Source organism: Sylvia atricapilla, chromosome 14 (assembly GCF_009819655.1).
Source record: "Sylvia atricapilla isolate bSylAtr1 chromosome 14, bSylAtr1.pri, whole genome shotgun sequence".
NCBI lineage: Eukaryota > Metazoa > Chordata > Aves > Passeriformes > Sylviidae > Sylvia > Sylvia atricapilla.
Window position 1 is genome coordinate 6,885,537 of NC_089153.1, and position 135,480 is coordinate 7,021,016.

Genomic DNA, 135,480 nt, shown 5'->3' on the forward strand with positions numbered 1-135,480 from the left:
ACACTTATTTTTTCCAATTTTCCAGTGAAAAGTTTGAAATATTCCCACTGTGTGAAGCGACTTTTGTCAGGCAGAGATAATACTATAGAGGCATCTTGTATCAGCAAAACACCAACTGTAGAATGAATCACGGAGAGTACATGGTTAAAACACTTTTAAATATCATTTTTGGCTTGAAAATGGAGAAGAGAGTAATAATCAATTCATATTCAATTGTATTTAATTTCATAACATGACACTGTTTGGAAGAGAGAAGACCAAACTGGCTATTCCCAGACCACCAGGTGTTTCATAAACACCTGAAAAGTCTCTGCAGTGGGAACAAGCCGTTTGCAGAGAGAGCCAGAATGCAGATTTTCCCAGGACAAACTTCCCCACTGATGAGTGTAATCCTTGAATAACCTTATGATCTTGGTGTAACTCAATGCTGCTGCTATCAAGCTATGAATTATGAATTCTCAGTAGATCCATGACTTGAACTTCTCCAGCCTAAATCAGGCCCTGATATTTCATTTTTTCCCAATTAATTAATAATCAGGAGGATCTAGGAGCATAATGGATTACAGAAAGCCCAAAAATGAGATCAGATGCTTTTCCTAAATTAATTCACGGATAAATTTGAGATAATTTTTTTCAAAAGAAAGAAAATGATGCCCTATTTTTCTCTCTTAAGGAAACTTAAAGAGAAAATAGAAAAAAAAAATCAACAGTTTTAAAATGGAATGTTGCCAAGTTTTCTTCAGAGGAAAATAGAAATGTACTTTTAGACTTCAGGGGTTTTGTTAGTATTGTAGAGCTTCAGAATAATCAGTGTTTAATAATCACACTTGCTGGAAGTCTAAAACTGGAGTTTTGTTTTAAAGTGAAGAACCAACCTGCAAGACCCACAGCTTGGGAACTGATCAATTAAATTCACTGTAGAAAACATTGGCTTGCAAAAGCTCACCTTTTATATTGTGTGGCCATGGCACACCAGTGCCAATGTTCTGCTGCATCTTCCAAGTTTCAAAGTGATTTTGAGAAGAAAACAGGTCGGGGGTTTGGCTGGTGTGCATGATCTAACCTGATCTGATTTCCACTGCTAGTGGGACCTTGTTCTGGCTCTGTTCTGACCTGGGGAAGCTGCAGGGCTGCTGCTCTGGCAGCAGGTTTGGTGCTGGTAAATGTAGGGAGCCTTGGGTGCCCATGGTGTGACAGAGCTCTGGTGGGGTCTAAGAGATGTGGAAATGCTCCCAGTTTGTGAGTGCAGCAGTTGGGGTGCATGGTTCTGTATCACATTGCCATTAAAATACTTCCTCTCCAGATTTGCACACTCAGATATCACAGTCCTAATGCACTCTTACCCACAATAAAACACCTCTTCTCCCCTCATGCAAAATTTGTTAGAGTTCTGCATGACTTTAAGTTCAAAAAATGAACTTGCTTTCTTGATATAATTGTGAATAACTTTAGAACTTGCACTCTGTCATTCTTCATTCTATGAGTGGTCCCAGGGAAAATTACATGGGGTTCAGAATTTGTTAAAAACATCTCATTTATTCCTGAGCATTTGCAGAAAATATTTACTGATCCACCGTGAGGGATAGTGATATTTTTCACATATTTTTAATTAAACTGAAAAATTCTATGTTTGCATAATAGGCTGCTTTTCTTGCTTGGTTGCATACTGGTTTTGCTCTTTTTAATTATTTCTTATGCAAGAATCCTTTTCACCTTCTCTTTGCTCTAAGCAGTTTGTTGTTGTTCACAGTTGCATTTTCACTGACAGCTTGCTTTGCTGTGTTTTCAGTGCATAAAGAGCAAAACATACATTTCAGTCTCAATGACTTTCATTTTAGATTAGGAAAACTGAAATACAAAGTGAGAACAAATATAAAATCTTCATGAGAGAGAAAGCAAAGAACCTCTAAGATCTGCAGTTTAAAAAACTCTGTAAACCTTTCATCTTTAATCCTCTTATAATGCTGTCACTGGCTGACAGGTAGGTGGGGAGACTTTCCATTTTATGGCATAGAAAGGACAGATTTGTGATTAAGGCATAGATTGGGTCTCAAAGAATTCTAGTTCAGTTTACATCTTTTGATATAAACTTTGTACGGATGTCAGTTTAGACTTCACATTGCCTATATCTTTTTTTTTTCCTTTTCTCTGTAAGGATAGCAGCCTCTGTCTGTTTAGATGTCATGGTATCAAAAATTATGTATTTTATAGTGGAACTCTAAATTTTTCTGTAATCTGAAATCCAGGCCTCCAGTTCAAGGATGCAGCTGTGCATGTGCCTAATCCCTGTGGGAAGTCAGACTAACAATGTATTCACTGTGTCTCCACACACCCTCCTGATGCTGACGAAGGATCACATATCAGAGAAATTCAAGGTACCAAACAATGCATCTATTAGCAAAATGAAATTTGCATAGTACAAACGTTCAGCAAATTTCCGTGTTGGAGGTATGTTTATATTTCAGTGTATTGCTAACTCTGCACTACAAGCAGAAATGCATATTCATCTTTTTGGTGCTGCACAGACAGCAATGGATATTTCAAGGGCAACTTCAGCAGAGTTTGAAATGCATATCAACCTTTAAAAACACTCTTATTAGAAGCTATTACTTTTCACTCATTATCTGACATAAAGACAATAAATTTTGATTTAGTTATTGTGGATTTATATCTCATCTTTTATGCTGTTCATCTCGTCATGAAATCAGGTTCCTTTTCACCTGAGAGTAACATACCTTGTTTTATTTAACCTAAATTTTGTGCACTTAGCAGCTGTGTGACCCCTTATATCCAGTCTTTTAGATTTACAGTATTAGTCAGGGAAAGATTTCTACACAAACAAATTAATTTGTGATATTTTGGCAAGCAAAACAATTTTTTTTCCAATTAGTGAAACTAAAAAGTTTTAATTGCACATTAAGAGACCTTAAATGGTTCCTAAGAGCCATCTGATGTCCTTTGCTTACAATTTTAATATTTACAAGAAAGAATTGTGTCTCTAGGTGTTTTCTTACTTTTTCCAGAGTTTGTAAAATAGGTCAAGGAGGTAAAGAATCACCTGAAAGAATGGGAAAAATGAGAATAGACTTGAACAAATGGCCCTTGCATTTACCACTTCTCCCAATAGCAGTATCATCAGAAAAGTTCTTGGTAGGAATAATTGCTTGGCAGGGTGAACCAATTTATCCTGGTTGTGCTTGCAGATCATGGAGATTACAGAGCATTATAGGTGGAAAGTCCTGTGTAAGTGACCAGGATTGCTGCAGTCTCTGTCTCCCTGGGACTTTTGTCATTTTGTCCTAGACAATACAGAAACCATCCAGTGGATTTACATCCATTTCCTCCTTTTATTCCTCTTCAAAGACAGCTTTCAAAAATACATTTTCTGTTCCTCATTGCCTCCAAATATGTATTTCAGGCTTAAATGGATTAAACTCAAGGGATGGATGTAGAGTCCACATCCTTGGTTTCTATGGTAGCAAATGGAATTTCTTCCAAGAGTGCCTGCCTGAGTTAATATGAGGTACAACTGTAAGGTGATCACCTAGAGGAGGATTCTGGTTTCTTGAAACTGGAAAATCTTAATTTTACGTGAACATTATTAGTCAATGATTAGGGAATCAGTATGGGGACAGAGAGACTAAATCCTGGGATTTTCACTGCCCATGAATGTCCTGTTCTGACATGTGAGATCAAATTTGCCTGCTGCTGGTATAGAACTAAGGTGATTCATTTCATAAGGTTAATAAATAAGATGAAAGAGCCTGAATGTTTGCTATAGGTTGCTATAGGATTTGTTAACTTGTGGTAAAGGGACATATTGAAAAAATAGAAAATAGAAGAAATAATGCAGTATACCTTTATATGTCATCCCCCAACCTGCAAAAACACCCAAATCAAAAATCCCTTGGGACAAATGGGTCCACTTCTGTCTAGAGGTGACATTTGTAGTGCTTCCCTCATTAATGGGGTTGGGCAGTTTGTTAGACAGCTTGAAAATGCAAAGCAACACTTCACCTACTCTGCAGGCAGAATGATGTTTCACAGAGAATATTTGGTTAATGTTTATGAATATCAAAAAATGTTCCACTTTCTTGTTTTCCTTATTTACTGTAAAATATGTAGTATGGTTAAACTGAAGATCACCGATGGTAAGAAGGTGGTTTCCCCAGCTTTAAACATTTAAACATTTAGAGGTACAGCAAACGTATTAAAGGTATGAGTGAGATATACAGTAATGAATGTTATTGGCTCTTGATGCACCTTAATATTGAACTGTATATAAAAAAGTGTCACAAAGAGATGTTGTATCATTGGAAGTGATAACTTTTTAAAATTCTGCATATACCTGTCCAACAATCTGAGGAGAAAAATGTTCATTAACTTGTGAAGAACATTGTACTTGTTTCCTACCTTGTACCTTTCTTCAGCTAATCTGTGGCTCTCTGTTGCCATCTGTACATCTCTGTGAACTTGGCAGGAGTCAGCAAAACCCCTGACAAAATGTGGCAAGCCACACCAAGAGATGGCTCTGCAGTTTTGGGGCGTCTCTGACACAGGTTAGAACATTGTTCTGCAGATGTGAGCTTGTGTGGGAGATCCCAGCAGGGATTTCATTGGTCCCTCTCTGGTTCCCCCACGTTACAAGGTGGCTGTGTGGGATTGAAGGCTCCCTATGAGCATGGCTGTGTCACAGGAAGCAGCTCTGTCCCCTGTCAGTTCAAAGGCCATTTCCCCTGAATTTTACAACATACACCAATGAAATATCAGCTTTTTCTCTGTATAAGACCCAGAGAAAAATGAAGGTATGAGTTCTGAACTTCCCACAGATGACTAAATGGAAACTTTCCATTTTCCTTGTTCTGGTGATCTAACTTCTCTCCTTAGGTTTTGATTGCCTCAATATACTAAGGACAGGTGATATGAGATTTATATTTTAAAAAACATTATGCAGAGAAGGCTTTTGAAAGAAAATTGGTATCTTGTGCTGAACAAGAGGAAAGGAAGTGAAAATGCAGATCTACAGAGCTAAATACAGATGGTAACTTTACTTTCAGGTGGGAATGTACTCATTGCTAGTTGTGACATAACTCTCCAATGGCTCTGATTTTTAAATAATAATGTATTCCAAATTAGTGGAAAAGGAAAGTGCAAACTTTAAGAATGTTAATTCTTAAAATGTATCTAATGAGTTTTTAATTTATGGTTTCCATTATTTTACCCTATTGTCAGGGATATAGTTCTTTTTACTGCTTTCTTTTTACTTTCATTTCCTATGTAATTATTTAATTTTTTCTTAATAAATAAAGTACTCTTTTTTATTTTAAGTCTTTGAAAAGCATGTTCCTCATAACTAGTAATAATTGCAGAACATCTTTAGAAACTGTTGTTTAGGATAAAATGCATTCTGTTCTTCTGAGGTATGAATGATTTGGATTAGCATTCTGATTAATATTTTGCCTGCTACCTATGAATTAAACAGGACTTTTCAAGTTAGTAAGATTTTTAATACTAAACCTGAGAAAGTGGTACTTTCCTTTTCTGTTTCAAAATGTTCATTGAATACACTCTCTAGGCAACACCAGAATGTCAATCCTTCTATTGGAACTGTGAGAAGTGATTCAGATAGGATAGAATTATTTAATTGTACTAGTAATCACAATGGTTTAGGGGTCTGGTAGTATTTCTTACAGGAATGGTCATGATGGTGTTAGTCTACCAACATTAATTTACTAAATTATTACCGTCTGAATTTTTTAAAAGGTTCAGAAAGGTAAAGAGAGAACAGAAAATAAGCTGCCAATACTTGTCTCTTTCATTACCTAGAAAAGTTTATTGCAAAATTTATTTGGAACTTTTTAAAAAAAAAATCCTCCAAAAATTTTTAGTTCTATTGGGGTTTTTTGGGTTTTTTTTTTTTGGATGATGGGATAAAATAAGGGCATCTTTGAAAAGGAGAATCTTCTCCCCTTATCATTTCCTTTCCACCATGTTCAAATTCAAGAGTACTGAGATCTCATTTCTCCTGTGCCTGGATGCCAGGGAGAGTGGGAGGGAAGGTAGAAGGAGCAATATCAGAGTACTTAGCATTTATTTGGCAAAATCCCCAGAAGAATTTTTACAATTATCTCAGATGTACATGGGATGTGAACTTCAGCCTGTTTACATAATCAAAACCCCTGTGTCTGCATTAACTCAGCATTATTGGCTTTTCCCCTTTGTAACAGGTAGGGAAAACATCCTCTGGAGACTAAAATGCATGTTCATGCAATGAGCTTGTATTCAGCTTATCCCCTAGGAAATATTACCATAGCAAATCTTATTTCAGGTTTGGGATGGATTTCATTCTTAAATTACCTGTTTTATCTTTTAATTCCCTGTAAAGGATAAAATCGCCAACAGAGGAAAAAAAAAAAAAAAGTGGATGAGATTATTTTCAAAATTCAGAGATTTTGAACAGAGCCAACCACTTCACTGCTTTACCAGAGAGACAGCTTGTAATTTTGTTCCCTTCTCAATTGCTCTAAGTTAAGCAATTACAGAAGAGATGTATCATTTACACTTGGGCAATATTTGGTCCCCAACTGCTGATATCAATGCTAAAAGAAGCAGCCAGAAGTGATGTAGAGAAAAGAATAAAAACTTATGGTTCTTAAAAATTATATGTAGAAATATCACTTTATGGTTAACTATTAGAAAATAATAACAGTAAATAGCTAATAAATGTTTTGTTTATCATTGATGCTGAACCTTGTAAATCATATTACCTTTTCCACATTGTGCTTTCTCATGCTGCTCAGGACCTGTGTTTGTGCACTGGTGTAGAGCACTGGCCAGAAGAGATGAGGGAGGAGGCACCAGCAGCACTCAAATAATAACCTTGCCAGCTTACACGGGCCCTAGCACACCAACTCCTTCATGGGCAGGTGAGAAGGGTCTTTAGAGGGTTTTGGAAGGAGGCCATGATTTTTGTTAAAAAAAAATCTCAAATTTTTTGAGTTCTTTTCAGACCTACTTTCAGATGTATTCAGGACTCAGATTTGTTCCTTTTGCACGCAAGTGCTGGGTATGAGGTCAACAACAGCTGGAAGGAGGAACTGCCCTACCTCATCTTGAAAGTGAGTGCTCCAAAGGACAGAAAAGGTTTCCAGTGCCTAAAAATGCTATTTTTTTTTTTATGGCACAGACAAATCTACTAGAATGTGATGGCGCTTCAAATACAGGAAGTTTCCATCAGTTAGGGCAGATCCTGCAGAGTAATTTGAAACAAATCCCTTCAAGTGTACTGAGAGTTTTCAAGGTGACTTTTATAGCATAATTTTACTTCCTGTTTTACAGATTTTGATAGATTTGTAGCTTGAGTTAATGTGTTTCTCATGTGACATTGTCTCCAGGTAACCACCCATGAGGTGTTTTGGACCTGTCTGTACAAATGCTCAGTAGGATCTGGAGGGGAGCAGAACAAATACAGTCACACTCTCTGGTGCTCGTTCCTTTTTGTAACAAAGCCTAATTTAGGATGTTTCTACAGTAAATTTGGAAGTTAAAAAGATATTATGAAGTGTACTTAAAATTATTTGTAGTTTGTTTTCATACATTTTGATTTTGCTTTTTTTTTTTTTTAATTTTCTTCTTGCTGTGGCATATCTGCAAAACAAGAAATAAAATGGGGGGAAAACCCCTTTTATAACTCCATGACCGTTTCTTAAGTGGGTTTTGCTGCAGTTTCATTTTGCGGAGTGTTTTCATTTTTTTAGACTTGTTTCTTCTATATGCCATATATTTGAGCTGAAGAACAAATGTTTTATCTTCATTCAAACATGACATACAGCAAACTACCTTCTGTCACACCTGCATTGTCTCTACCTGTGATTGTTTGAGGCTGAGAATCTCCCAAGGCCCACCCAGGGTAGATTGGCCAGTGTAAAATTCTCCAACAGAGCTGCTGAAGACTCCTAAGAAACTGACAAAGCCACTGGAACCAGCCAAAAATGTAAGGAAGTGTTACCTGAGGTTTGACAGAATTAATGACATCTGTTTTGGCATGACCATTGTCTTTGCTTTCCAGAAATACTCGAGGAGCTTCAGCAGCTGTGGGCAGAATCTTCAGGTTCTTGAGGCCAGCAGGGCAGCTCCTGTATGGGGAGGGGATGGTTTGGGTGAGATTTATGCCACACCTGGATGTTTTCAGGGTCTGCAGATTGTGCCAGTGTGGGCAATCTCTGAGCAGTTCAGCACAGAGGGATGGGCCTTCACAAGAGCTGGCATCAGCTCTTCTGAAAGCAAGTAAAATAAAGGTGAGCTTGGAGTTAGCAATTGCTCTGTCTTACCTCTTTTTAGTGTCCTGATATCGAGTCCATTAACTTTATGATTTCACTTATAGCTTCTTTAGAAGTAATACTTTTCAGATTGCAATCATTTTTCAGGGTTGAAATGGAATCACCAATTTAGATGAAACTGTGGGGTGGTGATTTTTGGGAGAGAAGCATTTGTGCAAGAAAGATCCAGAACTGCTAGATCAGCAGAAAACTGTCAGATCCAGGAGAATATAACTGAGGGCAAAGGAATTGGAAAGAGTACAAGGAAAGTGCTCTCTTCTATAAGAAATCTCACTGTGCCAACAGATTAAAGAGTTGTGATCTAAGTAGAACAAGAATGAGAAGCAGAAAAGCTTTTGAAATCAGAATAGGTTTGTGAGATTGTAGAAGTGCTAAAACTCTGTCCAGTCTTTCCCTTCTAGTCCTAAGGGAAGCACTGAAATGAATTCTGAGAGTTTATGGATATGCATTGTTTTGTCAGTGCAAACATGGAGAAGTTTTAATTTTCAATTTTTTATCTGAGTAAAAGCATGGTAAATTTACATGTGGGTTTTTGTTTCTTTGTTTGTTTGGGGTTTTTTTGGGGTTTTTTTTGGGGTTTCTGGGTTTTGAGATTTTTGTTTAGTTGGTTGGTTTGGGGGTGCTTTTGGTTTTGGCTTTTGGTTTTGTTGGTTTTTTGGTTTGTTTTTTTTTTTTTTGGTTTCGTTTGTTTTTTTGTTTTTGGTGGGTTTTTTATGTTCTTTAATAGAGCAAAGTATCCTTCTGTGCTAAATCCTCTCTTGCAGGTCTGTCTGACTTTGGAGCAGTTTATAGCCTGATTTGCTATTTTTATAGACATCTTGTAAATATATTAGCTGTGTAGATGTCTCTGTGCTTGTGTCTCATTTTAGCAATGAAATGAGAAGTCTTGATTTGGAGCCTTTTTGGGAAATGTTGGTGGTGTTTTTGTGGCATTTTGGGTTTTATTCTTTTTTTTTCCTATGGGTAAATTAAGGTTAGGCTTCTCACAACAAAATAACTGAATCTATAGTTAGGCTTATAGCATATCCTTGAAAATCCTAAAGAGTGATGGCAGATTAAATCTCATCAGATAAAGGTTTCAATATGCCATTATTAAAAAGCATTATTCTGATGGGAAGATCAATATTTCTAATGTTTTTCATACTGGCTGAATTAAAGCAACATTAATATTTTCTTATTTCTTGTTTTCCCTTTTCTCATTTTGATAATCAATATGAATTTTATGTGAATCCAAATGCGAATGTCTTACCCAGTCTAGCATATTGTGGTCTGGGTATTTTTCCCACAAGAAAGACAACCTTTTTTAATATATTTTTTGTGAAGTAATTTGACATTCTGGAATGAATTATTATTCAAATGCGTTTGCTGACTTGTAAGCAAGCTTTTAGTTCATGTCTGCTATTCAAGATCTTTTAAAGGTCATGAGCTTTCTTTTACATATTCAACAGGTATGTTTTCCATTGTAAATCTTGACTTTAAAAGCAAAAGCCCCACAGTAATGTGTAAGTAGGAAGTCTAAATCTTTTCATCTAGAGAATCCGTCTAAATAAGGATGGAAAAGTGCACTGGCTTTTAATTTTTATAAATGGAACAATAGATCTCGCCTGGGTGTAATAAACTGATTTATCTGTGAAGCTTTCAACAAGATTTAATTAAATTCTCAGAAAAGCAACTGAAATTTTGTTCAAAAGACAACACTTGCCTTTTAAAATGTTTTTTTTTTTTTTTGTCCACTCGGCTGTAATTAGGTTGCATTTAGATGGATACTTCGTATTTTACTTTTCTTCTTTTTTCACTCGTACTACTTGGTTCTGCCTTGGATGATCCCATAGTTTAAAATAACAGGCTTTAGTCCCTCAACTGCAGAAGCAGAACAGACTTTATTTTTCGTGAAGACCTCATCTCATAGCTATTAATTTCCAAATAACATTGACTTTCTACCATGGCATCACTAAATTCTGATCCTTCATGCATTTAGATGAAGCCTGAATCCCAAAGATACTCTATTAAAAGTTCAGAAAATGCAAACTTCATTATTTTAGCCTTGAACATTATTTTCTGTAGATGATTTTGCCTTTAATTTGCCTTCTGATCTGCCACTTTAGTCCATTAATGTACAAATTCTTTTGCTTGCTTGTCTCATTCAGTTCTCAGCTGCAGCCTGGATAGAACAGATCAGCTTAATATTGACTTCAGCCTCTCTGTCATATCAAGGCCCAGTTTCTCTCCTTAACTACCAAGTTCTCCCACAAATTCTTTTTTCACATTGTCCTGCCTTTTCTCTGAAGCATGAAAAACTCTTCAGCAAACCTGGAAAAGTCCTTGTTTATCATCTTCCAATCCTTTTTTTCGCTCATCTCTACCATCTCTATAAAATCCAGATTTAGTGATAAGGCAAATCATCCAAAATTGTATTTTCAAAATATTTTTTGTTTCATATAAAACACTGCTATCCACTCAAATTTCTGCAGGTAACAGAACTTTCTTGTTTCTTTTCTGACATTATTTATATTGCCTAATGTTTTTATCAGTATAGTTTTTTCTTTTTCTTCATGTTTTAATACTGAAGGGCTTTGGGGGCACAGGTGAAAGGAGGTCTAAATATTTGAACCTCCAAGAGTTGTTGCAATACCTGTGTCATTGCAACTGACACATTGTTATTGGGCCAGTCCAACCACATTCTAGATTTATCTAACTCTGGGAAAATGAGGTGAAAAATGAAGTAGGGTGGATTTAAAAAAATTGATTATAATTATTGTCCCTCTTTTTAATGTGTGTGTATCTTTAGCTTTTTTATTATTATTATTATTGTACAGAGGCTAAAATTATTCCACATTTGCTTGGCTAAATATATATTTTGGGGTCTGACTAACATAAAAAATATTAGAACTATTGTTGAGTCACATGATCTCCCTGAATACCAGCTCTTTATTTACAATGTGGGTTTGTAAATGTTAAAAATGTATAAAGCTTTATAAATGCTTTGAAGGTGTCCTCTTTTGGCATAATCCCTGGGACAACAGTCTTGTCTCAGTCAGGATATTACATACTCTCGGAATATAAATAGCAAGTAAATAATTGTGCCACTGGAGTATACTTGATATAACTTCCAGTGCCAATCTGAACACCCTCAGACACATCCCAGAGCAGAAATATTTATTTGCAGTGTGATGAGCTTGAAAACATCTCAGCAAGCCTGGTGCATCAGGAGTTTGTTTCTTCCCTGGAATATACAATTGGGAGGGTTAGTATGTATAATGAATCTATTAGCATAATGTTTTCTGTCATATGTATACATGAACGTGTCTATATAGATAGGTTTCTGGGCAGTTCTTCTCTGAATAATAACTCTTATCACACCCAAATGTTATTTTGCTTGCACTTATTTTTTTTTAGTGTGGTAGCAATCTGGCTTTGCAACACAAAGGTCTTTAGTATTCCTTTAGTATGGAATAGCTAAAATAATCCCTGTTAGAGGAACACTTAGTAAGCACTAGATTGCACTTTGGTATCAATTTCTTACTGGGAATTACGTGTTTCTCCAGGAACTATTCTTTTGAATTTCCTCCATTTTCCCCAGGAGGAAATGACAAATCCCCTCAGGACGTGTGACGTGTGGCAGCAGTGAAGTTTTGGGTAATGACTGATTGGGGTCTTATTTCCTTTACTCTGTATCATGATATATGGTGAGAAAAGTTCATTTACCTCCTTAAGGCAGAAGTGGCACACTTCTCCAGTTTGTGTGGTTTGCATTATTGAGGTGGGGATATATCAATTCTTAATTTCTCCCTTGCTGGAAGAAAGAGCCAGACTTGCATGAGTGGGGGATAGAATCATTTGTTACTCATTATTACATCTGATTCATCAGTACTGCAGGTTTTCTTTGGCACAGGTAACCTGAACTAGGGTAAAGTGCTCAGTGTCACATTAAGTCCACAGATCATGGCAAAAAATAATTCTATGTATGTTAACCAAAAGGCACTTGGGCTGAATTTCATAGTAATATGTATAGAACCTAGATGGGAGCAGGGAAAAATTGAAATTTTAAATGTATAACATTGGTCACTTTTATTAATTGCAAGAAAATTAAAGAAAGCTCCTAAATCACTGATGGCTGAGGGGGAAAAATAAATTAGAGATCAGTCTGGTACCAGCTGAAACAGCCTCCCCTGTGAAAGGTGATTGACACTCATTCAGATAGTGGAGACTCTAAGTAGATAAGGGAAGGTTATTTCTCTTTAGAGTACTTCCAATTCAGTGATCTTTTTTAACTTTCTTTTTTTTTAAGAATAAGATAACCTTCAAAAGAGTTAGTCTCCATTCTTGAAAGTTATATGTAAGTCGTTTGACTACAAAATGAGACAATGCAGAGAGTGTAAGGATTATAATAACTTATATTTAGGCAGCTGATGAATCCAACTGGTTAAGCAGGCTAGTTCTCAAAGCATGCTTTTAAAAAACTCATCACAGAAAAATTGGAGTTGAGTGCAGCAGTTTTATTGAAAAAGTACACAGGTGTGTGCAATTCCTTTATTAAAATGTTTTCCAATACATTGGACTAGGAGCAATTGATGATCAAGAGATATTCCTTTTTTATACATTTTTATTTCCAAAACTATACAAACATTGGAAAACTCTCCTTTCCTCCATTTCAATTAATAATAATTTTGTAGTGATAAGTTATAGGTCTCCCTTTTCAAGCTGCAAGCCCACTTTTCTGAAGGTGGCATTTTGCATCTTTGACAATTTAAAAAAAACCCAAAATACCATCAGTCATATTTACATGTGCTTGAGGTTGCATAATTGAGCATCATACAGTTTCTGAAAACCAGTGGTTTTCAAGATTCACCCAGGTGGGTTGAAGGTTTTAAATACATACATAACTGCATACATGTGATTTAGTAGCCAAGACATCCTCTGTTCCCTTTTAATTTCAAGGCTATCTATAAACTCTGTGCTAGCCATGGTGAAGGTTTGTTTCAGTAAAGGTACTCACTGAGTGAAAGCAGCACTGACAACAACTACTGCTGATCAAGGACATGAATGGGCAGAGAATTGTGTGTATATACAATAGAAGGACTAATGTTTCAAAATTAACTCGAAGCTCTTATGTAAAAATAATGTCTAGAATAAAAGCTATTTCCTGTACTGAGTTAAAGAATAAAAGACCCTCACAAACACTTGTGTAAGGAAAAAAGTGGGTCTCAACGTGGGAAAAGAACAATAGAAGCACACTGATTAAATTCGGAAGCTGATCTTGCAGTGTATAATTACTGGAGGTTCAGTTGAAATATAGCAACATTACCAATGGGAAATGAAGGCTACAACTGCAGAGGACACATACATTACACTTTATGAGCTATTATATTGGCCATACAGATTTGTCTATATGTTATTTAGTTGAATCCTTAAGGCTTCTCTAATATCTTGCATGACAGTGCTGTCTGCTTGGATCTTCCATGCATGAGGGAGAAGGGCAGTTTTTCAAGAAAAAAAGAAAATTAGGTTTGTCCACATTTCAATTACAATAGCACATCCAGAGACACAAAATAAAAGACAAAAACTTTATGGTACCTTTTTTCATTTATTTTGGCCCCCAAAAGATGCATGCACTAGACTTTATGTACTATAAGGTATTGAAATATATACAGCATTGTACATGTGCTCTTAAAGGGATGGCAAAGGGAAAGGTCTGTGTTCATCTTGGTGGGAGTAGAAGTTAATTTTCCTAGCTTAATAATACCTATTCAAAGTGAGAGATGACTCTTCCAAAAAGAAAAGCCCACAGAGAATAAAGCTATAGCATAATTATAGCCAATGTCTACAAACTGTACAGCACTTTACCTGGGAATTCTCTATCTCATTCCTGTTTGGAATCGCAGTATCAACTATTAAGTGATGTTGCTGTGCTCCCCTTGCCCTGTTTCTCTCTATTCCAGCAGGTATAGGCATATATTATCTATTGACATGATTTTATTTTTAAATTATTTTGGCATGTGGAACTGACATGTAATTCACAATAACCTGATGGCAATTTTCTGGACAAATGATACGACTGATATTTATGGGGTTATGGCACTAAAGACCACTATAAAGCGCATCATAAATACTTCAAGTGGATTTAGGAAACCATCTCTCTAAGAAATCCAGTGAGTAAGGCTGATATCACTGATTTCCTACTGCTTTTAAAGGTACAGGTATGATACCCAGTAGACCAGGTTGAAGAGGCAGAAGGCAGTGGGGAAGAAGATGCGGGCGTAGGAGTCCATTTTGGCGATGCGGATGTGTATCCTGCCGTGCCGCCACGCTCCCGTCCGGCAATCCTCAAAGCAGCAAAAGAAACTGGCACAGTCCTTGCCATCCAGACACTCATACCCATACTCCTCATCCCTTTCTTGGAGGTGTGTGGCATTGTTCATTTGAATTGTAGCTGATCGCGGGCGGATGTCAATAGTAGGCGCCTAAGGTGGAGTGGCGAAAAAAAAGAAAAAGATGGTAGAGGGAGAAACTTTGTTATTATCACCAGATCAGCTGTGGGGGGTGATGGTCAACATGTACAGAGTGGTTCTGCCTGGGCTACATGGGAAATTGCTGAGGTGTTCTAATGGCCATACCACCTTGAACTTATTAAAATCAGTTGCATCATACCCTTTAGAGGAAAGCAACACAAATCAATCTAAAGTCAACAGCTATGGGCAATTAGCATCAAAGCTAAACTGAGCAAACATGAGAGGTTAAATGAAACATCCAGGAATGTAATTGATGGTACTTTGAATTTTTGTTTTATAGTAGCTACTTGATATCTGAAGGCACTTTGCATATTGCATATGAAAGGAACTGAAACAATTGGAAATGCAGGATTTTAAAAGGGGTGCTTCATGTTAAGAAAAAAGCAAATGTGTATACACAGGAAAAAGGCAAAAACTAGGTCTTTTGAATAAGATTAGGAGAATCTCTCTAAGACTCTCCAATTATTTGAATATATGCAGCTCACCACCTACTAATGTTCACCAGCTAGAAGGTTCAACATGTTCCAAATTTTATATAGTAGCTGTACATGTATATATGCATACATATATTTAGAATGAATTGAGCAAGTTAAGCATTCAAAACATTTGAGCACTGGGTGAACGCTGGGATGATAGGCATTGAAATTTCATGCTGATAGTTATTAGGGAAAAATAACAGTACCATTCCATAAGTGTGTATACTCAATGTAATTTATTTTATGTGCTTTCTTCCCCCCTTACCCCTATGCCCCTCTCCCCCCCCCCCTTTTTTTTTTTTTTTTTCCTTTTTTAATAAAATCTCTGCATTTCTGAATGAAGATAGGGTTTAGATGTGGAACACAGCTAGATATGTTTTCTAATTTTCTAAGTGTGTTGATCCAGTGACAACATTAAAAATCTATATGTATCTTAAACCCTTTCAAAACTCTGACTTTTTTTTCATAACAAACAGCATTTGAGTAATTTACGATGACATTGAGTTTTTTCCAGGTCAACATCATGACAGATTTGGTGTTATAATAGGAGTGAAATCACAAAGGTGAAAAATCCAGGGTGAGATTTGAGTTCTAAAAGGGTTTATTGCAGGTTTTTAGGATAGCTGGTGCTATTGGATCCCATGGCAAATTGAGAGAGAGGAACAGAAATATTTTAACATTAAACTCTCTTAATTCATGCAATCCAATAATGTTGGTTACTCTTGAACTTAACTAAGTTCAGAACTGTAGTGCATTGGTATTTGGGCTGCTGAATCAACCTACAAATTGTTTCAAAATTTGTAACCATTCTACTTGAGTAGTTGTCTCTTTAATTAAAAGACCAAACAAAACACCACTATCATCTAACTCTAATAGTTAAATTCAGCAGTCGCATGCAGTGAATTTCCATTCCAAAAAACATTATACCTTGAAGGAAAACATCCGAAGAAGCTTTCATTTTGTAGACAGAAAAGAGAATCAGAGGGTTTTGTTTTAAATTAAAGAAAGGAAAGAAAGAGACAAAAATAATGAAAATTAAAAATATGTTTCTAAAACACTGTAAGTCAAAAAGAACTAAATTTATAGAAAGGTTTGGATTACAGCAATTGAAACAAGTATCTGTAACATAAAATCCCCCACATTTTCAACTTTTCACTGTCTTGTTTACATCTGGGCCAAAGAAATAAGGTATCAAACTCCTGATAGATTTTCATATCCTGAGGGGATTCTAGTCTTTTATGCTGAACTGTTTAGAAAGAGACCATTCACAGTTTACAGAAGCACTTTTTAGAAATAATACTTTTTACCTGCAGGCTGTGCCCTGAACACTCTACTTCTAAGGTTTTTAGACTCAGTGATTAGGATTCAGGCAAACATTTATAGTTCTGTTTCTTCTCAGATGCTGACAGATAAGCAATGTAATGAAAAATTCTTTGTCCTTACATAAACACCTTAACGTGAAACAATTAAATCTAAGATGCATTTAGTTTTGCTCCTTTACCTGACTGCATAAGACACACATACACACAGACACTTTTATTTCCATCTAGCACAGAACCCATCACTTTATCATTTTGCTTTGGTTTTTTACAGTCTACCTCAGCAGTTTTTAAACTTGAAATTATAGGAATACTAGGTAATGAAAAGTTCCTTAATTCCTATCTTTTCTATATCTATTTTTGTGATGTATTTCAAAACTAAAAGAGGATATCTTCAAAAGCCCTTGAATATTTTAGCAGAGCAAATTCAAATTACTTTATTCCTTGCTAGATGCCTGAAATGGAGATGAAAATACTCTTTATTAATCTAAAAACTTTTTCTTTCACATTATTTTGTTGTTGGTTGGTTGGTTTAAGGTTTTTTTGTCGATTGTTTTTTTGTTTGAGAGTCTTTGTTGTTGGTGGTTTTTTGTTTGGTTGGGGTTTTTTTGTTTGTTTCATGGGGGTGTTTTGGGTTTGGGGTTTTATTTTTGGTAGATGATTAGGCTAAATACTCTAGAGATTCTAGACAACATATTTGTCAGCTCAGTTGCCAAAGGCAAGGAGAAATCTGTCCTAGACAAAATAGACATAAAATTCTTTCCCTGTCTGGGCAAAAGCCCAAACCACTACTGAGGGTATTTCCAGGATTTTTTTTTTTATAGTTGCTATTATATACATTATTTGAACTATTGGGTAACATATATCCATAAGTATCATTATAAGCTACTGCAAAATCCCTTTCTAAGGCACAGAAGTAGGTAAATAAGGTAAGAAATATAAGAAAAAGAATTTAAGGAAACAATGGAAAGGAAACAGATGCTTAAGGGGAAGTTGGAAAAAGCACTAAAGTTTGAATATAAAAGTTTATCTGTAGTCCTGATAAGCAGAATAGTCATGTCAATAATGTGGACATAAGATAATGGCATAGAATTTTACTAATACTAAGAGAAATTAAGATCTTTTCTATAAAGAGATCTATATATAGCATAAATAATGGCTTTGGTAGTTGTGGTTTGCAGAACACTTCGGTTAAAAAGATCTTTATCCTACGAAATTAGTTACCTCCAGAAAACGGTAATATGTGAGCATTTGATTCTCAGAGTGACTGTTTGCATTCCTATTGTTACAAAGGATGGGTATATATGTAATAGAAAAGTATGAAAAAAGGTACAGTTATAAAGAGGGATTTAAATGCTCTCTCAGAAAAACTAATTACATTTTAAGCCTTGCTGGTAAAAAGATACATACTGGGTTTTTCTTCTTTTTGTCTTTATCCTTGCTTGGCTTTCTGTTGCTGACAAAGTAATGCAAAGTTCCATACTCCACCAGTGCAGAGAACACAAAAATAAAGCAGACTGACACAAAAAGATCCATTGCTGTCACATAGGAGACCTTGGGAAGAGATTTACGAGCAATTGTACTTAGGGTGGTCATTGTCAGGACAGTTGTAATTCCTAGTAGACAAATAGAAAACAACAGAAATAATATTACTTCAAGTAGCAAACTGATTTTTGCCAGTTATGTCTCTCTGATTGGTTTTGAAGTGTGCCTGGGGTTCAAACATACTGCAAAGATATTCAGTAGCACACTCTGGCAGTGAAATGCCAGTTCAATGGGAGCCCAGAGGATTAACAGGGGTAGGCAACATCTTTGCCCGGTCACTGCCAGGGCTCTCTGTAGAATACTTTGGTTAGATGAATTCTAAGAAATTTAATTTAAGGCTTTGGTTTCATAGTTTACTTCTGGGGAGTCTTTATTTTTATTGAAAAATTGAAGTTTAGGGTTTATGTGCTCAAATGTTTAAACAGAGCAAGAGAAAGATCTACACGAGAGAAGTACTGTGACATGCCTCACCTTTCTTTCCCTTTCAGGACATTATTGAATGTACTGTGATGTGAAAAACATTAAAAATGCATTAGAATAGTTAAAATCTACCACATTTTACATGGCAAATTTCCCACCTTTGGTTTTGCCTTATTAGTGGTGCAAATAGACTAATTCTCAACAGAGGGCCAAGTCTGTTTTGTGTATTCAGATAAAATTTAAAAAAAAAGTTGAATGCCTTTTTTAATTTTTTACTTCTCTAAAGCAGATTTTGTCACCTCTTTTCAAGGAGGATGTATAAAAAACCAATAAAATGCTAATGCTTTCTCTTATGGAAGCCACTGGTCCTCTGTTGTTCTCTTCTTTCTAGGGAGTCTGGAATGAAAATTGTGTCCCCTATTTTACACTCCAGTGCTCTGTGCTGTGGTTCTATGAAGAAATGAAAATGAAGAAGGAAAAACTGAAATAATTCTCACTTGTGTGGATTTAATGTAGAAGTAGAAAAAGTGTTAACGTTTCTCTAGCTGAATGTTTCTGCTTTGTTATTTCTTACTGTTACAGCTGCTTTGCACAAGCAAGATTAATTTGGTCTCTCTTAGTTTATTTGTGGAGCAGTTGCTAAATGTATAGAAATTTCCAGTTCTGGTTAATTGCATGTCACATTTTCATGTAAAAGGTTTTGGATACCACCAAATTCAGTTGCTTTTTTTTGCCTGAAGTCTGCATTTGATTATTGGTCTCTAAAGTGGTCATGGTGGTACATTCTCTCCTTGGACCAGTTGGACACACAGCCAGAAATGTGGGTTCCTTCTTGGTAATTATTTAATTTGTGTTACCAATCACTGTGATATGGAAATAGGACAAGTGAAACTAATGCATCCTGCCTCTAACCCAGCTGTGTATCCCCATCCTCTTGATGTTTCTAAAAAATACTGCTCTATTCAGAAAAAATCTTAAAGTTGTTTTTGTTGACAATCTACAATAGTCAGAATCAGACACTGTAAAAAGGAAGAGATGCAAATATAGCTTAGTCCTTGTTATTCCTCAGAAATTCTGCATTCCTCTAAATGAGGAGAGTTCATGTGAAGTTATCTCTTCTCAAATTTACAAACAGGTGATCTGCAGAGGTGTCAATTAAACATCATAATGCTTGAAGGTAACAGGCAAGAGAAACTCACCCAGTGATGTTCTGGCTGGAACTGCATCCTTATTAATCCAGAAAGAGACCCAGGACAAGACAACAATAAGTGTGCAGGGAATGTAGGTCTGAATAGTGAAATAACCCATTCTCCTGCTCAGGTTAAAGAAGACAGACATGACTACATAGTCTCCTGTAAATCAAAAGCAGAACAAGACAGAATTACATGTTAGAAAACCAATATAAAATCTATATAGAAGGAGTGTGTGTGCATAAATATTAAACTGATATTCTGATGACAAATACATGCATACATCTTCTTCAACACAGCTCTAGCTCAAGAACCAGCGGATTTTCCACACTAAGAAAATTACCAGTTGTGCAGATTCACTCAGGTAACTTTGCCATGTGATTTCAAGGGTAACCTGCCCTGCACAGCATGACTTCTACCCAAGTCATTCCTCATAACCAGACCTGCCTGGTATTTTTTATTTGCTTGCAGATCTTCTGTTGTATTTTCTCCTCTAAAGTGATTTGAACCCACATTTCCTTAGTGGCTAGAAGCTGGGCTAGAATTTACTCAGGTGTACATAACACATCATTCTTATTCAGTAGTTTGTGATTGTCTTTTCAGGCTCTTTTCCTCTCTCAAATTATTAAATAAATCCCATCTGGGTTCAGGGATGCAGGAAAGCTTCAGTTCTTGCCGTGGTTAATTTTTTGTTGTAATTTTTTGGGGGGTTGTTTTGTTTGTTTGTTGGTGGTGGTTTTTTGGGGGGTTGGTTGACAGAATTTGTGGGGATTTGTTATTGTTGTTGTTGTTTTGGTTGTGGGGTTTTTTCTAAACTAAAAAAAAAAACCCTAGTTCTTATCCTTACTTCAGATTACAGCACTCCTGGGAAAAATCTTGATTGCAAAGGAGCTACAGAACCCCAGGCTACAAAGACCTCATTGCAATTCAGTGAAATGCAGCCCAGAGAAGTCTCTAATGGAAACAGGATATGATTTGCAAATACAGAGTAAGGTAGTTCTCCAGCATTATCAAAGAGTCTCTGTGGCTAATGCAAATTCTGCTTAGATCAGTACCTTTGGTTAACATTGAGTTCCCTCTTTTCTGACATAATTAAAATTTAAATTTCCCCCAGAATAATCACTTTGAACCTGACCACAAAAGAAACTTCAGAGATATTTTTCAACTGGTGCTTCTTTGTTATTTTTTTTTAATTTGAATGTCCATATTCCTGGGATTAACTGGGTTTAATTTAATTATATTATGGTATAATTAAACGAAAAACATAAAGCCCCCAAATTTTTTATATGCAGTTCATAAGGTGGTGGCAGGACATGAGCAAATAATTGTAATAAGTACAGTCTGATTATTTCCTTAGTTCACAGATAACTTTGCATTATATATGCATGTCTTTCATATATCAAAAATGTCCAACAAACCTATCAAAAAACCACCACTCATCAGAAGCACTGCAAAGCTGAAGCCATAAAATTACAGTATGACTCATTCTTCATCTCTCTGGATCATATATTAACTTCCAAAAAAAGGGTTATTTTTTCAGTTTTTGGAATTATCTTTTTTATTCATTCACCTTCATATATGCTATTAATAGCATTGATATTTCAAAATTTTTTCTGCTATGATATGGCAGAGATCACTTTAAGCAGTAGCTGTATTACTTCCATGCAAGTATTTTTAAAGAGCAGGATTTTGTGCTCAATGTTATTATATAAATTTAATGGGACAAAGAATTTCCAGAAGTAAGAGATGAAATATTGTCATAGGGCAACTGTGATACTTTTATCCCCAGTTGTCTGTTCTGTGTGTGCTCTATGTTGTGTTCTGTACCTTTAAGACTGGTTCTGAGAGTGAAGCATAAGGAATGAATAATATGAAATAACAGAAATTGATACGTGCATAAAAAAAATCCAAACTACTCCAGAATTATATTTGTAGGAAACTCTTCTCAGTTTCTGGTATTTAGAAGTCCACAGCATTGTTCTGGCAGACCTTATTTCTCATGCATTGTAGAACTGGAAATGTTTTACTGAAAACTCAAGGAAATAAGAGCCATATATATTTTATAAGAGTTTTAAGGTTTCTGCTAATGGAGAAGTTAAATCAGGGGAAGTAAAAACTTCAGTGTCAACTATAAGTTGCCAGGTAGTGTGGAACTGACCATTATGAAGAGTCATTCAAGCATGCATAAACTGTACTGGGAATCACCTGCTTCTCTTGGGCACTGTCACTTTCTCCCCTAATTGTTACAGTTATAATTAGCATTATTTGCATATTTCTAATAATAGCAATTTTTTTTTTTAATTATTAAGTTGTTCCTATCTCAGCCAATGAGGTTTACCTTTTCTTTCTGATTCTCCTCTACGTGTACTGAATTGCCAGCCAGGGAAAATTGTGACAGCAATGAGATAAGGAAAACGGGACTAAGTGGTGGAATGCTTCAGACAAGTGTTTGCTGCGATTGCCAAGTTTACTTAATGTTGTCATGATACAGCAGCAGGTCTTTTAACAAAAGTGCTCTGAACATACGAAATAATGCAAGACCTGAGATGTGAAGTTTGAGACTCAGTCTCAGTTGTCACAACACATACATCCAAAATGTCAAGTGCATTAAGTCCCCTGTGGAACATGGACTTGACAATGCTTTGCTTTAATCACACCTTTCATGATGGAATCTTGCCCTGGCCCTGTTTTTATCCAGATTTGGTTTATTTTCTGACTCTATTCATGCACTTCTCAGCTCTTTAGCTGAGACCAGCTTAAATGCTCTGTTATTTTCAGATTATCTCTGTGCCTCAGGTGATTCTTCACTCCTGGTGTGATGCCTGCATGAAGCTGTCAAACTAAGACATTGGTTTAGTAAAAAATGGCCAGACTTGATCCTCAGCACAATGTCATTTATTAGTCCTCACTTGGAAAATTGATAATCTTTTCATTATTACTTCATCCTCTTTCCCTGAGCTCTGGCTCTTGTTTGTCCAATATTGTCTGCTGCAGCAAGAAAGCTTCTCAGCCTGCCAGATTGCTGCTTGGAGCACTAATACACTTTTGGAAATTTCTAGAAATGAATGATAGAGCAACCTAGCAGTATCTTTGTAAGACAACATACTTAAGTACTCAACATTTGGCGTGCTAATTAGATGATTTTGGATTACTTTACCTTTCACCAGAGACCTTACATTCCTATTGTCCATTCTGAGGTATATTTCTATTACACGTGTCTAGAAAATAACACCTCAATTATTTTCAATTTTTTAACAAATACAATATTTCCCTGGAAAAAATAATCTTATTACACTGAGGAGCATAATAACTGATCCTTCATGTATTTAGACCCTTCCAGTCTTTCTCTGAATATTTCTCTTATTCCTCTGTAGTCAGCTGTGTTTGTATCTGTATATAGAGACAGACATAGTCTTCTTCATCTGAAGATACAATAGCAAGTTAACCAGTTTCTTCAATGACATTTATTTAAACCACAATGCAATCCCTCAGGAAAATGGTATCCAGGTCATATTTATCCTCATGTATAAATGCGCATATCATATTTTCTACTAAGTTAATATTCCTCCTAATTATGTTTGGAATATCAAGAGAAAGATCAAGAGATTCAGAGCAGTATTCTGACTGGAGACACAACATCTTTGTGCTGCCACACTGGATGGGAAGTTGAATGTTTCTCTTGGGGCACACGGGAGAAGTGCATGGACCTTAAATCATTTCCAGAGTAGGAGGTCATTTGAAAATTAAGTTCGTGCATCAGTATTCAGTGCTTGTGACCTTAGTAAACCCTTGCAAAAGGTTTTATTTCCAACAGTTCTGTTCCATCCTAATTTACACAGGCTCAAAGCAGTCTGTAAGAACTTTGGAAATTGTGCTCTCCCTCCTACCCTACGCTTGTGTGACATGGTGGTTTGAACACCAGGATTCAGGCTCTGTCAGGCAGTAGGGGAAGGGAATTCCTGATTGGAAGAACCATCTGGGCACATGTGCTGGCCTAGGTCCCAAAGGTTCAATAGAAGGAATTAGTCGTGCCAGGAAGCACAGCCGGGGGGAATGTACACTGTACTTAAGTGATTTAATCAGCACAGTGGGTGTGATCCTTCATTGCTTCCTGGTTGAAGAGTCCTTTATACCTGTGCGCAGCCAACTGGGAATTATACCCATTAGTGCTCTCTTTATGCTTGTTTAAGTGACTGTGCAAAGTGTAAGGCACTGGGGGGAAAAGCCTCCAATTTGATCTCAGAAGTGATTTGGAAGCTAGTGCAAATGCAAGAGAAAAGAACAGCTTTGTAACACTACAAGAAATTGGTGGCTTAATTATAATTCAGGTAAGCAACACTTAGAGCTAAGGTTTTTTCACACTTAAAATTATGAGATTCTTTCTGTTGTTTAAAACACTGCTGGATTTAAATTATTGAAAGAACTCCAGAAGACCTTCAAAAATCATGTGTTTGCCACATGGTCAAGTTACTTGTATGTGTTATTTCAGTTCATTCTCAGATGGCTTTTGAGTAGGGAAAATTCAGTGTTTCATTTCTGTTAAGGATGTGAAGTTTTGAACAGGGAAATTCAATTAGGTGGAGGGCTGGCCTTGTTATGGGTTCACATTATTAAGTAATTCATGGCTAAATTAAAAGCTTTGGAAAACAGTGAATGTGTGCATAGACATGTCCATATGAATAAGGTTTCTTGGAGTTTTTAAGAAACTTTTATTTCTCTCTCTGTTTCTTACAAAGCCACACACCACTCTGAATGGCACCACAGAAACAGATGGCGGGTAGAAGTGGCTCTCTTCTTCTCAAACTGTGTTTGTTCCACATAGATTTTTATATTTGTAACCGCATATATTCCACTACCTAAAATCTCCAGAATTTCTCTTTGTTGCTGAGATTTTACAACACATGAGCTCATCACCTCATGCTGGCTCCATGGTGTCAGGAGTTTAATTTTGGAGCTCTTCTCCCTGAGTAATGACAAGTCTTTTACCCCAGGGTCTGAACAGGATTTTCTTTGAGTATATAGTTGCCTTAAATATTTTTGTCAATATTTAGTAGTATAAAAATCAATGTCTGTTTTAGTAATTCTGATAATGTCAATAATGTAGAGCCTTTTGTGCTTAAATTTTTAAAGTCTGTGGAGAAAATAAATTATGTAGGAGAACACTGGTAATGAATCAATAATTGCCAGCAAAAGCTACCAAGTATCTTTATTATATCTTTTTAAAATTGGGAGTTTTTCTCCACTACATGAATTTGTTAAACTGCCAGAAAAAAGTCAGATAGGAGAAGAGTAATGCATTATCCATACTCTCCCAGAATTTCTAGCCATCATTTGCTCCTTAAGGACAGATCAAATGACTAAACTAGGATTGATGTAGGTTACAGATTATATGGTGTGTAACAGGCACAGTTTTGTTTGTGCAGCAAATAACAACCACATGGTTCCTACAGGCACAGAGATGCACCAGCTGTCCAGATCCCCAGTGGGCTTATCTCCCTTAAATTTACACAGAAACCATCCAGAGAGGAGCAAGCACTTTTTAAAATATTTGTTTAAAGAGACATGTGAAAACATAGATAGAAATGAAACCTTTTCTCAAAATTACTTCATATAAGCAAGTATATAAATAAATTACATGCCTCTTCATGGGTGATCCTATCCAGTTCATCTTTCTGGATGGAGTATACATAGGGGAAAACGCAAATAAAAAACCTCGTGCCACAGGAGGGCACTGTCACCTCAGAATAGAAATGAGAAAGGCTTGCAAGTCTGCCAGTGGAAAACCGAATCTTAAAAATTTCTAATTATTCTTGCCATTGAGTGTTTATACAAACATTGAAATGGCACAACAGACTTGTGTGTCTCTGTTATTAGAGCAGCACTTTAGAGACTAAACCAACTCTTGTGTGATAGAAATATCCCCAAAGTAGCATCACCTTTGTGCTACAAGTAATGAATATAAACTACATCAATTGTTAATGAAGAACAACAGTAGCAGCAGAATTTATCTTCTTTTCCTCATAAATAGCTAATAGATACATCCTTGTTCTTTCTCCCTTTTACTGTTAGCATGGCCAGCAGTCTCCTTTTCTGCCAGGCAGAGAACACAGCCAGTACTCTTGGTTTATTTTAAAAGAAGAAATGGCTAAGTGGTAGTTTGATGGAATAGAGGTGTTTTCTTGAGTTTAGTCATGGTACATGGAAATACCATTAAAACAGTGGTGCATGATGTCTATGAACATCTCCTATAGGAGCTTCTAAATCTCTCTAGTTCTTAAAAAGTTGTGGCTATAAAAATAATAGTGAATGGGACCAAAAGGATTCAAAATTCATCCTTCTCCATGAAAGAGTCAGGCTTGGTGCCATTTTTAGGCAGATATTAGGCAATAATAGAAAATAATTGGTAACCTTGTGTGGCATTGCCTGTAAAGCAAATTTCCTTCCCACTATGTGCCCTCCTGGCACGCTGGAGGGCAGCAAGGTTACCCAAAAGCTGCTGCAAATAGAGAGAAAATTAAACTAAAAAGAAAAAAATGGACAAAGCCCTTTTTTTTCTTTTATGTCAGGTGTTAGTAACAGACCTCTGGTGTATGTTCTGCTCAGCAGTGGCTGGAGACAGATCCCTGGCCCCAGAAAGGCAGGAAAAAGGGAGGATGGGATTCAGGAATCAGACCTCTCTACAAAATCAAGCAATATCAGTCTGAGGATTATATTGTACAGTGCAGCTCTAACTAGGATGAAAAATCATGTAAATAGCTTAAGATTGGGGTATTTGTCCTGATGCATCTTCATTTGGCTTTTGTGCCCATCTCTCTTCTTGCCTTGACAGGGTCTATATTTGGAGTTTTGCTGGCATTTACTGTCTTGGTGAGGGTACTGAGTCAGCCTGCAGATACAGTTCAGTGAGATGTCTTACACTGTTACAGTGGCATAAAGAAAATATGATATCTGTTCTAAACAGAGTTTTCTATGACGATTCAGATTTAACCTATTCCAATAATTATCTTCTGTGAAACCTAAAATGATGTAATTTTTTTTTTTCATTTTCCAACAGATCAGTAAGTTCATAAGTCTGTCAAGTGCAGCACCAGTGCACTTCTAAAACTGGTCTTTTGTCGCATAGAAAAATGATATTCCCTCTTATGGTGCAATATTTTTTGATATTCTCTCTTATGGTGCAATATTTTTGTATATATGGCAGGAAAATAATTTTGGATGAAGTATTTGATCACTGGACATGTGACTAAATTCTTTTTCATAAAGACAGAAATTTGATCACAGTACTAATCATAAGCTGATATTTGTAAGATTTATTTGTTCCCATATTTATGAGATTTATTTGTTCCCACAGCCAGAAATGAAAAGTCTGGGGAAAGGTAAAACCAGAGGGAAAACCTTCTCCTTATCTCATTCTTTGCCAAATGCCTTTTTATTGGTTCTGTCCTTCACAGTTTTTTGTTCTTTTCATTGACAGATTTTTAGACTGCATAAGGGCCAGAGAGTTAAAAAAAAACTGAGTCCCTTTCCAAAAATGCTTAATAATCTCTTTCCCTCTGAGGTTTAGCTGCAAAATACCACTAATTGTGTCACAGAGAAGGCATGATGTGAAATAAAATGGTGTAAATATTCAGCCTTTAGGACAAAGAAAGAATATACACCATGGCATTGCAGGTATTTGCTTTTAACAGATTTGCACATAGAAGCAGTGCCATTCCCTACCTGACTGCTGGCATTACATAAAAAATGGGGTGAGCCATGGTCATTGATGGTACAGCACAGCAACTGTACTGAGTGATTTCCTCAAAAAATCTAATAATAGAAATTCTTAATATCTATTTCTAAGCTGTGATTATAGTTTGATTATGCAATGAGGTAAAACAATATTAAGATTTTGAAAAAGCTTGCACTATAGTCCATTTATATAAGATTATCTCTGGGATTCAGATAGCTGCGAGCCTGGTTTCCAATTTACATTCCAGGGGATGAATCCTAACTGCATTGCACAGCTGGATGGAGGGCAGGCAATGGGAGGAGATCTGTGCTTTTTTCTTGTTTTGAGTGCAGTTTTTAAAAAGTAAGGAAGTAAGGTGTATGTCTGTGTGTTAATATATCTGACATTAAACACCTTGATTTCCTGTGGGAGCAGGCAGAAGAGAGCTGCAATTAGTTTATGTTTGTGAAATGACAATCTCAGCTCATGAAACTTCTGCAAAATGAGATGAATCATTACACTCATCCAAGCAAAGGAAATTTCTTTATGTATGACATGACTTTCTGCCCAACAGTTCTGGATTTTGTTTGGTCCTTGGCCACTCATTCCACTTGAAGTGCTGTTTTCTCAGTTCATTTGACAGAATGTGTTCCATGTCTCATTAGTTTCTAATTATAGGAGGAAAGAATGTAATGACACTAGGCAGTAATTAAAATCTATCCGTTCTCTGCACCTTCTCTTTGAAATCACAGACACAAGATTTAGCCTGAGAAATTTTTTGTTGCTGAAAAATGTCAGCATGTGGAAATGTGCTGAAGGATTGAATGTAAACTTAGGTGTGTTTGATTCTAAGGTTTTATCTGTGAATGCCAAAAGTCTGAAAGGAAAATGAACATTATTGACCCTATATATTTGCCCATGACATGATATTTTTCCTAGTTTGTGACATAATTACAAACAAATTTTTTTTGCTTGTCTGTGGAGTTGAATAAGCTATTCCATTTGCATTAGCAAACAGAGGAGGGTTTTTACTGTGCAGGATCAGTATTCAGATGTGACAGCAGCAATAGGTTGCAACTTCTGTGAGTGAACCATTATGCTCCAGTGTGCAAATCATCTTCAAATTATAGTGCCTGCTGCTCTCTTTCCCGTTCTCCCCTTGCCTAGGGAGCATCAGCCAAGGATGAGAGCACAACGTCACATCTCTGAATGCTCAGGAGTCGTTCAGCTTTTAAAGAACCTGTTTGACTCACTGTGGCTAAAAGTCCATCCAGTTCAAAGATTAGAAAATGTGAGGGTGACAGGAAATTTCAAGTAAGGAGAGAAAGTAGGGAGCAGCACCAGCTGGGGTGCGGTTCTGTCAGGAATTTTGCTGTGACTGACACATCCTGTGTCCTTGGCTTTTTTGGATGTCTGGTTGTTATCTGCATACTTCAAGAAAAGCTGTCTGCTTCAAGAAAATTATACGCCTATAGCAGGACTCTCTTAATGCTTAAAATAATGACTTGCTGAATTTTGATTATTTAACCTATTGCCACAAGAATACAGGTTTTGATATAATGCAATCACCAGTATAAGCAACTAAGAACTGTGTTTTATTATATTTCATTCATTTCAAGGTATCCAGATGGTATAACCACTTTCCGACAGCATCCAAACCTGCCTGCTGCAGGGAGAACTGGAAATAACTTCTGTTTCTGTACTTCAAAGCATGAAGTACAACACATCCCTGGTACTTTAGATCAAACACACTATCAGAATTATGAAATGGCGCGGAATAAGGATTGTCAAAACTATGTAAATTTTATCATGTTGAAATTTTCAGCGGACTGTGTCTGAGAAGAAAGCACAAAATGGTGATTGTTTTTGTTTCATGGGGTGGCAAAGCACAAGATTGATACCATACCATGGGTCTACATATTTGGACTTTCTAGATGTCTCTGCAAAGGATTTATCTGAAAAGAGCGTCTGGGCAAGTCCAGGGCTAATAAGAGAAATGTAAGATGTAAAAATGGGAACTAAATAAATGAAACTTTGAGGTCTAGGTTAAAAGCTGCTAACAGAAATGAGATACAGGCCTATTTGGTAAATGCTAGGAGGAAAAAAATAAAGTATTTAATAGTTTTGGTCTAAATAACTACAGTCTCAAAGATGCATTGGAGAACTCCCTTGAAATTACTACTGTTTAATGAGTTTTGTGCAAGTCCTGGTTGATGAAATAACTGCACATGTAATGTAGTTCATAAACACCCCTTCTCAGATGTGCTTTTATATCTTTGTGAATTGTCTTGCACAGCAGAGGTCATTCTTGAATTCCTCTGAATGCCTTTCATTCGGAGAAAAGAGGAATTTGAGGATACAGTATGTATAATTTTGGGGTTTGATGTTTCCAGTTGTTTTCAGGGCCAGTAGGCAATAGTACATAACCTGAAGCTGCAATAAAATGAGATGTTTGCTTTTACTTCCTCTCTGGAGGAGAGAAGGCATGACTGTGTGGAGGCAATGTTCTGCAGGGGAGCTGCAGATTTCACAGATCCATTCTGTCTGAACGCCTCAGCAGAAGAAATATTTATACAAGGAAACACCACTCAAACACCAGCATCTCACTTCCAGTGGGTGCACAGGGACATGACTGGGAAGACAGTGCCATAAACAAAGAGCCCAAGGGGTGCTGAAGGGAGGGATACATTGAGCTTTATTGCTCAGCTTCTGGCTTTAGATAGACTTTTTTCTTCTATCCTTTTTTTTTTTTTTTTAATGTTTTAATTCCATTTATTTTTAGCTTCTCTTAAATATTTTAGGATATTTCACCAGTGGATATTTAAATTTAAACCCCCCAGAAACAAATTCAACTAACCAAGAAAAGACTAAATTTCACTTGAGTATGAGACCCTGGAAAGCAAAACTTCAGAGAGCCAAAGTTATACAGATCAAACGCAATGCAGTGTGGTCACCTACCAAATGTTGTGGGCTTCAGAGAGCTCAGAAAGAAATGAAAATATCTTTGAGCACGAGAACCCAACAAAGATAGATGATAAAATGTAAATTATCCTGTTGGAAAACAGTGTAGCCAAAACCATGTCAGAGAATCAGAGTGGATTATTGATCAGGAAGCTGAAGCAGCAGGCAAGAGATCTCAGGTCTAGTCCCACTTCTCTGATGGAGCAGCTGTAGGACAGCTGTTTCTCTTAGCCTGTGAAAGTCATTGGTAACACACAGACACTGTGTTCAACAACATCTGGATAGTCTGCTGAAAACTTATGTGGGGAAATTTAACACAAATAGTTAAAAAAGGGAAAACAAGAAAATTATGTAATTACGTAAAATTTATGACTTTTTATACTTACATAATATTTTTCCTTTGGCTTCTTACATGAAAGAAAACTCAGAAATGTTTGATTACTATACTTTTTCTTTGATACTAAAAGTAATGATGTAGGCACATTCATCCAAAGAAGCAAATTAAGATATACTCACAAATATTCCTATTTAAACCCAGAGCTTGTAATAAGTGCTATAAAGTTGGTCTGAAATTTTCCTCTGTTTTCTAAACACATCTTTCTTATAATAGCAAGGCAAAACCAAAATTCATTCAGTTATATGTTCATGCCTTGTCACGGTTCTGGGATGCCAGAAATAAGCCAGACTATGTTTTGAAGAAGTTTTTAAACAACATGGAAACAAGTTGATGCCTATAAATAATAAAAAACCTCAGGAAATGGAATGTTTTTAAGTAATAGAATTGACATACATTAGGCCTTGCAATAAAATAATAACAATAAAGGTGAAAAGCGCATGAGTGTTTTATTATATCATTTATGTGTAGGATTGGATCCCTGCACCTTTCACCAAAAAATGTTTCCATATTCAGAATATGATGAAATGCTCAGTGATATGGCTTCTCAAATGACTATGGTAATTCTGAACTTCCTGATACCCTTGATTCTTACAGGGTATTTATGTAGCTGAAGAGTAACCAAATGTTTCATTTACTAGTTAATTAAAATCTGAGTAAGTGCATAAACCAGGTAGTGATTATGCCATTGAGAGAGACAGTCCACAATTTTCTGTTCCTTCTATCAGTGACAGATACAGCTGGCAGCAAAACATAAATGCATTTTTAACTTCTTTTACTTGCCTCTGTTGAATCTTGACTAAAAATGAAATTACATAGCAAAGATAATTCTGTTGCTTAAAAATTCATGGGTTTATCAAAAAGGTTTTCAATGTTGAAAAGCCTGCAGAAATCTACAAGGAATTCTCCCACTTAACTTTCCATGGCTACTTGTTGGTGTATTATGTTATTCAGAAACCCATGGTTTACCCAGATACACAGGTGGGAGGGAGTATGTTCACACACCTTTCTGAGTTCTAATTCTAATCTCTTGCGTAGGAATTCCAGTGCCTACTTTAGCAGGTGGACAAAGAAATTGGGTGCACCAGGAGGAGCTGCTGTTTGAATGAGTCTCAAACATTTCTGTGTATATGCATTTCATGTAAGGGGAAAGAAGGGAGAAGGATGATACATTTATTGTGAGGTTTCAGTATTCATAGTTTTGTTGAGGTGGTGTTGTGTGGTTGTTTTGCTTGTTAGTTTGTAATTATTTAATTTTTTTTTATTATCATGGTAATCTCAGTACCTATGTGTAGCAATGTATGATCCCTTTGTATACCAGGAAAGAGGTTACCTGACACCTTTCTGACTGCACAGCCCAACAGAGCTGCTGTCAGTGTTCCCAGCATCACTACTGCTTATTTATAGGATGAGCTATCTCTCTTCTCACTACATCACTTAAATATATAAATATATATAGACTCCTAGAAACAGTTCCCTGACAAAAGTACTGATTTCTTGGATTATCAAGTACAAGGAAGCTTCCCCCCAATGCCTGCAGCCTACAGTGCTGCTCCAGTTTTGAGTTCCTCCCCAGACGCTTTATGGTGACAGTGGTGATAGGTCTGTGTGGATGATCTTGGAGTCTTTTAAAAGGTGGATGAAAGTGTACTTGTTTTTCTCTAATTATTAATATATGGCTGCCTAAAACTGATGCTGAAATAGCTGTGATAACTTTTATCTCTAACAGAGTTTTCCAGTGCTCAACAGAAGAAAACAATTTACTTCATCTTGCATGGTCTGTTCAAGGCATGTGAAGAACAACCTTCTGTCTCAGCGATCACATAGCTGTTGCCTACATCCTTTGTGAGCAGAACATGCTGTCTCACACAAGTGCATTCCCTCCCACGTGAGCTGTGCTTTTCTCCTGCTGGACATGTGAAAGACTATACAGGAGTAAGCTGCTCCCATCAATGTGCACGTTTCAAGAATTTAGGGCTGAAGTTACATTTTCCATGAGCTTGAGCTTAAAAAAACTGTATGAAATCATGTATATTACAGAAATAAGTGATGCGTTACATACATTACAGACAGCCATACACACGTGACTTCTGCTTTTAAAATACCACAAATCCTACATACAAAAGCTCAGAATTAAAGGAAAATGCTTTCAATAGAAGCATCTGGATCTGTGTTTAGGTTGACTAGTTTGAGAGTAACTCATTTATTGTCAGCATTTTGCAATCATCTAAAATCTGTTAAAACCATACTTTAAAACCATAACATACAGAGAGGTTACAAAATTGCCTGGAAGAGAGTGCTCCAGAGTTCACATATGTGACTATTAAAAATATGATGTCCTTACTGTTGATGTTTAGAACTACTTAGAACAGTTTTTAATAAAAATATGATAAATATATTTACTGTTCAATATGAGCCATTCTTGTAGAAGAGACTATTGCAGACTAGTATTTGAGAGGTAAACATGATTTTCATTCTCCTGCTATATCAGTTTGCCTGAGGACAAGGCTTGCTCTGTGTGCAGAGTCCAAACTGTTTCTGCTTTATTAAGTGTTTTGTCTTGCAGAAGCCAGGTGCAAACCTTCAGCAGTGTGGAAATTAATCTTGTTCACAATCACAGTTAACAGGTAGCAGCAGAAGCATCTGCTGGCAAAAGTAGGTGTTGCAAAATTGTCTAAGGTGTGATTGGTGAGGATATGAAATGGAAAGAAACCTAGCTCTAATAGAACAGTTATTTATATGCTAAAAAAGGAGATGGCAAAAGTGTTTGGGTGTGTTTTTAACCTCTTGAACTTTCTAGGAGGATATTATTGACATCACATAGAAAGTAAAAGTGTTGAAGGAAAGAAAAAAGCCTTTCACACCACGATTTGACTAGCTTTTAGTATTAAAAAGATTTTTAAAGTCAGAGAAGAAATAAAGGCACCAAGGTAGAAGGAACTAGGTTATTACTAAAATAGTAAATAACTGTAGAGTTTAAAAAACATAGAAGGTGCTCAAAAGTAAGGAAAACAAGAGTGAGAAACTATGAAAAATGGCAATGAGATGATGTTCTAAAATTGTACTTAATACCAAGGGTAAGGCCACAGGCCTGCATGCAACAGGCCTGGAGGGAGGAGCAGAGATAAAGAAGATGCTTGGTTTGAAGATCATGCCTCAAAAGAGACAGCTATGCATCATGAATAATTTATACCCAGTGCTGTCATTTGAAGTCAAATAGATCAAGCTTAGGACATGAAAAGAAACCTTTAAAGACTACAGATAAGGATCTTGAAGCTTCAGTTACCAGCCTCATAGGTAGAGGCAGAACTTCTAGGTGTATGTAATCACCCTAGTCCAAATCCTACAAGGTATTTAAATGGCTCCCTCTTTTCAAGAGGAGACCTTTGAAGAACTATTTATTTCTCAAACAGGCATATTCAGGATAAAAGTTCACAGCTACTACAAAACAGGTTCCCCTGGGAGTCCCCATTCCATGTCACAGTGTGTATTGCCATCACATTGTATGTTTTCAGGCCTGAAAGTGCAACCTTTTAATATCTTCTTAAAAGCGAGGTTACGACAATATGAATCCCATGGGGAATGTCTTTTTTAAGGTTTTTTCTTTTAACATTCGAAAATATTATGCCCTGGGAAGCTTTTAAAAATGAACTGGCAATTCTGGCTGTGAAGCACTGTGTGGCATACAGAGAAGGATGCCTTTGGAGTCCCAGAGGACTGTGGTGAGGGGGCTGTGGGTTGAGCTGTACCATGTAGGCTGGGGTGGACTCTACATATCACAATGTACTGTGATGTCACTAGAAGCCAGGCCTCTCTGGGGTCTCCTATAGTATTTTTTTAGAAATTTAGGTGCTGTGTTTGTAAAAGAGAGGTAAGGCTGCAACAAGTGACAGGGATCAGTAAAGGTTGATATGCTCAAAAGAATCTTTCAAAGTGTTTTGCATTTATCTCTCTACAGATGTAGCCAGACTTCAGGGTAGGGTGGCAGATTGGATCCAGAAATGATGCAGTGGTTAGTCCCTCTCTCTGGGACAGTCGTGATGTTGCCTCAGATGCCATAAACAGATAAGGATATCAAAGCTCAAGAGGCAAAGCAATAAAATTGCAAACATTAACTTCTTACACACAACAAAATATTTCCTTTGAAGGGGCTCATGAGTTTCCTGGAAGTGATGTAGGTATGGAAATGCCATCCAGTTTCCTTCAGGAAACCACGATTCCCACCAGGCAAATGCAGCACTGCTCCTCCATGGTGCCATGCCCAGCAGCAGGGTCTGCTCCTGGCTCAGCTCTGCTGGCCACATTCCCTAGGATGCACTTGGCTGTTCCTGTGCACATACTGCAGGTGGAAGAGGAAGAGTAGCCAAAAGAGGATTTAAAATACTGCTTTACTCTCTTTTACTCTACTGAACTCAGAGGCTTAATTTTTACACGTGACTTTCAGTTTCTAATGTGTCAATGATAGTGTTTTCAAATTGCATCCCAGCAGCTCCCAGCCAGATCAATTTTAAACATTTTATTATTTCTAGAAGTTCAAAAGAAGATGACTGATGGTAGTTTTTGAAAAACACATGCTTTACTGATGTAGTTTCCTCCTTGTTTCTTGATCCTAACATCTCTATGTGAACACATTGTTAAGCCAAATGAATGTTGGAAAACATGAATACAGGTGTAAACAAAGTTCTTCAAGCAGCTCTCAACATGAAGCAATTTATTTGTTGTTCATTTGTATTACCTTGAGCTAGCAACCTTGATTGTGGAATATAATTCCACTATCATGGGAATTTTATCTCAAAGTAAAATAGAGCTTTTATCTCCCAAGTTTACATTTCTAGAGTAAATTAATTAAATGTCACAAATTTAATACTCTTCATTGCATTCTGAAAAGCTACTTTTTCTTTTAAATTTATATTTCTATTGTATTGTAAGATGTTGGGTTTTTTTCCATGGTTAGTCTTTGCAGCACTGCATTCAGATAGGCATGCTAATGATTATCATACATATATTTTTGATTTTAGCTTTTTACTCTTTGAAATATTCTCTAATAATAATTTCTTTTGATGATTTTTTTTTTACTTTTCTTTTCACACGAGGTACAATTTTTCACTCAGAATGGAAGGATATCCAATCATTTTCCTATATCTCTACTTGAAAGAATGCTAGTTTTTTTCTAAATACTGTCATAGTGTTATCGACAATCCTTGTTTTTCAAAATATTAATGAGAAGAAAATTAATTAATTTTCTTCGTATTCGATAATATTTTCACTTTTTCCAGGATGAAATCTGGAAAAAGTGAAAATATTTTTCACTTTAAATAATAGAATTACTCAAGAACTCTTTTTCTTAGATAGAAACCTTAGCACTAGAGCAAACTGGAGTGACAGTGTGCTGTCATGACTGCTCTGGTTATTGCTTTGCATCTGTATAACCAAAGTCAACACATGTAGTTCCAAGATATTGCTGTTTCACCTTAGGATTTTTTAGCGAGGACAATCTGCTAGCTCTGTTTCAGACCAGACATTTGCTACCATAAGAAAAGAAAGGAAATTCTGATGAACTACAAGGATCATCAAAAGCATTCAAACTTGTTTTCTTTTGGTTTGGCATAAGTATTACTGGGTAACAGCTGAAGATAATCAAACCAAAGCTCGTTCTTTGTTGACTGTGTGTTATTGCATTTTGCATAAGTTGAGAAGGAGTGTTAAGCAAGGTCAAATAGTTATTGCTCTCTGTAATTTGAGTGGGCAGGGTGTGAACTCATTGTAGGACTTTTGGGGGGAGGCAGAGGAAGTGAGGTGCCAGGGGGTATTTTTAACCTGTGCACCAAGAATGGAAGAAACTTTGTATGATGGGTTGTTACCTACACAGTATGACTCTACTTCCTCAAAGTCATGTTCTCAGATTAAAATAGAAGAAATTGATCTGCAATCAACAAGAGCACATTATTTGCACAAGACAAAATTTTTCATAATTTTCTCAATTCTTGGAACGATAGACAAAAAATAAAAAATAGCAATTACTGACTAGTTTCATAAACATTTCTAGCCTCTAGCATTAAGACGCACAAAGGGTGACACTTTACGCATTAAATCTTGAAAAATATTTTCAAATTCTCCTATGTAGGGCATGATACAAGAAAGTATTATTACATAAATTTTATCCTGCAGCTCTTTAGCCTTAATTATATAATCTTCCTGCGTGTAGCAAAGAACTCACTTAATAGACTGTATCACTTTTTGAGATAAGTGGCATATTTTTAGCTTCTGTAATGTACATTGAAATGAGGGCAATTATGCCTTGTTTCAAAGGCAATGTTAAAACACACACTATTTACAAATCAGAATTTGTTTAAACAATACAAAATGAGGAGTTAATGTCTGAGAAATCTACAATGATGAGGACAGCCATTTGAACATTATGACCATGCTTAGTGTTAGGCTACTATATTCTTCTGTGAGAATGTGTTGTCAGCACTGTAGGATGGAATTTGGAATAGTAGGTAACTAAATTTATCTAAAAATTTAAGTAGAATATTTTGTAGTCACAAGGTTCAGCAGAGAGTCTCAGTAGTTTGTACATCATGTACACATTTTCATTAAACACCCTAGTGTATCTTCTTTTTGCTTCTCCCATTTTATCTGATAAAAATAATTAAAAATTAAAGCTCACTGTGAAGGTCTTTTCAAAGGTAGTGATGTTATTTTAGTTTTATTTTCTTTTTACATGTCTTTTTAACACATGGCTGGATTTGAGTATCATTAGCTCCCATGGATGCTGCCTGGATCTTGTTACATTTGACACAGACTTGTATGTCTTCTTTCCAACCAGCCTTTCAATTATTTCTATTCCAATACAGTGACAACAACAAAACAGCATCTTAGATAAGTACGTTACTGAAAATGCAGTGTAATGACAGGGGTTTGAGAAACTAGAAATTGCACTTGCAAAGAGAAGGGATTTAACTGTGTAAGAACAGCCTTAGAGGGATATGTTTATTATTTAGGACATATATGTGCCCCAGGCAAAACTAAACCTATTTCAAATGAACTATCCCTACTCTATACACATTATGAGCAGTAAGCTGTCCTCATCTTCAAACCTCCTAATGAATTAATTTTTCTCCACTGAGAAAGGAGGAAGATGATGAATAATAAAATAAGGCCAAGGGAAAAAAATGTCCAAGACTTTATTTTACAATCATTGTACTACAAACATCTTTTTTTGACATAAAAAGGATCTGGAAGTGAAGCATCAATGTAGAAATTGACTGTCAGTCCTGCACTGATCAGTTTACAGGCTACAGAGATTATCTAGTACTCTGCAGATGAAAGGATGTAGTGCTCAGGAGCCTTCCAATTTATCACAGAATTGTTTGAATTTTAGTTATTTGAACAGCACACTAAAAATATTTATTTCTATCAGTGACCTAAACATGGTTATTGTCTGTTTTAAAAATTCTTAATATTCAGACTTATTTTAATTCTAAGGTAATTGTGACTACACATTATTCTTTCACTACTACGTTGCCTGGTCTGATGCTTTTGAACCAAAGATTTCTCCCTGCAATTCATTATAATTAGATCTAACTGCAACTGGCAAGAGTGACATTGCAATGACTTTCTCTTGTGATGCTTTTGAAGGTCACTCAGTGGTTAGAGTAGAATGATTTCACTGCCAAACAGGAATTATAGAAGGGAGTTGGGATAATATGCTTTGTCTCAAGGAGTCACCAGTACTTAGGAAAATATATTCATAGAGGTATAAGAAGCATCACAAGAATTTTTTGGCTTAGTTATGTCCAGGAAGTGTTTTAAAATATAGACTCACCCTCTTAACTTGCTGATTTTATCATAAAAATTAGAAACATTCAAAATTCTGTTTTTCTTTCTTTTTAATAATTAAATATCCTAAAAGATCTAATTATTTTCTTGCTATTAAATGAACAAATATTATTTAAAGACAGTGTTCTATCATATCTACAGAAGTATATTTAGTGCAAAACCAATCTTGCTTGTAACATCTGTGTTTTTGTAATTACTCAGCAATAAGTTCAGTGAAAATGCTTGTAAGATCCCACATTATCCCTCATTCTCTGGTTACTTGTATATTAATTCTTTTTATCCTTATCTGACCTTTCTGAAGCTCCGTTTAAGCTCTAGCAAGAATGCTTTTAGATATGGAAAACCCTATGAAAGACAGAAAAAAACCTTGACCTCAAGAATCTTTGTTCACTTGGGGAGTCATTACGAGGAGGATTTCAGGCCCCAACAACCATTTTCCCCAGGGCAGCCTTGATTTTGTTTTGCTGAGGTGAGTCAGTTGACATTGAGTCTAGGAAAAACTGAGTGAACAAAAAGGCTGAATTAATGTCACTGGAATTTGAAGAAAGTCCTTAACCTCTCTCAAAAGATGAAAAGTAATCATCAAAGAGCCTTTCAACTCTTTATATGATTAGTTAGAAGAGGGTGGATTTGAATGCCTAAACCTGAATCTCTATAGATACAAACCTGAACAGAAAAGTCAGATTCTCTCAGTCTGTGAGGATTTTAAACACATTGATTCCCTAGGAATAGTGTAAGCATTTTTTTCCTGCCTATTAAACCAAAAAATATCTAACCCATCACTGTGAAAGAGATTGCAGAGTGCAGTGTGCTCCAAGTGCTCTTTGCAGTGGCTCCAAAGGGTGATGATGTCCCTGCAGTGCCAGTCCTGGCTGGGTGGCTCTCCCTGCTCCCATCCAGGAGTTTCCCAGGACTCCCACATCAGCCAGCAGGGTAATGGGAGTGTACAACTACCCCTGCCAAAGGAACAGGCAAGGTGGTTTTTACTGTGGTGATAACACAGAGCTGACCCCAGGCAAACCCTGGCTATTAATTATCTCTATTGCTTGCACCCACATGCTTTTTTGTTGGATATGGCATTTGTGTTCAATTCCATGGCCTCAGCCTAATGCTGTTTAGATTGCCTTGGTCTTCCTATTGCTGTGCTGTCACAGGATGGGTGATTTGAAAAGAAACTACAGAGCAGAGGATAAACATAGTGGTATGTGAACAACCAAAGAAGTGGGAAGGCAACTGTGTACATCTTTAGCCATAACAGAAGAGACTCAAACTGCCCTGAGTCCTTCTCAGCCCTTCCAGGTCAGGCCTCTGTCCTTCTTGTCTCCTCTTCACTGTCTAGTGTCCTGGGAATCCTTTGGTTTGTCCCTGTAGTCTTGTCTGTCTCTGCAGGAATTATGTAAGGATAAAGGGTACTAAGGAGTTCTGATTTTGCAGTTCTAAAAAAGTGAACATACATAGATTTTGGAAGTCTGCGTGACAGGGAGGATTCAAGATGCCTGTTTACTGAATTATTTTGTTTCTTCAATCATGTAGATTTTTATGTAAATTCTTATTTGCCACACAACTAACCAACTGAAAATCATGTAGAATATACAAAAGATAGGGAATGAAGGGAATTGTATTTCAGTTTCACTCTTTGAAGACATGATCCTGAAATGTAGATTATTTTCAGTGAACCAGTTTTTCAACAGCTAAACTTTAGTAAATATTCATCAATTAATATGGTTTGATGCATGACTGACCAGCAGGAGTATGTAGATTATTTTAAGAAAAATTTGTTGTTCACATTTTAGAAATATCTCATCCATTATTCTCCAAAAGAATATGCAAATGTAGTTACCTTAGACTGGTTTTTATCCCCTAAGAGCAATATCAAGATGTTGTAAGCTGCCACCATAGATGAATTCCTGCTCACTGAACTGTCTATAACCCTTTTTAATGGCATTATATGAAAGTCAAATAATTCAACTTCTCCTGTGTTCTCGTTCAAATTATGATATTTGGATGCAGTAATGTGGTTGTTCCTGCAAGTTTAAATAAGAGAGAGTTTGAATAAAAAATAATAATTTATAAGCAAAATGTTCCCTGTTGACTCCCTTATTCAGATAGGTGGCAATTCATAATGGGAGTAAAATCTTAAGGTGCAGCAATTAAAGTGTTTTAGGGTTAAGGATATTGGCTTAGAATTGAGGATTTCTATTGAGGCAGCAAACTTAAAAATAGGGCTTTCAGTCCATTGTGTCTGCCTTCTACTTTAAATGTTTCACTGTCCTACAGGGACACTACTCTTTTAGCAAGCATGTTTAAGGTAATAATTTAATATAGCTTTTTCAAAAATAACGATATTGAGATAAATACTTTCCCATACTGTAGAGAGAACAATAACAACACACAAAACACTTTAAAAGTCGTCTGGGTTTTCTGACTTACAGCTTACATCATTATTTGCTTCTCTGTAAAGTGGACACAAATGTGTTTAAACACTGCCAAAAGCAAGATGCGGGTAGTAATACCTTGTACCCATTCACTAGATCAAAATCTTCAGACAGGAAATGTTTTGAGTTCTCAGAGGGATCTCTCTGGCAATGCCATATGCTACAGTCAACCCATCCTAGAACCTGAGGGTGTGGGTGGGGCTGGCAGGGAGTTCTTGGTGCAGTGGGAATCCACTGATGCTCATTTCTAATGTCAAGACTCTTTCCCTATGCAGATCTACAAATCTAATTTGCAGCTGTCATATTTTGCCTAATAAAGAAGCAGAAGAAGACTCTTGGGGTTTTTTGAGCATTATGAAACCTCTGGGGACTGCATATCTGCCAACAGTTCATTTCATTAGGATACAACATTGAAATAAAATATAAAAGCCTGAAAATACATCCTCTTCCACAAAATAATAGCCCTGACCATATTTTCCTGATAAAACAGAAACCAGACCAAGATTAACTTATGTGGTTTAATAGATGCTTTGCAAGATGAATATTTAATTCCTGATTTGTTGATCAGTTATGAGCAATGCACTGTCTCTGTTGCATAGTTCTCTAAAACATAGAAAAGGAAGGAGATAAAATGTATTTACAAACATTGCCTGACCAGTCTTGTGGCTCCTGTGAAGCTTGTTGAATTGCTATTTATTAGTCTTATAAGGCCTTTGTATCTAATTAAAAATTCAGGGCAGGCTCTGTAAATAAGCAGTAGACAATGTCTGGTCTAAAAAAGGATCTACCCAGTCACAGAAATGAACTGGGAATACAAGAAACTCCATCTGTCCTAAATAATTACACATTTACAAACTGTTTTGCATAGTACAATACTTGGTATGGTTGAAATAAGTGGAATAGTAGTAGAAGTGCAATCTATCTAGGAGTTGTATGAAATTCATGGAAACCTATTGATAGAAAGAATTTAAAGATTTAAGCTACTCTTTTTCTCTTGATCTGTGGTATGATTTTATAAACTCTCTGATTTTAGGGTTTTCACTATTTTCCTAAATACTCTCTGCCAGTGTTAATCATTGTTATGGTTTAAAAACAGTATGGTTGTTTTACTCCTTTGATCATCAATAATATTTCTTCCAGACCTGTTCCATATTTCCAAATATTTCCATAAGTCATGTTTTCTAAACTCTTTACTTGCTATATTCTCCTCCGCTACCCTGTCTTTCTCAAAATATTGGACTTAAAAGTGATTTTCTTTTTATTAATCAAGCAGAATGCAACAACCATTTGATATACATTTTTCACAGAGCAGCACAGTCTACACACAATGCTGAGTAATACATCCCAGAGGCGAGTTTTTGCAATAATATCACATTCTCTCTCCTTTGTGGACTACTACAGCCCTCCAATATTTTTTTTTGCAAAGCTACTGATGTTTTTATATATGTGCAGTTGATTATTTCCTTCCTATAATCTTTCCCTCTTTAAATAAAGCAACTAATTAAAAATTTTGAAATGTCCTATTTTCCTGTTCCCAAAGTGCAACATGTCCTTCTCAATAGGATCCATATGTGCATTTTATTTTCCAAATCTTTTACTTCTGTATCACTTGTTGCTTTCTTTGTAAGAACTACTCATAACAGTGTGCAATCAAATTTTGCAAGTTGGTGAATTTTTGTTCTCAAGACTTTTCCATCAGTTCATCCTTTTTTTGTTGGAGAATCTCATTGCCATTCGGTGGATGGGGCCTTACACTACAAGCAAAAAGGTCACCCACAAGAAATGATAGTTTCTTAATAAGATATGCACTCTTTGAGCAGTGATTATTGACATACAACAGTAATACAAAATATCTTAAACCCATCTCAGTTTCTAAGTGTGTGAAGTCAACTGTAATAGTTTACATAACTCAGATGACATTAAGTTTCAACATGTTTAGATTATTGGCAATAATCTAAACTAAACCAATGCTGTTTAGACAAAGTAGATTTTAGTGAAAAAGCAAAAAAGTTTGTGCAGGTAATGTATATGGACTATTTAGTTATTTTAATGAAATGTCTATAAGGCAGAAGGTTTACAGTTAACTTTTTCTAAGAGTCCCCACTATTACTGAACAGTGGATTCCATTTGCTAAGTTATTTCTTACAGATTGGTCAGTGACTTTGGAAGAAAATTAAAGTTGCATGTTAGTGTTCAGTTTGGAGCGAAACAAGCTGGTAACTCAGGGTGACTTACTCCGGATAAGAGAAGGAGAGGGATGGTCTGTAATATTCCAGTTGGCTTTTTTCAGCTCTTGCTGGGATTTGCTAACTAAGGGACAGAATTCTGACATCTGGCCCTTTGAGTTAATCTTGTGCAGTGCGTGCAAAGGAAGAGCAGCAGATAAATGTGTTAATTTCAGCAAGACCATCAGGTCTTAGGAAGCTTACATCAAACAAGCCTTGTCCTTCTCTGCCCATTACCCAGCCCACAGCTCAAATGTTCAGCTTTGACACGACAGAAAGGGAGTGCTGGAGTTTGTAATGTACAAATCTCAACTATCCTGATTCTCTCTCCAGACACAAAGCAAGAATAGCCCCCAAGGATCAGAAGGTATTGGTTGCTGCAAGGTATAAAGCTGGAGACAAGAATTTGTTTTGAAACTGAGTAAATCGAGACACTGAAAGTTTGCTCCAGTTTCAAATGCCTTAGTACTAGCCCCAAGATCCTTTTGTTCTCTAACTGTTCAATTTTGTATTCTCTAACACCGCTTCTTGTGTTCTGGTTTCCCTGGGGGTTTTTTTCACCTAAATTTAATTTTGAGGAAGAGTTTGTGGGAGTATAGTATAGCCTTCTTTCCAACATCTCATTAATTTTTCCATTGCCTCCTCCACTTCACCTCAGATTATATCTCCACCAAAGCATTGGCATTAGTTTGTCCTGAAATTCTGCACTGAAAGTAACTGCATAAAGTGTCAAGATTATTTTAGCTGTATGGGTACACAAACACTCAGCTGGGGTACTCAGGCTGCACCTTGATTGCTAATAAACTTGGAATCCTTTTTTGTCCTTACTGTTCATGAAACTATTGAAAATATGTGCATGGTAAAAGTGTAAATATAGGTAGGGTCTGACTGAGGAATACTGGACTTGATATAGTTGCCAGCATGCTAATAAGTTACTTAAAGACCATTAGGACCCCTTAGGCTCTGCTGGCTTTAAAAAATATTTGTAGGAAATAGACCAGACTCATGTAAACCGTTATGTTCTTGAGTTTTTTCCACACCTTCTAATTATTTAGATGCTACACCTAGATCAAAATAAAATCTAGTTTTGCATATCTGTGGTTATAAAAACAAGAGGAACAATGAAAATCAAACACGGGATAACTGCAGCAGAAGTAATACATACATTGGACATTTTTTCCAAATTTTTATACACAGCAGGCCTGTGAAAGCAGCAGCAGCAAGCTGAGTAACTTTCATGTGCTTTTTGACTTAGGAATTGAGTGACGACTTTTCGCTGCTTTAAAGTCCATGCTAGCTGCTAATTACATTATTTTAATGCACATAAAATGGACTGCTGTGTTTCTCATATTAAAAACTACAGATGTTACATTATGGGAGCATTCCAGGTGAGTACTAAAAGCTTGAATGACTATACACTGAAAAAAGAAAGGTTTTCTTTGCACAAGAAAGGGATTTTTTTCTCTGTTCTGTTTTACTGTTTATTTCCCAGTATGCACCTTTTTCACATTAACAGAACATTAGAAAATACTTTTGAGTCACCAGTGCACTCAGTCAGGGTGTAGGAAGATTGTAGCATGTTAAGATTTTATTATTTTCTATCTCTGGCCAAAAAAAAAAAAAAAAAAAAAAAAAAAAAAAAAAAAAAAAAAAAGAGTTGATTAGAGAATGGCTCAAGCAGAAAATTAAAGCAAATAGAAAATAGAAGAAACTCAAATTAAGGCTGAAATATTTTAGTTTTCAACGTAGGCAGGATGAGGCTGGAAGCACACTTGGGTGCAATGCTGCCATTTGTGCTGTCTGAGGGGAGATGTATTTATTACTGCTTATATTTTTGCTTTGAGAGCTCTGTGTAATGGTGGTTATTAGCAGCTATGGCTCACAAATATGCTGCTCTCCTGTCCTCTCTTGCACCTTTATGTTTGTTTTCCTGAGAAAATGAGAAAAGTTAAAAGCTTTCTTGAATACTTGACTAAATACCTTCCTTGGCTAAAATAGCAGAAGGCTCCATGAGGCATACATTGCTGCATTCTGGTTTTGCCCTGCTCATGAGACTGAACATATCATTGGTTCTTAATGCCCAGAGATTCAAGAGTAGGAACTTGAGTTAATTCTCCATCTCTTTGTTTGCTCTCCTCAGTAATGTACAACAGGCTCCTCTCAACTCTGGAGTATCTCACTTTCCTCTTTGAATATAACAGCAATGCTTGCTTTTTAGAAATAAAATGGGTGGGAGTATTTATAAAGTCAGAATAAACAGAGACGTCTGAATTTAAATTCAGACACTTGCCAGAACTATAAAGTAAGGTAAAAAATGGAGGCATCCTGAAAAAACCCTAACCTGCTCACATTTCATTTAGAAAGTAAGAAATAAAAGACAAGAGATATCATGATCATACAAGAATATTAATATGTGGTTCCTCTTTACATCCCTCCTTATTGTCACTGGTTTTCTTTCCACTGAGAAATAAAACAATATATATATCTAGAAAAACATACTTTTCTCTTTAGTTAGTAGGGTTAAAATTTTATTTTTATTAAACACTGAGTACTTCCTCATTTATCATTCTAAATTCCACTGCTTGTTTCCAAGGAGATAGAAATATGGAGGAAAGCCATCTGAGACTCTGATTTGTAAGGCTGTTCTCTTTAATGAGTTGAATGTGCCTTATTTTTAGGAACAAAATAAACTTGTAGCCTCTGTAGTAAAGAGGTTGGGGCTTTGAGTTTCATTTCTGTGCAGACTTATTTTCTGTGTCTGGCAGGGGGAAAGGGATTGTCAAATGTTCAGTGCAGTGTCAGATCATCCTTCAGTGGCTCAGTTCTGCTGTTTTCTGCACAGAAGCAGTGCAAGTTCCCTCACCCATCCACCCTTTGCAGTAGTGGCTTTCTCCTGAGACAGTTATTTTTTGGAGGACAAGAATGGACAACAGACAACAACTAGTTTTCCTTCCTGTGAGGGGTTCAGAAATGCCAAAGCCTGGATGGTTCCACAGACATTGAAAAGCCTGTAATGGCTCAGTGCAAAAGCTAAGTTCTAACCAGAGATTTCTTTCTTGGTTTAATTTTGTTAACAAAACCCTAACTGAACATGGAGGCCAACCCTTCAGTGTCTTACCTGAAGTAGTCTTCACCACCTCAGTCGTGTTTCTGAGTCCTGTAAAGGCGAACTGGTACAGCCTCCAGGAGCGGGTGTCCCCCACCTCCACCGAGCTGCGCTTCCACTGGTAAATGATCTCCTCTCGGGGGTACCCATCTTATGGCAATGGAAAATACAGAATGCTTGGTTTCATAGTCACTGAGAGGGTTTAGGGTTCTTTGGGGAGTAAAAATACTGCTATCTATTTCTGGGAAAAAACTGGAGAAGCATATTGCAAGTAAATTATAGATATGTTTTTCTCAACTTTCTAACTAGTGCCTTTTATTTAATGTCACATTTTATTAATTATAAATTATAATAGCATTTGAGATAATTTTTTCAAAAATAGGTTTTCCATTTTTGTGGACCTAATAGGATGCTATTTTGCCCATCCTCCTGATCCATCTGCAGCTGGACCAGGAATTCTCATCTTGATCTAACCATAAAATGTCAAACTCTTGACTCCAACTACTGCAATAGTAAAACACCCGTGCCCAGAGAGAAAGTAGAAGGCCAGGATACCTTGATGCTGAAAGTAAAAATTTCTTGTTTTATGCTCAGATAAAAGCATAATATTTGTGAACATATATGATACATGTACTGACAAAATTATCAAAATAAAACTAAAAACCAGTGGGGTATGACCTTCACTGACTCTAAGTACATAAAGATAAATTTATAATAAGAAGTTCAGTGTGGGTCAGAAAAAAGAATATTTTTAAGCATGTTACTTACAGCTTGAAAACTCCAGTGGGCAGGAGTGAACATCCATTGGGAAGTTGTGTAACTGTAGCTGACACTCAGCATCAATTGTCAGCCTGAGAAGAAAGAGATTAGGATGGAGGGAGTACACTTCAGAAGTTTGTCCTGAAAGCTACATCATGGCAAGCAAAGCAAGATTCCTACTACTACGGACACTGGCTATAAAATATACAAACACTATATATAAAGAGAGTAAACTATTGCTATCTATGTAATTATTGGAATATTCCAAGCATAGGAAGACATTGTGGTTACTGCTAAGCAATTTTTCTTTTTTGGTTCCAGAGACCCTGATCATCTACTTTCTGGACTGTGTAATGGAAGAAGATATTACAGTTCTGTTCCTGTGCATCTGAAATGGCAGCATTATTCATGACTGACAAATCCATAAGTAGATATACAGGTCATCTCATGAGCAGTGACAAATCTTTGTGTCACAACATGCCATAATGCACTAGGAAAATGTATCTTACATGACAAAAATTCTATTTCAAAAATGATGGATAGGAGTCCAAATTTAGACATCTGCATCCAAGACAGCCATCTAGACTCCCTTCACAGCTAGTGTAGAGGTGCTCTGAGGATACACTTCCACTCACTCCAAAATAAGACATTTAAATTTAACCAGAAAATAAATGTACCAAAGGTGTTTTTCTCCACTGAATATGAAGAGAGTCTCGATGATAACTCAGGTAATGTAGGCGCTAAGCTCAGGTAATGGCAACTACTTTTAGAAATCACAGGTAAGATAAAATGTACCCTCTGGTGTTCCCACTAAAAACTTTCCCATTTTTCATTCACTCCCAGCCCTGCCATGAGCTGCAAAATACTTGGACTTTGGAAGAGAAGGAACAGGTGAGATGAGAGATGGAAAAAGGAAAAGGGTGGGGTAAAATGTTTATTCCACGAGGTGTCTCTAGGAAAGCTGTAGGTTTCTGGTCTTTGCTGATTCTGGGGTGTTTAAATGATGAGCCCTGGTTTGTCTCCATGTTCCTGGATGAAGGTGTTATGGGCAAATGACCCTGAGTCTCATCCTGTGGGATGCAGAGGAATGGTGGGACCACCACATTAATGAAGTCCAAAGACAACCTTTCTGCATTAGGGATTTAGGAAAAAATCTAATTTCCCTGTTTCCCTTCCTCTTCTCATTTTCATCATCTTCAGTACCATAGATACTTGATTTCCTACTGGGCTGGGTGGTTCTTAAACCTGGTGGAGTTAACTGAGAAAAATCAACGAGCCCTTCAGGATCGCTGTTCAGGACAGAATCCTGGCTGTGTGACACAATCACATTTCATTTCTGGGTTAATCGAGGTCGAATCCTTGGTGCTTGCTGTGAGTCACCAGCACAACTAAATATACATTCATAGCAGATACCCCTTTCCAAGTTCCACCAGATAAATTTCTTTCTAGTGAGAGAAACCGAGGAATTTGAAGAGGAAGGTAATAAAATCCAAACAGACTAGTAGTGTAGCCAAGTCCAAATTTAACATTTAAAAAGTGGATCTAGGCTCATCTTTATCAGACTAACTTTGATTTGCATTGGATTTCAATTCTGATTATTCTATTATCTCTTCTGGAAATGCAATATGCAATAAATGTAAAATCACTATGAAGTAAGATCCTTTCTGTAATTCAGAGAGTTGCAACATTAAAAGGTTTTCTTAACCAAAGCCTCACATCTATTCATTAAAATTATGAGTGTAATTTTCTCCAAAACTTTTTTTTTGACACCCAATGAAGTAAAAACAAAAAACACTTTGACAAAATGCAATCTAAAACTCAGATAATCTTATGTCTATCATCTTTGGTTCTATACTCTCGTTTTAAATTATAAATTCTCTTGAAAAATGCTGTGTTTATCTCTATTTTACATAAACTTGAATATTATATCACTTGCAAGAAAAAGTATAAAAAAAACCCACAGTATTTTCAGTGTAGGAAGTACTTTATGATCATTTGGAGTATGATATTTGAGTTGTTACATATGCATAACCTAATTATTGAAAAGGTAATTAATCTTAAAAAAAACCCTATACATGTGACTGAAGAACCTGGACAGGTTGAGCATATCAAGGTCACATCCATGAAAATTTTGGTGGAATGGGGCATATCCATAGCTTTGAGCTAAATATTCAGTTATGGGATGGAAAAATCTTATTTGCCTAAGATATTTGAGGAACAAATTGCTTTTGCAGGGTGGAGTTTCATCTGGTTAAATTGTAATAAATTCAGAATAAGAGGCCTTTGATATATGTAACAGCTCATTTTGTACCATCTTCTCTATTCAAGAGGATTTTACATTTATCAGTTTAATACAATAAAAAAGTAAAAGGGATGATACCGAAGGCAAACAATAAAACATACCTGAAAATGAAGACTAATAACTATAAAAACACCTATATTAATGTTAATATAGGAAGGTGAGTATTGTGGAGCAAGAAAGTACAATCTCTAAGAAGAAATAGAACTTCTTATTGGGCCAATAAAAAGTAAGCATCATACAATTGATAGCTTCTAAATTCTTTTTTTTTTGGGGGAGTGTTGTTTGCATAAATATATAGGAAAACCCAATTTTTTTTTTTCCTTCAAGATAATGTCAAATGGCCTGAATTCACAGGATTTTTCTCTTTGGCTTTCCTTAGGAAAAATGAAAGTTAGGTATAAATACCTCAATGTGTACAAGACTCTGCCATCATTCCAGATCCTGAGCATCCTGTTAGGAGTTGTTATCCAATGAGCATCAGCCTTCTTGGAATTTCGGAAAAATGTGTCTGGTATCCAGATCTTCCCAACCATGTTGCTGTTTAATCTGAGCACTTTTATAGTGCTGTTGAACTTCAGACGTCTGTCATACCACGTTTGGGCGAAAAATATATCAATTGTATATTCCTGTTGTGTTAATCAGAAATACTGATGAAAACATAGCCCTCAGCATTCCACACAACTCCTGATATGCTTTCCTTAATTTCATATGAAAAAAACTGTGAGCTACAGAAGGTGATACTAGAAACAACAAAACCAATCTCTTCTCATGAAGTTTTGAGGCATGTTTTTACAAACATTATAAAAATAATTTATTATTTTAACATTGAGGGTAAAACTAAGGCGCAAGTGAGTGTTGTATGCACCTTTCTAATTCTGTGTCCCCACTTCTTAGCCTGCACCTGCTCAGGCCAGAGAAAAATTACTTATTTCCTGTATCCAGGATGAGAAAAGCTTGAGCTGACTTAATTGTCCATGCGCCTGGTTAATCTCAGAAATGGTGAAATCTCCGGAGAAAATCAAGGCCTTTTACTTATTATTTCTTGGTGGCAAGAGTGGTAATATAACTCATGAATGGTTTTCCCAATTTTGTAGCAATCTGAAAGCTTGGTTTTACCAGAGTTAAGCTGTTGCAAAGCATTTGAAAGCAAAGCATGTATAAATGTGAGGATATGTTAAAACTACTATTTATTGCATTTTTTCAGTATATAGCTCAGTATTCTGACTTGTACAGATTTATAGCTCATGGAGTCCTCCCATCCATAATTAAAATGAGATTTTAAAAATAATATAGGTATGCCACACCATTAAGAACTAATGGACGCTTTGTAATGTCAAAATGATGGAGACTTTGTAACAAAGAAAATGAGCAATCCTTTACCTACCATATTGATAGCATTCACAGGGCCAATGCTATTTACGTACATGTCAGTGTGAATTATTGTTGGTTTAACTGCAAGAGAAACAACAAGAATCAGTAACCAATGAAGGTCAAAATCAACTACATGAAAGTCAAGCACGAGCATGTTGCTATGGCATCTCTCCTCTGTGGTTGCCTCACATTCAAATGCACATATAAAACAAATACAAATTTACAGCAATGTCTTGAAATTAGTTGGAGACGCTTTGAGACAAATTCTTACACCATTTACTCTATCTAAATACATTCCCTTATGCTCTGAGAACAAACACTGAAACCAGCGTTGATAGCTTAGAAAGGCTCATCTGACTGGGAGGATTTACATTTTGTGTCAGGTCACAGCAACGCATCAAAACAAAACACAATCAACAAAAGGAAACTTATTTCTCTTATGATGCCTTGCATCACTTGTTTTACATTATAATGCCAAATATAACTTGACTGCTGTTGCCTGCATAGGTGGCTGTAGATAAGTAACAATTTTATGAGCCCAAAGCCAAAATATTTAAGGCTCTAAGGCAGAAATTAAGAATAGTTGTTAAATTAATTTATTTTGAAATTGATCCATTTCAGCTTTATTCTTCTTGCATAATTTGTCTACAGCATGATTGGTTTTTTCCCCCAGATGATTTTAGAAATGCTTTATTTCCTTTCTGTTTCTAAAGTCTTGGTTTAAGTGAAGACAAATTACTCTGCTACTTTACACTGTATACCTATACTGAAGGCTAAACATCCATGTTGTCCTTCACTGTGAAAAATTCCTTAGTTTATAAGCCTCTGTAAACTTCCTTCATTAACCCTCCTGCTCTCTGCTTTCCTCTGTTTGCCTCATCCATGAAACCTGTGCCTTTCTGTGCAATCTTATTACTGCTGTATCCTCTTCTGCAGAGGTATTTTCTGCCTGCTCTGTGCACTCATGGGGCTTCTCAAACTGACTTGCAGCAATTCAGGGAGATTTTTTTCCTTCGAGTTACCTCAGTAATCAGTGGAGAGGAAGATTCCTCCAAAAGGTAATTCAGTCAAATAGGACTTCCATTCTGAGTTCAGATTTGGCTCTGTATGCTTACACTGGCTGTGGGAATCATCTGGGCAGATTGGCTTTTCTTGACTGCAGTTATCTTTACGTAACCTCTTCTTCTGTGCCCTATTCTGTCACCTCCTGCCCTGCTGTGCAAGTGAGGGCACAGGCTGCATCAGTCTGCTGCTTCTTGAGTTTCTGTATCCACCACATCACACAAGGATTAGGCTCTATCAGCCTCTTTTTGGCCTTCCTTTCCAATGTATTATATGGGATTGTCTAACAGCATCTCTTAGGTACATAAAAAAAGAGAAACCCTTGCTTTTTCATTCCCCAGAAGTTAAATTCTGAATGTCTTACGCAGGTAAATCATCAAGCTGTCTGATTCAGCAAATTATAGCACTCTTATTAGATGTCTTAGGATAGATTCAGCAATCTTAATTTAAGTCAATTTCCAAAATCATGACAACTTTACATACCTCTGATGTTTTTCTGCATTGCATTTCATTCTCATAACTACTTTGAATGGATTCTGCTTCCCAAGTAGCATAATATGAAATGAAATTTTTTTCTCTTCACTACTTAATCAAAAGTGGTCAAAAACCAAAACCAACATACCTCCTATGTCAGGTCTCAATTTGTTGTCATATCCTTCCAGCAAGCCATTTAAAATAAGAGTGACATCACTCTCATGGACTTTGGGAGTCAAAACCCAAGTCTTATTTGAAGTGTAATCTTCATAATCATCATCTCCCTTTTGGGTGGAGCTATTAAAGAAACAAAAATGAATATAAAAAAAGCCCTGAGAAATACAAATTTGGAGGTAATTTCCTTGGAAGACAACACACACGCATTTTAGATTTTAATAATACTGTAAAAACATTTTAAAAATTTTCCCATTTTCAAAATTAGATTCCCAGTATAGATGCCAAATATCAGTCGAGGTTACAGTTCACTTAATCAGCATTTCCCTTTAGTACAGTTGAGATCACATTCTGTCTGTTCAGAGGAACATCAGCGCTTATCACCTTTGCCATGTTTTTTTTTTTCTCTCATTGGTTCAGGTGGGACCTGTTATGAAACAAATCTGTCACTTAGCTTATGCAATTCTCCACCAAAATATCACTTATTATGTACACATTGTTGTTGCTTTACTCCTATTGGAGAGAAGAGAATGATTTGATGAAGCACATTGCTGACAAGACCAATAATTAGATTCATTCAGACAAACTTCTCATGCAGCTTTTCTCCACTCTGATGAACTTGAGTTTATTGTGCATTTGGAAAGTTGAGCACAGATTTTTGCCAAGGGTTTTCCTTTTTGCTAACCAGAACCCACAGAGGATAAAATGTCTGCTGGAGTTTTTCTGCTACTCAGAAGTATGACAGCAGATCTAATTCAACCTGCTTAGCACAGTAAAAAAAGCAAGTTCAGAGTCAGAAATGTGTAGACTGGTCTTAAAGGATGTTTTGTTTTCTCAAAATCAGTGCCTCCGGTTTTGGAGGAGAACATTGAAACTGCTTCAGAATATGACATAATCAGATATTTTCATTTCAGAATGTTAGTGGTAATCAGCTGAACAGTGCTAGGCAACTGTGTGGTTTTTGCATAATATGCCAGTGGCCTTCTTTCCTGCCCTGCTTCTGTGACAAAGTCTGAACGCCACTGGCTAGATATGGAAAATCTTAATGATACTACAAATGTCTTAAGCCAGTGGATAGAGCTTGGATACAAATGGGTGAAAAGCGGGAAAATTAATTATTTTCCAGTTTCAGCCAGAATCTGAAAGGAATTGGGAAAGAGCACAGAGAAGCAGATTCTCATGGGGGCTGAACCTTCTGCATGAAACACAAGACTGGAAGAGGCACAGCTGGTCATGGTCATGGGTGCAGTAGTGAAGGGATTTGTCCCAGAGCCCAAGAGCATCATGTTGTTAGCAGCCACCTTCACTCAGCTGAGGTCGTGCCCACTCATCCCTACAGTGCTCTCCTGCTGCATCCAGCTTGTACCCACTCAGACAGCATAGCCCAAAGGCTTTTCTGTGTTGGGTTTTTAGGAGCTGTAAGCCAACTGCACAAATACAAGCTCACTAGGAAAGAGGCTTTGAGTTCTTTCCTCCCCTGAGCCTAAGAGGAAAGAATTGTAGCTGGTTTTGCCTCTCAGTGTGCCTCACACGCTGCTTCCCAGGAGGTGCTGAAGGCACAGGGATATTTGAAGCATCCTGTATCTGAATAAGGCTGTAGCAACCAGGACTGTGTAGCATGGAGAGAGAGCTAGAACTTGCTCTGGGCTGAGCTTGGAAGCTCCTAATGAATATGATCTACACCTTTCTTACATGTGCTGGGTACCAGCCCCTGACTGCAGCCTCGAGGCACCAGCTCACCCACCTTGCACCGGCCTGGGAGCTTTAGCTTCCCAGGTCAAGAATTGGTAACCCAACTTCTTTTCATTCTGGCTGCACAAGCCTGGACCTGTAGTGTTTTATCAGGAATCAAAAGCAAAGTTTTAATTGGCAATATGGTCCATAGTATTCTGCTGGTACTGAAAAACAGGCCAATTTAATTAAATTGGGAGAATTTTTTTTTTATTTTTTTTATTTAGTTGTCTGGAGTTCAAAGATCTAATTGTAATTCAAAGAAACATAATTGAAGCCAAATTCTCTCTCCTGCAGGAAAGGAAATACTTCTAAATAAAGTCTTTGCAAACAGAAGGCACTAGATTATATGTTTTCAAACTATGCAAAGTGAATGAAGAAAAATAACTTTATTTATAAAAAAGCTTATTCCTGTTTTATAACCACTCAAACAACCATTCTCTGAAAAGAATATCTTTTTCTGAACGAAAAAGAAAAATAAATAAAATGCATTTATTCACAAAGGCAATATGTTACTGAATATCAGTGCAATGAGAAAGCTTCAAAACTCAAACGAGCTAATTAGTAGAGTCTGGTTTACCAGACAGTGAAAGATTTAAAAGTATGTTAGTCTAGAAGTTTTCTTAGCTCTAAAACAGCCGTATTGAACAGCAGCTCATAGTAACTGAAGCTTCCATACCTCCTTGGAAATTATTTGTATGACAGAAATAACTGTTTGTTTGCTCATCTCTCATCTCAAGCCATTTTGGCACTCCACATTTCCAAAACCAGCAAATGCTTTATGAAATTAGTAGGAGACAGAGGAGGGAAAACACAGCCAATGGAACTGGAGAAAAATGCTACTGAATTCCAGCTTTCATAAGAATTCCACAAGGACGGTGAGTTAGCATGGGTATGAAGCTGTTTGTGTAAGCCCGCATTCCAGCCAGAAAAATCAGAGATGCTTCTCTATCCAAATGAGCAGAGCTTTAGCCATGCCATGCCATTAATACAATGAAAATTCTGACAAAGCTCTTTTCATTTCCTTAAGATTTTCAAATCCTTCTGATTATACGGGGGAAATTTCAAAAGTGCTTTTAATGCCCAACCCAAATTTTTAAAGCCTAGATTATACCCAAATGCATATTGAAATCTATTTTTATTTTTCTGATGGCTAGAAATTTTCAAATCTAGTAATATAGATATGAAAAAAATATGGAAAAGAGATTATTTAAGAGGGTCAGAACCCAAGTTTGAAACTTTAAGCCACAGAGTAATTAAAGTTAGAAGGCACTTTTGGAGGTCATCTGGTCCAATCCCTTCTCAGTTTGCCAGCTGAGTCTGCATTTGGTGGCTCTGATGGTAATCATTCATAAATACAGATATGTGTAATATCACACACACACACATATATATATATATATATATATATATATATTACATATGTGTAACAACAAATGTTTGACATTCAGGGGGATCTTTGTATGATGTCTCAAATTACCTGAAATACATCTTCAAAAAGCTGGAAGAGGGCAGAAATTACAGGTGCTAATAAGCATTTATTAATTTAGATCAGATTTTCTTAACAAGATATGCAAAGATCTATAAAATCGTATTTCACTCTACAATCAGATAAAAACCTCATTCTGCAAATGAGATTTTTACCATGTCAGGGGCTAAACAGGGTTGAAAGAATGTTTTTTATCTTCTTTCCTAAAACAAACACATACTAATCTTAATCCTGCATTGAAGTTGTTGCTCAATTCATAACTCTTATCTATCTCTTTCGAGTGCTCATTGGTGATGAGTAACTTTAGCACAAGTTGAGGTTGATGCAAAATAAATATTCAGGAACTTTTTCTTTGCATCTTTGCCAGTGCATTTGATCCATACATTTCTTTGCAATACTCTCTGGGCAATATTCAATCATTCTTGGTGCAAGTGTAATCCCTGTGGGCAGAGGTACTCACTGCAGGTGGACCTGGGGTCATCAGCCAAGGGAAAAAGGATTAATGAAATGATGCTCACTGCCATTGTTATAGCCTCCTTTATGGCCCCTTAGCACTAAAGGCATTATTTCTATACTGGAAATACATTAAAACTGTGGAAAAGGATACCTCTTCTGGGAAATTACTGATGCACTAGGAAAACAATTTTTTTTTCCCATCTCCTTTATTGATCCTTCTTCAGAAGACATAGTGAAACCCATTACTTAAATGTTTCATCAATGTGCAGATACACCATTCTTTTAGCAGCCCAAAGCCACAGAAGTCCACATTATGATTTGGGAATCTACTTTTTTTTTTTTTTTTTTAATGGATTCAGCATGATTTCTTTTCTTTTGTGCTTCCATTTCCCTGGAAATAAGTTTGATGACTATGTAAAGTTTATCTGCACTTTAGTAAAACTTAACAAATAATTATATTAATGATATATAGCTCTCTTACATTACTATGCTTTAAAGCCTTTTGGCTTAAATTCTTTAGTTCAAAAATTAATATAAAGCACAGGTTACCCATTTCAAAACTATTGTGTTTTAGTTAATTGCTAATGTAAAGTCAACACTACAACTTTGTATGTTCTCTGCTGTCATCTCTACATCAGAGACATTCTAATGTGATTTCCAGGAGAATCACATGTAATGCTTCTTAGAAAGACACATCCATGTGTTGGTAGAGATCGGCCATGCATTATTTAATATCAGAGACAGGAGCAATAATTTTACAGTCTAAATTGGGGGACAGATTTGGCACATCTTATTTAAGTAGTGAAAAATAACTCAAAAAGGATATCCCTTGGAAATAAGATATTATTTCCTAATCCACAAGAACATGATTTTTACAACTTGTTACAAGGAGGAGAAGGGCAAAACTCTGGCAAAAAACCTCTTCTCTGGCAAAACGCTTTCCATGGCTGGTCAGTCTTTCAGTCTTTAGATATGAGATCATATATTAACTTGTCAAAATCTCTGTAGTTCCAGTAACTTTAAATTAGTTATGCCGGTTTGCACCTGCTGTGGGTCTGTCCTCTAATTTTTCTAAATATACAAAATTAATTTTAACTATTACCAAGAATTTTATTGAGAAACTTAAGCTAAGACTTAATTGCTAATATTGTATTGTTGTTTACAAGCAGAATCAGAGTACCCACAAAGTGCCTCTAGGGAAAGGCCTGTAGCAGTACTGAATATCTAATGACTAAATAATTTAAATCTAATTAAAAACTTAAGATTATTTATAAAAAAAATCTAGGCTATTTAATTTATACAAAGTAAGCTATAGAGCTTTCCGCAAAGATTTAATAAACTACTTGAACATAAACTGAGTTTTCCATTGAAAGCACCAATGTTTTCTACCTCTCAGGGAAGACCTGAAGCAAAGCTTGCCAGTTCACCTAACTGTTTAGCTAGCACTTTGATTTAATGAAGAGTCAAGTTCCATTCATTCTCTGATGTGCATGAAAAATGACACTAATCTATAGGTCATACATTATTCATGGTGATAATAGGGTCAGCGGGAAGGAAAGATATATTCCTGGTTGCCACTGTGGGTACAGAGATGCTGTATGCAGATGTGATGTGTGAGGATGTGGAGATAGCAGATGTGAGAATGAAGAGAATGCAGAGTCTCTGGAAATCTAACAGTGTCTAAATTCTCCCTTGTTAACTCATATTTCAAGTAACAGTATCTTGATTGAAGCAGAAAATGTTTTCACAAAGCTGTGCCACAGATTCTCTTGTCCTGTTTGTCTTTGTGTTTCTGTTCTATCCATTTGTGTGGTTTAAATCCCAGGGCTATGGGCAGGACAAAGTTTCTGCTCTTGCCATAAAAATGGCACTTATTTTCTCTTTTACAACTAAATGTTCATCACAAATACCCAACCTTTGATTTTATTAGGACTGCAAATCATGTAATGCAAAGTTTAATCTCTTCCCAGATCATTTCCCACATCAAAGATGGAAACTCAGATGCTTTTCTTAGAGAGGAGAAGATCCAGTCAGTTGTCAGAAGTTCCATAATGGAAAATGAAATTGAAAAATTTGGACTAAGAAATCACAGAGAAACTGTCTTGTAGTCCTCCTCCCTTCAACTAGAATTGTGGTGCTGCTGCAATTACAATTCTAGATGAAAGTATAGTATTCCAGAAGAGCCTGAAATCCTGTTTTCAGTTTTCAGCACAGCTTTTTTCACATGGCCACAAGGGTGGATAAGCTGCGTTTTGGCCATTTGTTGTAGTCATGTAGTAAGGAAGGTTGAGGAAGTTCACAGTAGGGAAAAAACCAGTTTTGACCTCTATTCAGTGCTTTGGGTGGGTGGATTTTAGGTAGGTCATGTGTAGAAGATAGTTTATTTCCCAGGCACTGTTTCTGCTGCAGCTATCATTCTATGTACTACTCAAATTATGTAATGTGGTTAAAATCTTGGCATGAAATAATTATTTAAAACAAAGCAAAGCTAAATTTTTCTGTCATTTCTTAGTCACAGAGGGACTGAAGTGCATATGTAAATAATTATTGAAAGAATATTACAGTTCTCATAAAGAAATAGGCACAGGTGCAACACTTAGATCATAGGACTGAGGACACAAGTCTCAAAATATTTTTAACAGCTAGAAATTATTAGAGGGGCACAAACGAATGCTCCCAGCAAAGACTTCTCCGTCATCTTTACTGAACATGAAGGCCCCAAACTGCCAGCAATCAGTCATTTCTGAAAACTGTGCCTGCCCTGAGATTTAAAGGCTGTCTGGATTCTTGTGAACATTTACACTCTGTTCCCCTGAAGAGATGATACCTGGCAACACAGCACCTATGGATCATGCTGTGGATTTCAGAAGCTTTCCTGTAGTCATTCAGCAATCCCAGCAACATCACTGGTGCTTGTCAGCCATTTTGAGTAAAGCACTCCAGTTCTTAGACCTCTTCACAGACTTCTAAAATATTATATAGCAGTGGTGGTTTTGTTTCAGTGTCTATAAAACTGTCAGTCATAGCAGAGTGGTTTATCTTCTACATCTTGCCCAAGACATGCACTCACATTCATTACTGCACTTAAGATGTAATAAGTTTTAGCTCTTTGTAACTACTGTTAAAGCATCTATTTTCCATATTTTCAGATTCAGCTGAATTTGGCTACAGCAATTGTTTATAAAGAAAGGTTTAGAATGAAAAATTTAACTTGGTTTATGTTTTGTTTCATTCCTGTCAGTTCATGAAAACACTTTTTTAAAAAGCCCTGTGGAGTGCATTTACAGAGAGTGCTAACAATAAAAATTCTGGTTTGCAGTATTTACAGTGTTTTCTAGTTCACTGTGCTGAAAAATTGTAGTGCAATTTTTGCATTGAACAACTGATTGGATTCAAGTCATGACTGACCATGAGGGTTATTGTACTTTTTAAAATGTTTCAGGTTGCAACAACATGGGTTCACAGCCAGTTGTCACAAAAATTGCCAGAAACAAAGACCAGTGTTAGCAGCCCTGGCAAAGAACCAGAAGATGAAATGTAGCACCCAGTCTAGAATCTGTTTATTCAGCAGAACATTGAGGTGTATTGTTAGATAAGTTGATAAGGGATATCCATCTCCAGGTCTATCAGAACAGATTGGTGTTATTAACCACAGCTGAATTACACCACAATATAAAACTTGTGGGTATGAAGAGGAATTGTATGTTACCCTGAGGGAGGATAACAAAGTGTAAAGAGATGAAGGAAACTTTAGGCCAGTAAGGAATAGAAAGATAATTATAGAAACAAGCATACATCATTCATTTTGAACAGCCTGAGCTTGAAGTGTAGCATTTATAGTTACTAGAGCTCTGGAGGAGTCTAAGATGTGATCAGATGATTCAGAAAAGCCTGCATAACTTAAGATGAAAATTTCTTCTTCTTTTTTTTTTTTTTTTTTTTTAAGCTGGATTTTTTATGACTATGTTTCTTTATATTTTATTTACTGGAGGTTATATAATCTATTTCTGTATCTGTTTTCACAGTGGTTATGGATACTCGTGTTAGCAGTGAGCAAAAACATTAGAAACAAACAGAAAAGGAAGAAGTAGCTATAGCTGTTCTGCATCAATCGTAGGGTTAACTTGAGTTAATCTGATTTATTTGAAAGTATCTAGCTATACCTAAGTGTAAATGGTTTAATCTTGGAATTATGTGAACCTCAGAAGCTTTCTTTTTTGTTTCACATTCTTCGGTTTGCCACACCTCTCCCCCCTCCTATCCCCTTCTCTCCTATTTTCCTTTTTTTTAACCATTCTATGCACCTCTGAATGTGAAATCTAAGGCACTTGGAGCATGATTTTAGCCTGTTGCTATTACTCAGCTCCTGTAGATTTCCACAACAGTCGCAATTCTCAAGAGAAGGGGTAAACGACCATTACTGAAATGTGATCTGACTACGTCTGTTTTAGCTTGAGTTCACTTCATTTTTTCTGGCTGTGTTTTATTGCATATAATTTTCATCTGTTAGTATTCCATAGGATATCTCTTCCCCAGTGATCTACATTATGAAGGATTGTTCTAAAATCTCACTGTAAATTAAAAAGCTCAATTCTCTTCTCAGTGAGTAAGATTAGGAAAACATGGATGTCCTCCAGCCATCTATTTAAACAACATTAACTAAAAACTCCCAATCCTATTGCTCAATTAGACTTAAATGAAAAAATAGGTTCTTCTTCTGTACTACTCTATGAGGCACTTATATTTGTGGTTTTCCAAAATTCTTGCACAATCTTTTTCTATATTTTGTCTGCATGGTAATTTCACCCAGAAGGAAGTCACTTCTGGAATCAATCACTCATGATGTAGTCATCTTCTCATCACTATCTCTCAATGTTTAAAAACAAACATGTGAGGTGCTAGAAATGTCAGCAGTTTTGCTTATGGAGTAACACTCCTGAGCATTTTTTTTTTTAAAGTATTTTTTTAAATTAGTCTACTAGTGTGAGCTATAAATTCAAGTTAGACTGAACATAAATTCAAGTCAAGCTGAATATAAATCCTTATTAGAATTAAATCTATCAGGGAATGTTTTCATTCTCATCTTCTGCATCTCAGTACACAGAAAAGCACTATAATGAAGTGTTCCTGGTGTTGGGCCAGGAGCCAGGAACATGGAATGCTTACCCCAGCAAAAGGACTAGTGAGTGTCCTACTTGCTGTGCTAAGCCAAGTGATATCTTCTCTGCATGTAAGTGTAAACCATTTTTACAAATTAATAAGCACATAAACGTACCTTATTATTTGTGTTTGATGAAGACTGGGTATGATGCTACACCATCTCATGATGGAGGAGGAAACAATCCCTAACCATTCTTTAGGAAATGACTTTGCATTGTGCTTGCCAGCAACATTAAAGCCCATATTGTTGGTAAAGCAAGTGGGTCAGATGAGTCCTCAATGTTTAGGGAGCCAAAAATAAATGTGAATCTAGTATAGGTTTATTCTGAGTGTATTAATAATCCTTTTTCTTTCAGATCATGGAAGTATCATTACTGGAATGTTTTTAGATAGAAATGCATCTGAAGAAAGAGCTGAATGAACAGAAAATAGCTGCTCAAGCACGTCTTTAATTACATCACAATGTAGCTAACTCATTCACAAAATAAGAGTAAGCAAATGGTGAAAATTAAACTCTTTTTTGTTGTTTCTTTTTTAAACAATGCTTCTGATTTAACTTCATTTTTAATGCATGGTAACCAATAGTAACCCATGTGTTCCCACATAAACCAACTTATATCATGCAAGACGCTGTTTGCACTCATGCTCGTAAAACAGACTGTGCAGGGGTGGATGTGGAATTTAGTTCTGATAACAGGCTAGATGTGTGATACATTAAGGATGTAAGTGGCAAACATGTCAGCTGAGTAGGAAAATCGTCAACAAGTGTTCTGCAATTCCCCTATGGAATTTATTTGTTTTGATGGACTTTCCTTGGTGGTTGGTACTATCAGGATGGCTTCATGTCAGGGTCTCCTCTGTTCCATGGGACATATAAGGATGCCAGCTTCTGGGTAAGTACTGTCATCATCTCTGCTCTAAAGTCTCTTCTCAAGTCACTCCATGCCAGTTTAACCTGGAGAAAAGGAGGCTTAGGGGGAACCTTACCACTCCCTACCTGTCCCTGATAGGAGACTGTGGCCAGGTGGGGGTTAGTCTCTTCTGCCAGGTAACAAGGGACAGCACAAGAGGAAACAGCTTCAGGTTGCACCAGGGGAGGTTTAGCTTGGATGTTAGAAACAATTTCTTCACTGGAAAGGTTGTCAGGTGTTGGAACAGACTGTCCAGGACAGTGCTGGAGTCACTAGCCCTGAAGTGGATGTGATACTTGTGGACATAGTTTAGTAGTGAACATGGAAGTATGGGGTTAATGACAGTACTCAATGATTTTAGAAGCTTTTTCCAGCCTTAATGATTCCATGATTCTGTGCCTTTACTCTGCTATGCTCTATTCCAGGTCCACTTCTCAATGCCTCTGCTGTTGTAGCAGCCTTGTTTTTCTCTGCACGGTGATGTCAGTAACATATTCTCCATGGAGTCACAGCTTGTAACTATTTGTCTAAATAAAACTCTGGTTGTACCTTACAAAAAGTCAAATAAATTAGCCATAGATGCCTGGTCAATTAGATAAATGTCTGTGGCAGCTAAACCAAGTAAAATGAAGCTGTGGGCAGGTCAAGAGGAGTTCAGACCCTGGCAAGCCTCTGTCCTGAGGCCGTGCAGGCTCAGCACAAAGCAGTGCCTGTGGTGTGCTGCTGGACTGCAGCTGCAGTTCACACATGATGCTTACAAACATCATCACATAAATTGTCATGCAAAGCTGCTGCATCTTACTTGAGTATTTATGCCTCACTTTTCCAGAGACTATTTCAAAAAGAAATGCTGGGCTCCTGAAAATTTTCTAAAAAGCTTACTTTGGAAACATAGTCCATAGAAAGAAAATATCACTATTCAGCTATGTTCAGCTATGTCACCATATTCAACTTTACATGCAAGAATTTCAAACCTATTTTCTGAAAAAATGATCAATTGTTTTAAAGATCCTAACTAATAAATACTATGGCGATTCTGTAACTTTATTTTAGTGAGAAGAAATCGTGTATGGGCTCACTCAGTCTCTTATCTATTTTGTTTTTCTATCAATCTCCAATAAGTAAAATATGAAGCACATAGCATGCAAATTCTACCTAGCTCTGAAGTTTTTGACATTTGAGTGGGTTAGGCATAATGATCACTGCAAAGCCTATCTTCCCATCCCTTGCATTTGAATGTGGCTCGTCAAAACACCAGGAAAGTAGGAGCAATTTCTATTCCATACACATACAAATATATATCTCCCAGAATTCTCTTTTTCCTCCACAAATATTTTGGCATAGCTTTTTTTTACTCCTGTCAGCATTATAGAATTTTGCTTTATAAATTGTCATTGCTCTGATTATGGTCAGAGAAGTTCTTCCTTATAAAAGGAATGAAAATTTTACAGAGAAAGATACTAGAAATTTCCTTTATATGTAGATGTTGTTAAGGGCTAGAGAAAGCTGTATGCCTGATAACTGGAAAAAAGAGTAAGAATAAGGAAAATAACCAAGTGCAAGCAGGAGCTGTGAGTGGGTTTGATTAATGTGTACAACTGGCTGCAAGGGTCAGAAGTAGCATGGATGTAATCATGGACATATTCCAAAAGCATCATTTTGAAACACTGCTTTGGGAGCCAAGTTTATCCAGCACTGTTACCAACTTATTTCTGAAATTTCTGAAGAGAAGAAACCAAATTAAGGTCCAAGAGATGCAACTACAGTTTCAAAATATGTTTAGCAATAGAAAAATACAGGGTGCTGAAAACGCTACAAAGTCCAGAAAGACTTACAGTAGTGAAAATATTTCCTTCAGTACCAGAGATTATGTAACAGTATTTTCTTTTCTCCTTGTCTCCTCATCTCCTGCAGATTTGTACTGTGGCTAAGTCAAAACATCCACTAAATGTGCTGCAGAGACTGTTTCAGTTGAAAACCTCAGTGTCCATATATTCAGGCCAAAATGTCCAGTTTCTCATAAGGTTTCTTTGGCTCCATCAGAGCTCTGTAGAGCCATGGCACGACAGCAAGAAGATTTAAAGATGAATCAATACAAGACCAAGCAGGGATAGGCAGATGTTTCCATCTGGCATTACTGGGTCATCCTGGATTAGTCCATGGCCAGCTGTGGGATGTCCTCAGAAGAGATGTAAGCACCAGCTACTGTAATTTCTAGGGATTGTGCTTGTTGTGAACACTGAAGCAAGGTCCACAAAGGAATTTAGGGCAGCTGCACAAAACATCATGGCAACATGCTCATTGGCAAAATGCAGAGGGTTTCAGACCCCATTTTCTATGATACAGGGGAGGCACCATGAGGCTTCAGAGATTTTGTCTTTTATGGATCTTACCCAAACTGCATAATCAAGAACTATTTCAAAACAAGAGTCTTTCCATTACTTGAACAGATGGTGATGGGACCTTCAGGTGAAGATGGACACCTGCAAACCCCTAAAATTAATGGGAGATGAGCAGAAGCTAAGGATGAAGATGTTTTACTAATCGTAGCATATCTCCCATCTTCAGTTTTTCCCTCGTGACAGATCCAGAAGCTTTTTATGAGCTACAGACTTATGCAGAATAACTGACAGTATTGAGAAGAAGAAATTCCACTGGAAGCCACTGAAGTAAAATTGTGCATTCAATTTATCCTCCTGAGATCCTGGGGAATTTGGCAAACACACCTCAGGATAATTTGTTCAATAAAAAGCAGGTGCTATTCTAAGCTCTACAGTTTTCCAGGACAGATTACCAAAGAAATAATTTAGAAGAGAGGACATAAATGGAATACATTTGCTGGCAAATGTTGCATTTTTAGCTTATATCTGTCAGATTTTCCAGGATTATGCTCTCCATACTGCCAGCTGCTCAGTATTCCAATTCTTGTGCAGAAAACCATGTTGGTAAACATTTAAACACAAATGAAAGTGTTTTCCTGGATAAAGGCTTGAATGCTTAAAACCTTGCAAAACTGAAGCCCAGCTTAGCTGCTTCAGCCTGTTTTCCAAGGTGTCATTGCAGACATGACATCTTTGTTAAAGAAATACATTGTTTACATACCATTTGGAATTGTTGCTCATTAACTAAAATGAGAGGTCCTATTTAAAATATGCACTTTTTATGATTGGAGGTAATTTGACTATTAAACTTCTGGGCTTTTCATTAAATCCTTTCATTACTATTTTATTGAGGAGCTCAGAACATTGTATATGCAGGTAATGATTGCAGATAACAAATGTTTCTCATTTTTTAGTCTGAATATATGTTGCATTGAATTTAATCACATCTGTGCTTATCTGCTATAGAGAGATGAAGCGAGATAGAGCCGTGGGGATGGTAACAGAAGAATTTATTTCACAGATATAGTACCTTTCCTCTTTTTTTCCCTTCTTTAACAAATTGTATAATTAAAGCTGCTAACAATTTTCCCTTCTAGTGTTCTCCATAAGCTTTCACATACTCAGAAGTTTTTCAAAGTTACCATAAGAGCTGAATTTCTTGGTTTCTGGCCAAAGATTAATTTTATTTCAAAGGCTAAAATAAAATCCACTTTTTGAAATCAGTAAGACTAAAATTATTGCTATTCCTTTTTAATACCAAATGTATATATGAAATGTTTTCACACATATAATCCTTAGATGACAGAATAGTAAATTTTAGAACTCATTATAGAAATAATACTTATTAAGAGGTATACCAGAGTAAAAGTGGTTTGCTATTAAGTGGTTAAAATGCATTAAGTGGGTAAAACAGTGGTTGAAGTCAGCTATCAATAGCAGCTCATTTGGAATTGCTAAATTTAATTTCAGAGCAATGAACCGGCCCTGGACGTTCATGCTGGTGGTGTGTGGTGAGAGGAAAGATAGGCTGTCCTCACCTGGACAAAACAGCAGAACCTCAGATTTACAACCTTTTGACATCAAGGAGGTGGAGCTCTGCATCTGGATCACAATAACCAGTGCAGAGAAGGATATTTTCATGTTGTTCACCATCAATTCTTAAATATGCATTTCAGAGCCTTGTTAGTTGTGCTGGACATAGAATTAAGAAATTTAGCCCAAAAGATTTAACATTACTTTAATCTCATGTGCTACATTAGAGCCTTATTAAGGTTTTAAGTAATTTTAAATGCATGCTATAAGTCTTTAAAGCAGCTTAGTGGGGTTTTTAGCATTTCCTTTGGAAACCAGGAAATAAAATGAGAAAAGTAATTTTTTATTGTATTGTTGGTTGTTCTTGCCTCAAAAAACTTACATGCAATGTGTTTATTCAATACAATGTGATCTGTGATACTGTGTAATCATTTGGCTTCAGTAAAAGAGTAGCAATATTTGTAATTTTATTCTAAGGACCTCCAAGTATTTTACTGCTGATAACCTTCCCTTATTCCAAATCTTCCCCATTCCAGAAAATATTGACTTCTTTACTCCAGTACAAAACAAAATTTTAATACTTAAACACATTAGAGGTTTCACAGGCTAGAGGAGCAGAATGCATCCTTTAAGTTACATACAGAGAAGCCAAAAAGTGTCTTTTCAAGTTCAGATACTAAGACAGTTCTTGGCATTGTAAATGTTATTGCATGGGTCACAAGCTCCATCTTCTTTCTTAAGCCACCATCAACTTTCTCACTTGTTTTCCCTTCAAGTGTGGAATGTCTCTGGTCTCTGACTCCCAAAACATATACCCAGGGTGTTTTTACCTCATACAAAGGGTTGTTCTGCATTTCTCATCTTTGTTAATCTGAACGTAATAACTCATCTTCCCAATCCCTGCACTTGTTTTCTATTTGAAGCATAGCAGACTTCTTGTCACTATGTTAAATATGTTGTACAATTCTGGTCTTCATAATTCACTTCCAGACCACGTTCAGTTTTGCCTCTTATTCATAACAAGTGTACAACCTTCCTGGACTCATAGCTGAAGTCTTTGCTCAATGAATTAAGTAACTCTAAGGGCTATCAGTAATTAATCTAAGAAGGTCAAGTTGAATTTAATTTTAATTATACATAAATTCTTTGGTGACATTCTCCATTCACTGACATTTGTGTGCCTGTTTGCCTTTCCTGTTTGATCTGTTTGGGCCATGGTATCACAGTTGTCTTGGAAATATTGTCCATTCCCAAAAATAAGAATGAGCTATTTATTTACAAATAGAATTATGTTATTGATGGGGGGGGGGGGGGGGGGGGAGGGGAGTCGGGTGATTGTTTTTCTGCACAGAGAGTCAGTTCAAAAGCTTAAACTTTGGAATAATGGCTCTTAGGGCTATAAAAGTAGGAACCAGAGGCACTGATCAAGATAACAGAGAGGAAAAGTCATTGTAGACTCCTTAATAAACTGTTTTCCTTTGCCTGCTTCAGTATCTGCTGTCCACCCCATTGAAGCCCTTTTAGTGTTTATTTGTTTGTTAATTGTTAATTTGAAGTCTTCTGTGTCTTCACTAGTCTTTGGAGAGGAAAAGAGAGTACAAACTCTACCACCCTACAATGGGATGTACACAAAATGTCCAAGAGATCACTGATCATTGTGTCTGATTATCATGGACAGGTCTCATTCTGCTTTGGTGACACTTCTCTACCTTTAGCACACATAGTGTGGGTTAAGCAGGTCCCAGAAGTGCTTTACTTAATAATATATTGACTAATACATTGATTAGTTTAGTAAGGTTTTCTAGAATTAGCTGATTAATTGCTCTTAATGTTATCTTTCTCATTCTTTCTCCTCCTATCACTTTTTCTCTCTCTTGAAAAATAATCTTAGGGAATTAAATGAAAGTGGAATTAGTGGATAATCCTCAATCTGTTGCAGAGTTCTGTTTGGATCTGAAGATATCTTGCTATGGATTAACAAAAGCTTCATATGACCAGAACATGCTATTTCTGTTACACAATATACGTTGAGCCACTAGTGTATGAAAACACTCATTTTTCTCATATCATCCCCTTTTTGGAGGGAAGGAATTCTGACAGAAGATTAGTATGGGTATGTATGAGATCCCCTTTAACGTGCATTTCTCACCAATGTACCAAACCCGACATATTTTTCAGTAGAAACATGGAGCATTCAAAAAGTTTGAAGAAGATAAATAGCTCAGAAAGAAAGGTAGCCTTTCATCTCAAGGGTTCATGTCAAAGTCCAAGATGATATTCAGTAAAACATACAATTTCATACATGACTACCTGCATCATTTGCAGGCTTAAATGCAGGCTAATGCAAGCTTAAAAAGTAAATAACTTCCTTATTCAATTCCTTCTAGAGATCCTTATTATCCTTCATGTATCTTAATAGCTTCTTTACATATATTGATCTTTTATTTCTGGTAATGATATGTGTATATTGGTTTAGGTATGGTAAAAATTATATTTCTTATGTTTTGCTGGCTGTCTGCAAACAGAGAAAAGTTCTATCTTGTAAGACTAATACTTAGTTTCATACACTATGGCCAGATTCACAGCTAAGCCTACACATTGTGTTGTTCTTTACTGAATTATGTGTGAAAATGTCCTTCCACTAGATCTGAAAAAAATAGAGCTGATCCTCAAGACACAAAATCTGTTTTAAACAATAGTGATTTTCTTTTTTAGTGGTGATCAACTGTTTCACTAAGATTCTTGTATGATTTACTGAATTTCTAATGCCTGCTGTCACTTTGAAGTAACCATAATGTAGTAATTACTCTGGGTCAAATCAGTGGTATTTTGAGCCATGTCATTTTTCATTGGCAGCTGCCAATAGCAGAGGATAAGAGCAAAAGATAAGGGCAGAAATATCCCTGGTAAAATCTCTCCCCTTCCAGAAACATGCAGCTAGGACAGTCCCTGTAATGAAATGTTATCACTGAGTTTAATGTTGATTTAAAATATTTTTCTTCTCTCTTTGAATCTATATGAATATTGGGCTCTGCGTAGCGTCACTTATTAAAAACAAAAGCATTTTTGTAAGTTTTCAGTCAGGGATAATATCACTGCATGCTCTATGTCCTTTATGTAAGAGAGAACAAGTAAAGCTGCTGTACTCAACTTTTTCCATGTTGCTTAGGACATCACATGGAAAAACATTATGCAGCTGAGGTAGTAATTTACATGGGAAAGTATTGTTACATTTCTCTTCTGCTTATGCAGTCCTGGTGGTTTCATCAGCATTAAAGCCTCCTTTTTGACAGCAGTTGTGTTAAAATATGACTGTTATATAAATAAGAGGATATCACCGTGTGTCAGACTGAATATCCAATATTCAGTCTGACAAGACTCGCATATTAATTTTCTATCACAGCTATACAAAAACCCCAGAATCACACTAGATATAATCCTCATTATTCGCTCAATAGTTTTCTTGAACCTACCACCATCACCCCTCTTTTACCTCAGTTTGTCTGAGCTAGTTGGCAGGTGTTGGAACTTGTGAAAATATGTATCTCCCTCTACCCACTCTTTTTTCATATGGATGAAAAAAAATTAGTCGTTTTGGGAATTTCTCACATTGAAGGAGATGGTTGCACATTCTGATATTAACTAAGTTCTAAGCATTTCATATGAAAAAATTTAAATCAAGTAATATTATTTTCTGTTTTGCTGTTTTCATCAATTTTGGCTTAATGCAAAGCTTAATTTCTTCTAAATTAGAAGAATCAAGTAAGCAGATTACTTCTGAATATTAAAATAGGAAACCAGACCAAATTCAAACAGCAAAGCTCCCACTTACTGCACCAGAGCTCTTCTGAGACAGGTGCTCACATAAACAAATGCCTGTAAGACATTACACCTCCACAAGGATACACTCTAGGTGAATTCAAACTCTCACCACTCTGCTTTTTACAGCATCATGACAATTTAAGTCATAGTCCATTATCACAAGGAAGTATGCAGTGAATGCAATAGTTTAAAGTCATCAAAGTCACTCACTAAATTGAGTCCAAAACGATCAGTACATCTAGAATGGACACTTCAGACTGTTCCGTTCCTCATCTCTCCATCACCTAAAATATCTCTTCACCCTGGTCTTTTGTGTTGATATTTTTCCTAGGGGCAGTTGTAGTGCCTAATTTCACTGGTGCTCAATGGAGCTTTAGTCTCGTTCTTTGAGAAAGGATCTTCCTTACCTAATAAGAATTATAGTTACCTGACTGTAGTGATGGGCTCTTCTGTAATTTATGGTTCTTTTGTGGTACTTTCTGCAGTCTTTTTATTCATGAATAAGAAAGTATCTTGTTCTAGGTAACAGCTTCCTGCTTTGAACCCAATAAGTTTACATCTATTTCCAGTGAAGTTATCTGGATGTCCATTCTATCATCAGCTGTCATATCTTTTAAAAAAGAACATGACTACATCTCTTTCTCCTATGTTGTCAAAAAGCCTCCTGGTGCTTGTTCAGAACTTCCATTCACAGAAAACAGCTCATTTTCCAGAATGGAGAAAATTCCTTTTTGTCCAGAGGGCCAGAAAAAGACTTATGTGCCACTTAAGATCAATTTACATTACAGTCTGTCAGCTGAAGTGGAGTGTAAAGTTTAGTTGATCATCTGTACAGAATAAAAAAGAAGGTATGAAGGAAAAAATATTTAGAGGTATTTTAAATCAGTTAGCTGGAATGTCGGTTGAGAGCTTTCTGCAATAGCATTATGCAGAATAAGAAACACTTTTTGAAGATCCTTACTGAGTTATAATTTAATTTTGGGTGATTTCTCAGCTCTTAGATGAGCACAAAACTACCTGCAAGAATCTGTACTGGATATGGCCTGGATTTTCCATCAGAAACAGACTGACTTCAGTGGAACAGGGATTACTAGAGGATGAGGCCTGCCATGTGAGAAGATTCCCAGAACTGCTGAGATTTTCAGCATTAGGTGTTGGATAGGATCTTGGTTTCTTGGTAGGCAAACTGGGAAAATGGACAATTATATCTTATCATTCATGTTAAAAGAAATCTCTGTTGCAATAAAAATCTGTTTAAAAAAGTACAACACTGTACAGGATATGGAGCATGATGATGAAAAAAACCCTCTTCAGCTCTGACATCCTGTATCAGATTGTGTTGTTGGTTTTGTTGTTGTTGTTGTTGTTTTGTTTGGTTGGTTTTTTGTTTGTTTTTATCTCTGTATTTATATGTATGTGTCCAGACTCTTTTCAGTGGTGCCCAGCAATAGGATGAGGAGTTATGGCCAGAAACCCAAGAAGTTCTACCTCAACATGAGGAAGAACTTCTTTATGTTAAGGGTGGCAGAGCCCTAGAACAGCTGCCCAGGGAGGTTCCTGGAGTGTCCCTCTCCGGAGACATCCCAAACCCATGTTCCTGTGTCACCTGCTCCAGGTGACCCTGCCTTACAGGGGGATTGGACTGGATGATCTCCAGAGGTCCTTTCCAACCCTAATGATTCAGTGGGTCTGTGGTTTTCTGAGCTTGAATTCACATTAACCAAGCTCCCAGCTTCCACTCTGTTCTTCGCTTGCAGTCTTACACAAGTCATTGCCAGTCTCACACAAGCCACCTCTTTTTCTGCATTAAAGTTTTCTGTGAGTGGAGCTGCAGGTGCAATAGTTTGCAAAGCTGCAGTTGAGACTGCACCAACAGAGAACCCCAGTACACTCCAGTTATCCTGATGAATGCTAAAAAATAAGGTATCAGATGATCACCCTGACAGAAGGTAGGAATATATATGTAGGAATATATATAACTTTTCCAGCTGGAGTGGCTGACACTAGCTGTAACAAGGGAAGGCTGCAGGGTACTGAGCCAGCTTCAAAAGAGCCAGTGCATCTCTCTCTGCAGGACAGGTCGAGGCCATAGCTACTGGCCTCGAAACTGCCTCTGCTTTGGAGCTTACTTGAATGTATTCTACAAGGTACCACAAAAAATCAGCCATCCTATAAGGATCTGTTACTGGTCACTTGTGTCTAGTGCTTTATCTAATAATTTAATAATTCATTATTCAATTCACAATTCAATTCTCTATTGGTGAAAGAGGTAGTAATTACTTAAGCATACAGGAGTTTAATTTACTAGGACTGAGACTTGGAAAGGGTCAAAGACCTTGACAAGACATCTGCTTGTTTTCCTTTCATCCATTCATTCCTGTTCTTCCCTTTTAAATTTTTGTGCAACTGTTAGAGAATTTAGTGACATGTGTCAATAGAGTGAATGCAGCATAAGTGAAAACAATGCAAACACAGTCCAAATCAACAATATACTTTTTCCAGATTACCATTAATCATGAACATTTTAAACCCTAAAGACCCTAAAGAATTATTTGGATGGCCATGAAGAAGACATATAATATGACTAATAAGGGAAATATACTAAAAGAGCAGATTGATTTAATCAGATAGTTTTACTGTATTTAGTTTCTATAGTTTTTTATTACAGCTTTCACTTTTTAGATTTTCAAAGATTTAAACTTTCTGAAGGACATCTAACATCACTTTCCATACTCACTGGAATATTTTGGAACACGTGAGTTTTGGCATGCAGGTTATGTTTAGGTGGTTTAGTCACTACAGCAGAAGTTAGTTAAAGAGTTTCATCCTATTTCTAAATCATATATTTTCAAGTAGGGAAACAGTGACTGCAGTTTTTTGGGGTTTTTGCCCCATCAAGATATTAATGATAGAATTTAACTAAATTTTGAAATCTACTTTAGGTCAGTAGTTTTGGTACTCTTTTATAACAATAACAGTTTGTGTCCCAGCAGTACAGCTCACATGGCTATGGAAAACTCACAGGCAGCCCTCGTTCCCCTGACATGCTCAAGCAGTGCTAGTCCTGTGTCCACACAGCTTTAGCTCTGCTGATACAAACACTGGAGTACATAAAATATTCAGTTTCATGGTATCGTAGACAAGCATAAAGTAATATTTTAATAGCACCTAGATCCACATCTTCTATCACAACACTTCTTTAAAGGGGACCAACCCTGGTGAGGTAAGGTGACAAATTGTCTCTTGCTAAGCAACTCCTTATTCCAGTAATGGGACCTTTGGCTTACTGTTCTACACTGTGTGAAAGTACTGGAAGTGTATGAGTAACTATAGCTGCAGGATTGACACCAAACTGATATTAGCAAGTTTTACAGTAGTTCTAAGTGACTGTCCATCTGAAGGATATTATTTTAGTCCTTCTTATTATATTGCATCACTTTACAAGAGCAAAAGAATTTTATTTACAGACATGTTTATTAATTTACTAATAAAAATGCATGTACTGTCTTAGGCACCAGACCATTTTGATGCTAAAATGATTGCTTATTTATAGGGTTTTTTTGATTAGTCCTGACAGTCTGCAATTTTAGGCATGTAGCTGCAGCATAAAAACATTGCCATTAAGCTACTTGGGCACAAACAAGTGAAAAAAAAGTCTCACATTTCTGATCTGAACATTAATTTCCACTGTATTATGTAGCTTTTGCTGGCAATTTGTTAAAGCTCTGTAAAAATAACTGATAAACCACATATATCAATAGTGTGCAGAGTTCAGCTTTAATAATTTGAAACTTTGCTGGTGAGTTCTATTACATGTAATGTTTTAAATATATGTTGTATGTTCAGTAAGGTCAATCAAATAATAGTTCCAATAAAACCATGTCAGGTGTACAAATATATTTTTCCGAATAATTTTGAATTGTCTCTTGATCCAAAGATATTTTTATGTACAATTTTTCAGAAACTGGGAGCTTGATCTGACTAGTTTTCACCGGACACAGGTCCAAGTCCATGTGATGCACTGCACGCTGCTGTTACACTAATCTGAGGGGTAAGAGGAGGAGGAAACTTTACGCAAGAAGTTTGCAGTCCAGTTATGAATGTTGAGAAACCAACTGGAAGAAAGCACTTCCTAAAACTTTAGTGTGCCCAGCTCTAGGGATGTACTTTGTGCATTTAATAAAACTGATAAAAAAATCTGTAAAGGTAAAATACCACAGTGTTGTAAAATGACATTTTTGCTGATCTCATTTGTGATTTACTGAAGTAAATGCTAGAATTTTAGCTACTTCCATTAATGCCTGAGTGATGTCTTAACTTTCCTCTTTTTTCTCCACTCTTCTAAATATTAATGATTTTGCAGAAATAAATTTCTCTATATAGTAAATTTTTGTATTTATAGGGTTCAAACTTCTGCACAGTAATGGTAATCAAATGTTTTCAATTACTTTGATCACATTCTGCAAATATTTAAACTTGCATGTGTATTCTGATTGATGTCAACACATCTATTCAGATGTTTAACATGGAGCACTTTTGCTAGTGTTCAGTTGGCCCTTCAGAATTTCAGTGCCCAAGAAAAGTGATACACAATACAATGATATTCCCCTCCTTCTGAAGTGTTTGATGAATTTTTAACAAAAAAAGAAAAAAAATTCATCTTGACTATAAATAAATGGTATCTAAGTTCAACTTTTATACCTCTGTCTTGGTCCTTGAGTTTCCAAAACTAATAAAAAGACTTCTTCCACAATGGGAAGAGTAAAATGTCCTGATTGCTAGAATTCAAATCATGTATGCATATTGACTCCTTTAAAATGGTTCTGCAAAGCACTAAGAATAATTTTCCCTTTACTTGTAGCTATTATTTCTCAGTCTATGATTTATTCTTTAAAATTATGAGGGCAGGAGGCTGTCAGAGAAAACCATCTTGGCTATTAGATAGCTGTAAACAGAATACAGAACTTTTTGCTGAGATAAAATTTTAAGTTGAATTATGAAGAGTTTCTTCTAAAGCTTATGAAATAATTTTGGCAAACTTCCTCTCTGGTGATGATTTTCTGAAAGATGAGTGAAAAGAGGAAAGTCTGCTAAAATAAGTATCTGAGATTATTTTAGTGGAAGTTTTTTGTCAAAATAATATGAAAGCCTGTGTCATAAAATCCTGCAAAAATTGAATTTTCCATTTCTGTATTCAGGTAGTAGACATAACTGGTTCTACAAGGGTCAAAACCACCTCACACCTTACTTACAAATCTTACTCCCAACACCAAACTACCCTCATAGTAGACTCATCAAGTTTTATCTCATTTTCTACTGAATTTTCAACCATTTTTAGTTTCTTACAGGATTTTTTTTTTACTAAGTTCTTTTTGTGTGGAAAAAAAAGTTACTTGAAAGCCTAGCAACTTTTCATTTCCCCAGACAATAATTTTGGCCTTCTATCTGGCTTAGAACTAAGATCCTACCATTGCAGGTATGAAGTCTGATTTTTCTTAAATTAAAACAAACAAACAAACAAAAAAAGAAAACAATTTAAAAACCCAAACAAACAGAAGGAACCCACTCTTTGGTATGGTATTATCCAGGTAAAAGGAAGGAAGGAGAAAGAAGATAAATATGAGGAGCCTGTGTGAGTCCAGCATTAGCAGCAGCAAGGAGAGTGGGCACTAACTTCTCCAGGGTATTAGTGAGAACACGGCTTATGCAGCTGTGGGGAGCGGTCTATCGCCGCTTGGAAGGCCACACACACTTTGCCGTGCAGGTATTTCCCCAGCTAACCTGTTCAATGCACATTTCGCAGGAATGTCTGCTCCAGCGCAAACCTTGGCACTGCAGCAATTCTCCCGCCCTCCACGTATGAACTCCGGCTCCCCGTGCTGCCGAGATTTTTACCCCTTTCCATTTCGGTGCATGAGGCACATATGCGGCACACACGGGGTGTCTGCCAGAGGAACGTGCGGGGAGATGCTGCTGGGGAGATTCAGCTCATGCGAACCCCAGAACTATCGCATCCCCTGGGGAACCGCGGCCGCCAGCACGGCCGGGATGTGCGGGGGCCGGGGCTGGGAGGGACCCAGCAGGATTATGAGGGACCCAGCAGGGCTGGGAGAGGCCTGGCGGGCTGTGAGGGACCGGGCATGGCTGTGAGGGACCCGGGGCTGTGAGGGACCGGGCGTAGCTGTGAGGGACCCAGCAGGATTATGAGGGACCCGGGGCTGTGAGGGACCCGGGGGACTGTGAGGGACACGGCAGGGCTGTGAGGGATCCGGCAGGGCTCTGAGGGACCCGGCAGGGCTGTGAGGGACCCAGCAGGGCTGTGAGAGGCCCGGCATGGCTGTGAGGGACCGGGCATGGCTGTGAGGGGCCCGGCCGAGCTGTGCGGAGCCGGGCGGAGCGGCTCGGGACCCGCATCGCTGTCCTTGGTGCTCAGCCCTGCCCGCGCTCGCCGCCGCGCAGCCCGGCACAGCCATGATGGGGCTGCCCGCTCCCGGAAAACAAGCCGGGATGCACGGACATTCCTGTCCGCAAAACACAGCTGCCCTACGACTCCATGCACCGGAGCAAGCAATTAATTACGAGATAAAAGGCTTCGTTAATATGGCACCAAATTCTATGGACACCCCGGCATGTACCACCATCACACACACCCGCCGCTCACCCTCCCTGCCCGTGTCAGAGCGACAACAATTGTAAGAGAAATAAAACATTCTAAGCTGCTAGAGATAGATGAATGCAATGCCACTATCCAAACCTCTGGCATTCTCACGACAGCTCAGCAAATTCGCAGATTCTTCACCCCCCCCGCCCCCAGCCCTCCCTCTCCCCCCACCCTCCCCAAACAGAACCAGAAAGCACATCTTACCGCTGGATGAGAGAGAGGAACAGAAGTGCCCGCACCATCATTTTGAGAGAAAATGCAGGATTCAAGGATGCAGTGCTCCCCAGGCTGTTGGATTTGGAGGAATCATCTCTATTCCAGACCCCCCACCCCCCACCCCCCCCAGCTTTTTTCCCCTTTCCTCTTGGTTGCAGATGGATCCGTCCCCTTCTTTAATTATTTTTTTTTTTTCGGTAGTAGTTCTCCCTCCTCCCTACCAGGTCCCGTCAGTGGGATGAGACATTGCGCCCAGCTGCGGGAATTAATATGCAGGGGAGAGAAATTAGATCTACACAAGCCCTTGCAGATATAATCAGAAAACGTCAGCTCAGGCAGCAAGCAGCAGCTTCCAAATCTAGGCAAATAATATAATTGGGAGAAAAGGAAAAAAAAATTGAAACCCAAACAAAAAGCGAAAATCACAGACACTCACAGAATAAAAATAGTCAAGGAAAGGAGCGCATACACATTTACGGAACCACTGACACACATGCAGCAAAATCCAATAAAGCAACAAAGAGTAAACGAGAGGGGGAAAAAAATAAAGAAAAAAAAAAAGAATAAAGCAATGGAGCTTCTGCCTGAATGCAGATAACTCTGAGGTCAAAGTGGAAATGATTGCACTCTGCTGCAGCACAGATTAACACATGCGTGGTGTCAGCCAGGGTGCTTTTTAACCTTTGATTACACATATGCAGGCAGTCTGGATTTTCATTTTGGAGCTGGGAAGGATTTGGCAGGCATAAAAAAGAAGGTTGGAAGGAAAAGCTTGCCCTATGCTGCTGAGCATCCTCATTTTTCTAAACAGCGTGGAAATCGTGATTGCAAAGGGGGAAAAAAATGAAAGGTTGGATGGGGGAGTGGAAAAGGGAGGGATGGTTGTTGCTAAGTAACCCAGGAAATGGGGAAAGCAGCATTGGTGGAGTCAGTATGAATGAGGTGATTTAGTGTGTGATAGGATTAGGGGGAATATGCAAGGGTTTTTTCTCCCCTCCCCCTAATAAAATGAGGCTATACAGACACAGGAAACACTTCCTGGCCAGAGGGGAAACACTAGAGGACTATGGAAGATGAACACTGCCAGATTTTGGAAGAAGAATCTCAAGATCTATTGCCCAAAAATGCAATTTAGCAACTACTAGTGGAGTAAAAAAAATCAGGGAATCTCATGCTTTCCTAAAGTAAGAACACTTCAGTCTAAAATAGGTACTTGGACTACAACCTACAATAATATTTTTTTACCTCCCCTATTTTTTCTGTCTAGATCAAAGTAAATATAGACAATAACAAGTCTACCCCATGACATTTATGAACTGGGAGATTGGGCAAACTTAACCATCATGAACTTTTGTTTTCAGTCCAAAGCCCAGTTTTCTAAAACTTAATGGAGAAATAAATAATTGTCCTTAGACTTAGTCTAGTCTGAACCAAATTTAACACTTGGATTCTGCTCAAATCTTCTAATACCCTGGACAATCTGTTAGCTCCCAATGTCCAAATGCAGAATGAAATTTATCCATCAGAATTAAGCTACAGTAGTTGCTTTCTCAGAGTCTCTAAAAACAGAGATCCAGCCTTCAGTCATCAAGTTAATTTTTTTCTATTTCCAAACACAATGCATTTAACTTTAACAATAATCAATAGATCACTATTATTAGTTGCATTAAATACATCTTGGTCCCTGGATAGTTAGATGATTATCGAAGCCAATATCTAACACAGTCACTGCATTTTTATTAGTGTTTACAAACAAAGTAACAAGTTGCAAACCCATTACTTAATATTTCCAGTCAATGATCTTATTGTTAATTGAGTTATTCCACCAACTTGTGAAAAACAGCCTCTTCAGTGATAGAAAGCTATAAAACATTTTAATACTTTCCCATCTCTCTCTTCCTCTCAGTGTCTATATATATATATAAATATATATATAAAATATAAGATATAACATATATACATATATATGTATAGGTATATATATGTATGCATGTTCAAATATCCACATTTGCTCAGGGGTCAATTCATTACCTGCAAACATGACACTTCTGTGATTTTATTGCTGTAATCCCTCTCATCAGTTGTCACAACATGCCTTTGGAAGATGAAAATGCTTCTGTATTTTGGTGAAGGATTCAAAATCCTTGATAGGTGAGAGTTTGAACTGTGCAAACATTATTGTCTTGGCTACAGCGGCTGTGTCTGCACAAACACAGCAGCTTTACTCTCCACCTTTTTTACTGAAAATTTGTTCCATTAGCAAAATCTTCTTGTCTGATAAGAGCTCCTGGACTTCCTGCAAAATTCTTATACACTTTCATTCCAGAGGGTCAGCTCACTATCCTTGCTGAAAGAGGCAAAGGGTCTGCATTAGGAGAAAAACCTGTGGGTGTCAAAGCTTGTAAATTTTCCCAAGCTTCCCATCACATGGATGGGATGTCAAAAAAAATTGGATATTATAATGTTATTGCTTGATTGCATAGAGGTTATTAAGGTGTAGAGAACATTGAAAATATTATTGCTGTAAGGTACCTTACTAGCTGTACCTTCTATTCTCATTGTTAATTGGAGACCAGTGGGTTTGGATAGACAAGCATGCTCTGAAGATTCTGTACATTTTTCTGCAAGTCAAAACTTGCATCACCATATTATGATCAATTTTTCATCCCAGACGTGTCGGCTTTAATTTTTGTCTCAGCTGCTTGCAATTGACATTTAGGCATTGACTTAGGTGGTGAGAATTAGGATCTTTGGCCTCTGATACAGATCACACAATGGCCAAGTCAGGTTTTTGAGTGCTCCTTAGATAAGGTCATTTCAATGTTAAAATACTGACCCCAATACATAAAACTTATCCACCAATAATCAAGAAATACCAGTTTTTGCTCCAAGTAATTTTAAATGCAAATTTGTCCTTGCAGTTCTTTGCAGCCTCGGTCTGAAGGAAGGGAGAGTAAACCCACATTTTATGCATAAAGAATTTAAATATTATTATATCATGCTGATAACCTCTGCTAGAAAAAACTTTGTTTATCTGTAGCAGAAAGAACTGCCGTAGAAACAAAATGTACCAGGCTGTTTTCTCTCTGAGCACACGTCTTTGAAGCACAGTGTTCTTCTTTCTGTGCCCACAAGCTCTATCAGACACTGATGTTTAGGTTTCCCTCATAATAAATTATCACAAAGGATCAAATTTACATGAGGACACTGCTAGTGTGAAATGTTTTCCCAACACCTTTTGTGTGACAAACCAATCCCACATAGTAACTTGTCCCTGGGCACAAATGTGGTATCTTCACAACAAATATTTTCAAGTCTTTGAGAAAAGTCTTACGAAGAACAATTAAACACAGAGGTCGTTGTTCCAAAAAGATGCATTCTGTATCAGACTAGAATACTTTAAGGGTATTTTAGTCAATTTGGCAGACACTTTGTTCATTTGCAAGTACATTCTCAGCTCCTATGATTTCCCTATGTGTCTGTATCCTTAAGCCCAAGGAAAACATGGCTTTTCCTACCCTAATATTATTTATTTTCTGTGTATCAAATATTAGATCACACATCACAAAGGAAGAAGAAAAAGATAGATGTAAAAAAGCAATGCAAAAGTAGTGTGTTACAAAAGATTCATAAAGTGAAAAAAAGAACTCTCAATGTCAATATCTTGCCAGATTGTCTTTTATCACATGTTCCTATCTGGAAGTTCTTTCTGTTTCAGCTTGTTGTTCCTTGTGTTGCTTTAGACAAAAACAAACAAGCAAATCACCAAAAATAAGATGCTAATTTCACTCTCATATGGCACATGATTTGGGTAGAGGTGACTGGTTTATATGGGTCATGTTGAGAATGCTTTCTTAAAGGCATAACAAAGAAACATCTGGGTAGTTAAATTTTCTATACTTGTGCTTTATGAGGCTATTTATTACATATCAAATAATGTTTTGATGCTTAGAAAAATACATCATCTACTGTTTCAAATTTTTCCTATTCTGAAATAAAATAGTCTAGTTATAAATAAAAAGATTTTTAAACTGCATGAATTCACATATTTTTAAAAATAGCTTGTATAAAGCTATATACAAATATATATTTTATAATAGTAATTATAATATTGATAACATTTTGCTTTCTTCCAAGATTATCCTAGCATTTTAGCCCTTGGTGAATATCTTAATACTGAATTCTTGAAGAAAATAGCATCCAATAAAAAGCATTTCTTTGATGGAATTCCAGGATCTGATATAATTTCTCTTTTTTTTTCCCCATGGTCTATATTCTAACACATTTTCCGGTCATCAATAAGTGTACATATGTATATTAAAACATGGAAAACCTAAAAATTAATCTTGGAACACTTCTAGGAGAAAGGTAGGTCATGGTTTTATACATTTATTACTGTTGTGCATGGGAGGATTTCATTTAGAATACCCAGACACCTAGTTCTCTTTTAATCAATGTGCTCAAAATACACTGAGTCTGTGAAGGAGTGGTATGGAGGTGGCCTGAACACAAACTACACTAGATAAGTGCTAGACTAAAATGATAGCTTAGAGATGATTATTGACTGAATCAACATGAAATCTGGACCTTTCCAAAGAGCTTTGTCAACCAAGTCCACCACCATTATTGCATCTGCACAAATACATACACTCATGTCAGTACCAAGTAGATTAACTCAAAAGTACAGTGCACAGCATATATAGTTCTATTTTCCCAACTGTAACCTAAATATAACTATTTGTTATAGTATTAAAAAATAGTCTCATCTTCATATTGAATCTCACTGCTACTTTTCCCCGGTAAATATTGGATGAAGTCAGAAATACTGCCTATGATTTTGTAGAGTATGGGTGTCAAAGAATTTTGAAGTAGGGTTCTAAGGTACATTTAATTATTTAACTGGAAAAGTATTGTTTTAGAATTGTTTCAGTCCTGTTTATTTGGAAGATTATTCACCTAAACTGTCAGAATAAAAGAAAAAAAAATTAAATAGGATGAAAATAGTAATTCTTTCAAGAAACCCTTCAAGCTGAAGCCACCTTCTTAGAGTATTCAACCTACTGCATTTATTGAAAAAGCCAAAATCTTGTGCTGCTTGGGAAATTATTTTTAAAGAATTATTTTAAAGCTTAGTGATTAAAAATGAGGAGTATTTCCCACGACAGGCGTACAGTGGTATTTCAGGATTTAACACAAAGTGAACATTTTTACAGATATGATTCAATCTGTATCACCAGGTTTCTATTCAAAGCAATCACTTTCCAAGTATTTGACTTAAAAAATTCTGGTAGCCTAAATACAACTGAAACACAACCCCAAAATACTCTGTTTGCTTATGTGCTTTGATCTTGTGCTAAAACAGTAAAGAAAACAAGTTGTTGGCTAAGAGCTCTCTCACTGTGCTTAGATTTACAAGCTCCTGCCAGGAACAGACTTACCAAATGCTATTTTGTGCTGTAAACATCTAAGATTGCGTTATCATAGCACTCTTGGAGCAAACTGCATTCCCATCTCCCTGCTCCTGACCTGATTAAGCTCCCTCACCCTGTAACATTACCTAGAGGGCCCAGTTCTTTCACACTAAATTCTTAAGTGAAGAAATCACCAGGCTAAGGCACTTTCTAAGCAATATATTAATGAGATTTTTTTTTTTCTGAACAGTTTTATTAGTGCCTAGGAAAAGTTTCTGCTCCACAGGAGTTTCAAAGGAAAATTTTGAGGAGTCATTGATTAATATGTGTTTAACGTTTATCAGCCTTGTGTGCAGTATTTCACATGGTTTACACTAAGAGTTCAAATCTAAACCCTGTGTTCAAACTACAACTTCCTCCCCATACTTGTCTTGTGCTGAACCTCTAAGTTTAAGAGCACTTTGAAACCATTCCAGGGAGCCAGACTCTGCTTCCAGCAGAGCACCAACCAAAGGTGAAAGGAGAATGCTGGAGTTGTCCCCCTCTCACTCCTGGGGTGGAGAGAGGGTGGGCAATGCTGGGCTCCTCTCTGGGGTGATGACAGAATCTCTACATGAAGGAACAAGGGTACCCTTTTTGCACAATTCGCACTTTCAGTGGAATAAGTTGAATTCTATTCTTCATAAATACAATTATTACCCATGACCATTCAACCTACTTGCATCTTGTTTTGGATATTTACCTGCATGTAACTTGTAATTGTGTAGATTGTTTGTTTAGAAGTGAGAAAGGAAGAATTACCACGTGCACAGTCAGCACTAAATACCAAAGGGAAAGGCATATTAGAAATTTTGAAAGGGTACTTTAGTACTTGAATATATGTGTATTGAAATGAAATTAACAGGTCTTCTTCAAATCAGCTGTGAAACAGCACATTTCATGGACCAATATGCTTGCAAATATAATTTCATCGGTGTTTGGCAGGATTCATGTGTTCTGTAAATGATATGTTTTTGTTCTAAGTCATTGTATATATAATTTTTTAAAATTTACTACTACAAATAGTGCTCTTGAGGCTGCTGAATCTGTTTATTTAAACTGTGCACATCTACAGTATTGTTTTTATTCCCAGATGAAGAATGAAAATTCTCATAGACCAGGAAAACAGGTTCATTCATTCATTAGTTTTTCCCAATCTATAATGCAGCAGGAACATCAAAATCAGATGCTTGGTTTCTGCCCGAGAAAAATAGCTTGACTAACTTAAGAGAATGATTGCTTCTTTCAAAAAGAAGTGTTTTGTCTGCTTTTCCATGAATAGATACATATTTTTCAGAAGAACAGTTTAGAAATCCTGACAAGAGGCCAAAGGAAGCAGTTTGAAATGCACTTAGGAAGTCTCAACAAACCTTGATGCAAATTAAGAGCATATTTAACTGCTGTCTGAGACCAGGGCTTTGCATGAGGAGATGCAACCTTCTTTTTCATTATTGCAGGAAAAGGCCACTACTTGACAGAAAGCTTAAGCCTTAGAATGTCACTTTTCACAATTGTAATCTCTACATTTTCAGTAAAGATATTTTTACTGTTTCTGGTTTTCTCTCTTACCAAGAAAGTGAGATCTAAAAGTAAAAAAGGTGAGATTTGGCAATATAAATTCTGAATTTGCTCAGCAGTGAATAATTTAAGACACCAGTCTCCAAAGCCTGTGTGATAGCAGACACTCAGGGATGCCACTCCTTCTACCAGACACAGCATCCCTGACTTTCCTTAGTTGTTCATCCCTTTCGTATAGAAAATCTGATTTGACATATGTTAGAGGTCTGGAATTTTGCTTAGTATTCACTAACTCTGATCCAAAAGCTCTGTATTTCCAGGCCAGATTTGATATTTCCTTTAGACAGTTTACATAATCTTAAGATCTATTTTGATGTGTCATTATTTCCTAAGATTGCAATATTCAAAGTCTATTTCCAGCAGCAAAGTAATATCTCCTCCCAAAGGAAATCTTTCCTCTGTGAGGAGATCTTCCTGCCATTTGTTTAGGACGACATTGGGACACAAATATGGTTTCATACAGGCTGAGTGGAGCAGCATCAGGAATGGATCCAGGGTTCTGAGGTCTGGGAAAGCCTTACAGCTGCCCCTGCCAAGGGAATGTTGTGTCCATTCTGCATAATCATTGCAAATGGGTTTAGATTCTTCCTCCAAAAAAAGACGATGTAATGGAAGGAAAAGGCCATAAAGAATGTTTTCTTCATGCAGAAGGAGGCAGCTCATTCTCTTTGTTTGAGAAAGAAGGAAAAACAGAAAAAAGATCTGTGCTAACTCATTTTGTAATTTTATTAAATAATTTTGTAATGTAATGATGCACAAGAGCATAATTTTCAATACAATACTCAACATCTGTTTTTCGTGTGTGCATTTGAGCTATAAGTTTGGATTATTTTGGGTTAATCTTTTTAACTTTACATAAAGATTAAGAAGAAATCTCAACGATTGGCCATGTTTCTGTTCAGAGTAAACTCTTTTGGTCTTTCAGCGCTGGGAAGGATCTGCACTTTCTGTGCAGTGGATGCAAATGCACTTTGGGAGTGATATCTGATACCAGTTCATGTGTTCTAGCAGGAGTACATTGACATCTAGACTTATGATGTCATGCTGTGACATTCTTCTGGGCAGATAAAGAAAATTGATCTTATTCTAGAAATTTCTCCTCGATAATTTTCAGTTGTTTGTTTTTCAGTGCAATTGGGTACTAAATAGGACTATTATTTTTAGTACTAAATATATTAAATAATTATCTGGATAGTAGTATGAATAGTATCCTTACTATATTCAGTAAAGATGCCAAGCCACAGGCAGGAGGGTGGTGGGAATAGGATTAGACCTGAAAAGTAAAAGTAGATCTGCAAAAAATTCAGAACATTCAGAAAGAATGGCCAGAAGTCTTGAAAACTTTAGTCAAAGGAAACATGAGAAAAGAGGGTAAACGAAGTTTAGTCTGAGAGGAATTATGTCAAGTTCTCAAATATATGCAGGTGTAATGAGGCATGAATAGCTGGTGCCTCTGCTTTGGAGGATGATAGAGATTTATCACAGCTTCTTAGATCAATTATCTTTGGACAAGTCAAAGAAAAAGGCCTTATGGTAAGAATCCCAGTGCACTGAAACAGTTTTCTGAGGTCAAATATGAGGTGCCCTCAGTGTGGCTTTCTATGACTGGCAGATAAGTGCTTGTATAAGCTAAATAATGGGCAGAAATTAAACAGAGAATTGTTCAGTTAAGCTTTTAAACAAAAAAGGAAAAAGGCAGTTTCATACATATATTTATATCTGAAAGAACCAATGAAAATTAATTTACTTAATAGGCTAAGGGGAAATGAATGCTTTTGTTGCCACAAAAATAAAGGTATGCAATTTTTATGATTTAGGTGAAGGAAAAAAGGTGTTTTGCTTGCAAGATCAAAGAAAGTGGAAGAAAAATAGTGATTTCCAAGGATGCTATATTGAATTCATAGCCTCTCTCCATCTCTGTCTCTTAAGTTCAGTTTTGTGATATGGAAGTTCACCACTAAGCAATGACTTTCAGGAAAATATTCCTAAGAAGAACTTGAACTCTGCTATTTTCATGCTATTTGATCTTCTATAACGTACAACATACTCAGAACTGTAACTGCATTGAAAATCTCTTCAAACTGCTTGGAGTACAAGAGACATGTCTTTTATTCTTCTTTTCTGTTTGCATATATAGTGGATTTTTTTGCATCTCTAAGTGACATGGCCCATATACTGGTGACAAAAAAAAAATGAATCTGAATCATCCCTTCTCCTCTGAAATGTAGATTGTGTGATGATCTCAGTTGCAGACCAGATCCTAGCTTTTACCTATGTTAAAAGAATTCTCTTTCAATATTTCCCTATGGTTTTAAGCTTTCAAGAGTCCTATTGCCCCAAAATACGAATTTCCTAATATAAGCAGTGACGCATCAAGGCAAAAGTCCTGAAATGATGTAGTTCCATATATTCCGCTTATAAGTCAAGTTCATTTTTAAAGAAACTGTGAAGGCTCGTACTCACTGCTTTGCCCTTAACTGGCCACCACAGTTTATTTTTTCAGACAAAATAAAGCTTCAGAAGCTGTTTTGAGACCAGGCAGTGACAGGAAGTATAGAAATTGTAGGAATTCAGTATTTTACTCTTTTCAGCTCTATAAAGCTCTCAGAACTGGGACAGAGGACACAAAGTCTCTCTAAAAACCTGTCATAGAAAAATGTAACATCACCGGGGTGAAGCCTGAGGCCTGGTTCACAGGGAATCAGACAGGCGGGAAAGGACAGCATGATATCCTTCATCCAGCTCCCACTCATGGGAGGTGTCAGTGCTGATTGAATTTAAACCAGACCTTGCTGTTCAGGTCTAGAAAAGCTTCAAGGTTAGAGATTTCACAGCCTCTCTGTGCAATCCATTCTAATCTTTAATTGTGCTGGGAGTGGATCATTTGTTCTCCCCCTTTGATTAATGACCCTTATCTCTCTGGTCCTGCCTTCTGAGACCCCTCCTGACCCCAGGGAGCTGCTCCATGTGCAGTTGGGGGCTCCTCTGGCGGCTCACTCATGTTTATCAGCTGAATAACTCTGCAATTTCTTGTCTTGAAGCCCTGAAAATGGACACAGTGGTCCAGATGTGCTCTGATGAAGGCCAGGCAAAGGTGAGTGATGACATCTTCAGGTTTACCTGGATCCCTGCCATGGCTCCTGTTTCTCTAGCTCTGTTTGGGGAGAGATTAGTCCATCTCATAAGCAGGACTTTATAGCCATTCTTACTGAATTTCATGTAATCCTTTCAGCCCAAGGAAGCCTCTCTAAATGGCAGCCCTACTCACAAGCACTTTGACACCATGTCCTGGCTGCTGTCATCCACACACTTGATGGGGCTGCATCCATTTTCCTTTAGTGCACAATTTTATAAATAACAAAATGCAAAATCTAAAGGCTCTAGCTAAACTAGATGGATAAGAACTATGTTAATTTTCCTTTTACACTAAAAAAATTAAAATTGAAGAAATTACTGTAAAGTACCATCACTGGGAGATTCCCAGGAGTATCTTTTAGCTTATTTATTTGTGCCTGCTTTGTACAAATGCTACCTCTTTGTACATCTTCTCAGGGAAAAAATGTTTAAAGTAATTTATCTTAAATGCCTTTATTTTCAAAGGATTTTCATTTAGCTTCTTCATTCTTTTACACTTAAGGCTTTATTATCAGAGGTGCTGTTACAGCTAATGAGACCATACAATGCTATGCTCATGTTTCAACACAATCCCATTAGCAATTCAGTAAATTAAACTGCATTTTGAAGCAAAAATATCTGAAAAAAAAAGTTCAAAGTTTAAACATATAAAACAGTTGACATATAATCAGGTAAAGTTACATATCATTATTGCAATGGTAATTATTACACAATTGTGCTATCACTAAAGTTCATCATATGATAATCATGATGAGGCAGCACTGTCTAGTTTGAAATGATGTGTGTGCTATCATTCCAGGGGCTTGGAATAAACGAAACATCAATGTATATATCAATAACAAAGCAAATTAGAAAAAATTTAATTAAACTAAACACTATGAGAAAACTTCATTTTGAATATTCCTCTATCTGTTGTCACTGTCAAATACATAAACCAGGTAGAAATTAAATTAGGAGAATCTAAAATTTTTCCATTTGAAAATGAAGTGTCCTCTCCTCTGACAAAGCAGTGAATCCACCAGTGAATTGATGCAGCAAGAGACCATTCAAACGAGGCCTTGAAGTGCTTTTTAATATGGTTAGATGTTACACATTCCTCTTTATTTAGAATAGTGTCTCAGGAGCTGTAAACCAAGATTTATTTTACTGAAACTTTTGATCTTTTTCCATTCAGCAAATATTGATTTAATCTTTCATACTTCTCCCAAAGAACAAGCCAAGAAACTAATGGACTGCACACTTTGATCTTTGTCAGATGATATCAACAGCAGTGAATATCAGGGTGAATCCAGAAACAGAGGTTAACCTGCTGCTTTTCTGCCTGGAAGTTTAGCAGTGGGCACCTGCACCATCATTTAAGCTAGAAGTCAAATGTAGATTAAATTGGTTGGGTTTTTAAGAGATACTACTTAACTTAGTTTTATATTGTTTCATAGGAATCCTGAGGAAATATTGGAATCAGTTTTTTATGCCTCTGAGTAAACGTTTGCATAATCACGAGCAAAGCATTTCTTTATTTATGTGTTATTCATGAGAGTCTATGTTACAGGTTATAGGAATACAGAGAGGTGTGGTGAATATTACACACTTAGAATCACAACTGAAATTCCACAGCCCTCAGAAAGAGATACGGGAAATCAAAAATTCAGAAACTTTAGCTTCTTTTAAAGCTGATTATCCTACTGGCCATCTTGAAATAGACGAGCTCACTCCAGTGCTCAGAGTTTGGCTTTGAAATACCCAGGCAGGGGAAGATGCACCTACCCCAGCACTTGTGCATCGTTGGGCTGTGAAAGGGCTGCAGGCACAGGGTGCAGTCACTCTTTGGGTTTATGAGGATCATGTTCTATAATGTCAGACCACTCTTACCTTCCGCTAAACAAACATTCTCTGAACCTACTCCATTCAGTTGCACTTCCTAGGTGTTCATTCCAGGCTGCTGCTGCTGAACAGCAGGAATGGGATATGTGGACAGCTTTTGTCCAGGGAGGCAAAATACTACTTAACAGCATTTAAAAGAGACAACAGATGGGGAGACTGTTTCTCAAAATAATCCTCCCTAATGGACATTGCAGTCACAATCCTGCAGAAGGAAGGAGGAGAAAAAGTCTCTGCAGCATCTGTGAAAAGAAATTCTGGGAAAACAAATAAATTAGGCTCTTTTAAACAGGCAAATGACTACCCAATGTTATTTATGCACAATAACATTTGCTTAGTTACTTCCTTCCATTTTGTTTATGGATGATTGAAGTGAATTTTCAGATGGATTCTGTCAGGTCATGTTCCCAACCCTGGTTCTTTTGCACTGCTTCAAAGTATGGGCAGAAATTTGCTTAAGCAGCTGGAGAATTCTTGGTGTCAGGATCCCAAGGTATTGCCAGCCAAGGTGATGGCATGTTTTTTGTCAATTTTCCTTGTCCTTCTCAACAACTTGGAAAGCAAAATTTTGGGAGAATTCTCCCTTTTCTTCCTTTCAGTGCCATCCTTATATGCAAATATATCTCGTCACTTCTGTTCTCCTTTTGGCAGTGAATAAACTATTAATATGTAAAACTTCAAAGAGCTCTAGTGCTTTTCTCGAAGTTTTTTTTAGTGTAATTAAATCATATTTTCTTTATTCTATTTGTTGATCTGGACAGTGACTCTTATAATTCTTCGTAAGGTCTAGAGCCTAATTATACTCCTTGTTCTATGTTGTAACATCCATTGCAACTGCTCTCTAACGTTTTAGTTCTGGTTTTATAAATAGATAGTTTTCTCTTTTTTTTACAGCTATTTTTCAAAAATCTTGCTATTTTTGGAATTTGCATATTCATTGTTTGATTTGGTCGATGAAATTGTATGGAAATAAACATGGATTTTCCCTGTAGCAAAATGTCACAGAATGAGCTATAATCAGTTTAACTAGGGGAATGAAACAGGAAAAAAAAAAAAAAAAAAGGAGTGGGCTGGAAATAGGAATAAGAACAGATGGCCCCAGTTAGCATTTTTAGATATTATATTACATAAAGTGGTAGGAGGGAAACTAAAAAGATAAATACCAACCTTTTTAATAGTAGAAGTGTTCTGTTGATACTCTCTCTGTATTGTATGGATATGAAAACAGAAAACTACACTGCTAAATAATACCAATTTCAATATTAAACTGGTAAATTGGTTAAATTGGAATTGTAAGGATACCTACAACAATTAGAGTACCTCTGTGGTTTTTTAAGACTTGCATTTCTTTGAAAGGAAACATTTATTATTTTATATGATCAGATCTGCACAGCAGATTTGCAAATTAAATGCACAATAATATTCTTCAGAGACACTGCCACAACGTGTCTTCAAAGGAGTGTCTGCAGTTTCTGGCTTGAAGCTGTCTGCCACATGTCATGTGAGACTTCTCCAATGCTTGACTCTTTATTTAGGAGCTCAGTTACTACCCAAACTTTTGTAACATTGCCAAGAAACTTCCAGGTGAATTCTGGGAGCACTTCTTATTTTATTTCATGAAAAGAAAAACAGAGCAGATTCACTTGCCTTTTTTTTTTTTTTTTTTTTTTTTTTTTTTTTTTTAACAACAAATTCATTTCAACAAATGTTGTTCAAAATACTGGCTGGGACAAGACAAAAGGTTTTTTTGTATGTGTGTGAGTATTTGGAACCCGGAGACATCCTCAGGGGACTGTTAAATTGTCATTGGCATCATATTAGAACCCAAACATATATATAAGGTTAAAGAATGTAAGTCATGTCTATAAGTGTAAAGGAGAGTCTCAGAGATGCAACGTTTCTGAAAATGATCTGGGAGAATGATTAATAAGCCCATCATTGCTGATACTGAGAAAGTGGCAATCCAAAACCCTGGGGTATTTATACTCAGCATTTAGACAACAGGTTAGGATATGATCTTTGGAAGTATGCAATGTAGATTTCAATTTATTTAGGTGTAAGAGGGCTTGAACCTGTCACAGAAATGAACGGTTAAAGATGGAGTATTTCAATGTTAGAGAAGAAATCAGCCATATCTGAGCTTTGTCAAAACATCCTTCCCCACTCGTGCCCCAAACTCACCAGTGTGATTACCCAGGATGAGCCTGGGAGCAGGACAGAAAGTGCTGCTTCTGCAGGTCCAGCCTGGCCAGTCTGGTCCAAACAGGCACTGGGAGCAGAACCAGAAACATCAGAAATCTCCTGCTGACAGCACCTGGGCCCCATCCCAGTCACACAGGAGCAGAATGACTGCTGTCAAGGGTCAAACATAGCAGCCTCCACCTAAAATCAAAACTCCTTCAAGGTCCTTTATCCTTTTATGAGTCTGCCAAAATACACAGAAAGATATGATAAGGAACAGAAGACAAAGAAGAGGTAAAATTAAAGAAATAGTTCTGTGATAAGCACAAACCTACCAATGGCTGAGCATTTTAGTGAATCCATTAAGGCCCAAAACAGAGTAAATGTTACATCTTTAGATGGTAAACTTAGTATTGAAGTCAGATGTTCTTCACTAATTTATTAGCTAAGAAAATTATATATTTTCATGTCTGGTCTGATTTATTAGCTGTGTGCCATATTTATTTTATATTATTGTTGATACCATTTTATAGCACTAAGAGGAGAAATATAATTAAAACAAATATATATATCTTGAACTATTCTTTTATCTCCATGTGCTTCCCTCCTAGGAGGCCATAATAATGGTAATACTTATTTCCAGGGAGGCCAATTTTATTTTGTTGCAAAATAATTCCTCTTTAGGCTTGTGGTAGAGAAGAAAAGCTGAAGTCAAGAGACAATCAATATTTTTCCCATAGCAATTGAACAAAATAACACTATCTGTTAAATATAACTAGTTTTGATTTAAATGTTCCCATAAACTTTTTTCAGGCTCTGCTGAGCCTGCAATATATGTTAATCCTATCAGAGGGAGACAAACACATGTGAAAATACAATAAACAAGCCCTAAGGCAAGGTGAAGAATCTACCATAATATTATTGATCCAGCAGTGGGTCTGAGAAGAAAAAGAGCTTTAACTGGTCGGTTATCATCCACAGAGTCACCATGTGAATTGTGTTAGCTACTGTAGGTGCATTTTTCTTTTTGAGAAGAGTGCCTCACTGCCATTCATATAATGTCATTAAAACAATATTCAAAGTTCTTTTATAAACTCTGTTATAGTTTAGGAACCATACACTTTATTCTTTAATTTTAATTAAGCCTATTGCCTTTGATGGGATAGGCATTTCAAGAAAATTGGAGAAATAAAACTGGGCAAAAAGCATGCCATGAAGATTTTCAGTACTGAGTGTATTTGGTTTCTGTGGTTCTGGAAACCTTTAAAACTTTTTACTGTGTGCAAATCCATCAAACAGCTGCTGGAGTCAGGAATCTCTCTTGTGCCAAATCAACTCCTTTCTTCTTTTCAGTCATGGGTTCAAGGTTTGTAAACACAGTGACAACAAATATGCATAGCTCTATATCTGTTATTTGATGATCAGGCCACATCAGCAAGAAAAGTGGGACTGATGTAATAAGTCTTTGCATATTTTTGGACATCAATAGGAAAACACTGGTTACATTTTGATTACATTTTCTTCTCTAGTTGCTTTTGATTTCCTACATGCATTTTACTTTTATTTTCACTCTTGTATTTTTTATTTTCCTTGGTAATAATTCAGGTTTGTTAGAAAGCTTATTTTCCACTATTTTAAATAGTTATTTTCAATAATGAGAACAAGGGAGACATGAATTAACTACAAAGATTTTTCATTTTGGACAACTATAATGGAACTTAGCAATAACACAATTTTTTCTCGTGATTACTTACCATTCACAAATGAACTCCATTAGAAATTAAAATGCCAGTGACTGATTCTGTGCAGGAGGGTGTGAATGGAAAGTTTCTAAACATTTCAAAGTGCACTAATCACAGTTTTAAAAAATTAATAATGTGAATAAACTTGTAATGTGAATAAACTTGTAATAAATAAACTTTTTTGTGATTGGGAAGAGAGATTTGCTACAGAAATTTTCATGACAAGTCATATGCTTCAAGAAAAAATATTTCTACCTCTTGCTGAGATTTCAGGCAGCAGAATACTTTATGAGCCAAATCTAAATCAATATTAACATGAAATATTCACAACGAATACAAGGGAACATGTGAGTTGATATAAAACATTCATCTGTTAAATAATTTACAGTACTTTTTTTCCATGTTCATCCATCCTTCTTTCATATTATGCATATGGCTTTTTTAAACGTAATGTTTTTTCAGCAATGAATTGAGAGCTCCTTTGTATACAGGCTTTTTATTAAAACTGCATTAAAAATGATGGTTTCAGTTCAGCTATCTAGCAGAAAAGGAAATGCGAATTAGTGCAAACTTTCATTTAACCCAAATGTTTCATGTCAGAGATCAGAATTGTTGAATTAAGTGATATTAGGTTTACCCTATGTAAATTTGAAGTTCTGCCAAGTTAAGATTCTGTCAAGGTTAAGTACTGTTAAGTTAATTTCTGATAAGATTAATTTCTGAAATATTAGTAAGATTAAGCAAAGTTAAATGTGTTATTCATTTTAAGTTCTGTCATTTTAAGTTCTGCTAAGTGCTGTTAAGGTCAATTCAGTAATATTAACTGTAAGTTCTCTTAGGTGCCCTTTCTTTTATATCTAAGTAACATTAAGTTTCAGTGAAATTAGTTTTAAGTTTTTTAAAAATATACTTGTTAAAATTATAAGATACAATTATTTTATTATAAGAAATTAATAATGTGAAGTTTCCAATGTGGCTAAAGGTAAACCAGTAAGACAAGTAGAAAATGGATTTTCAAGAGAGGCTATATCCAAGCATAAAGTATCTTATCATGTTAAATTGGCTAAAGTTATCCATACATTTGTTTTTGGCTGATTAACAGGACAAGTAAAAGTAACAGGAGGAAGCACTAATACTGAAGAATCTTTTGCTAGTATAAGCTGAATATTACTTTGAGGCAATAGCCAGCCACTGCTTGCTTGATAATTCTTGATGTTTGGGCAAACCATATCGATGCCTACACACCAGCTGCTTAATTTGTGCACTATTCTGACTGCTACTTGAAGGATCACAATGCCAGCAGTCAGCTCTTCTTTTATGAAATTCACAATACTAAAAGTGCCCACAATTTTCACACTCACGCAGAGTTCACACTTGGTGACCCCCTGTGTGATGGGCCAAGCAGAGAAAAGAAGACTGGACGTATGACTGAGTGGTGCTCTGAGGACAAAAGATTTATATTTTGGTCCTTTTCAGCTGAGTGACAAGATGGGCCTGCAGTTTTTCTGCTTTCTGGATCTTTTGTAGTGACAGGGAAATAATTTGGGTTGCTTCTTCTGCCACCAGCTTTGTATGTCTCATTTCTCTCCTGTAAAGACAGTTAATAATCACATGTTTCTCTGTTTTTGCAAAGTTAATTTTAAAATCCCAGAAGAAGTATTCAGTTCAGGATGTGCACGTGAACTACATGTGCCAATTCTGTTCTTAGTCGTGAGTCCTACTGTAATAGAGAAAAATTAAATAGCAGGAATTTAAATCAAATTAGGCTTATAAACACCACAGAAATCTTTGTTAACTATTTGAGTTTTTCTCCTGTGCATAGGATTACACTGGCTCTCCCTTAAGCTCAAAATCAAGCTGGATCCTATTAATAACACTATGACATCATGACAGGAGTTACTGTATGCAGATTTGCCACTTATAATCAAATCACCATTTCCTCTATCAGTTTGGTTGTGTTATTAATTGACACTTAAAAGTAATTTTGATGATTAAATGAGCTGTTCTTCACAACGAGCATGTAATTTTCTTTTTTCAAATCAAGACATAATATTCTGTACTTGGCACATCTATACCAGATGTAAGAAAATTGGTCTGGAGTTTTACTTCCTTCTTTACCTGCTAAGAAGATGTTTCCATCACACAGTGTAGCATGTATTTCTCTGTGGTTTTATTTCACAGTGAGGAATTCTTTTGCTCCCAGAGGCAGTTCTGACAATAACTGTGAATAATTATTTTTGCAAGTCAGACCAGAAGAAAATTAAGATGAATATGCTGAGAAAGTTGGTGGTATTGGTTCCTTTTGGAGTTATCAGGCATCATTGTGATATCAGGCGGTGTCTAAATTTTTAAAAATTTATTCTAAAAGCCTCCTGTGAGGAAACAGTAGCATTATTCTTTTCACTCAGGTCTCAGACTCAGATGTTTCTCACACTAAATTAAATGCTATTCAGTGTAAGAAGTCTATCTTGTTACCCCTCTTGTTCAATCTGATTGAAGATCTTAAGAAAACGTAAGAGGCAATTGATATTATGAAACCTCTAATAAATCACTATATTACTAATTTTAATTAAACACAAAATATATGATCTCTTAAACCTCTTAGTAACAGGCACATGTGAGAAATAGCAGCAACTCAGACTATGAAGGACATTTCAAGTGCAAATTTGTTTTCCTCTGATGCGAGTTGAATTTTACTTTCTGCAAATAAACAGCTGTAGCTGCTACAATGATAAATTCTCTTTATTAATTTGACAGGTAAGATTTAATCAAAGAGGGAAGAAAGCCAGACATCTATTTTATTAGCAGAGAGCAGAGAACAGAGAACAGCTTCATCTGTGTCTATTTTATGTTATTTGGCCACTACGTTCTATATTTTGTATGGATTTGTTCTTTGCTGGAAAGGCTGGAATTTCTGGTTTTGTAAAAAGAGGTTGTTTCAAATTCTCAATTCAAATTCCTACTAAGAAACCTCACACTGGAACACATGGAGTAAAAATCTGGCCCTGTTTGCACTAGCAGGAGTTTGAATTTAATGACATTTGTTGCCCCTTTTCTAGATGTCTGGCACACCAGTCCCATCTTACAAGAACATTTACAAAGGCAGTTGTGATTATGACAACAGAACTGACTCCCAGTACCTGCAGAGGGTGGGCAGAAAGTTTCCAACACATCAGCTCCTGTATCCTTCAGGGAGGATGGGTGAGATGCTGCCCTGTCAGCCTGTGATCCTACTGGAGGTGGGTGAGCAGAGGGACCAGCAGTCTGTGAGTGGAGCAGTCCCAGCCCAGAGTTACAGGCAGGAGGAATTCCTGCTGTATCAAGTCAAAGGCTTACACACAACTCAGCAGGGCAGCCAGCCTGAGTAAGAAGTGAAAGAAATGTATATCATGCTGTAAATACATAAAATTTGATGAATTTAAGAAAACAAGTGATGTATTCAACTTATCACTGAGATTTTGCTTTTACATCACATAATCCTGAATTATGCATTAGTCTGAATGTTTTTACTAGTGTTTATACATTTCAATTACAATATGTTTGTATTTCTGTTGCTTACTCAGCCTTTGTTGCTTTTTGCCTTAAAGTCTATTTAATTTTATTTTTAGTAATGCAATTCAACACAAGCTTTTGGAAAACTCCAAAAATTATGGAAGGAATTTCTAAAATGACAAGTGCTGTCACACTCATCAAAGAAAATTTCTGTGAATTCTAAGAGCTTTATTATGTCTATGTCTTCAGAGCTGACTAGTCAATATCTAAATTCATCAGTTCTTTTAAAAATTAGAGAAACATATACATATTAAAAGTTCTGTTCTGTTGGCTGAAAACAGTATTATTGTTCAAATGTCTGCAGCAGTCTGTTACTTGATTGTTCTTTTTGTAGCTCAATTTCAATTTTAGATTATGTTTAAAATTATCTGCTGTATTCTTGGTATCAACTGCCAAGCACATGATATTCTGGAAAGCTGAAACTGCTAAACCTCTCATGCATTTTTTTTTTCTAAATGTTATACCTAATTTTAGCACTGTTAACATTGTCATCTTGCAATTATATAGGGCCATATACAACATGACCTGCAACTTATGTATCAGCAAAGGGTTTTCCCTCCTACAGACTTCTATTTCAAATGCTTCATAAAATCAGAAGGTATGTAAAAGTTATTCTGAGCCACTAGCCCACCTACAGCATGTCACTGTGGATTGCTGAAAAGTACTATTAAAAAAAATGAATTTAAGATGGTGAAGAAGATAGGAGCTGTTACATTTGTTGTGACGGAATTCATAAGATGTTCGGTTTTATGTGTCAGTTAAAAGCAAAAGAAATCAAGAATGTCATTTTTCAATCCACAGCTTCCCCAAAGTACTTTCATGAGTTACTACGTTGTCAGCTGCCAGATGGTCAGTGACTTATCTGAGAGCTCAGATAATTTATCGACAATGACATTCATTCATTTCTATCAAATTTTTATTTAGGAACAACTTGTGATGTTTCTGTCTTACTATTTTTATTCCTACAGAGTGAGCGAGGAAATAAAGAAATTTGAGATATTCTTTCTTTGCCCTGTGCTCAGGAAGGAATTCGTGGGGGTAGTTTGAGCTTCTCCTGGATGGAAGTGCAGCATTCCTTAATTGCACAGTGGCTTTCCAGTTTTGAGTCATTAGGAGAGGTCTAGCTGAGAGTATGGCAAAGACTTGAGCTGGGCCAGCTGATACAAAATTCAACAGCATATCATTCACCATGTATTGGCAAGATCCCACATCTGCAGTTCAATAAGGAAAACATCGTTATTTGCAAGGACAGTTCCAGTGTCCAGGTGACCATGTGAAGGATGGAGGAGACAAAGAGGCTCTACCTGACAATTTACCTTATTTTTGCCTTCTGCCAGCTTCCCGTTTTTTTCCCCCCTAATTTCACAGCTCTTTGTTGAAAGTGTTTGTTTTAATTCCTATGTATGAGATCAGCACTATTCTACAGATGCCAGAGATCTGACACAATGGTGTAGTAAATGGTGGCAGATTGGAAATTTTACATAGCTGAGAATCCTGGACTATGGATAAGCTTTGAAGATTTGTGTACAGCTGTGAAAGAGTTGTCAAAACGCCTTCATTTTAATTGCTTCAGAGTTTTCTCATAAGATCTTTCTTAAAAATTCCACTCTACAGTAATACACAGGAGTGAAGTATTTATTTTATTATACCTGAATACCCCAAGGTATTGCATTCCTTTAGCTGGAGGGTTTGTAACAGAAATAGAAATTATTTTCACAACACTCTGAGGCAAGTCCAGCCTGCAGAAAGTGTAATTCCATCATATCCTACATAGTTTCTCTCTGTAATGTCCTTGTTGCCTGAATAACTTGCCCAGCTATACTGCACTTACTTGATCTTCTTGCTGGAACTTGGGAGGTGATGTACAAGGAAGGCAAATCTAGCCTTTGGTAATGGTCTTTAAATTGCAGACAGTTTCTATTAACTGCCTGTTTTATGATAGCATTGGGTAAATAATTCTTTTTTCTCATTAAGAAGAGGAAGAGGAAAAAAAGGAAAATACTAAAATGCTATTATCAGGATTAAAAAAAAAAAAAGCTGCTAACAGAATAAAAAGGAAGGCTGAATAGTCAAGGGATAAGAGATAAGCCACAATAATGAGGAAGGTGAACTTGATTGATTTAGAATCATTATTTAGAACTGGGGAGGAAGGGAAATTAGAAATAGACCCTATTTTTATATCATTGCATAATAACCTCAATAAACAAAGTGATGCACTGGAATTTACTTAGGAAATCTAAGAATTTGAGGCACTTAAAGCTCTAAAATCCTAATAAAAGCATTTCAGAGCATGATATCTTCCTGATAAAGCAGAACCTGTCTTTTGTTATGCACTACTTTGGATTTGAGATTAAGATTTGACTCTAGGTCTCAAGTACTAATGTAACATGGACAAAAATAAAGAACTGAGAAAGTAACCACCTGCAACATTCACTAGAATTCTAATGAATTGTGTGTCTGGATGAGATGTACTGTCTGTCACAGGAAAAACAGGATATTTTTAAGTGTAAATCCATATTAATGGAGATACCACCATCTGGTAGTCTATTAATCTGTTGAAATCAATAGGAGCTAGAAAACAGACTGGGTTTTGGTGCCTATGTGTTGCCTTCAGTCACCAGCAAGACAACAGCAGAGGATGTAGTTGAGATCAGGCTCCTCAAGGATTAAATTGATATCCTGACTGCCAGCCCCTTCCTCTGAATTCTAAGCAGCAACACTGGAGGGAAGCAGCATGAAAGAAAGATGCTACACAGTGTTAGTGAGAACAGACACAACCTCTAAATATTCAAGTGTGGTGGTTTATTTATTTTAGAGCCTGTTACTTGCCTCAGTGGGGTTGTCATTCTCTGGGACTCTTGTTTGGCTTGCACACATGGCAACAAGGGTAAGAAACCTGCTTAAGCTCTAGAAAATTAAATCCTTAGCACGATCGAGAACTGAATGAAAAGTGGAATGATTTCATTTTATGAGCTCAATAGAATGTTTCACATTGGTAGAAAAATACAAGTAACCAGAAGAAGAATCCTGCAACCTCGACTTTAATAGAAAAATATAAGAGAGAAAAATGCACTGGCTCTAAAATTTTTTTTCTAAGGGCAGGGAGCATAAATGGAAATTGTGGAGTGTTCCATAGCAATCTCACATCTCGTGTGACAGTATTGTGCCCAAGGTTAACAGGGACATACCATTCTTTAGATATGTGATTCATGGGAAACATTGATAATGCTGATCAGTCTATCATATAACAGGGGAAAATATTAAAATAAAGTTAATCAAATTAATAAATAAAGAAAAATAAGTTTAAAAAAATTCAGCTCAGAATGATATATTAATGTACCATTCTGTTTAATTTGTATTCTGATAATGGTCTTAGAAAAGCACTCTGCCAGTTTGGGGTATTTAGTGTAATATTTAATTTAGAGCTGTGATTGAATTCTGGAAAATCTAACAAGCATTTAGCTTCATTTATTAATATATAAAGATGCAGTATTCATCATCAGTGATTTTGATTAATGTTCCCCTTCAGCAACGATATACAACAGTAAGGTGACCTTGATGAGAGAACATTCTACGCTATTAAATAATAGACATCCAAAAGATTATTTTGATTTCTGTGTCTGCCTGATTCATTCATTCCTTTGGCAAAAGTTGTTCTTGGTAGAATAAAGCCATGCATGCAATGAGGCAATTCTTGAAATTTTAATTAATTTTTCTTTAACTTTTAAATGGAAGTTTACCTTCCTTTGGGGGCCATCATCAATCAACATTAAAGGTCACTTGCTGATGAATTGTTCCTTTTCCCAGTGACTGGCTTATGCTTTGGATTTTTTCTTGTATTTTTCAAATAATTCTCATAATAAACAAACATAAAGCTAAAATTATTAATAAATATTGCATATTTATAAGGCATGTTGCATAAGTCCTCCTTTAGGATACTTTGGATGTAATTATTCACTGAACTTAATGAAAAGACTTGGGGGGAAAATATTTTTACCTGCCACTTCACATGGAAATGATCCAAAGGTAGGGAAAAGTTCAGCAAGACTGGGAAAAAAGAAATATATTTTTATGGACAAAGGATTTATTTAATAAATAATGTTTGATAATACAGACCTTTAAGGAGGGTTAAATGATCAAGTATTATAAGAAGAAAATAATTTGTCCTGAAAATTTCATCTTCAGTGTTCTACAGTTTCAATGCAGGATCAGTTCCAGTCATGAATAGTATGGGACAAGTTAGTTGTTTAGTTATGATTGCTGTGACAGTCACATGGAAGAGAGAAATCTAATTCTGGACACAAATAGATTGGGCATAACTTTCTTCTTTGAGTGGACTTTAGGTGTTGTAGCAATGGGGAACAAAGAGATACAGACCCTCTTATGCATCCAAAGGAGATCACTGCTGTAGAAATCACTCCCCTTTTATACTTTTAATCTCAACCAGAAAAAAACAGAACTTAACAGAAGAAAGGCACCATTGGCTACTCAGCTGCAGCTTCTGTCCATAACTGTGTCTCACCCCCCAAACTGACCTCCAACCATCCAGAGCCTGCAGCTGAGCCTTCCCACTGGACCTTCTGGTGAACATAAGCCTTAAAAAATTTAACATATGTAACCCCATATCCCACAAGGTGTCGGCTGGAAAAACCTCATGCAGGTGGTGGAAACCAATCATTTCTATGTTTTGTGAGAGGTTTGACTGTAGCCCTTAAAAATAAGTCTTATAATTGCTTTTTCTCTATTTTTTTTGCTTTTTTTTTTTTTTTTTTTTTTAAAGTATCAATAGTTTGCAGAAAGTAGAAATACCTGCCATTTAAAAAGGAAAACTCTATGACCCATGTGAAATTACAGCAAAATTATTTCCTTTAAGCTACTATTATAGGTAAAGAAACCCACTGACTAAACTAATGGAAGTCATGAGTGTGTTCTCACATTTTAAAGATTAAATAACTTCATTACTGGTTTTTAGAGGCAATTCTGTCCTTACTGTCTTGGTTTATATATTATGGGGGCTTTTTTATACTTAAACCTGATCTGATCTGAAAGCTAAAGCAGCTTTGTTTCATCTGCTAAAGATATGTGAAAAAAATTTAAAAATACTCTTTCAAATATCTCTTCTTTCTATTATGGTCTCTCTAATGTTTCTCTTTTCTCTATGTTTGTAATCTACTGTTATTCCTCTTGCTCCTCCAGCTACATATGGAGGCACTCAGAGTATATCCAAATGCCTAGTGGCCCTCACTCTTGGGAGAGTTGGAGCCTGTTCAGGTCAGGATGCTCATTTATAGCAAGTCTTTGCTCAGGAATCAATGTCCAGTTGGGTAATAATGGATAGCAACTTCCTCTGAAATTATTTAAAATTCTTTTCTCTTGTGATTAAAAAGCTTAAGAGCAAAAATAGCTTTAGCATCAAGATAGTAAATCAAAGAATGCTTAGAAAGGAAAATCATGTTGGACAATTCTTTAGCTCGTGGTTGAAAACAGAGTAGACAAATATTTTTTGCTAAAGAGAAGGGAAATAGAAAAATGTCATAAAAACCAATGCAAATTAGACTTATGATATTACTTCAGGGATTTAGCAGCACAAATTAACACAAAGTAAGCAAAATTTTTCTTCTGAGTTTTACAGGCGACTGGTTTTCCATGGTTGGTTTGAAATATCTTTTGTTCTGACTATAAGAATAGTGATTTCTAGTTTTATCAACCTTTGCAGATTCTGTGAAATGCATTATATTGTAAATCCTTTTTCTTCTACTTAAAAAAATTACAAGAAAAAAAAAAAGGGTCTTCTGTAGATTTAGGAATCCTTTGAACTCTAATGTCTGTAAACAGTCTAGCACTGGGGCTGTGTCTGTTATGCTGACTACCCTGAAGCCACCCAAATTTATGAATGTTGAAGTCACTCTGTAATTTCGCTGTCACTCTTAATGTAAACATCATGGGCGAGATTTCCTTTTAAACCAACACCCTTCCTGCTCCTGTTCCTATAATTTCCCTGACTTTCAAGTATATCTTATTTGAGTGTAGGTATCTCACCAAGAGTGATTAGAGTCCAGCCTTTTCACTGCAACAAGCTCTGAAGTTAGATGTTTAAAGAACATATATGAGATTTTTCTCTATCATAACTTTAATACTTTGAAAAATAAGATAATTTTCTGTACAGCACAAACATCCTTTTAAAGAAAATCTGATAAAAAAGCAAACTTAGAAAATTTATCTTCTTGTGAGTAGGTAATTTTTTAATTTTGTAAATTATGTAGATTTAGAAACTATAGTTATTGAAAACTTGCTTCTCATATAATGATTCTCATGGCTGTCTTCAAAATCTGTAGAACTGCACCTGTTTTCCTTTTTGACTGCTTTCTGCCCATGGTTTTGCTATAACTCTTAATTTCTTTCTCTGGATCCGTATGGTCCTTTCTGGACTAGGCAGTAAGATTTGTGTCTCCAAGCTGCACAATGTCATGGAATTACATTTTCTGAAGCTTTGTGTTGCTACCAGAGTCAAATTTAGGATGAGGGAGATTCAAAATAATACAGGCAGGGTCAGCCAATTCCTACTGATCCATCACTGGTGTCTAAGGACAGCAGTGGCCATTGTGGATGTTACTAAGAGGCATGTGATCTGACCCCATTCATCTCTTTTAGGTTTATAAAGGATTATGTTTTGCCACTACACTCCTTTTGCAAAACTATCTCAGTCTCTGAAGAAGTCTATGTTCGTGTTCAAGAGTGAGATCAGCATTTTGCAACCTAATTCAATTTGACTTGCCTCAAGATTGTAACAAATGGGATTGTTGTGAGATTTCGAGCTTTTGTAAGGTTTTAATCACTTTTTCTTTATTTGTCTTTTCATATTTTTATAATAAGATTCAATTCTTCATAAGGATTTCTTGAAGTATTATTGGTTTCTCTTTTATTTCAGCTTAACTTGGTAACTGAATTTACCAACATTCTTTCTAAAGGAAAGAAAGAGCTCTTAGGGTGTCAAAATATTTTTCAACGGATTAAGTGTTCTAACTGACTTTCATGAAAACCAGTTCTTCAGTTCTCATCTAATTTGCCTAATGAAACCTTTTTACCAAATGCTGAGGTTGTCATATGGGATGGGGTTTTTTTAACGAATGTGAAATCACTAAATATATGTTAATACCCTTTGGGAATATCCCTTTGGGTGAACAGATTTGGAGTTTTTTTCTTGAGAGCCTGGCCTGCCACTGCCATTCCCATTTCATTTGCAATGTATGTCCCTTGGGCAATGTCCCTTCACTTCCACTTGAAGACAAACAATTAATAGTATAAACAGTTATTTCTTGTAAGTTTTTAGGATTAGTGAAATGTTTCAAAATAATTGGGTTTCTCTGTATTTCTCATGTACATTTCTGCTTATCTTATATAGGTGTTAAGTAGCTTGTACACACATCTACAAGAATAAATGTTGATACTGTGAAAGTTCACACAGGAATTGATGATGCATTTTACATCACTGTTGACTGTAAAAGAACAGCATAAAATGCTTAATGTCACAAAATAAGGTCAAGTAAAAGCCTTTAATTTGATTTTTGCAGAAATTGGATGATTTGGCTTGGAATTAATGTCATTCAGTAATAAAGAGTGCAGAAAAATTAAGTCACTTGGTAAGAAGCAACTTGTCTTATAGTCAGCATAAGTAAGTAGTTTAGTAAACTTCCTGTAGTTTAGTAAAAGAATGTTAGAGAAAAATTTCTGTTTCTGATTTTCTATGTATTAAAAATGTATTATGCTATTTGCCATTGTCTTTTTCTGTTGACTTTTGTTCTTCTGCCACTTATTTCCTCAAAATCTTTTTCACATTTCCCAGAACTTTTGCTATTTTATTTTCTAACTTCATGCCATATTTATGGAGGTTCTTATTTACAAGCACAGATGTTTCAAGCCACCTCTAGAATGACAGTGCGACATGATTCCACCTGCTCGATGGAAAATCATGACATGTTTTTCTGACTTGTCCTCACACGCAACTCTATCTCCTCTTTAGACAAAAACATACGTGTTTTCCTTTCACTGTCTCCTTTCTCAAAGACAGCAGCTCTTTGATTTTTCTCCTGTACATCACTGTTTTCCTCAGGCTTTTATCAAGGCATTTGCATCTAGGTTGTTATGATTATCATGAACCAAGATCTGTAAGATAGGCTTTCTTATCTATGCAATCAGTAAGACTTTTCTCCACTCTTATTCTGGCCTCTAGTTGCTGTAATTTACATTACTGTTCCCCTAAAACTCTTAATGGAGTTATTCAGAATACCACTGTGAAAAGTAATTTGCCTCGCAAATGTTTTTCCTTACCCTGTAACTTTAGTGATGTGCCTTTCCTTTCCTCTTTCATCAAACACAAGCTACTTTTCTCTATGTTCACTTTACAGTCAACTTTTCCATCAGCAGTCAGTCAGAACCAAGAGGTCAGTCATCACATCCTGCACTTGTGACGTCAGCCTTAATCTACATGCTCAAGCCAAGAAATGCTCTATTGACTGTTGGTGTGATCATATTTGCACAAGTATTTCAGGCAGATCTTTCTGGGGATCTCATGCCTCTGTCTAAGTTCAGATTTTTCATAGAAATTCTTTCATAGAATGGTGGTGACAGTCATGGCTGTCATGACTAAATATTCTGAATTTAGTTCAGAAAATGGTTAACAGGAATACATTTTCCTGTGTTTTCTAAAACACTGTGATTACTGATGAACTTGCAGGGCAATACTATCTCACTGTTAGTTTGTCTTCCAGCATTTCACATACAGAACCCCTGAAATATGATGCATAGTTATGTTAATTTTTTTTAATTAAGTTTCAGAAAATTGTCTCTAACCATCTCCACCTTTGCTCTTTGAGACAAGAATTGTCCTAATATTTTCAGTTAGTTACTAAATTGTTTTACACTAAGCCTCTGTGGAGGCTCTCAGGATACCATATTTTATCATTCTCTTTCAAAAGCTCTTATTTGTTGAGAGGCAGCAGTGGATCACTGTCCTCCTCATTCTGGAGGGTCTTTGGTAAATCAAAGCACTGCTATGCAAATGCCCCTATGACTGGAGCTGTTATTCCATCGTATTTGGATAATGGCACTACATAAGCAATTTGCCAACAGAGTCACAGCCCTGATGGCAGAAATGACTGGGCTGTTCTTAAACTCACAGGATACAATCCCTCATTGTATTTCCCTTTGCAAAGTGTTTATTTAATTAATAAAACCAGTATCTCTGAGAAATAGCAACCATAAAATTACTCTGGGTTTTCAGAAGAACAGTGTTGAGTCAAGGAGAAAAATAGCACCTAGGTAATTCCTTTCCTTTATAACTTGTCATATATGAAATTATGTTTAAATTATTGAATTATATTAATATATATGCCTAGCCAATATATTTGATGTTTTTTAAAATGAATAGGACATTGGAAAGTTAAAATTAACATTGTTGTTATTTACTTAGATTAGGTAAAAAACCTTATGGCACATCATTAAAAATTTGCTCTGAACCAACAGGAATAAATTAATTCACTAGGAGAGCTAGAGTTTAAATCATTCTTTGCTCTTCTTAGCCTAAGAGCTGTTGCCCTTTGGAAAGGATTTAGTTTTATTGTTTTTCAAATTTTGGTATGTATTTTGCAGAGCTGTTTATAGTTATTTGAGATAAACTATGAAAACTCTTGCCTTTGAAATAAGACCTTCAGTATTGCAGACTTTGGTTTTACAAATTCTTTGAGTGAAATGTCATTTTCTCTTTAGTCTTTAGATGAAGAAAAGTGTTTAAAATGTCTTTTAAAATGGTGCAAACGTAGTAAAAAATATCCCACAATTTACTTACGATATACCCATATGTCTTTCAGAGAAAAGAACAATATAGTCAGAGACTGGGAGAAGCTGTTGACAAAAATTTTGCCCTCCCTCACATTCCTGTTTGAATTAAAGCACTGAAATTTGTGAGATCTGTGGAGGTTTTGTATAATACAGCAGATGGCAGGAGCTGAAGAGGGTGAAAACTGCTGAGAGACACTTGATCTAATTTTTCCTTCCCTAGCTTAGCCTGTAGATCTTTCCCAGTAACTGTGTAAGACATCATTTTGAGCTGGTGTGGAAGGGCTGCTGGCAAGAATAAAGGACAATAGACCTTTCTGCATTGCACAGAGAGAAGGATTCTCTGTATCCCAAGGTGATATGGTACAAAGTCTAAGCCAATAACTTTTGAGAACAAAATGTCTGCAGTATGTAGCTTTAGGTATTTGTCCATTCATAAGCTGGCAGTTCTTTCTTTATTAGATAATACTTTTGCAATTAGGGAGAAGTAAGAATAATACTAGAAATATTTTCTGTAGAATTATAACAAAAAAAAGGTTGTGGAAATGAGTAATATTACCAGTGGGAACCCCTCATATTAAAGCTACTGAACTGCTAAATCAAATTTAACTCTCAGTTTTCCCCATTTCTGCAGTATTCTGCTAATCTAGCTGAGGTCCATGTTTCAGTACTTATGATGTGGAAAGAAAATCCTTATCTTGAGACTGAAATTAAACTGTCTATTCCCTTGAAAATTTTATATGGACTTGGATACAGTGTCAGGGTTGAACAAAATAATTAAAAAAAAAGGAATAGAAAAAGAAAGAACTTGAATAGTTAGACTTATATAATGCTTTCCAGTACTGACAAATGTTTATTTCACACTATTCTTCCCTACTATTGATCGTTATTTTGGCAGACTTAAAAAAGTAGTCCGTAGGCTTCTTCATATGAGATACTTTGAAAAAAACAAGCACAGACTGAAACATCCCCATATTAAATATTTTCATCAGACTGACAAGTTTATGACACGCTGTATCCTACCTTTCTCCAAAAGTACAATAAATGTTATTTTACTGAAAAAGCTAATGGTTCATTTCTGTCAAGTGGAGTTACATAAAAAGAACCATCATGTCATTGAATGCAAGCATAACCAAAACTGACATTTTTATGAAATTTGCTGTTAAAATATTAAATCAAATTTAAGTTTCCTTGCATCTAGAGATTTTCTAGACTGGACTCAGGAAGAGGTTTACACTTCTCTGATAATGTATTTATTAGCATCTAAGCATTCCGTTTGACATTTACATATTCCTTATCCCCCATCCTTTCTCCTTTGTTTTACACACAGCTCTGCAACATCTGAAGCATCTGAAGCAACTTGCAGTAGGTCCTCAGCAACTTGTTATGAATAAGGTGATTGGCTCCTGCAAACAAGGAGAAGTATGATGGGGAGAAATTCTGTTAAGGTTTACAGTTCTTTTCAGGTGTACATTTGTTTTTCCATTGTGATTTTTAACCCTGTTCTGTGCTCCCTTCAATCCTCACCTGCTCTTTCATGGTTACTGCCTGGCAGCTCTGGCTGACAGGGCTGTAAAACGTGTATATTTGGAGTTTATTTGTCCCTTGTGAGAGGCAGCAGGGACTGGGGGAGATTTGTTGCTGCCTGGCCTAGCAGGGTAACATGGATACAAGGAGGGCTCCACCAATGAAAGGCACAGAAGAACTGATTGACAGGCTGTGGGAGGAGCCAAAGGTACATAACAGGATGAGGCCACAGACTGTGGGAGGGGCCAAGTATCCATATATGGGCAAAGCATAGACTTGGGAGGGGCCAAGTATCCATATATGGGCAAAGCCACAGACTGTGGGAGGGGCCAAGTATCCATAAATGGGCAAAGCCACAGACTGTGGGAGGGGCCAAGTATCCATATATGGGCAAAGCTATAGGCTGTGGGCGGGGCCAATTATCCATATATGGGCAAAGCTACAGGCTGTGGAAGGTGCTGGAAGGACATATAAGGGCTTCTCATGAATATTTATAAGGCTGATGCACTCTCAATGTATAAAAGGTAGAGGCACCATTTTGTGAGCCAAGCTTCTGGTGAGCAGAAAGAGTCTCAGTACACTACCAGCGCTGACACACCTCCCCCCTTTGCTTTGTAATTTTAACAGGTTTTAATTAAATTTTATTCACTTGTTCTCGCCTGGGGTTTGAGTCATTTATAACAAGCTGAATTTTTTGTGTGGGGGATTATTTCCTTCTTCAAGAAGTGTCAGATGCTGTGTCAGTCAAATAAGTAGAAACACACACTCAGGGTAGCAGTATCCATTACTTAAAAATTTAAGTCTGCTGAAGTCAGTAGTGCTGAAATCATCAGTTTTTGAATGTTGTCTCATCATCCCGTAAATATGTTGAGATCCTATCTGCTGTGGTTAGAGCGTGCAGAAATTTGAGTTTGCGCATTTGTAACTTGTCTTTGTTTAGTAGGAGCTGGATGAATTTAATTTCATCTCTCAGAACAACCTTCAAAATGTTGTGCATTGAGCTTTTCCCATTCAGTGACATCAAGGAGTACAACAGTTGGCAAATATACCAGAAATCGAACCGTACAGTGCCACTGTATTTGTTGCAATGCCAGAATGTCTTGCTGCTTTTCTGTGAAGATGTATTTCCACTGTTGTCATACAAAGGCTGTTTTTTATGAGTGGCTGTTTCTGTATTTCATGATTTAGCATTTTTCTGTTTCCATAACATATATAAATAGATATGTGATGCTGCTTTTAGTGTGATATGTTGTGGGAATGTCTGATGGTGTGCACATGCCATGAAACGGAAAAATATTAGCACTGGTTTTTGTTATAGTGGGTTTTTGGTTTTTACTGGCCAGTCTACTGTCTGCAGGTAATGTTAATGAAAGCTGTGTGGTTGAAGTCATACTTCTTGCAATGTATTCTGTCTGACTTTTAAATCTTAGTGTGTCCGTGTCCCTTCCTACAGGGTGATGATCAGTTTGGATGTTACTAAACAAACCAGCATTCCATCTAGGCCAAATATTGCAAGAGCTCCTCCTAATGGAACTAACAGAAAGAAGAGAAAAAAAAAAAAAAAAAAAAAAAAAAAAAAAAAAAAGAAAAATAGGGGGTGGATGTTTGGAGCAGGGAGGGGGGTGGGTGGGGGAGAAAAAAAAAAAAAAAAAAAAGGGGAAAAAAATGTTGGAAAAGAATATGGGGAAAATTTCCTGCATTTGCTACTCTGTGTTTCCTAATTTGAAATGTCTCACCATGTTACTGAAAGGCTTTGGTATACCTTGTGTGAGACAATGATGTTTGGAATGTTTCAGAGCAAAGCATGCAGATTATTATTCTTCTGCAGATTATTTTACACTGAAATCCATGCTTAGATACTGTTCTAATAGTCTTTCAGGTATGTGCAAAAACTGGTGCATTTTTCTTTCCAGGGAGTGTCTCTGGAAACACTGAGTGCCATACTAAGCTGTTCACAAATGCATCCCCTCTCTGCCTGCATTAGCATGCAGGAACTTGTGTGCAAAGCTGCTCTTTTTGCAAAGTCAAATCTGTATGCAGGGAGCATTTACACAATGAAAAGATGGCTGGACTAAATCGAATATTTGGTTTATAATAAAGACTTCTAGATTCCAGTCCTATAGATCTCAGTGCTTTTTCACTTCAGCTGAATGTGTGCCTCTACTCACTGGTCTGGGTAAGGAGAACAAAACAGAATCTTAATCTAAGATGACAAAATGTTCTCCACAAATATGGAGAACGTGGTTTAATTCAAGCTGTCGCCAGTAAAAGAATGGGCTGGCTGGTTACAGCAGCCTGGAGCAGGTTGATAGGAAGAGACTGTTGGGCTTCTATTCTATTTCTTTATTTCTTTTTAATATAGAGCAGAGTCACCTTGAAGCAAATTTGAAATAATCGCATCTTGTTAAAATAAATAGTTATTGTAATCTAATGAATTATGATTAAGTGATTTCTACAAGCTGTGACTAAAGACTCATATTTTGTACGAGAGTGTGGTAAGTTTTAGGGCTGTTTGAATCAGTGGGACTACATTTGGCAAAGAAACAGACGCCAGTTATGGCAAAAGCAGTTTTCTATCACAGTGTTACTGCTGGGCACTTCAATCACAGGTGTAAATAAGAGCTCCCTGGTGACTGCTGTTTCACATCCAGCTGTGATAATCTCTGAGGGGCTATTTAACAGATGGACACCATCACAAGCCTGCTCATACCTGATGTCTTTCTGCTGAAAGCTGTCAAAAGAACCGTGTACGGCTTTATATTGGAGTTTCTCCACCCCTTTGGAATCCTGTGATGTATATCATTATTTAGATAATCACTATCTGATTTGCATAGCGAGAGAAGTGCAAGGTAAAAAGCAGATTTAACACAAGCCAAATCTGTTCACGAACTTCTTCCATGAGTGTTTTTAATTTCCTGGCCAAAATGTGTACATATGTTTTGTTCTTACATATTCCAGAAGGGTGGCTGTGATAAATAAAAATGGCATATGTTCCTAACGTCAGAGTTTGAAGACAGCTGGTGATTTTGAGCTAAATCACAGTAGGCCCAATTCTATTTTCAGTTTTCTTTGAAATTCAAAGCACTGACTGAGCTACAGCAGTGTATGAGAATCTCTAATGGTCTAATATTTAAATAAATAAATTGGAGGACGAGGTGAGAAAGGGACTAAATCCAGACCAGGCAGACTACAGCATTGCATTCAAGAGGGGCTGTGCAGCAGCCGTGCTTCTGTGTCTCTGAGAAGTGGTGGTAAAACATTCTTCACAATATGAGTCAGAAATGAGTTAAGGGGTAGTCATGAAGTATAATTTTTCTGGCAATGAAGACCGGTATGTTACAACTAATATGCATTTCCAGAATCTTTATACAGACCAAATTTTAGGTCTTACTACTTGATAGATCTCATACCTGTTGTCTATAAAGAGAAAGGCTCTTCATTCTTCAATCTTGATTCATGGAGAGAGTGCCTTAGAGTAGAATTCATTTCTTTAATTATCTCAGTTGGAAAAATATATAATTTTCCTCTTTAGTCATTTAGGACAAGGCCACTTCCAGGGTACCTTTGTGTCATTCCGTTTACACAGTCAATATGTTCAAGGTATCTAGATGATGAACTTAAATATTTACCTTTATTCAGGGTAATTATGGTGTATAAATCATTCACTAAATAATTTTAAATGAGCAAATTTGCATAGCTTAGATGTCAGTTCAATTAATTCATCTGTTAAAATAATTTAAAATAATCAATTAAACTAATGTTTGCTACAATTATCTTGTCCAATTCTGGTACTAAAAAGGGTCACTTCAATTCTAGAATGATGGAGTAGATGATTTATTTTGATTTCTAAACTAATCACATATAGTAGGACCTACTAATTACATACTTCCATCAATACTTAATTACTATGTGCTTCTCACTTTCCAGTTCATCCTATGAACTTGGTATCTTCTACTGAGCAGCATGAAAAGTAAGGGATAGGATATTTTTTAATAAAATTTCTTGTTAGGACAGTTTACTTCATGCTATTCTGTTCTCTGTTTGGGCAAAGGACCTTTTTCTAGTCTGATCTTTTCACTTGTTTGTGTCTTTGTTATCCATTTCTCATGTCCCTCTTCATCAAACATTAATTATATCTCCCCATTTTCAAAGCACATGTACAACTGATTCTTAGACCCTTGCAGCATAATTTGGGGGAAAAGTGTTTGATTTTCTGCAAGTGTCACTCCAGACTTTGCATTAAGAACTGCACAGCTGAGAGAAAACAACTGTTGACAGCTGTTCCAACAACACATAACATTCTCAAAAGTAAAATAAGATCCTTTTCAGTGCACCCTGTAGGTGATGGTGTCTTTTCTCAACTGCTGTCCTAATTGCAGAGGAACTGGCTTTAAGCTTTTCTGTTCTTTAAAAAATAGAATTCCACTGGAATGGAGCTGAGGCAAGCAAAATCCTCCAATTCCCACATGCAGTGTCAAGACAAGGTATGTGCTGCATAATAACTTCCTGCATGACAATAAATAACATTTAATGTCTAGAAGTCACCACTGTGCAATTTTATAAATAATGGCCTGAATCAGGCAGGTCCTTGTTTCAATTTTCAATATGGTAAAAATAAAGCCTCAACTTTTGACTCAGAGGATCTTTGCCAAAGGATTCTGTGCAGTGTGATTTCTACCAAATGCCTACTTTTCCTCATTTACTTTAGTAGAAATATCTGCAATAATTTTCAAGGTGGGCTTGCTTCATAAAGGGCAGTGAAATTACACTGGTTTAGACATATGAACACAATCAAATTATCTGATTGATTCTCAAAAAATCACAAGCTGATTAATGGAATTGCAAGTTTCATTGCTATAAAAACACTTCTATTTAAAATCAGTGTGCCATTAGTTTGACAAAACTAGTGAGCCTTTTGAAGACACTACATCTGTGTTAACAACTCGTTTCATGAGTCTGCAGTTTATCACATACTCCTGTTGCTATTAATTTGCATTATTTCATATCATTTTTGTTCTACTTCTTTCACTTTATCAGATGACCCCTCCTCACACCCTGGCCCTGTTTAAACGAGCTCTGCTTCACCCAAAGTTATCTAAAAGTGAGATGTACAGGACAGAGTTTTTACAAAACTGTCAGCTGAATTTATTTATTTTTTTTTTATCCATAGCAGATAGTTCCAAAAATAGAGAATTGAAAGAATACTAGGAAGCTGCTGAAGTTGTTGCTTGAGACAGCCTGTCAGACTTTATAGTTTTTCTGCTGGTTTTTGTCCATAGTGTAAAAGGCAGCATAGTTTAAAGAGCAGTGAATGGTGATAAAGACACCACACACTGAACTCTCACTTGTCACTTGATATTCTGAGACCTGTCCAGAAAACTCAATTTTCTGTTCCTCTATTCAGACACACCCATTGCTCCTACTTATTTAGACAGTCTAAAAGCTGGAACTCTTGAACCACGTGATTATCTAGCAAGAGTGTTATTTTAGTTTGCTTTGGTTTTTAGAAGTCAATTTATTCTCTAGATGTTTGTGGTGTGCTTTCATAAGCATGACATGGCCCCGTATTTCCATACATGTATTTCAGTTATCCCACAGGAGAAAGTCTTGTGAACATTGAATCTTACAAGATTGCCTTGTTTTAGTGATGAAAATGTCTTGTGCTAAGATTCAGCTTGGGCAGAGCTTGAGTGGGAGTACCTAGACTTTCTTTAGCAGTGAAAAACTTGGAATGTCCAAAATGGTGTGTAGGCTTCGAAAGAAAGATTTATGAATACTGAATAGCACTTTTGGAAACTGAGATCCTGGAGTAAGGCATGGCACATCCTTTTTTGCATGCACCCTCCATCGTATCTCCTTTAAATGTCTTCATCAGACTCACACTGCTAAATTGGTGGATTTCTTGGTGAAAGCAATTCTGTTGGTCTCAGGTCCCCAGGGAAATTCTAACCCTTTAAAAGCAGGCCACGTGTCTGTTCTCTTCTTTCCATGGCACATTTTGAGCTTTTGAGCTCACGGAGACTTTTTCCTAAGTCTCCAGAGCTCAAACCAGCACCAAGCTGACTTGAAGCCAGTCCCACATCCATCCCACAGCTTGGCTGGGAAGGAGATCATGATGTGCCAGTTTTTCCTAAACACAGCAGCAATTTGTAACTGAAGAAGAAGCTTGGCCTGCAAGATGCAGCTCCTCAGTGCCATGCATGATGACTGGGGATACTTCATATGAAAATTCTTTTGTTGTTGTACTTAGACATTGGGAAGAATTTTCTTAAAATACTTAATGTATGAAAAAATCCCCTATGAATTGCAAAGCAAGATGATACATTAAGCACAACTTATATTAAAATAGGAAATATAGTCTTGAAATAAATCATAATAATTTGTGTCCTGATCCTGTTTTTAGGCATTCCCAACACTTCCGTGCAGCACCATTGCCAGGGCAAAACTGTTTCTGATCCCAGTTAGCAGCTCACACATGATTTAACAGATACTTCACTTTGTAATATAAATGTATCTATGATCAAATTATATCAGTTTACCCCTTCTCAGACCAGCTTCCTTAGTTTTAGAAACAACACATTTACAAAAGAGCCAGGCAGGCATACAGAAAAGTATGTCTTGCAAATCTTTGGCGAGCTATAGCAATAGCTGTTTCTGGAGTGCCACACTTTAAGATTCTTGGTTTAATCTAGGGGGTTTGGAGAATGAGATCCAAAAGGAATGGTATTTTAGAAGCTCATCTGTTCTTTTGCAAAAGGAAAACTTCCCTTTCTTTGCCAAATTCTGCATTTTTTGCCAGGTTCTGCTTTCATTTCACTAAGCTAAAGAAGGTGAGCCAGTCTTATTTTAAAAATTACCTTAAAGACTGCATTCAGCAAAAGAAACTGCTGGCTTTTGGTGTTTCTGGTACTTCAAATGCACAAATTAGTGCAGCAAGAGTGGTGGCTTTACTGTATGTCTGAAGGTGGTGATAGTTCCTAGCCTATTTGCAGTACAGAAGAGAAGATGTTAGGGTGAATTCTGCCGTGGGCAGCCACCCCCCAGTCACGCTGGGCGTGGGAGCAGGTGCTCTGTCTGTGCAGAGCAGTCATTTGGAGGTGACTGTCACATCAGCTAAAACCCACAAAATAAGGATTAGTCATTGCTATTTTTTTTTTTTTTTTAGCACAGCTCACTCTTTTCTCGGTCCATGAGACAACAGGTGTTTGTTGTTAGAGGCAAGTTATGCTCCTGCTAGATGCCAGAGAACAGAAAGTCCTAAGAAAAATAATTTTTCATCGTAAGCAACATGTCAACACTTCTCTAAATGGAGGAGCTCTAGTTCAGGTGCATTCTGGCCTTTACCATGGCTCCCTCTAAGTATAGAAAGAGCACTAAAATGTAGAAATATTAGTGAACTGATCTAAAGGGATCCTAAAGGTTTGTTCAGTGTCATGAGCAGGCAGAAGCATTTGACATTTGATTTGGCAGTTCATGGAGTTAGACACCTAATACTGAGATGGCAAAAATGCAGTCACTGTACCAAGACCTACATCAGCTAGAAGAAGGTTTTACAAAACAGAACAGGGAGACTTCTAAGAGAAACAATGTTATTACTTAGTTTTTATGAAGGCAGATCCTTTTATCATGCACAGCTATCATGTCTAAATTTGGGATGAGAATATTAAAGTATATACCTGTCCCCAGAAAGTCTGGTTTGTAATAGGTGCCAAATAGGGCTGTTGCTGGTTGTTTTTTCCTTCCAAACGGCAATAATTTCCCATTACAAGCTGAAAACCTTAGGAAAGTATACATAAAAAGCAAAGGCTGGATTTCTTTTTTTAACACTAGCAGCTGGCTGCCATTTGTTTGAGTGCTTGACTTGTTTCTTTAAAAATGTGATTTATTTGGAGGAGATTTTTCTGTGGCACATTGTTTCCCCTCAGGCTATCTCTGAGTCCATAGCACTGGAGATGGTGGTTAATGAAGACAGATGACGTTCCCAGCCCCTAGGCTACTGTTTTCATTTCTCAATACCAGCCTTTGCATCAAGGAGCGAGCAGCAGCAGAGACAATCTCTGCCAACAGCAGGGTCTTTGTTTTGTTTCCCAAGGTTCCTCCTTAATGGGAATACAAAAATTGTGTTTCTGTAATTATATGTTGTAGAAACTGTAAGGAACAGTATTAGTTGAAAATGCAATGTTGAAAACAACCATCACCAGCCAAACTAATGAGGGTTACTGTGCCATTTCGTCCTCTACTGTACCATTCTTCTCATTATTTGATACAGAGTGATGGAGTAGAGATAGGAGTGAGCAAATGAGTTTTGCTTCTTTGAAATCAGTGAAACTATACAAATGGATTTTTTTTTCCTCTTGTGTGAATGTTGGTAAAGTATTTTGTAATTTTTTGAGGGAGGTAGACAATATTTGTGTTTGCACAGCAAACATCATGAGGCTTTGGGGGTTGAGAAAGCTGGGGTTTGGCTTGTGACTTAATACCCTTATGTGATTTTCAGGATTTCAATATTGGCCATTTCACTAAGTCATTTGGGTCACTCACACAGTATGTATACCTTTATTTAGTACCTCAGAGGAGCTCAGATGAAACTGTGGTAGAATTTGATTCAAAAGAACCAGGATAGGGATTTTCTAAAAAATTACACAAACATGCTGACATCACTTGAGCTCTGCTTACTTTCTAGCCTAACTGATCCAACCCCAGACACTTAAATGTAGATGTTTCTCTTTAAATGGGGAAAATACAAAGAATTTGTTTTAATAGATGTTCATATATATGACTTTGCTTTCACAAGCACATTTTTGTTAGTATTTTGTAGCTTTGATATTAACATTGCAGTTTCTATTATTTTCCTTATATTAGGCTATTTACTAAAATATTCATGAAAATGCAAACACAAAGTTATCAGTTAATTAATTGAGAATATACATGTATATTCATTTATGTTCACTTGGCAAAGTTAATTATATAATTGTTTCATACAATATAGGGTTTAAAAGACTAAGACCGAAAGATGAAACTCTGTATTCAAAAATAGTTATGCTTTCGTTTTACTATTTTGTAGCTTTCTATCAGCTTCTCATTTTCTGAGACTTTTGCTGTGTTCTAATTGCATATAATTAGTTTACTGCTATAAGAAGAACACTTCAAAAAAAAAAAAACTTAAGATGGTTAAAGTCTCCCAGAGAATAATCATATTTCCTCCCTTGAATCTAAGCACTTCAAAGTTAAAAATTCAAAGATATAAGAATCTTTGAAGAAGGACCATCTGAGAAATGGGGAGATCAGTCTACCTGTTTATGCTTTCTTTCCAGTCCTATAGAGATACAGGAAATTCAGGGATAACATTACATATATGCATGTAATCATCTTCGAAGCTTGAAATCCTCTCAAAGTCAATGATAATTTGTAGCTGACCTCAGTAGAATCACAATTTGATCCCGTTTATGAACTTGAAAAAAGGTCCATTAAATGGGGAGAGTAAGTGAAAGACCACTCAATTCTCTGTGGGGGAGTAAAAGCACCTAGGAGTGTTTTATACTAAGGAAATGCATTATTTAAATAATAATTTAAGTATTAGATAAAACCCAACATGATTTGGATCCTTGGTTGCTTTGATCTTTCTGCCATGATGAACTATCTACATTTGCTCAAAATGACTAAAACTGAAAAGGCATTTTGCTGGTGATGTTTATAAGCTGCTGAATTCCATAGGATTGCCATGCTGAAATGCTGCATCTCTTCTCTAGTACATGGTTCTTTAAAGGAACTTCTTAGGAACAAGAAGCTTCTTTCTGCTTTGTATTTGTAATATCACAAGACAAAATCGGTTAAATGAAAAGATTTATTTTGGAAAAGGGCACATCTGGTTGGAGAATGGTAAAAGTAGCAAAAGCCACAGTTGTCTTACAGGATTTTTCTCTACTCCCGACAAGTCTCAATTTAACAATGTTACCTACTCAAGTGACTTATTGACTGTTGGCAAACACATTTTTAAAATTATATTTTTCTTCCCTTTTTTTATACCCAAACATTCCCCTCTCTTATTTGGGGGATGGAGATGGCACTTAACAGCTAAAACCAGGAAACCAGTGAGGCTTTTATCATGTTCTCTGAGACCACTGGTATTTGGGATGGTTGCTTTTAATTCAGAAAATTATTTGCAAAGGAAATAATTAGAAAATTAAAGCAGTTATAAATCAAAATGTTAGGTAAGTTGTCCTTAAGTGGTGTGCATGAATAAACTTCCCTTTTATTAGATGTACTGTAGTGCTTTTTTGAAAGTTCCTTATCCTTCTCTCAGACTGTTTTCCCGTTCATCTATCCCCACCATGAGCCATCTCTTCTCTCACTCTCTACTGCCTATCAGAGAATGTGGAGATAGTAATTGTGAGGTTCAACATGACCTTAGCAAGCTGGAAAGGAGACACAATGAGGTCCCTCCATCCTGAGTAGAGCTGACAATAAATCATGTTTTGAAAAGTTCCTTTCATGGAAGAAGTCAGAGTCCAGCTATATTATTTCAAGAGCTAAGGCTGTGTAAGGCTTTTAAGTCAATGAAACTTCTACATTTGAATTTGCAGGGAACTGACTCAGTGTCAGCAGAGTTAAAAACAATTTGAAAAGGGTCCCCGATTGCTCAGATTTTTCTGATGGATTCTATTCCACATAATTCTACTTTCCATATTAAACTCATGAACTCATGAAACTATGAACATCACTTACTTATTTCAGGGCTTTTGGACAGGGAAAGACCACAAGAGATAGCCTTGAATATGTCTTAGCCTTTTCCAAATTTTTTAAATTAATTTTTCTGATTTCCACTCCTCACCAAAGACTGGAAATACAGAAATAATGTGTAATATTTCATTGAGATCAAATCATTAAAAAGACACATATATTTAAGCCTACACACATATATAATATATATATATATATATACACACAGTGCTATCCTAAAAATATGGCCAAGGTAATAGAGATATTCCAGTTCTTCATTTTTCTTCAATTTGTCTCCTGTGTAGTTATTTGATACTCAAACATGTCTCATGCACTGGTTGACGTTTCTTCCTTCTGGTCACTGACCTCCACCTACTCAGCCTCAGAGCTTTCAGTCTTCCACTTCTGAGCCTGCCATGGTTTTCTGAACCCTTTGTGAAACTTAATGTTCAGTGGGCACAGTGTTGGCTCCCAGGCACATGAGCCTTAGTGAATTGCAAACTGAAGTGCATTTATTTCAATTCACTTATCAATGATAACTTTGTTCCATGACATGCAGCTAAGTAAAAGTGGAAGGAAAGCAGTTCCTTCTGCAGAGAAAAAAAAAAAGTGACTGGAACAAAAAGAGATTAAAAAAGGGAAAAAGCCAGAAAAATAAATCTAAGAGCATCTCCCAGACAAGAGTAGGCCTTTCATTATGATAAAAGGGAAACCGAGGGTATTTCTTGATGACAATTCCAACTCCTCACTTTTTCACAGAAAATACAGTGGCCTCCAAGGGGAGGCTGGTGCTTTCTGTCCTCTTCCATCAGGCTGATTTTTGTTATGGGTCCTGGCCTTTCTAAATCATTCAAGGGGGTGTAATTCCTTTTGTTAAAGAAAAGTCTCACTGAAAATTTTTGTGTATATTAGCAAAAACTTTTCTAAAACCAGCAGCAGCAGAATTCTTTGCATGCTTTCTGAACATTTTCTGTGAATAAACCTTCTTTGGGTAAAAGCTTTTCGAGCACCCTTGTTTTATTTCAGTGATTGAGATATAGGAAGCTCTGCCTCAGCTGCACTTTCTTTTGAAGTCTAGAAGCATTCTCAAAGTTTTATTTTTTTGCCCTTGAGTTGACTTTGAGTTGAATGTTGTAGTAGTTGCTCATGTTTCAAATGAGGTGCAAATGCAAGTGTTCCCAAGCACAGCTCATCCCCTCTGAGGGCTTTCAGGTGAACACTCATGACTTTGGGAGCAGCCTCTCACAGCTCCCTCTCATCTGCCACTGCACTTCAGTGATTTCTTCACTCCCAGAAAGAAACATAAGCAATTAATCAAAGTTTACACTGAGATGCTTGATGAAGAGGTCAATAATTTGTCTGGTTGCCTTAAGTGACAAGTTCAAAATAAACGGGCATGGTGACACTATTTAGGCTTGAGCAGAATAGATGATGACAGATTATTTATGAATTTGATTGAAACAGCTCCTTTCCCTTGTCTGTCCCATTTTCTAATGAAGCAAAAGACAATTTTTTACACAGTTCTTATGACCAATACTGCAATGCAACTTGTTCTGAGTTTTATCTCAGGGGAAACTTCACATTTTTGCAGGGTATCATGGACTGTGACCCGCAAGGGTCATTGAAATCCAGCTACTGGCACTGCATAGGAAAACCCCAAGAATCCCACCCCAAGAATGAGAGCATTGTCAAGAATGGAAGCTGTACAAATTTTATAAAGTTATGTTATCACTGCACTGGGACTGTTATACCATTTGTTACCCTAGATTAAGTTCTGCTTTGTTTTTAGTGGAACCAGAAATGCAGGTGGCAAATGAAAAGACAGGAAAGTTTACCACCTGAATTCTTCTTTAGGTGAATGTTAGAAAAAAGCAATAAGCATTTCATTATATTTAGATAGCTAATTGAATTTTAAAAGAATGGGGGATGGTCTCTGAGAAGTGGTGACTCAAGGGTTGTGGTAGATTATAAACTGAATAGGGTAACATGGTAGCCAGAAAAAAAGGAATGTATCATAATGTATTTTTCACATGGCTGCCAGATTGTACTCTCTCTCTCTCTTTATTTGTTGTTCCTGTTGGCAAGTATGGAGCAATGGAAACAAAACCAGGTGTCTGGGTATAAACATTGGGGTGTTTTGGGTGTCTGAAGTTAACTCTGAGGAAAGAGTATTGCAGCTTTAGGGCAAAGGAGCAGCAGACATCTGTAAAATAACATCTGCTGAAATGAAATTTTGTGGCAGGGGAGCTGTATTTCACCAAAAGATAAATGTTTGTCTTGTAGGAAAGGAAAAATAAATTTATAAGAAGAAAAAATGCAGTTGGACACATCCAAATATGACTAGAATATTCTCATTGATTTAAGCTAAATAACTAATATCATCTAAGATTTCCTTGTCTGTGGAAGGGAAGGTAGCAGTGTGAAACCAGGCTGGAGTAATTTGCCTCCCTCTCTGCCCCTGTGCTGTTAATAAATTTCCCAGTAGTTTGTCTAATATGGACAAGAGATGTCTGACAGCTGGGTTTGTGCCATCTCCTGAAAGAATCTAACACACTGGAAAGCTGAGTACCTGTTTTTAGGATACCACATCCACTTCTATGGAGCAAAGCAAACAAGGATGATTAAACCCAAAGAAGCATTGGGAAAGAAGACAGGGCAGGAAAATATCAGAGAAGCAGCATTTATGTTTTGTGGTCATTTCAATATCGAGGCTTTGGTGAAAAAGGTGGAAGTCAAATATATCTTCTGTCTTTGAACCATTTGTAGCTAATATTCTTTGTTCATTTGTGTGTGTTGGTAGGTTAATCATTGCACCCAGTTGGTTGGTTAGTTGCTAGCAATGTTGAGTTTATTGAGAAAAATAACAGAAAGGAATTAATCTGAACCTAAAAAAACCCTGAGAATTCAAAAAAATGCTTTGAGTAAATTCTGTGGTCTTCCTGAATGTCAAAAGGCAGTGGATGTTCTCTTTGACATGGTTCTTGTTGGGCACTAAAGGAGAACATACTCAGTGTTGCAGATCTTCAAACTCTAACAGCTCAAGACACTGGAAAGGATGACCTTCCCCACCTTCCTGCCATGGATAGACTGAACCCTATGGTATTTTTAGAGAGTATATGCACCCACTAAATTAGAGTTCTATGAGACATTCTAATGGATGACCTAATTTACATGATCACTCATTATTTATGCATTTGTTTTCAGAAATTGCAGCTAACAGCTTGATTGCAAATGCTAATGCTGAAGAACAAAGTGAGTTTCAAGAGGTTATAAGCTTGTATCATTGACTGACATTAGGTCTGCCTGCTCTGCATAGTCTCTCTGGTTCTCTGGCAAGAGCACAATGAAGATGCTTTGGATGCTGATGCCCTTTCTGTTTGCTTTAAGGCCTGAATGGTGTTAGAGCATTGCTCAGCAGATCCAAATCACTTCTATTGATGATATGGAGTAGAAGGATTTAAATTATGGACCTGTTTCAATTCAAATGAAACCAAACTGAAAAATTGCCAATTTTTGTTAGGTGATTATCTTGGTTTGAAAGACAAGTGTCTACTAAGGAGCCTCCTATGGAATGGAAAATGTAACTCCTTTCCTCCAAATTATTAAAATTTTGAAATTAAGGGCCTTTCAGGCAAAGATATGAGGATAGATATAACAGTTCTTTACTAGTATGTAAAACAAGGCAAAAAACCCAACTCCGGTGTTAACACCAACCAGAACCACGAGCCCAGTGACCCCTCCTCAGCCACAGGCACTTTCCCCGTGGGTGCAGTTCCTGTCACGGCCGCCAGGGGCGCTGCTGGCTCCCGGCCGGGCAGGGTGGGTGCAGTGATCCCTCCACGGCTGCAGGGGGCGCTGTGGCGCGGGGCAGCACACAGTAATGGTGGCTGGGCCCAGATGGGAAGGGATGGAGGAAAGGCTTTGCTTCATAAAACCCTGGGGCAGCTGATCCCAGTGCGCCTGCAGGATTCTGAGGAGCACCAAGCTGGGCTGGCAGGAATGAGCAGAAATCCCAGAGTGGTGGATGAGGTGTATCAGAAGTTCCGGAGCTGTGGCTGGAGCCGCGGGATGTCATGGCAGGCCGGGAGTTCCAGGCTGCAGCTCAGTGAAAGCTCAGAGCCGGGCTGAAGGAGGGGTGGGGCAGGGCAGGGAAAGGCAGGCTCAGGATCCCGGGCTTTTGCCCTGAGGCACCAGAGCAGATGGTGAAAAACAAAGCGCAATGGGCTGCTCTTAGAAGCATAGCTCCACTCACAGTTGAAGAAAAGCAGCAGAAGACAGAACCCCACAGTGATGGTGAATTCTCCCCATAGCACTTCAGCCTCTCTCCCCTCCAGGTGCCAAGAGCACAAGAGGACCAGGGCCTGCAACCAACTTTGTTTTCCCAGTCCCAAATCTCGCCATCTCTCTGCCCTACATGGAAAACCCCAGGTAAGCAGTCAGCTGCACCCCTCCCCTAAACTGTGAGAACTTTTGTCTCTCTTAAGTATCTGGTAGTTATTGTCTCTTAGCAACATGTATTTGGGAAAATTCCTTAAGAGAAAAAAAACCCCAAACAAACAGAAGGAGAACTCAAAAAACTCCAACAGTGGTTTGGTGTTTGTCCTGTGGTTCTATGGTTTTGGTATTCCAGCTACAGATGTGCAGCTTAAACATGCTGAATATGGGTAGTTTACCTAAAACAAAAGCTTTCACTGATCTGAAGCATTTTATGAAACTTCAGACTCAAAAATCACAGCAAGAAAACCACGGAAAGTCTCCAGATTTTTGTCTATGGCTTCTATCCTCATGATGGAGTGCTGAAGTATTGAATGATCATATATGATGCTGTTGGAGCATTAAGTATCTGCATAACTACACAATCTGTATTAACAATCTTTCTGAGATTATATAGATATAACTAATTCATACTTACCACTCTGCAAAAACCTCACATAAACAATAGCACAGACAAAAAAGACTCAATTTGTCATCTTGTGATTCTGAAAATAGTTGGGCTCTATAATTCAAATGCTTCTGAAATCTGAATACAAAATACACATTACATGTAAATATTTATCATGAAAGCTTGTAGTTTTTTTCCCCATTTATTTTCTCACTGTATCTTCTTTTTTTTTTAAATGCCCTTCAATTCTGGATAGTAAACTAATGTGCTGAAACTCAGAAATGTTGGGAAAATGTAGCATATAGTCTCTTGATAACACAACTCATCTCTTATTGATGGGCAATGTGATGGTTGGCTCTCACAATCAAGGGATGAATATTATGTACATGTTAGGAGAAGTTTTAGTGATGTAGAGTTATGTAGTTGTGATTTGTTGTTTGGATGTCCTCTGCTCTCCCCATCACCCCCCTTTCCCCCTGTATGGATGCCAAGGGACATCCTTGGGAGTGGGGGCACGTGGAGGGAGGGCTGTGCCTGTGCCCTTTGCACGGGGAAGTTGGGAATGGGGAAATCTTGGTACTGGGGGGTGTGGCTTGGCAACTCCAATCAAGTTGCAAGAAAGCAATCTCCACCAATGGACAGTGAGGAAGAGTTGATTGACAGGGTTTGGGAGGGGCCAGGGTTACCTGATGCACCACTGGGGTATAAAAGGTAGAGCAGCCATTTTGTGGGTGAGCACATGGTTCCATGTTCCCAGTGCTGTAATTTTTCCTTATTCAGTCCTTTATTGTATTTTGTTAAGGTTTAATAAACCTTTGAAGTTTTTAAAAGTGAGCAACGTTTCTCACACTGTCTTACTTGGTGCTTGAACTTGGGTCTTAATTATAGAAAAATAAATTACTTATTTACTAATCCACACAGTATACCCTAATTTATTACTTTATCTCATGAAGAATAATTAGGTTCCATCTAAACATCTTATCAGTTAATCCTCCCCAGAAAATGAGCTCATTAAATTAGTGTAGAAGGGTATTTTGTGTCACAAATCCTTCTCCTGGTTGAATAAACAGAGCTTTATTTATGCTGCAGAGTAGGAACATTTTTAATTTCTTGGTGACACTTTAATTATGACCACTGATGGTACAATTAGGAACACAATGAAATCAGCACAGTAAGACAAGGCCATTCCCAGACTGTGTCTAGTTGTCACATTCCAGAATACTTAGTTTCTTTTTCTGGTCCACATGAGAACACATGCAAGAGGGGAAACACAGAGGTAATTTTAAAGCAAAGAGGTGGTAATTAGAGCCATTGTTCTCAGTCCAAAATTATTTGATCTTATCTGTAATTGTCACTTCATCGCTGCTTTTGTTTCCTTTGAGTACCAAGCTGGTTCTCTGGACTAGTCACTGGTGGGTAAATTCAGTGCACAGAATTCCTAGAATATATCAGTTTAAACATTACTGTTCTAGTGAGACCCTTGTAGAAGGCAGGGAATGAAAGAAGATGTGAAAATGCATTTGGTAATTTCCAGCTACACTGATCCTTAAAACAGAAGAGTACTTTTGTTGTGTGTCAAAGAGCTGCTGAGAAAAACTAGCTTTCAAGTTGCTTTGAAAAGTCACTAAGACAACACTAATTTCTTTAGCTTATGTGTGTACAGTACCTGGAACAACATCATATGGGCCCTGCTTATGATGTGAATAATGATAAAGGCAGGGAGAATGAATAATCTCAAGCCCTAACTATGAGGCATTAAGGAGGAAGAGGTGGCCATTCCTGCTAACTTCCCTTTGTTTAAATTAACAAAATATAACATAGTATTATCATAAGTCTGGCAGAGGAAGACATTCTTAATTTTAGAAATGTTCAGTTCCAATATTAAGTCCCGTTTCTATAGTTTGTAAAATTATACTACATGTATGCTTGCTGCATATTTGCATATACTTGTTTTATTTGCATATGTTTATTCATTAGTTTAAGCTATTGCACAGATATTAATGAAGTGTATGTGAACTAATTTTATTTTTCATTCCTGAATGACTTCATTCATCTATAAACTTCACTAGATGTCTTTGCTCTAGAAAAGCTGACTATGTCTTTAAATGTCTGTCTTCAAAATGAATAAAGAAGCATGTGCAACAACAAAATCTCAGTGAGCTAACACTGGTCTGATTACTAACAAAATTCAGTTTTCTATGACTTTTTTTCTTTAGTCTCTTTGAATATCTACTATAAAGAATCTGATTATGAACTAGTTTGACAGCTGTCAATCACAGGCTAATTGGAGTGTATCTGTGCAAAAGGCTTGGATTCAGTTATATGTTGAAAAAAATGCCTTAGGACTAACCTTGACTTGTATCTTGAAGTCAAAATAAAGAAAGATGTGTTTCAGTTTTGGGGTTTAAGTTTTTTAGGACCATGTCTGTTGTTTTCAGAATGTTTTTCTGTAAGGTAAGATCTAGGGAAAGAAAAGTATGTAAAAAATTCTCCCAATTATAGATTTTTCATTTATGAATAAGTGTTAAGGACAGAAATAACTACTTTAAGCTGTCCTGCACTTATAAATGTTCTGGAGCCATTGTGGGTTAACAGAATGTTCCAGGTCATTTATGATAATTTTTTTGTGATTGTAAGATTTTCTGGCAGAGTGATAGAACACGTGAGCTAAGATCACTTAAATCTATTTATAAAAAGGGCTATAGCACTTTGATTATCATGGGGATTCAGAAGAGACTGATTTTGTATTTGAGTGTCAAGGTCTGTCAGGGATGGAGATTAATTTTATAAAGAGGCTCTATATCTCTCTCAAATCTTTGGATGATGGTTCCAGCAGGGCTGGAAAGAGCCTCCAATCTGTTGTCTCAGCATCTTTCTGTGCCTGAAAGGACATGGAAATAATCAGTGATTGGGATGGGGTGGATGAGGCAGGGGGGTTGGTGGGGGTTAAGAGACTAAGATATATTTTTTATATCCTGAGTGGGATGGAGATACACCATAGTATAAAAGTGAAACTGGGCAAAACTTGGAAGAACCTCTCTTTCTGATATTAATCTGCTCTTATCTGTGTGTCTGGCTCCCTTATCAACCTTTCTTTCTCTTACTTTGCTAATGGTCCTTTCCTGGAGAGCTCTCATTTATATAACATTGCCTTTTTCAAGGAAACCACAGTTTTGTTTGGGACTCTGAGCTGTCTGTTGTGCTGACTGAAATTCATGGGGGGCCAAATAAGCATTTACAAATATCACTTCGAACTGGTCATCAATCAAGACGACACAGGGAGGACTCCCAGACTGGTCTGCTCATGTGCTTCTCATCACTGTGTGCTGTGATGGAGAATTAGCCCTGGAGGCTTACACTTGTGACATGTCAGTAGGATTTGGTGATGAAGCAGATTAATTTCCTCACTTCAGACTGGGAATTTGGCATTTCTGACAAATAATAATTCTACCTTTACAGAGGATATCCCAGTAGGGCAATTAATTTGACTTTGCTGCATAATATTAATTGGTTTAGTCAACTTGCTTGATTACTGCTCTTAATGAAACAGGTAGCATGTCATTTTATGAATAGTTGTCCAAACTACTGCACTGATTCCTTCTTCATGCCACACATTTTAATCTCTCCTATTCCATCAGACACAGTTTTTAATTTTTAATTTATTATATTTTAAGAAATTGTTCTGATCTCTATTAAGTTATATGATGTATACTAGTTGTGTTGCTCAGGCACTGTGGGCTAACTTCTCATTTTTTGTCTCAGTTTTCTCACCCAGAATTGAACAGAATTTCTGTATTTAACATCCTGTTACTGTAGATGAAAAAGTAGATACCAACACCAGTTCTTTTTATTTATTTTCCACTTCAGTCTCTTTGGAGCTCTGATTCCAATTTTCATTTTCCTGCTTCATGACTACATTGTATTGGGTTGGAATTTGTAAATTTTCAGCAGTAGCTCCCAAATCCCTACCCTGGTCAGTTTGCAGCAGCATAAGCCTAGACCTCATGTCAGTAATTTTACTGCTTGCTTTTCTGTTTTATTTTCCCACTTTGGGCTTGTAGGTTTTTATGTTATTGCTAGGTAATAGGATCCTGCACTCATCTGCTATTTTTATCTGCTAAGCCCAGGAAGTAAAATGATACTATAATCCACTTCGAATCACATTATAACAATCCTTATTAATTGCAGCTTTGTCTTTAATCACCTCATGAGATTATGATGATAGAGTTTTGCCTAAAAACTGCCACCCATGCTGTCAATAGGGCCACTGGATCTCCCTGGAATCCTCTATTTCTTTAAAATTGAACATGTTACCGCATTAAAAGCCTTTTTCTTTTATTCCAGCCTGATTCTGGCACACACTTTTATCCACACATTACTCAGCACCATACAACCTGCAAACTGTATCAAATTTTTCAAATCTCTGTTCAATGTTGAGGTGCAAAAAGCTCACAGATAAAACTCTCCTAACTGTCAGCTCTGAATGTGTGTCTGAAATATCAGACTGATATTTCTAATTAGGGCTTAAATTTCTCATTGGATATTTTGGTCAGGTAGGAAATGATCATGGCAATTGCATTGATTAGGGTGCAGGAATGTTTTTCTCATTCTTTTTCTTTTGGATGTCATTTCTCCAAATTAATCAGGAATTAAATCCCATTTTAATTATATTTATATTGGCTCAATTACTACATTAGCAAAATTTTGCGGTGTAGCTGGAGAGGGTCCTGAGTCAAATCACTACTTAGGTCTTGTTTTCTTAACACTAATCAAAAATGTAGAAATACAAATATAACTAAAGTATGGGAATGTACATTAATATTCTCAAATCTCATTAGTGGTGGATGGAAGCTTATTCCCTCTTATTTTTTTCTGCTGCAACTTCTTTGAATCTTCCTTGTATTGCACATAGGGCTTTTTTACTTCTTAATGCTTTCTAGCTGAATCTCTGAAATCCATCCTCTGTGCTGATTTTTTCTTCCTCTTCCTTTTTGTCTTTTGTACAGAATACATTTTTTATACTATTCAGTATAAAATACAAGAAAGACTGCAGATATGAGAATGTTTTATATAGCAGAATATACCTAACATTTATAATACACTTTATTAAATCATGAAAGTTGAGCAGGATTTAACTGGTCTGCTTTCTATTTCTTGTGAATCATTTGATAATACAATAATAGTATTGCTACATTATCAACATTTAATTTTAGTGATCCTATATAGATCCACTTTTTTTTTTTTAATAGCATCTTATATTGTCTATTAACTTAGAAATAAAATACCAATATCATCTCATCAAAATCTTTTAATCTTTTTTAGAGTAAGAATATATTGCTCAAAAGAAAGTATATATGTATCTTTTAAAGAACAAAACCTTATGGAGCACAGGCAGTAAATTTTTTATATTTGAGTATTTACCAGGCTATTTTTATACTGATAGCTCAGTCTTGCACATCATATGGTTTGATTGTACACAGTTTAGATTAGAGAAATTGTACATTTGTCTTCCTAATTCAGGTTTCTTAAATAGTATGTTACTGATTCATTAAGATTGGACTATACAAAGGTTGATGTTACACCTGCTCAGTACCTGCTCATTAAGTATCATCTAACCCTAGTAAATTCCAGCATTTATTTAACACTAGCTAGGATCAAACCCATTCTCCATTGGTTGAGTCCATATACAATTTATCATATGGAGGAAAATTATATTTAAAAAATAAAAGAAAACCAAAAGAGAGTTTGTATTCATGAAAAAGATCCAGTTTCATAATTCAGCATCTTACAGAGAGTGACAATACACTTTTGCTCCAGAAGTTAACTTCTTATCACATACAAGGCTGTATTAGTACAGGATAAGAGTCTCAAAATGGACTGGAATGCAGCACCTACTTAGTTATTCCTTTCTATGCCTTACTGTCTCCTTTGACTTGATTGGAGATGACTAAATGGGGATTTTTTTTTGTATTTAGGCCATATACAGTTGTTACAAGTCACAGCTTTGGGGCACTGCTGTCCCAGGACTACTGCTCTCTAATTCTGACATAGGTTGCCTGCAGCCACAAAATCTTTCCACAAGCTTGTTGTGTTTCTTAATCCCACAGTCCCTTATGTCAACCTGTCATCTCACTTTTTTCCTGAGTCTCTTCCCTATATCTTGGTCTAAAAAGTCTTGGCAAAAGCAAGAGTGAAACAAAAGCACGCAACTGAACATTTAGCAAAATTGAGGGACTCAGCAAGGAAATTCTAGCTCAAATGTTCCGTTAATGCCACTGAGAACAGAATTTCTGTGATTTGTTATTTTAACAGGATCTGTCAAAAGTGAAATTCAATACATTTCAGTCTACATGGGCCAAGACCCCAAACTGGCTTAGGCACACAAATTTCAGTGGTTAACTGCGTTAAAGACAGATCTGGCAGCATGTGCTCAGTCATCACATTTGGCCACCTTAACTATCCTAGTTCATGAGAACTCTGTCGGGTATCTCTGTTGAGAAACAGCTTTGTAGAAAACTTCAAGAAAAGCAAATTATGCCCATCCAATGAGAATTTTTGGAGAAAGTAAGAGAAAAAGGTGGCAAATGAGTGAAGAGTTCTGCCTCTGTGTATATACTGAAATACCCACTTAGAATCGTGTGAGAGATATGGCTGGTCTGTAGATGGACAGATAATTTGGCTTAACAGATTCCAGCTTGGCCAGCCTAGCTTGAAATAAACAAATCCTCAGACATGATAATGATAGGTTGGATTCAACCCAAACAGAGGAGCTCAGCCAATCCCCTTGAAGCTCCCACATCATTGGCCAGTGAGCTGGGCGGAGCTGAGGCCCCTGGCCAATCAAGTCTGTAGGCACAGGAAATTTGGAGCCCTATAAAAGGAGCTGCAGGACAATGAACGGTTGTTGTTGCTGCACGAACTCGGTGTGTTGATGTCACATCCCTGTCCCTGTCTCCACAGCAACAGACTCACACGTCCAGGTTATGTGCATCAATGGCATTCACACATTTGAGTAGCTCACCATTATCTCCATGGGAAATTTGAACAAAATTCTGGGGATCACTCATGAGGAGCTTGCTCTGGCTCATTTAAAACAGTGGTTATGTTGCACACATATGGCTTTAATTAAAAAAGAAAGCTTGAAGTGAGTGTCAAACCCCAAATTTTCCACTGGTTTCCACTAAGTTTAGGAGGAACTGTGTTTCTGTGGTTCTGTTCATGCTTCTCAGGAAATTATGTAGTGTGGTATTCCGTGCATGAATATTGCATGTTATGTTGCAGGTGACTAGACATCAAAGTTTAAGTGCAAATTAACACTAAAGATATGGCAAATAGGAGAATCACTTGAACTTGGAGAGAAAATTCATATATATGTGTATAAATTAAAAAAAATTAAAAATATTTTAATAATTTGATTAGAGGTTTAGAACTGTTTCATTAGGGTTGAGAGTTCCTCATCATCATCTCACAATTTAGAGCTTACTCTAAATACACATACTTAAGATATAGTTATTTTTCCTCAATGACTTTGTGCGCTTGGCAGAGTCCCAGAGCTGATGCAAATTTCTCTAAGGGTCAGCAGGTTTTGCACTCTTTCTGTTATGTTAGCCATACAAGCATTTTTAATGCATTTTATAGAGATAAACACGCTACCATCCTCCCCCCCGCAAGCAAACAGTAATTAGGAGCAATGAAAAAGAAAATTATGATTTTTTTCTGACTCGCCCTAGAACTGTGTTTCATGTTTATTGAACAACAGCCTCACAGTGTCCTCCTTGGAAGATTCAAGAGCCATAAGGCAACTGGTTGCATTTAGTAATCTTCTGCATCAGTAGTTTTGCCTTTTGGGCTCCAGAATTGATTTTCCTCATCTTGGCATATTTTTACAGCTCTGCCCCTTGACCTCTCTTGCTCTGCACTGGCTAGCAGTGACATGAGTGGCAAAAGAAATGTAAATCAGGCTGGTGATTTCTGGAACATCAGATGTGACAACTGTAGAGTAGAACTGATGGGTAGAGTGAGTTAAGACAGTTCTTTTCAAATATGTTACAGCTGGGAATCAGTTATCACAGAGAGACCATTCAAACTTAGGAAACTTTCTTCTTTATGAAGAAATTACTGTAAGAAAGGGAATGTGTCTACCCTGCAACCACAAAACCCAAAGGTCTTGTCAAGACATTTAAGGCCTCTGCTAAGAATTCCATAAATTGTGTGAGAACCATCTATCTCAAAAATCTTAATGTCTTTGATTTTTCACTAGAAACATGCTGGGGTGAAAAAGGTTTCCACAAAAGGTATTTCTGTTTATTTAAGAATTCTCTTTTAAAACTGACTTAGCCACAAAATGCTTGTCCACTATTGCCTAGTATGGGCTAGAATTTGGGGTATTAATAGCACATTTCAGTGCTGACACTTCTAATGTTCATGAACATTACCATTACTCTGGTCAGGTTTCCAGGTTTTCCTGCCTTCTTCTAGTTACCTGCCTCATAGCTCTTTGTACAGCATTCACTGCTGAGAAGTTCCAATTGCACACTGCAGATTCTCCTGCTCTTAGAGCTAATAGTAGTAATATCTAACTGATACCTGACATTTTTTCTCAGCAGAATATAAAGGTCATTGAAGAAGCCTGGGAGAGCAAAGGGAATAGATCCTTGCATGATTTTTTCAAATCCGGTGAACTGCAAACAATTCTTCCTTTTAAACACCATTTGTTTAAAGAGGGAAACATTAGCATCTATAAGCAGCTCAGCATTATTATTACCATTTCACCTTACTGAAAAAGTGACTTATTCACGTTCCCTCAGGAAAAGACTTGGTAATTTGAGTCTTTGGACACTTAAACCGTAGCTAAGGTTTTATACTGGCTAAGCCTAAAATATGATATTGTGACCATGGTGAATATCTTTCTTTTGACAGTGCAGAAGTGAACTGAAAGTTATGTTCAGATGAACAATTTCCTAAATCTCAGACATCCTGACTTACTAGTTATTGCAGCTAACAGGCTGTGGTCAGGTCTGCATGTTTTTTGCCTGCAGAAGTCTGAATTTCTTGGACAAAAAACTGTTGGCATACATCCCATGTAAATGCTTTCTTTCTGAAACACTTCGATTTAACTGTGGAAATAATCAAATTAATACAATTAATGCAATTAAGTAAGAATTATTCAGAGATAAGGAATTATATTTCCTGTGAGAACCATTTTTCCCCCTTTGGAGCAAAGAGTGCCCAAGGACAACGTTGTGTCCTTTTCAGCCTTATTGTTCAGTGGTGTCACAATGTTCCTTCAGAGGGGACCCCAGAAACAGAGACAGCCACCCACCAAGGCTGAGGATTTTCCCCAGAAATCTGTGGCAAGCACAATCCTACTCTGTATCTGGTCACCCCTGCAGTGGGCAGGGGAACATTGCCTGGGTGGCTTGGGCATGTAGGCTCCTGGTGGAACTCCGGAGTCATGGATCAGCAGCTGCAACATCATCTCCTCCTCCCTTCATACGAATGCACATTTGCTGCTTGCCAGCCTCCTTCAGCCTTTGTTAAGCTGCTTCTACTCTGACTACACCTTCCTTACTTTCCATTATTCCCTCTGGTGTGGAACAGGCAAAAGTTCCTTTGTGTTATTTTTCTCTGTATGCACTGATGGGAACAGAGTATGTATTCTAACTATGAAAAGTACACTCTCTAATGGGTCAAGTACCAGAGCTGAGATCTCAGGCAAGTTCTTCTCTGTTCCTGTATAGAAGCTAATAGTAGTAGATACAATTTATATTTTCCATTTGAGATTTTAATGTGATTCATTGCAATTCTGTTTGTTCTGTGCTGGTTTCTGTTCAAGATCCTTCACTGCACTGACCTTGATGTAAGCTTGTTTTCCTTTATTCTTGCATGTCATCCAGCCACAGTTATGGTGTGAAAAGAAACTGATGATTATTTGCTTTTGCACTGACTTTGCTTTCAGATATTATCAGTAGTTTTATCTTGTAAATATACATTCCCAGCTATTAAATGCTGGATATAATAAAACAAAATAATAGCTAATAATCTGTGTTGCTTGCTTGCAATACAGAGATATAATAGCTTGTCTGACATTTTTTAGAGCCAATATTTACCTTTATCACTGGTAAGTGCCTCCTGAGACTCATTATTCATGTAATTCCCATTAAGAGGCAGTAGTAAAACAGCCTGTTGTCTTACAACTCTTGCTGTTAAGTACATTATGTTTAGTAATAAATATGTCAGCTTTTGTTACATCAGAGAATTATTATTATTTCTTATCTCTAGACATTTATAAATAAATGAATCATGTTTATTTATAAACTTATTTCCATTTATTTCTTGCAGTAGCCAGATAAAACTGTTTTTCTTTAGGTACATGGTTATATCTCTTGAAGCTTGCTTATTCCTTTTTGAACCTAAGGCTGTAACAAAATTATTGTTCTTGCTTTTTATGTCTTTTACTTTTCAATTAACCAAGGATGGTATTTAGGAAAAATAAAAGTTGTATTGAAAGATAAACTCTGTCAGTTTAGAATAATGTGGTAAAAGTATCTCACAAACCAAGTTACTTGAATATCTAATTGTTATTCCTACTGCTACTTCTAAGGCCAGATACAGGAACATATAACAAATAACTTGTGTCTTTAATTTGTCTGATCAGTGGTTTCATGCAGATCTATTAAAACCCTCAATATAAGTTTCAAGCTCTGTTATATAATCAATAAAATGTTTTGCAGCAATGTGAATATTACCTACAATTCTTTATCTCTTTCAAAGTCTTCAAACCCATGTTTTTGTGGCTTGCCACCTATTTATGGCATTGCTCATGCAGCTGCAAGAGATAGATTTTGAGCCACATGCTCTGGTAGAAATCAGAAAATTTTCTTAGCAGAAGCTGCTGCACAATCTAATGTTTTTCCTGTTATAATTGCTTTTTATCATCACCGGTATGCTCTTAAAAGTAATTCTGTTCATGGATAGAAATAATGAGGTTTTCAAAAGCATCAGGCACCTGTTTAATTCTGCTCATATCCATTTGAAAGCATTTTTGTTGTTTTATTAACTCATTTGCTAGGACCAGACCAGTGCTGTCAGGGGATTGAATGATGAATGGTTAGTTATCAACTAAAACTATGATAAGAACTTTCTGCTTTATCAGTTCCTTATATTGTCCATAATGACCTTTCTCTTCTGTCTTAGTAGTCTTAAAATTACTCTTCTCTATACTGTTTGGGGAGTTGCAAGCCAAAAATCTGTCTGTTCAAAAACTGTTAAATGGATGCAGAACTTTTGGCCCTGCAAACTTTGTTGGAAAAGAAAGCCTGGGTTAGGATCAGAGATGAACATAAGCATTGATATTCAGCACACAGCTCCAATATATTTTTAGAAAGCTGCTAGTGAAGCAGCTGGCGTGGCATCATGGCTGACATCCTCTGAAACTGGAAAACACCTTTTCTGCAAATCTGGCTGTCTTTTGAGGGATTAGATGACATGGATGTAAAAGAAGTTCTTGCAGGCATGAACATTCTGGCTTTGCAGCCATTCAACACTGTATCAGTACATTCATTACTCTCATAGTTCACACTGTTCTTTAACTCCTGAAAGGGGATACATTGCTCCAGCTACTTTATGAAAGTTTCTTTTGCCTTTTTCAGAGAAATTAGTCAGGAACAAGCTGGTAAAGGCCCTAGTGGCACAAAGCCCCATTTTACTTGGTCTAAATTAACCAAGTTCCTACAAATCAGGGCTGGTGAGGTAAGGTAGGGATGTGACATCAATGGAAACCAAACCTTCTCAAGTCCACGTTTTTATTTCAATCTCTGTATTATTTGTTGTGTCCATGAGGCGTAGCTGAGCATTATGTGTAGCTAAAAAAATACTTTACATGGCCATGTAAAAGCTAATGTTTGTTGTAAGACTTCTGTTTCCTGTCAAATACATCGCTGCCCTGGAGAATGGTGTCCCTCACTTGTTTCTTCCTGCCACTCCTCCTCAGGCAGGAGAAAGATTAAACCAGAAGGTGAGTGTTGTG

The 135,480-nt window shown here is 36.8% G+C and overlaps 1 protein-coding gene across 1 annotated transcript; it reads right to left on the reverse strand.

Annotated features, from left to right (window-relative positions):
* Positions 1–14,261: 14,261 nt before the first annotated feature.
* Positions 14,262–77,068, reverse strand: GABRG2 (gamma-aminobutyric acid type A receptor subunit gamma2). Its single transcript, XM_066328961.1, is given in 11 exon segments — positions 14,262–14,800; positions 16,252–16,275; positions 18,054–18,259; positions 19,808–19,960; positions 46,485–46,622; positions 47,241–47,323; positions 49,939–50,159; positions 50,918–50,985; positions 52,589–52,737; positions 76,963–77,047; positions 77,050–77,068. Coding segments are annotated over 11 exon segments (1,422 nt in total). The 3' UTR covers positions 14,262–14,524.
* Positions 77,069–135,480: the final 58,412 nt, after the last annotated feature.